The sequence below is a fragment of the Capricornis sumatraensis genome, chromosome 15 (assembly GCF_032405125.1).
Source record: "Capricornis sumatraensis isolate serow.1 chromosome 15, serow.2, whole genome shotgun sequence".
Lineage (NCBI taxonomy): Eukaryota > Metazoa > Chordata > Mammalia > Artiodactyla > Bovidae > Capricornis > Capricornis sumatraensis.
In genome coordinates this window covers 54,278,526-54,405,525 of record NC_091083.1, presented here as the reverse complement: position 1 = coordinate 54,405,525, position 127,000 = coordinate 54,278,526, and the positions used below count along the sequence as shown (strand labels likewise).

General features: G+C 39.1%; 1 protein-coding gene across 1 annotated transcript; it reads right to left on the bottom strand.

Annotated features, from left to right (window-relative positions):
- Positions 1 to 8,020: 8,020 nt before the first annotated feature.
- Positions 8,021 to 116,871, bottom strand: RNF24 (ring finger protein 24). Its single transcript, XM_068987600.1, has 6 exons — positions 116,843 to 116,871; positions 52,142 to 52,291; positions 32,733 to 32,775; positions 30,643 to 30,684; positions 8,941 to 9,020; positions 8,021 to 8,159 (listed from the first exon to the last, which is right to left on the bottom strand). Exons 2-6 carry the CDS (start codon positions 52,282 to 52,284, stop codon positions 8,021 to 8,023), a joined length of 447 nt encoding a protein of 148 aa, XP_068843701.1. The 5' UTR covers positions 52,285 to 52,291; positions 116,843 to 116,871.
- Between the last annotated feature and the right edge of the window lie 10,129 nt (positions 116,872 to 127,000).

The window sequence follows — 127,000 nt, the reverse complement described above, 5'->3', positions numbered from 1 at the left end:
CAGTGCCATTTCCCAAGGGTGGCCACCTTTGCACACTTCCCTGGGTACACGTAGGCTGTGGTGCTGCTGGCCAGTGCAGGCTGTGGAGCTGGAGGGACATGGGGGGATGGGAATTGCAGCCCAGGGCCATGTGATCAGCTTCCTCTGCTGCTGCTGCCCTTCCTGGGCCTCAGCCTGAGTCACTTCCAGTCCTGTCCTTCTGCCTTCGGCCCATTCCAACCATGTGCTTGTAGCCACAATGTCCCCCCGCGGCCGCCAGAGTCAGTGCCACCACCCACTCACTGGTATCATAGTGGTCATGCTTTTCAAGCCCCTTGCACTCCAGATCGTCTTTTCTGCTTCCACTGGGCAGAGGAAGGGAGCCTGTGTAAGCCTGGTTGCTGCCTGTGGACACCCAGGTTGGCCTCTGAGGCCTCGTGGGGTCCTGCCTTTTCTCCTTGGACTTAACTGTGTTCGTGAAGCTGTGCCAGTGCTTTTTGTGGGTCATGTCACGCAGCCCTTGTCATCCCCACCATTTAACAGAAGAAGGAGCCTGCCCAAAGTCACAGTTAGGATCCAGCAGAGCCCCCTTTCCTCTTATGCCTTGCAGTTGCCTTCCACCTCCATGGATTCACCACTTCCTGCTCTTGAGAAACTGCTTCTGTGGCTACACTTTGTGCTTCTGATTAGCCCATCCTTTTACTACAGTGAATCTCATTGCTAAATCTGATGGACATTTCATGTTCTCATTTTCTTTAGTTCTATCATTACAAACCACACTTGCTTTTCCTTCTATCTCCTAGGCCACTTTGTCTCTGCCAGTTTATTCTCCACTGAAGACAGAGATCACTAACTCTCAGGCTAAATCCTGGATCTACTTAAGCAGACATCACTCACTTTGATTTCCAGGGTAGCATGTCTGGCACAGCCTTTGCTTTTAAGCTCGTCTTAAGGTAGTGACTGCTTTCTTCCTTTGCCCCCTTTCCCCTTTTCTTCTGTATCTCCAGGTCTTTACACAGAAATGTCTCCATCCTCTCCCCTGAACCTCCGCCAGCATCCTCTCTCAGTTGCTGCTACTTCACTAAACTCCAGTTTGTAAGATGTGTGGAAGCTCAACCTCTCATCACCACAGGCACCACCCTGATCTAAACCACTGCCCTGTCTCATCTCAGGAGTTAGCCCTTCCAGTCTGCCAGCCTGGGTAGCCTGAGGGTCTCACCCCACACTCCCCCACTAGAGGCAGTGGGCGTGGCAGCGGCTATAACAATGGTCCAGATGTGAAAGGAAGGTGGCCAGCCTAAGATGGGAGCAGTGTATGGTCATGTAGAGAGAGGTGTTCTAGTGGGTTTAGAGATGTGGAGATTGGAAGTGGGGGAAGGAGGTTCTGTGAGGGTACTTAGGCTTGCTGGTGGGGCTTGATCTTGGGCTGCTTGAATTTTGATGCCGAATAGGCAGCCGGATATTTAGGTTGGAGACAATAGACCTGAGAATGATGTGCATGTAGGTGGGGCTTTAGTGAGTCCCAAGGTAGAGTGAGGAAACCAGAGATGGGCAGAGGACGGGGCTGCGAAGAACATTGAAGAGGGGACTAGCGCAGGGGGCCCGCTGCTCAGGAGACTGGAGGGGAGAGGAGCCCTGCAGGCACCCATATTAGGAGGTTTCAGAGTTGGCACAGATTTGGTTGCAGGTCATGGATGACCATGAGGAGAGGAGTTTCCCTGAAGCTGTGGAGCCAAAGCTGAGCTGTGCAGAGGTCCTAGTGAGTGAGGGTTGGTGAGTAGAAACAGTAGCTGCCACAGGATGGCTTTGGACTGAGATTTTGTTTCTCCTCCAACAGAATAGTTGGTATTTCCAGGCCTGGGATATAGCTAGAGGAGTGAGATGTGGGCTGGTTCCACCACGGCAACCCTCCTGAGTACTGGCATCCGCGTTTGGGAGACTGCTTGACTGTGTCCCCGCCTATCTCCGGTGCTGAGGCCAGGGTGGCAGGGAGCCCTTGGCCTCTCCCCTACTCATCCCTGACTGGCGCCCCATACCACAAGGAGACAAGCTGGCTCCTCTGTCAGTCACCTGTTGCTGGTGATCAGTTCCATTTGTTCAGAAGCACTTACCTTGACTTTTCAGCTCTTGCCACATGGGCTTAAAGGGAATGTGGGTGACCAAGGGTATGTATGTGCTCAGCACAAAGTATTTTTAAAATCTGCTTTTTATTTACATTTAAGTCAATTACATGCATGTTTTATTTTTTAAATGAGTAATTAGCAAAATGCATTAAAATTTTAAAATAGCAATTAAATATACAAAAATATATAGCTTATAAAAAAACTGCAAATGTTTAAAAATATTCTGCTGCAGAATTCATAGTGTACAAACATGTCTATGAAACCTGAGGCTCAGCGTTTCATAAACTTCTTTTTTGAAGGAGTTATATACAATATCTAGTGAATAAACCCCAGTAGGCTTAAAACTACAAGACTAATATCCCCTCTTTCTGGCAAAGATCTGTCAAGAGACCAAGAGAGGACAGTTCAGGAACACTTTCGGAAGACTGAGCTATCATCAGGAAAGAAACACTAGCCCCAACTTACTCTCCTGTTCTAGGCCTGAGAGGGAAGGATGGATGGACGGATGGTGTGCACCTGGCCTGAGATGCAGATTTTCCAGGCTTATACTAGCTCAGGGAACTGCGAGGGGCTTCATCGAAGTATAGCCAAGGCCCTTGACACTGGTAGGTATGTGTCTCTGGAGCAGGGAGCCCCTGGCTGTATAGCCACAGAAGTGATTTCTGGGTTGGTAAGCCACACGTGCTGATGCTTGGTCTAAAAGTGGAATAAAACTCTGCATCTTGCAACAATTCAGGCTCTGAAGCTGAACTGGGACAATAACAGATTTATTGAATAAGCCTCTCTATTTTCCTCCTCATGTTCCAATCAAATGGAAGCACATTCTGTGGCACACGGGAGCCTTCATTAATCTATACACTAAAGGAACGTGGCCCAGCATTTTCCAGTTATCAACTGCAGATTTCATCAGAATTTAGACACATTCATCTCCTTTGCTCAAATTCCTAAATACTAATAATGAAAGAGGTTCATTGATGGAAGAAGGGTGGTTTCACATATAGTTCCTTTCCGAATTTCTGGTCACAGGCTTAAGTTACACTTTTAATCCAGGGAATCCCTGGGCTGCTGCTGTGGGTGGCAGGATATGGCGGGGGTGGGGTGGGGCGGGGAAAGGAGAGGCACAGGTCGCTGCCCCTACCCCCAAGGGCTGCCTGGAGGAAGCTTTAACTTTGATCTGCAGAGGGAAGAATGAACTTTAAAAAAAAAAAAACTGTTGTGGGGTAATTTCTCACTGACTGGAAAAAATGTTGGGTGAGGAGAAAATTCTGTGGGAACATTTGTTCTTTAGTGTGTGCACAGAGTGGGGAGGGAAAGGGACTAGGTTCATGAACTTGAACATGGACATTCAGCTATGAGGCAGCTGACCACCTATTTGCTTAGCAACATTTGAGACATCTGCCCCACAAAACGAATTGCTCAGCCTGCTGCTCCAACTCCCACCTCAGAAACATGGGTTTGCCTAAGAAACCATGACAGTTGTAGCCAGATGTCTGGGTTGGGGGCTGGGGTGGGCCTGCAGCCTGCGCTGCTGCTGCTCAGACTCAGACATAGGCTGGGGACTTCCCTGGTGGTCCAGTTTCTAAGACTTCGCTCTCCCAGTGCAGGGGGCCTGGGTTCAATTCCTGGTCGGGGGACTAGATCCTACATCCCACACCGGGGGGAAAGAAGAAAAAAATGGTTGTGCTCTGTTATTTGGGCATCTATAGTTAAGAGTCAGGGAGGGACTGTAGTTCGATTTGTGTAGGAAACGAAGATTTCATCATGCTGCCATCAGTGGAAAATATGCCTTATTCAAAAGGAATGTAGTTACAAAAACATCCCTCAATTCTGGGCTCACCTTTTACAGATATTCTGACTTCTGGGATGGGTCTTCCCATGACTAGGAATGGTTCTTGAGTAGTACTTGTCTGGTATTACATAAGTGGAAAAAGAAAAAAATTACACAGTTGATTGTTGAACAGATGGATTTGAACTGAGGTCTACTTACACATGGATTTTTTTCAATAAATACATTCTACACGGTCCAAGCTTGGTTGAATCCACAGATGCAGAACCACAGATATGGATAGCTGACTGTCAGGTTACATGCAGGCCATACAGGGTGTCAGCACACCTAACCTGTGTTGTTCAAGAGTCAGCTGTGTATATAATATAGATACATACACACACCCCTACATACATGTACATGTGTGTGTACTTGCTTGTATATGCATGAATGAACTCTGGAAGGTTCACAAGGAACCAGCTAATAGAGTGTACTCAAGGGGTGGGAAACTTGGCTTACTGGAGTTCAGGAATGCAAGAACGACTTAACTTTATGATTTGTGAACCACGTGAAGGGATTACCTATTCAAAGAATTTAGAAGGAATATTCAGCACTGAGCAAAACCACATTGAGGAGCACAGTGGGCAAAGGTAAATGGAAGTGACTGAGGCAGATCAGGAGGGGAAAGGGAAGGGAGCCAGGTGAACTGGGGCTCAGTGGAGGGCCCCTAAATCTCAGGAGGCTCTCAGCTGTGGTAGTTCCTATCAGGACAACAGGGGAGTCCCACGTGGCTAGCATGATGATGTCACTTAGTAGCACCAGCTCCTATGACCCCCCAGGCCTGCCTGCTGGGCTCCAGACATGGTAGTCAATCCCCATAATGGCTGGTGGGGACACCCTTAGTACACACTCCTGGGTGAGCAGCTAAGGAAACAGGCTTTGAGAGGCTAACTTGTAGAAAGGCACATGGCTAGTGAGTGGCAAAGGGGTGGCTGAAAAACCTGAGCAGCTTTTCTGTCCAGAGCTCGGGATGTCTCCTTGTGTGCATTTCATAATTCCCTGAAAACCTCTCAGAAACAGTTACTACAGTTGTTCAAAGTAACTTAAGAGTGGAATCAGGCCATGAAGATGATAGGCTTTGGAATAGGGATGTGGAAAGAAAGGATCTTTGTTAAGAACAGGGCATTTAGCCACGGTGGGAGGTCCTCAGTATCCCTCAGCCCAGAACTCTCCATGGGCTACCTGCTCCTATCTGACCATTACTTTCTTGGCCTGACCAAATCTTTGTACCTACTCAGCCAGGAATCAGGTCAGGCTGGTTTTGTTTCCTGTTCCTGCAGCCAGCTGAATTCAGCTGTACCCCTAGTAACAACTAGATAATGATTGACCCACCCATGGAGTTGAGTTGAGGCTAAGTTCTGCTGCTCTAGCCCATGGTACACAAGCCACACCCAACTCTGAGCTGCTTAAGACATGTTTTAAGACCAAGTTAAAAAACCACGTCACCTGCCAGCGGCCCAAAAGCAGACCAGAGTCCTCACACAGGTTAACAAAAGGTGAATAACTCATGGAGATAGATCTGGACAGGGCAGCTTCACTGAGCTGTGAGCCTGATGAAAGAGTATTAAGGAATCTTTAACTTCCTTAATAGTGGAGGTTTGACCTTGTCCCTCACACAAAACTGGTTTTAATCAGAATTAAAGGAAGATGTAAATTAAACCCTGGCCACTCAGTTACAGCAGTGCAGCCCAGTTAAGTCCTGAGGAGGACCTAGATGGGAGCAAACATTTGTGTTGCGTTGTTACGAGGCGTAAGAATGCATGAGTGACACTGGCTGTGTTCCAGTAGGACACTAAGCCAGGAAAGGGAAGATGGACACTCGGCCACTTCAGTGTCAGGCCCCACCTTAGTGAAGAGCTGAGTTTTTAAAAGCCCTGCACGTTCACAAATGCTGAGATTACTACAAATACAGGGACTTTGTGAGTCTGTCTCCTTGGTACCGACACTGAAATCCTATGAAAGCTGTGAGATGAAAATAATTGGCAAGCACAGAACACAAGAATTCCTCCTCTGAAAGGAAAGATTCTTTTTCCTATTGGAACTCTATAACGAAGATGTGACATTTGTCCCAAGGCTGTTACATGAAAATGGTGAGTGTTGGCTATTAATGAGGCAAGTCCAGAAGCAAGCCTACCTCTGACATTGGTCACTGAAAACATTTCACTGTAAACTGAGTGCTTTCCAGCATTCAATTCTATTGTGCTACAAATAGTGAATGCAGAAACAGGGTGAAAGTAGGAGCGTACAAATAGTTCTTTTCATGGGTGCCAGACAGGCTAATAAGGCTTTCATATAAAAATATTCCACACTTCCCTTGCCCTGTTTAAAGAAGCAGTCCAGCTGGCATACCACAAATAGGTCACATAGGGTACAGCCAATTCTGACCAATGGATTTGTAATTTTCCGAACTGGATTCTGCCCAGCACTTTTCTAGGCTAATGGGAATTTTCCTCATCTGGTCCCAGCCATCTGAGCCAAGGATAGGTTCCCTCTCCCATCCTAAGACAGTAGAGGCTGGATTCCAAAAATATTCCTGGAGACACTCCCTGAATGGAGTAGCAAAGTTTCCTCCAGCCCCGCTCCGTGTCATAAACGCTGCATTTCCCATGAGAAGCTGCCCCTAATCACACCTGTGGGGTGGAGCAGAAGCAGTGCTGTTGAGGAGGCCACCCCTAATCTGGAAGGAGGTGGAGAGCAGGGCTGTGGAAGAGAACTTGCTGTCTGACCCAATGCTGCTTCACATCGTGAACTTATAAAGTAGTCATGAATCCTGCTGGACTGAGTCATTTCTAGAAAAGTAGGACAAAGAACCAAAGAGCAGCATGTGGTTTTTCTCCTGTAACGACACTCTCAACTAGTTATCGTTAAGTCTGAATACTGAGGCACACGCCAATGATGAATAGCCCTGCAGGAGCTTCCCGAAAATATTTACAATTGCAGGTGCCTCCCTGGCTTCAGAATTACATAGGGATCTTATTCGGGATGCTTTAAATAGTTAAGATGTCAACGACAGGCATTTTCTCTTGAGAAGAAATAGAGACAGGGAAGGGAAGGGAGGGAAGAGAACAGAGGGCAGGACAGGGAAAGGCAAGGGGTTAGCATCCTCCTCAGCTCAGCAAGGCCAGGAGGACTGGCCCATTATCAGAGAGATGCTCCTTTCCGGAGCCATGTGAAAGGCTCACAGCAGCTTCCTACTGGGGCAGTGGGCCAAGACTAGCAGCTACACTGGAGCCACATTGTATATGTGGGGATGTGGGCAGCACCCTGGGGCCCTCGGGTCATACAGGGACAGCGTGGGCTCAGAGACCCGCCCCGTGCTGGGGCTCCTGATGGTGGCTTGACTGTGCCTCACTGGTGAGTAGGAGGGGAAATAAGAGGAAATGGCTTTTGACCAGACCTTTCCAAGCACATCTACTGTTTTTAGCTCAGATGATTTGATAAGCAAATGTGAACTTGAGGAAGAATCCGTGGTGGCAGGTACTGCTGCTGTGTTGTAACCAAGCCCCTGGGTTTCCAAGATGGCCTTATCAAAGGAACACAATGTGAACAGCCTTGTTGGCACTGCCTCCGGCATTGCAACCAGCTGTGCTTGGGCTGAGGTAACCGCTGTTTTCACTTGGCTTAGAGGCTGCTGGGAGGGTTTGCTGCTGCAAAGGTGTGCAGGGTCTGCAGAGAAGCTCATGTGTTCCCAGGGTGTGTGTGTGTGGGGAGGGTAGGGGCTTTAAAGACCTGCCTTCAGTTCCTTTCTGTAACACTTGGGTTTATCTTCCCTTCTGGTTGATAAAGATTCATCTTGGCATGGAGATGAGTGTCTGGGAGACAGAATGTAATGGAGTTAGCAAGAGATCCTCATGAGGTTTCTTGAACCAAATTGCAGGTTCATCCATTCCTCTTGGCACGGGGTAGTGTCAGAGTACTTTGGTTGTCACAAGACGCAGAAGTCTGGGTTCCCAGCCTCGCTGGCCCAAGGGGTCTTCATGAGACAAGGAAGCAGCAGCTGGTGCTCTCGTGAGAGCAGCCAACACAGAGACCACTTGTGTTCCTCCCAGCTCTGCTCCTCCCAGATCCTGCAACAGTTTGATCCTGTGGTGAGCTATACAATGTTCTCTGCCCCGGGGAGGGGTCCCTGTAGGGGTCCACGGTCCTGCTTACTGTGCAACTGGGCCAGCTGCAGAACTGGCATGTTGCACAGTGGACATACTTTGCGAACTTCCAGCCATTTAATAAGGCACCTGCAGAATGAGACACCGCAAGAGGCAAGATGTCAGTCCCGTGTCTGTGGCACCACCTGCCCACACACCTCACATGCTGAACATTTTGGAAACCCAGATCTGGGGAGTGGAGTGAACAGCCAGGTCCTGAAGAGTTCTACCACTGGGTGGAGAATGCATTTCATTCTCTGGAGGAACCAGAGACTCCAGTTTTCCAAGAGGCTATAGTCAGCATATATCCTCAGTCGTCCATGACTTCTTAAAGAATGAAGTACACTGAGGAGGGTGGTGGGAAGGAGGAGGAATAAGGTTTTCTAGTACACATACAAAACATAAAATTGTAAGAGAGGGAGGAATATTAAACATGTCTGTAGGAAAGGGGAAGATATGGTCCTACACTACTACTTACACTGACTTTATTTTGATTTAAAATAATTATGGTTTTGATTAAAATAAACTTTTAGGAAAGGAAATTCTTACTGAAAAGTTCCAGTAAAATAGCTTTTTATAGCCTGGGTCTCCAAGGAGGTATGGGCTTGTCTGACTGCCTTAAGTCCTGCCTTGGTAGTCACGTTTCCATTACCCTGATCCCTCCTAATGTCTGTCTGTCTGTATCTTTCTCTCTTACACACATGCACACACACAAATACAAATGCCACTCAGTAGGGTGCTTTCAGCTTTCTACATTACAAACTAATCATGAAGTCATCAAGCTTGTCTGCCACTGCCCCAAGCCCATGGGTGAGTTGGTCAATGTACCTCAAACTCAGGTCCTCTTAAATAATCCCACGCCAATACTCACTTTCTGTGGAAGGCATGCTTACATGGACAAATCCCCAACTCATCTCGAGGCTTGAAGTCTTCTAGACACACTGCACAGAGCTGAAAGACAGATTTGCAAATGAGGCAAAGTATCTGCTAAGTCATTGCCCAGGCCAATGTAAAGTGCAGACCCCTGAGACCCAGCCATTTGAAAGGACTGGAAAGAAACAGTATCAAATGGGCAAGGTCTTCTGAAGAAGAGTCTCCTGCTCTTCCTGCACATATCTCAGAATTTGAGGGCAGATGGGAGAAGACAGAAAGCAAGAGGCAGGTTCCTTTACTTCAGTCCATCAGAAGAGTCTGACTTAGGTTTCTTCTTATCAGATAGACTGAACATAATTTTTTGTGCTGTGCCAAGGAGCTGACTTTTTGTAGGAAATGCTCTGCCTACTAGCAGTAGAGCCCCTGAAAGGACCTCGGATCCTGAGGCAGGTGCTGGGGCTCTCCTTTTTCTGCTCTTCATAATGTGGAATCTGTAAACCATAGCACAGCCTTTGGTAATATGCTGCTTGTAGTTCCTGGGGTCCCTTACTCTGACACTGTCCTGTCAGTGTCTGTCTTTGTCATATAAAAAGTGATTCAAGAGTCACTGAATTTAAACTTAGGAAAATGTGCAGATGGGGCCAGGATTGCTCTGATAGGTGGCTAGCCTCAACTGCTTGGAAAGAAGCCTTTTTCAAACCCAGATGCTGGGTTCCAACCACTTCTTCAGCACTTACCAGGGCCAAGGGACACCAAGTATCGTCCCATTTACTCAATTTACAGATGGGGAAACAGAAACTCAGAGCAGTAACCATGTTGCCTGGAGGCAATGCAGTTGGTGAGTGGCCAGGCCTGGGTGAGAATCCAGGTCTGTAAACACTTTGATTTGCCCAAAGCTTGAACTCCTCCCTGCTTGCTTCCCTGTCCATCTTCAGCAGTCCTGGTTAAGCCATCACCATTTCTTCAGACTGCTGACCAGCCTCCCCATCACCCATTTCTTAACCTATAATATGTAATCCAATATTCTTAGGTTTTGTGACAGGACATGTGGCTCTTTGTGCCCTGTGGCCAGTACTATGAATGTTGGTCTTCCGTCACCCTTCTCCACAGAACTCTCAGGGCCTTGTGTAACAAGATCTTCACAGGAGGAGGAGAATGGATAAGTGTCTTATCAGTTTGGATTACTGCTGAGACAGCACGAGAGGAGGGAGGAGAGCAGGACAGATGGCTGGCCTCGGCTGGGACACCCAAGCTGTCTGACTTCTGCCATCGTGATGCCCCTCAAGCTCTCTTCCTTTATCTGCAGGGTAAGGACATTATGTGCCTCTCCCTCCCTCCACCTGAGACTGTCATCATGTCATCAGCTCAGGTTGGGGGCAGGCCTGAGGAGGTAGGAAGGCATTCTACCGATACAATTTTTTATTCATATTTAAATTTAGTGATGGGAACACTATTTTCAAGCCCATTTTTGTTTTCTGGAGGAAGGTTAAGAACAAGCTGTGGGTAAAGATGAGAAACTAGCAGTTTTGGTCTTGGGCTTCAGCTTCCCATCTGTAAAGGGGGAATGATGTTCCCACCTACACTGTGTGAACAGGTCCTCTGGCCTTAACATCGAGCTTTCTTCCTGGCATAACCTTCTGAAAAAAAAAAAACCAAACATTGAGGACTGCTGGCTCTGCCCTGTAGAGATTCAGTGCTGATCCTACCAAAGGGCAAGATGTTGGATGAGTCATTCATTTTTATTTGGTTATTTTCCCAGAATCCAAAATTAGATTTGTAGCCTTTTCAAATGGAGTTACTATTAATGGCTATTATGTTCTTTTAAAAAAATTCTAAAACCGTAGTCACTTGAAAAAAAAGAACAAGATAAACTCTGACATGTTAAGTGCTAAAGGTGACCAAAAGCCAAGGGCAGTCATGAAGAGAAAAGCTTAGATCTGACTACTTAGCAGTTCCCTCAAGGGTCAAACTAATTTTACAAATTTACAGATTGTACTTTGCAAATGAGCTTTATTCTGCAGTATTTCAAAGAGATTGTTTTTTTCACTCCTTCTTTTAAAATGGAGATATAATTCATACTCCATAATATTCACCCTGTAAAGCATACAATTCAGTGCATGCTAAGTCACTTCAGTTGTGTCTGAGTCTTTGCAACCGCATGGACTGTAGCCCATAAGGCTCCTCTGTCCATGGGCTTCCCCAGGCAACATACTGGAGTAGGTTGCCAATTCCTCCTTAGGGGATCTTCCTGACACAGGGATTGAACCTGGGTCTCCTGCATTGCAGGTAGATTCTTTACTGTCTGTGCCACCAGGAAAGCAATTCAGTAGTTTTTTTTTTTTTTTTTTTTTAATATATTCAGAGTTGTGCAACCATCACCACTATCTAATTTTATGTCAGCAAATTTGGAAAACTCAGCAGTGGCCACAGGACTGGAAAAGGTCAGTTTTCATTCCAATCCCAAAGAAGGGCAATGCCAAAGAATGTTCAAATTACTGTACAATTGTGCTCATTTCACATGCTAGCTGGTGGCTCAGATGGTAAAGAATCTTCCTGCATTGCAGGAGACCTGGGTCGGGAAGATCCCCTGGAGAAGGAAATGGCTACTCACTCCAGTATTCTTGCCTTGAGATCTCCATGGACAGAGGAACTTGGGACTACAGTTCATGGAGTCACAAAGAGTTGGACACAGCTGAGCGACCAACACACTCATACATGCTAGCAATATTATGCTCAAAATCCTTCATGCGAGGCTTCAGCAGTACATGAACTAAAGACTTCCAGATGTATAAGCTGGGTTTAGAAAAGGCAGAGGAACCACAGATCAAATTGCCAACATTTGCTGGATCACAGAGAAAGCAAGGGAATTCCAGAAAAACATCTATTCCTGCTTCACTGACTATTCTAAAGCCTTTGACTGTGCAGATCACAACAAACTGTGGAAATTTCTTAAAGAGATGGGAATACCAGACCACCATACCTGTCTCCTGAGAAACCTGTATGCAGGTCAGGAAGCAACAGTTAGAACCGGACATGGAACAACAGATTGTTTCAAAATTGGGAAAGGAGTACATCAGGGCTGTGTATTGTCACCTTGCTTATTTAACTTACATGCAGAGTACATCATGTGAAATGCTGGGTTGGATGACTTATAAGCTAGAGTCAAGATTACTGGGAGAAATAACAACAACCTCAGATATACAGATAATGATGCCACTCCAAAGGCAGAAAGTGAAGAGGAACTAGAGAGCCTCTTGATGAGGGTGAAAGAGGAAAGTGAAAAAGCTGGCTTAAAACTCAACATTCAAAAAATAAGATCATGTCATCCGGTCCCATCACTTCATAGCAAATAGATGGGAAAAAATGTAAATAGTGAGAGGCTTTATTTTTTTGGGCTCCAAAGTCACTGCAGGTGGTGACTGCAGCTAGGAAATTAAAAGATGCTTGCTCCTTGGAAGGAAAGCTATGACAAACCTAGACAGCATATTAAAAAGCAGAGACATCATTTTGCCGACAAAGGTCCGTCTAGTCAAAGCTATGGTTTTTCCAGTAGTCATGTATGGATGTGAGAGTTGGACCATAGAGAAAGTTGAGCACCAAAGAAGTGATGCTTTCAAATTGTGGTGCTGGAGAAGACTCTTGAGATTCCCTCAGACTGCAAGGAGGTCAAACCAGTCAATCCTCAAGGAAATCAACCCTGAATATTCATTGGAAGTATTGATACTGTAGCTGAAACTCCAATACTTTTGGCCACCTGATGTGAACAGCCGACTCATTGCAAAAGACCCTGGTGCTGGGAAGGATTGAGAGCATGAGAAGGGGGCAACAGAGAATGAGATGGTTGGATAGCATCACCAACTTAATGGACATGAGTTTGAGCAAACTCCAGGAGATAGTGAAGGACAGGGAAGCCTGGTGTGCTGCATGCAGTTCATGAGGTCGCAAAGAGTTGAACATTACTTAGCAACTGAACAACAACAAGTAAGCAGTCACTATCCATTCTGCCTTTTTCCCCTGGTAACCACTGATTAATTTCCTGGCTTGATGTATTTGTTTATTCTGGTCATTTCAAAATGGACTGGAATCACGAAATGGCATCATACAACGTGTGGTCTGTTGTGTCTGTCTCCTTTCACTTAGTATGATACCTTCATGGCTCATCCATATTGCAGCATGAATCAACACCTCATTTTAATGGCAAGATGGTATTCTGTTATATTGAATATAGCACCTTTGTTTATCCAGTCATCTGTTGATAGCAACTTGGGTTGTTTCTACCTTTTGGCTATTGTGAATAATGTTGCTTGAAACATTAGTGTACAAGCATCTGTTAGAGTTTTCAATTCTCTTGGGAGTTTTCAGTTAGGAGTAGAATTGCTGGGTCATACGGTAACTCTGTGTTTAAGTTTTTGAGGAACTACTAAACTGTTCTCCAAAGTGGCCAAACCATTTCACATTCCCATCAGCAGTGTATTAGGGCCCCAATCTCTCTGTATCTTCAGGTTATTATATCTTGTTGATTTATATACAGTCTAGATGGCATGAAGAGATACTTTATGTTTGAACTGGATTGCCCTAATGACTAACAATGTGTTTATTGACCATTCATACACCTTCTTTGGAGAAATGTGTTTTCAGATTCTTTGCCAATTTTTCAGTTGGGTAATTTTTCTTTTTCTTTTTGAGTTGTATGAGTTTTTTATATATTCTAGACACAAATCCTTTATCAGATAGCCAGCTGACTTTGACAAGGATGCAAAAGAGTTTCTGTGGCAGAAGGATGGCCTTTTGGCAAATAGTGTTGGAGCAACTGGACATCCAGAGGCACTAGAAGTATGATAGGATCCCTAAAGCAACCAAAAAAAAAAAAAAAAAAAAACAACGGTAAATTGGACTTCATCAAATTTAAAAACTTGTTCTATGAAAGATCTGTTAGGATAAAAATACTGGGAAAAAGTGTTTGCAAATCTTTCAGATTTTTAATTAATGAGTGAATGAATGGCTGTGCTGGGTTTTTGTTGCTGAACATATAGGCTTTTCCTAGGTATGGCAAGTGGGAGCTACTCTTTGTTGGCATGCATAGGCTTCTCATTGTGCTGGCTTCTCATGTTGCAAAGCACAGGCTTTAGGCGTGTGAGCTTCAGTAGTTGCAGCACATGGGCCCCAGAAAGCATAGGCTCCTGTAGTTGTGGTGCATGGGCTTAGTTGCCCTGCAGCATGTGGAATTGTCCTGGAACCAGGGATTGAACCCACATCTTCTGCATTGGCAGGTGGATTCTTTTATTTTTAAATATAAAAAAAAATTTAATCAGAGGATAATTGCTTTACAGTGTTGTGCTGGTTTGTGCCATTCATCAACATGAATCAGCCATAGGTATACATATATCCCTTCCCTCTTGAACCTCAGTAGCACGTAGATTCTTAACCACTGAACCACCAGGAAAGTCCCAGATCTTTTTATTTTGTAGGCTTTTTATTATTGAGTTTTAAAAGATATTTATATATGCTGAATATCAAACTTTTCAGATAAAAGATTTGCAAATATTTCCTTCCTGTGATTTGTCTCTTTACTTTCTTGATAATGTTCTTTGAAGCACAGAAGTTTTAAGTTTTGATGAAGTTCAGTTTATCTAGGTTTTTCTTTGGCTGCTTGTGCTTTAGGTGTTATACCTAAGAAACCACTGTCTAATCCAAAGCCATGAAGATATATATTTAAGTTTAATTCTAAGAGTTTGGTTATTTTAGTTGTTACATTTAGGTCTTTGATTCATTTTTGAGTTATTTTGTATATGATGTGAAGCAGGGCTCCAATTTCATTCTTTTTTTTCTTTTGCAAAAACTTTTATAGTTAAAACCCCCAATATGACTTCTAAGTTATTATTTTAAAAACTTTTATTTGACTATAGTAAGAATAATATAATCAAATCAATATAATCCAGTCAACATCCTTTGACTTATTTTCATTTCCAAGGAAAGAAAAATACTCTGCACATGAGTAAATATTAGCCAGTTGAGCACAAAGTTATATATGATGACCGATTTCATTCTTTTGTGTGTCGGTATCTAGTTATCCCAGGACCATTTATTCTCCCCACTTTTTCAAATTATGGGAGTAAGGCAACACATTTACAAGAGACTTGGAAAATACAATGTTACATATAGTTCTACTATATATTATAATTATTTTTTAAGTAGATAAATTAAGATTTTAATTGGAGTTTCAATATCAAACACTCAAAAATTAATAGAATGAAAACAGAAAAGTAGAAGGATGTAGTAGACCTGAAAAGCCTTATGAACCAATTCAACATGATTAAGATTTATATAATTTTCACACAACAGCAGGATACAAATTCTATTCCAGTTCCCACAGACTATAAACTAGGAGACACTGGAACATATCCAGAGACATATAACAAGGTACAAAAGTTTCATGGTCTAAAGGTATTGAAAGCATATAGTCTGTTCTCTTATCACTGTAGAATTATGCTAGAAATCAAAATCAAAAGATACTCGAAAATAACCCACATATTTTCAAGTGCAATGTGACATTTACCAAGAGAGACCTTTGACTTAGCCATTGAAAGCTTCAACGAAGTTAAAAGACTAAAAAAAACCCAGAGGGTGATTGCAGAGAAGAAAACATTTAAATGAGAAATTAGTATCAAGACCCACAGAGATGTTATGGGGAGGGAGGTGGGAGGGGGGTTCATGTTTGGGAACACATGTAAGAATTAAAGATTTTAAAATTAAATTAAAAAAATTAAAAAAAAGAATATAAATTTCTAACTTTAAAGCAAATACATTGTGCATCATATTCAAAAGTTTGTTTTAAAGAATAAAAATTTTCCCTAGTTCAATTTTATCTTGAATTAAAACATCCTATAAAAAAAATAAAAATACTTTAAACAAAATCCCATGTTATTCAGAAATTAAACGTCCACTTTTAAATGATGGGTGTATCTAAGAAGCCATAACAAGGAAAATTAGAAAAATATTTGTAGTAGAATAAAAATGAAAAGAATTTATCAGAATTTGTTTCATGAAGCTGAAGCTGCTCAATGCAACTAAATACAATTTAAATAAGCTATGAATGGAATTTTAAATAAGCTATGAAAACAGATAATGGACACTAGCATAAAATTTGGTGAAATTTGAACAAAATCTGTAGTTAATAATCCTGTATCACATATTAATTTTTTTTTTTACAACAGAGTATTTTTTTTGTATTCTCAGAATTGGATTAGAAGTTTCAAGCCTCATTCACATTAAAAAAAATCACCAAGATAATAAGCTTTCTAGACTTTTAGCAGTAATACTAAGTGGAACTATATCAAAGTTTTGAGTGAATATAAATTAGAAATCTAGCATTCTACTCATACTTAGTCAAACAAGTGAAACCAAAATGTCATAAAATTTTTAGCTAGGCAAAAATAGGATCCTAAGTTTCTTAAAATGTATATATTATATATACTATATATATATATATATACACACACACACACACAAAAGCTTTCTTACTATACTAGGCATTAAGAAAGAACAGAGGAGAAATTGGAAAACATAAACTAAATGAAATGGCAATACTGAATATGAAATAGAGAAATGAAACAAACTAGATAAAAGTAAAAGATCATCATATAATCCAGTTGTTTTTAAAGATAGCGGTTGATTGGAATCACATCCAGAGCTCTGGAGAAAAAAACAATACCTGGGTATTTGTATTTTTCAAAAAATTCCAAGTAATGTGCATCTGGATTTTAAAAAGTGATTACAGGTTTTTCTATTTCATGGTAATTTTGGTGATATAGGGTTCTATTATTATTATTTTTTGACCAATCATGATTTAATGGTACTAAGTGAATAACAGTTACATAATCACAACAGTAAAAGATGATTATTAGTTTTCACAATCAATATCCAGACAAAAATAAAAGATAATTACAGTTGCAAGCCATAATGGAAACATGACTAACCTAACAATATAAAATAATTACATACAATTTAGGGGATTAAGTAGAGTGATGTGGTAACTGGAAGTGCTTATGACATGCATATGTTTTCATCCATCCAACAAGTCTGTGTCCTGTGGTTGGCACATTTAATCCATTTACAGTTAAGGTCATTATCAATATGTATGATCCTATTACCATTTTCTTAATTGTTTTGTTTTTTTGTAGGTCTTTTCCTTTTCTTGTGTTTCTTGCCTAGAGAAGTTCTTTTTGCATTAGTTGAAAAGCTGGTTTGGTGGTGCTGAATTCTCTTAACTTTTGCTTGTCTGTTAAGCTTCTGATTTTTCCATCAAATCTGAATGAGTCTTCTTGGTTGTAGGTTCTTCCCTTTCATCACTTTAAATACATTGTGCCATTCCCTTCTGGCATAGAGTTTCTGTTGAGAAATCAGCTGATAACCTTATGTGAGTTCTTTTGTATGCTATCTGTTGTTTTTCCCTTGTTGCTTTTAATATTTTGTCTTTAATTTTTGTCAGTTTGATTACTGTGTGTCTCAGTGTGTTCCTCCTTGGGTTTATCCTTCCTGGGACTCTCTGTGCTTCCTGCACTTGGTTGACTATTTCCTTTTCCGTGTTAGGGAAGTTTTCAGCTATTAGCTCTTCAAATATTTTCTCGAGTCTTCTGTCTTCTCCTTCTGGGACCTCTATAATGCTAACGTTGGTGCATTTAATGTTGTTCTAGAGGTCTCTTAGGCTGTCTTCATTTTTTTTTCTCTATGTTCTGCTTTGTGGCAGTGATCTCCACCATTCAGTCTTCCAGGTCACTTATCCATTCTTCTGCTCAGTTATTCTGTTGATCCTTCTAGTGTATTGTTCATCTCTGTTTGTTTATTCTGTAGTTCTTGTTGGTCTTTGGTAAACATTTCTTGGATCTTTTCCATTCTTTTTCTGAGACTGTGGATTGTCTAAGCTATCATTCTGAATTCTTTTTCTAGAAGATTGCCTGTCTCCATTTCATTTAGTTGTTTTTCTGGGCTTTTATCTTGTCCCTTCATCTGGCACATAACCTCTGCCTTTTCATTTTGACTAACTTTCTGTGATGTGGTTTTCGTTTTGGTGGCTGTGGGACTGTAGTTCTTGCTTATTCTGTCTGTCCTCTGGTGGATGAGGTTAAGAGGCTTGTATAGGCTTCCTGATGGGAGGGACTAGAGGTGGAAAAACTGGGTCTTGCTCTGGTGGGCAGGGCTGTGCTCAGTAAAACTTTAGTCTGGTTGTCTGCTGATGGGTGAGGCTGTACTCCCTCCCTGGCAGTTTTTTGGACTGAGGTGACCCCGTCCTGGAGTCTATAAGCTAGAGTTAATGGTGAACTCCAAGAGGGCTCATGTGCCAAGGGGCACCTCTTTGGACTGCTGCTCCCAGTGCCCCTATCCCTGCAGTGAGCCATGGCCAACCCACAGGAGACCCTCCAGCACTAAACAGGTAGTCTTCTATGAGGTGACTGTTCCTTTCCCCTGGGTCTTAGCACACATAAGATTTTGTTTGTACCCTCCAAGAGTGGAGTCTCTGTTCCCCCCAGTTCTGTGGAAGTTCTGTAGTCAAATTCCACTGGCCTTCAAAGTCAGTTTCTGTGGGGATTCCTAGTCCCTTTGCCAGATACCCAGGCTGGGAAGCCTGACATAGGTCTCAGAACCTTCATAACAGTAGGAAAACTTTTTTGATATTATTGTCCTCCAGTTTGTGAGTCACTCACCCCATGAGGATGGGATTTGATTTTATGGTGACTGCAGCTCTCCTTACCATCTTGTTACAGCTTCTCCTTTGTCTTTGGACATGGGGTATCTCTTTTTGGTGGGTTCCTGCATCCTCCTGTAGATGGTTGTTCAACAGCCAGTTGTGATTCTGGTGCTCTTTGCAGGAGGAGATGAGCACATGTCCTTCTGCTCCACCACCTTGAACCAATCTACAGCACCATTTGTTGAATAGACTGTTCTTTTCCTCTTGAATGTCTTGGCACCCTTGTTGAAAATCAATTGACCATAAATGTATTGGTTTATTTCTGAACTCTCAATTCTATTCCATTGATTTTTATGTCTATCCATCTGCTTGTATCACACTGTCTTAAATACTGTAGGCTTGTGGTAAGTTCTGATATTGGGAAGTGTGAATCCTCCAGTTCTCTTCCTTTTTGAGATTGTATTTGGCCATTTGGGACTGTTGCATTTCCATGTGAATTTTAAGTTCTGCTTGTTAATTTCTACAAAAAAAGGGCAGCTGTGATTTTGATAGGAGTTGTGCTGATTTTGTAAATATTTGGGGGGAATACTGCTGTGTTTAACAATAGTAAGGACTTCCCTGGTGGTCCAGTGGTTAAGAATCCACCTGCCAATGGACACAGGTTCGATCCCTGGTCTGAGAAGACTCCACATACCACAGGGCAACTAAGCCTGTGCACCACAGTTTGAGCGCCCTAGAGCCTGTGCTCTGCCACAAGGGAATCCATTGCAATTAGATGCCTGTGCACTGTAACCAGAGAGTAGCCACAGCTAGAGAAAACCTGCAGCAGACATCCAGCGCAGAAAAAACAAACAAACCCAAAACAGTAGGTCTTCCAAGTCATGGATACAGGAAGTCTTTCCATTCATTTATGTCTTCTCTAATGTCTTTCAATGATGTTTTATAGTTTTCAGTGTACAAGTCTGAGCATCTTTCTTTTGTCAAATTCATTCCCAGGAATCTTACCCTTTTTGGTGCCATTATAATTGGAATAGTTTTCTTAATTTCATTTTCAGATTGTTCATTGCCACTACAAAGCTGATTTTGTATATTGATCTTTATTCTGAAAAATTTCTGAACTCATTTATCTCTTGATTTTAGGTAGATTCTTTTGGGGTTTCTGTAGCTACAAAATCATATACAAATACAGTGTTACTCCTTACCTTCCTATCTGGTTGCCTTTTAGTACTTTTTCCTGCTCAACTGCTCTGGCTTGACTCCTCCAGTATAATGTTGAATAAAAGCAATTAGAGTAGGCATCCTTGTCTAATTTCCTCTTAGGAGGAAAAGCTTCCAGTCTTTCAATAAGTATGATGTTATTTGTGGGTTTTTCATAGAAACCTTGATCAAGTTGCAGAGGCTCCCTTCTGCTCCTAGTATATTGAGTATTTTTATCCTCTGTGATCCACCTCCCAGAATACTGGAAATAAAAGCAAAAATAAACAAATGGGATCTAATTAAAATTAAAAGCTTCTGTACAACAAAGGAAAATATAAGCAAGGTGAAAAGACAGCCTTCTGAATGGGAGAAAATAATAGCAAATGAAGCAACTGACAAACAACTCATCTCAAAAATATACAAGCAACTTATGCAGCTCAATTCCAGAAAAATAAATGACCCAATCAAAAAATGGGCCAAAGAACTAAATAGACATTTCTCAAAGAAGACATACGGATGGCTAACAAACACATGAAAAGATGCTCAACATCACTCATTATCAGAGAACTGCAAATCAAGACCACAATGAGGTACCATTTCACACCAGTCAGAATGGCTGCGATCCAAAAGTCCACAAGCAATAAATGCTGGAGAGGGTGTGGAGAAAAGGGAATCCTCTTACACTGTTGGTGGGAATGCAAACTAGTACAGCCACTATGGAGAACAGTGTGGAGATTCCTTAAAAAACTACAAATAGAACTGCCTTATGACCCAGCAATCCCACTGCTGGGCATACACACTGAGGAAACCAGAACTGAAAGAGACACGTGTACCCCAATGTTCATCGCAGCACTGTTTATAATAGCCAGGACATGGAAGCAACCTAGATGTCCATCAGCAGAGGAATGGATAAGAAAGCTGTGGTACATATACACAATGGAGTGTTACTCAGCCATTAAAAAGAATACATTTGAATCAGTTCTAACGAGGTGGATGAAACTGGAGCCGATTATACAGAGTGAAGTAAGCCAGAAAGAAAAACACCAGTACAGTATACTAACACATATATATGGAATTTAGAAAGATGGTAATGATAACCCTATATGCGAGACAGCAAAAGAGACACAGATGTATAGAACAGACTTTTGGACTCTGTGGGAGAGGGAGAGGGTGGGATGATTTGGGAGAATGGCATTGAAACATGTATACTATCATGTAAGAAACGAATTGCTAGTCTAGGTTTGATACAGGATACAGGATGCTTGGGGCTGGTGCACTGGGATGACCCAGAGAGATGATATGGGGAGGGAGGTGGGAGGGGGGTTCAGGGTTGGGAACTCAGGTACACCTGTGGTGGATTCATGTCAATGTATGGCAAAACCAATACAGTATTGTAAAGTAAAAAAATAAAATTTAAATAAAAAAAATCATAAAAAAAAGAATGTTGAATTTTGTCAAATGCTTTTTCTGCATCTATTCAGGTGGTCATATGTTCTCCCTACCCCTTTATTCTATCAATTGGGTGTATTACATTGACTGATTTTCCTTTGTTGAACCAACTCTGTATTCCTGGGACAAATTATAATCCTTTTTATATGCTGCTGATTTTGGTTTCCTGGTGTTTGTTGAAGATTTTTGCAACTATATTCATAAGTGATACTGATTTGGAGCTTTTTTCTTTTTTATGATATCACTGACTGGTCCTGATATCAAGATGATACTGGCCTTACAAAATGAGACAGGAAATCACTCTTCATTTTTCAAAGTCAAAGAATAGATCCTATCAGCTCTGTCAGAAATTGGGCTAGGATATACGTTTACTGATTGGTCATTGCATAGATACTTGAGTCCATTTGTTTTACATGATAAAAGGCAGAAAGGTCCTTAACACATTATTGACTAGAGATATATTAATTCATCTTTTGTTACCTGAACATTATTGACAGGAGATGTATTAATACATTTTTTGAGAGTGATACAATTAACATTACCATGTGAAGTTGTTAGAGTTTAAAATTGATCAAGGGTTCATTATACAACTTAAGATTGTCATGATCATTCACATTTTGCTCTGTTGGGTTTTTCTTCCAACTTTGTGTATGTTATAAATGCAAGTTTGTTACCATAAAATTTTCAAAAATGACACATTGTGAAATTTTGAGTAAATAAGAATTTTCCAGTAAATTTTATGCAGATACTTTCTCTGTTGTCTGTGCAACATATATAATAGTGTATCAGAAGATGATTTTTCAGAATACACTTCTAATTCAGATATGAATATTCAGTTCAGTTCAGTCACTCAGTCATGTCCGACTCTTTGTGACCCCATGAATTGCAGCACGCCAGGCCTCCCTGTCCATCACCAACTCCTGGAGTTCACCCAAACTCATGTCCATCAAGTCAGTGATGCCATCCAGCCATCTCATCCTCTGTCGTCCCCTTCTCCTCCTGTCCCCGATCCCTCCCAGCATCAGAGTCTTTTCCAATGAGTCAACTCTTCGCATGAGGTGGCCAAAGTACTGGAGTTTCAGCTTCAGCATCATTCCTTCCAAAGAACACCCAGGACTGATCTTCTTTAGAATGGACTGGTTGGATCTCCTTGCAGTCCAAGGAACTCTCAAGGGTTTTCTCCAACACCACAGTTCAAAAGCATCTATCCTTTGGTGCTCAGCTTTCTTCACAGTCCAACTCTCACATCCATACATGACCACTGGAAAATCCATAGCCTTGACTAGATGGACCTTTGTTGGAAAAGTAATGTCTGCCTTTGAATATGCCATCTAGGTTGGTCATAACTTTCCTTCCAAGGAGTAAGCATCTTTTAATTTCATGGCTGCAATCAGCATCTGCAGTGATTTTGGAGTCCCCCAAAATAAAGTCTGACACTGTTTCCACATCTATTTCCTGTGAAGTGATGGGACCAGATGCCATGATCTTCATTTTCTGAATGTTGAGCTTTAAACCAACTTTTTCACTGTCCTTTTTCACTTTCATCAAGAGGCTCTTTAGTTCCTCTTCACTTTCTGCCATAAGGGTGGTGTCATCTGCATATCTGAGGTTATTGATATTTCTCCCAGCAATCTTGATTCCAGCTTGTGCTTCTTCCAGCCCAGCGTTTTTCATGATGTACTCTGCATAGAAGTTAAATAAGCAGGGTGACAATATACAGCCTTGACGTACTCCTTTTCCTATTTGGAAGCAGTCTGTTGTTCCATGTCCAGTTCTAACTGTTGCTTCCTGACCTGCATAGAGGTTTCTCAAGAGACAGGTTAGGTGGTCTGGTATTCCCATCTCTTTCAGAATTTTCCACAGTTTATTGTGATCCACACAGTCAAAGGCTTTGGCATAGTCAATAAAGCAGAAATAGATGTTTTTCTGGAACTCTCTTGCTTTTTCCATGATCCAGCGGATGTTGGCAATTTGATCTCTGGTTCCTCTGCCTTTTCTAAAACCAGCTTGTACATCTGGAAGTTCACGGTTCACATATTGCTGAAGCCTGACTTGGAGAATTTTAAGCATTACTTTACTAGCATGTGAGATGAGTGCAATTGTGCGGTAGTTTGAGCATTCTTTGGTATTGCCTTTCTTTGGGATTGGAATGAAAACGGACCTTTTCCAGTCCTGTGGCCACTGCTGAGTTTTCCAAATTTGCTGGCATAGTGAGTGCAGTACTTTCACAGCATCATCTTTCAGTATTTGAAATAGCTCAACTGGAATTCCATCACCTCCACTAGCTTTGTTCGTAGTGATGGTTTCTAAGGCCCACTTGACTTCACATTCCAGGATGTCTGGCTCTAGGTGAGTGATCACACCATTGTGATGATCTTGTTCGTGAAGATCTTTTTTGTACAGTTCTTTTGTGTGTTCTTGCCACCTCTTCTTAATATCTTCTGCTTCTGTTAGGTCCAGACCATTTCTGTCCTTTATTGAGCCCATCTTTGCATGAAATGGTCCCTTGGTATCTCTAATTTTCTTGAAGATATCTCTAGTCTTTCCCATTCTGTTGTTTTCCTCTGTTTCTTTGCATTGATCACTGAAGAAGGCTCTTCTTGCTATTCTTTGGAACTCTGCATTCAGATGCTTATATCTTTCCTTTTCTCCTTTGCTTTTTGTTCTCTTTTTAGGCCAACAAAAATGACAAAAACCTTAGTGATTGATTCTGATATGGAAAGTGAAAATGAAGCTTGTGGTGCTGCAGAAGACTTTACAGGTGTGTCAGGTGTAACTATTGAATGTAATAACCTGAAAAGTGTTAGTGAGACAACAGAACTGATTTTTGGCCAGCCAAAATAAAAATCACCAGCCACAGGCATTAGTTTTGGCAAAAATCCACTAGTCAATAGCAAGTTAACTGACAGCTCTTCAGAGAATAGAAGGGAGCTGGCATTCCAGAGTAATTTTTGCAGCTTGGGGAACAGCAGAAGCTTCAAGTTTGTGGGTACAATAGGGGCATCATAACATGAAGGCTCCAGACTAAAAAAGATAGAGGGCCACCTTTTTTTCTCCACACTCAGAAGTTGGAGGATATGTCCATTCTCTTCAACTTTTTAAAACCTCAACTGCTATAAAAGCAAAACAAGGAATAACACTTACCTTACCTAACCTAATTTTTTTATAGTGTGAGTTCCCTTGCTCCTGAGATAAACTATATGAAGAAACAGACATCTTGGTAATCTTGCCACCTGGAATACATGATTACATTTTTTTTAACATTGACATTATACTCATAAATAAAACAAACATCAAGGGAAAATGGCTTTGGGGGCCACAGCACACTGGGCAGAAGACTAATTTTGTAGTGCTCACAGAGTACATGGTCCCTAAGATGCCCAAGAAGGAAGGGCTTGACATTTTCCAAGGTGCTGACACAATCTGTAAATTTACCTCAAATGTGAGCTAGGGAATGGAGAGTCACATGGGGAAGACAATGTCCTACAATGAAAATGACCCACAGCTTATGTAATTTAGCCAAAATGATTTTCTTTTAAATAGACAATCATTCTTTGACGGTGGTAGTGGACAATAATTATTATACTTTTCCTTGAATAGTTACAAGGATAATCATATATTTGCAAAGGCAGCATTCCCAATTCAGAGGTGTCATTTAATGTTGGAATCTGAAAGCTATGAAAGCAACCTACACATGGCTGATGGGCAGGCCCTTCCATGGCCTTCATGTATCCGTGTTCTCAGCCCATACTGTCCTAGCCTCACTGGCTTATGACTTTCTCCCCTGTGGGAACAGTGCTCTGAGGGAAGGGAAGGAATATACTCTGCTCACTCAGTCTCTAGGGTCCTGAATATTGTCAGTTCCCCATACATGCTTTGGGCTTTTTTTCTTTTTAAACAATTTGTTTACAATGTAAACTTGGGACAAACCTCAGTTGGGTTCTAAGTATTTATAATTTAAAAATAAATTTCAGTAATGTGATTTATAAGAAGATTGATCAGTAATCTCAGAAAGATGAGTGGGTTTAAAATCTCCTCCCACATAAGAAAGGGAGATGGCAAAACTTGTAGCAACAGAGTCACCTCCTCACTGGACCAAAGGGAAAGGAGTGGGCTTGTGGGAAAGTGAGAAGGAAAAGATACTCTTAAAAAAAAAAATTATTTCATTTATTTTTGGCTGTGCTGGGTCTTTGTTGCTGCCCAGGGGCTTTCTCTAGTTGCAGTGAGTGGGGGCTACTCTAGCTGTGGTGTGCAGACTTCTCACTGCTGTGGCTTCTCTTGTAGAGCATGGGCTCTAGGCACTCTGGCTTCAGCAGTTGTGGCACTTGGGCTCAGTAGTGGTGCTGCATGGGCTGAGTTGCCTTGTGGCATGTGGGATCTTCTTGGACCAGGGATCAAACTGTGTCCCCTGCATTGACAGCAGATTCTTTTTTTTTTTTTTAATTAAAAAATATTTATTTTATTATTTGGCTGTACCAGGTCTTAATTGTGACCTGTAGGATCTGGTTCCCTCAAGAGGGACTGAACCCTCTGCTTTGGGAGCATAGAGTCTTAGCCACTGGACCACCACGGAAGTCCCTAAAATTTTTTTTAATGTTAATTTTTAAAATTGAAATATAGTTGATTTACAGTGTTTCAGGTATACAGCAAAGTGACTCAGTTTTTTATATATATGTGTATGTATATGTATATAGATATTAAAGGTGGCGCTAGTGGTAAAGAACTTGTCTGGCAGGCAGATTCTTAACCACTAGACCATCAAGGAAGTCCGGAAAAGATGTTTTTAACTTCCTTTTACACAAGGGGCGACTTCATGGGGTTACCTTCCTAGAGTCTCTTCCTGTGGAAACTAAGGTAGAGCAAGGCCATAGCATGTTTGCTACATGACTCCTCATTCACTCTCTGCCTGACCCAGGAGTTTTCCTGGTCCTTGTGCAGCTAGGATCCTAGCTGCTGAGATGCAGGAAGTAGATTCTCCTTTCCTTTATGCAATATCACCCTAACAGAAAAGGGAATGGACCCAAACGTGCTCAAATTTGGAAGCTACATAAATGTCTGTATCACTGTATTGTAATGTTGTAGATACAGGCCTAAGGTTCTGACTGGCCCACATGGCCACAGAAGGTGGATGGGGCCTTCTCTGGGAGAGTGGCAGGATAGAAAGAGTACAATACAGAAAAAATATTTGAAGAAATAATAGCTAAAAAGCTTGGTGAAAGACAAATCTACATATTTATGAAGCTGAGTAAACTCCAAATAGGAAAAACCCAAAGAAATCCATGTTGAGACAAATCATAATCAAAATGTTGAAAACAAAAGGCAAAGAAAAAAATCTTGAAAGCAGCCTGAGAAAAATGACACATTACTGACAGGAGACCAGTGAGTTGAATGACTACGTTTTTCTCATCAGACACCACAGAGGTCAGAAGGAAGAGGCACAACATTTTAAAAGTGCTGAGGGAAAAGAAATGTCAACCTAGGGATAAAGGTGAAATGAAGATATTCTCAGCTGAAAGCAAAGTAACAGAATTCATAGCCAGCAGATCTGCTCTAAAAGAATTGCTAAACCAGATTCATCAGATAGAAGGAAAATTACATAAGAAGGAAACTTGGAACAACAAACTATTTTTCCCCTCCAGAATTCTTTAAAATATATCTAATGGTTGAAAGTAAAAAATACAACACTGTCTGATGGGATTTTCAATGTATATAGATGCTATATACTTACTGTATTTAGGGGTAAAAGTAAAGATCTATATGGTGGGAAGGTTTCTACACTGCAACTGAAGTGCTAAAAAACTGATTCTAGGTATTTATTTTGTAATCCCTAAGCAACCACTACAAAATTATACAAAAAGATAAAATCATAATATGATTTTATGAATGTTTAAATGACCCAAAAGAAGGTAGGAAAGGGAAACAAAGGAATAAAAAAGAGGGGGAAAAGCAGGTGATAAAAAAGAGTTCACCTAGGTCCAAACATAGCAATAATTGCATTAAACATAAATAGTCTAAGCACATCAATTAAAAGATAGATTGGCAGGGTGGATTAACAAACATAACTATATGCTGTTTATAAAAACACTTTCAAATATAAATAGACATAATGTGTTTACAGATTAGATGACTCAACATAGTAAAGATGCCAATTTCCCCCTAACTGATTTACATATTTAATGCAAATAATAATAAAAAAGCAAGATGTTTGTGTCTGTGTGTGTGTAGTTATAGACAAGTTGCTACTACAATTTACATGAAAGAGCAAAGGAACTAGACCAGCTAAAACAGTTTTGGTAAAAAAAAATAAAGTTGGCGGAATCATATACCTGATTTTAAGACTTGCTATAAAGGTACAATAATTAAAACTGTGGTACTGGTGAAGGGAAATAGGCACAAAAATCAATAGAACAGAATACAGAATACAGAAATAGACTCATAAAAATATGGCCCTTTGATTTTTGATAAAGGTGAAAAAAGATTTAATAGAGAAAGCAACCACTCACCATAACCAGATCTGGGGATACTGTAGTGAACAAATCAAAGACTAAATGCAAATGACAAGGCTCTCGGGCTTTTCTTAAAACTCAGATCTGGCGAAAGCTGGCCTATATTTCCCTGGAGCTGAGTGCTGACAATTTCTTTAACACAAGACCTTGCATTCCCCAGTGTGTCACAGCTTCCAGGGCACCTTTCTGTTTCTCTTGATACCAAAATTCCATTAGATGTAATTTATTATCCCACTTACATGACTGTCCTATTATTTTCTCTCAGAAATCTGTTTCTCTGGATCTATGTCTCTGTTAAAAGATGGAGGAAGAAAAGATAAACAAGGAAGGCTATGGGTTTTAAAAGAAGGTATTTTTTCTTTACAGAAGGGCAATATATTCTCATAATTTTAATATGTACACATCATCTCCTTAGTTTCACATGTTGAGTGTTGCTTGACTCCTAGACTGGTAGAACAATGTAAACAAAAAGTGATATAAATAATTGTAGCTGTAGAGTGGTCTAAGAAGTTGGAGGAGTGGGTGGTGTTTGGGCAGCTGAGTCTGCAGGTCCCAGGAAGGTTCCATTAGGGGAGCAAAAGCCAAGAAGAAGCAATTGTGCAATAGTGGACCCCTCAAGAGCTTCTCACTGTTACTTCAGATAACACAAGGCACCCTTCTGTACACTCTTGTGTGACTCTCATTTATAGTCTTCTGTAACAGATGGGTAATGTCTTAAAAGCAGAGATTAGTTATATTTCTTTGTGTCTCCATGGTTTATTACAATGTCTGATATGTTTTATGTATTCAGTAACTTTTAAAATTACAGTTGACCTTGGAACATAACGCAGGGGGCTATGGGTGCTGACCCTCCATGCACTTGAAAAATCCATGTATAATTTCTAGTTAGCCCTCTGTATCCATGGTTCCTTTGTATCTTTAGTTCATCTGTATCCACAGATTCAAACAACACAAAGAAGTTTGACAAAAAATAGTTTCAACACAAAGAAATGCATCCAAAAAGAACCAAATGAATTGTGAAAAATATATAATCGTCCTCTGAAAACAGCTGTACAGCCAGGATGGGTTTTCTTAGTTACAGTGAAACTGGAATTGATAGGTGCAGCTGGGATAACAATTCTGATACAAAATGATACACCACAATGTACTTATTCAGGATAAAGATTCTAAACTAATGGGTCAAACCAATAAGGAAGACTTCTATTCCTGACAAACATGGTTATTCAATATTGTTAATGTGTGTTAGAATTTGATCTTTTCAATTATGGTCATCAAAATGACCCCAAACGGAAGAGGATCACTTTCTATTACTGTTGTGGGAAAATTTTTAAAGTCAAATACTAACTGATGCTTGAGTTTAATCCATGATTAGTTCTGAAATGCTGTACAGATTCTGTACCAGCTGAGCTACCAGGGAAGCCCAAAGGGCGTGTTGCCTCCCAGATGGGGAACCCTGGTCTCCCGCATCACAGGCGGGGATACTCACCACTATGCAATGAGGATGGTGTACCATATCAACTCTTTGATAAAATATATGCAGAAAGAGCAAAGAAGCAGTGTGTGTGTGAGTTGCTCAGTTGTGTCCAACTCTGCGACTCCATGGACTGTAGCCTGCCAGGCTCCTCTGTCCATGGAATTCTCCAGGCAAGAACACTGGAATGGGTTGCCATTCCCTTCTCCAGGGGATCTGCCTGATCCAGGAAATGAATCCAGGTCTCTTGCATTGCAGGCAGATTCCTTTTTACCGTCTGAGACACCAGGGAAGCCCAAAAAAGCAGCAGATGACTTCAAAGTGTTCAACAATAATATAAATCATTATTTTTATTATTATTCAAATACTTTAAGAAATTAACTCTCTTTGAAGAGATTGGCAATGTAGCTTCACCACAGTTAGGTTATATAAAACATAAGTATTATAATGTGAAGCTTTTCAAGTCCTTACTTTAAACACCAATTAAAAAACTCAGGGTGGAAGAGATAGGGCTCTAAAAATAAAAATTCTGAACATTTATAATCAGAGGCAACACAGGAATAAAATAAACAAGAATTATTATAGATTATTTGTCTTAAGGTGTACAGCAGGACACACACACACTTTTGCATTTAATTTAGAAAGCATAACAACATAGTGAATATCCCAACCCCACAACCTCATCACTAGGTAACTGCAAGAGTTCTTATCTCTCCTTGTATGTTCTTCCCCATTCTATCTTTCCATCTCACCTCACCAAATCCTCACTGTCATGAAGCAATCACTGCCTTTTTTGTGGCATTGGTAAGAAAAAACTGGGAACATTTTTAAGAGTGAAATTAATGCAAGTCACCTTGAGTAGGAAAAACTTGTTTAGATCTGTCTCCTACTCACATAGTATGGACAGAAAGCAGCATTCCTGCTGCTATGAAATCTTATGTTGGCAACAACCCCATTAAAAATGAGTTATTTTACTCTCTTGTAAGTCTTTACAAAATGGATTTTTATGTGACCTCACCCTGAAATATTATATTAAGCTGATCAAAATAAGCCTATTTTTTTCCCCAGCTTCTGAAAATAAAGATGTTTCAGCATACCACAGCATACCATTTCTATTAGAATATACTCAGTGGTGGTGTGTGTGCTCAGTTGTGTCTGACTCTTTGCAACCCCATGGACTGTAGCCCACCAGGCTCCTCAGTCCATGGAATTTTCCAGGTAAGAATACTGGAGTGGGTTGCTATTTCCTACTCCAGGTGCTCTTCTGACCTAGGGATCAAACATGAGTCTTCCATGTCTACTGTATTAGCAGGCGGATTCTTTACTACTGAGCCACCTGGGAAGCCCCCAGATATACTCAAGAACAGATTAAAACACTTATAGGCAACTTACCTCATGCAAATTCAGTTCTTTTACTTTTTCTTTTAATATAACCTGTAAGACAAAAATGTATGCTTTTATGCCTGTTTATATCTGTAATTTAAAATATGTCTCATTTTACTCACAAATATTTTTCTTTTATATTCTTGTGTATATAGCTCATATCACCTCATTTTCAGTAATGGGAAGAATCTCTTTTACAGTTTGAGACAGAACATTTCAGCAATATTCTTTTAACTTGAGCAATGGTGAAATATTCTTACAGGCAATTTTAAAATCTCTTTGAGAACAGATTAAATTCTGGGAGACAACATTAATACACACCAATCTGGAGTAATTGCTAATATGGGGGGAAAGTAAATGAGATTGCTTATCTCATGATTTGGTAAAACAGTTTTGACTCATGGGACTGACTGGTAATTTGTAAAAGAATGAAAGGTAAGGTCAACCTTAATTTTTGAAGCTTTGCTTATTATTACACATCACTATCCTCAGAAAACTTTAGCTCTATCTAGAGTTATATAAATGGGCTTGAAATTCATCCAGGTGTTGTCCCTAACCTAACTTTATGGAGACTGCATGCATGCATGCGTGCTCAATTGTGTCCAACTCTTTGCCACCCCATGGACAGCAGCCCAACAGGTTCCTTGGTCCATGGGAATATTGGAGTGAGTTGCCATTTCCTCCTCCAGGGCATCTTCCCAACCCAGGGATCAAATCCCTGTCTCCTGCATTGGTCAGTAGATTCTTTACCACTGAGTCACCTGAGAAGCCCAAAGGAAACCATAAACAAAATGAAAAGATAACCTACAGACTGGGAGAAAATGTGTGTCACAACTGACATTTCAGTCACAAATGATGTGACTGAAAAGGGCTTAATTTCCAAAATATATAAACAACTCATACAACTCAGTAATAAAAAACAATCCAATTGAAAAATGGACAGAAGACCTAAACAGACATTTTTCCAAAGAAGACATACAGATGGCCAACAGTCATGTGAAAAGATGCTCAACATTACTAATTATCAGAGAAATGCAAATCAAAACTACAATGAGTGCCACCTCACACCAGTCAGAAAGGCCAGCATTAAGAAATCTACAAATAACAAATGCTGGAGAGGGTGTGGAAAAAAAGGGAATTCTTCTATGCTGTTGGTGGGAATGTAAGTTGGTGCAGTCACTAACTGTGGAAAACCGTATAAAGGTTTCTCAAAAAACAATTTGAGACAAAATTGAGACAAACAGATTCATTCCATTAGAAAACTAAGACATTTATCTCTGTAAATGAATCCTATGGGACCCATGGAGAAGAGTGGGGTTACCTATGAATATCAGTGTGGACATCTAAGGAACTCACCAATGAGCTCAGATTTCAAAGCAACACAGACAAAAGATGGACAAAAAGATATGTAATTCTAAAATGATGACATGGTTCTGTAACATCAGTATCAGCAAGAGTAAAGACCCAAATAAACTGAAGTTTGTGCCCTCCCTTCTTCCCCCCTCCCAAACTACTAAGAATGACAAAAATAATTTCAACATGGAAGAAAAAAAAAATTTTTACGGGCCTTCAAGAAAAGCTAGATTTATTACCTTAAAGAACAAATAGCCAAAGGGACAGTACTAAGGGCAAGGAATTAACAACAATGACAGAAGTATCTGGACTTCTCAGTGGTATGATGTGAATTAATATTTAAAGTAAAAGGGGAGGAGATGAGATCAGTATAATACAACTGGTTACCTCCAAGGAACTAGTATGTCTTTTAACAAGGAGGAAGGTAAAAAATTCATTTACTGGATCTCTGAACTCCATTAGAATAATAGTAACTTTAGGATTTTAAGCTACAACATTTCCCTTTAGCAAAATGTTTGCCAGAGTTCCCTGTTAAATTGTATTATTTTATCATTTGAACTCTCAATAACTTCAAGTAATACTTAAGAATACTTAAAGTGAAGTGTATTGTACTGCAAACTGACAAGCAAAATGCTAAAATGAACACAAGCAAATCCAGTTTCAGTTCAAAATATGCGTGGAAATCTGAGCCCTCATTATTTGGTGAAAAACAAGATCAAAGCTAGTCTTAAGTAAATCTCTCTCACCTGTTTGTAGGCATAAAATTCTTTGTGTGCTTGATGTCTTAGCCTAAAAGACAGAAATGAGCAATACAATATTGAGATTTCCATATGACTTTGAAAAAAATTTTAAACTTCCTATTTTTGGTACTAATTTGTATCATTTATGGTTTAAAATCTAGAATCTTTATTCTAGAATACACTCAAATGACATACCCACTACTATGTTATGAGAAAGAGACCAGTGAACCATAAAACATTATCCAAACATATAAGATCAAGTACAATCTCATTAAAACAAAATCTAAAATATTTTAATGAAGCCTCAATTCTTTTTCTATTTATAATATTTAATATATCACATTTTTCTTAATTAAAAATTGAAGTATAATATACATCTAATAATGAACAAAAGACTCAAGAATACACATATTAAAAAAATAATTATACACACTAGTTTATCACCCAGATCAGTACATAGAACATTTCCAGCATCCCTGAATGACTCTTCCCAATCAACATTCACCCCTAAAACTCCTAATTTTTATCACTGTAGATTAACTATGATTGTTTTTGACCTTCACATAAATGGATCATTTGGTGTATACTTTTCTGTGTTGACTTCTGTCAGTCAACAATTACTTGAGAAATGCATCCATGTTGCTGCAGTAATTGTTACTTTTGACTGACACAGTGTTCCATTTTATGAATAAATATGAAACTATCCATTTCACTGTTGACAAATATTTAGGTTACTTTCAGTTTGGGGCTATTACAAATAAAGCTGCTATACAAATTCTTCTGCATGTCTTTTAGTGGACACATAGACTCATTTCTGTTGAGTGTATACCTAGGAGTAGAACTGCTGCTCCAAAGTGCTTGTACAAATTTTACTCCTATGGGTAGGTAGTATACATGAAAGTTCTAGTTGTTCCACATGTTTGCCACACCTTGGTAAGGTCAGTTTAAAACTTTTTGGCCAATCTTCCAGGAGGGAATGGCAAGACATACTTAAAGTGATGAAAGAAAATAACCTACAGCCCAGATTACTGTACCCAGCAAGGATCTCATTCAAATACGAAGGAGAAATCAAAAGCTTTACAGACAAGCAAAAGCTGAGAGAATTCAGCACCACCAAACCAGCTCTCCAACAAATTCTAAAGGATATTCTCTAGATAGGAAACACAAAAAGGGTGTATAAACCCGAACCCAAAACAATAAAGTAAATGGTAACAGGATCATACTTATCAATAATTACCTTAAACGTAAATGAGTTGAATGCCCCAACCAAAAGGCAAAGACTGGCCGAATGGATACAAAAACAAGACCCCTCTATATGCTGCTTACAAGAGACCCACCTCAAAACAAGGGACACATACAGACTGAAAGTGAAGGGCTGGAAAAAGATATTCCACGCAAATAGAGACCAAAAGAAAGCAGGAGTGGCAATACTCATATCTGATAAAATAGACTTTAAAACAAACGCTGTGAAAAGAGACAAAGAAGGCCACTCCATAATGATCAAAGGATCAATCCAAGAAGAAGATATAACAATTATAAATATATATGCACCCAATATAGGAGCACCGCAATATGTAAGACAAATGCTAACAAGTATGAAAGGGGAAATTAACAATAACACAATAATAGCGGGAGACTTTAATACCCCACTCACACCTATGGACAGATCAACTAAACAGAAAATTAACAAAGAAACGCAAACTTTAAATGATACATTAGACCAGTTAGACCTAATTGATATCTATAGGACATTTCACCCCAAAACAATGAATTTCACCTTTTTCTCAAGTGCTCATGGAAACTTCTCCAGGATAGATCACATCCTGGGCCATAAATCTAACCTTGATAAATTAAAAAAAATCGAAATCATTCCAAGCATCTTTTCTGACAACAGTGCATTAAGATTAGATCTCAATTACAGGAGAAAAACTATTAAAAATTCCAACATATGGAGGTTGAACAACACACTTCTGAATAACCAACAAATCACAGAAGAAATCAAAAAAGAAATCAAAATATGCATAGAAACTAATGAAAATGAAAACACAACAACCCAAAACCTGTGGGACACTATAAAAGCAGTGCTAAGAGGAAAGTTCATAGCAATATAGGCATACCTCAAAAAACAAGAAAAAAGTCAAATAAATAACCTAACTCTACACCTAAAGCAACTAGAAAAGGAAGAATTAGAGAACCCCAGAGTTAGTAGAAGGAAAGAAATCTTAAAAATTAGGGCAGAAATAAATGCAAAAGAAACAAAAGAGACCATAGCAAAAATCAACAAAGCCAAAAGCTGGTTCTTTGAAAGAATAAATAAAGTTGACAAACCATCAGCCAGACTCATCAAGAAGCAAAGAGAGAAAAATCCAATCAATAAAATTAGAAATGAAAATGGAGAGATCACAACAGACAACACAGAAATACAAAGGATCATAAGAGACTACTATCAGCAATTATATGCCAATAAAATGGACAACGTGGAAGAAATGGACAAATTCTTAGAAAAGTACAATTTTCCAAAACTGAACCAGGAAGAAATAGAAAATCTTAACAGACCCATCACAAGCACGGAAATTGAAACTGTAATCAGAAATCTTCCAGCAAACAAAAGCCCAGGTCCAGACGGCTTCACAGCTGAATTCTACCAAAAATTTCGAGAAGAGCTAACACCTATCCTACTCAAACTCTTCCAGAAAATTGCAGAGGAAGGTAAACTTCTAAACTCATTCTATGAGGCCGCCATCACCCTAATACCAAGACCTGACAAAGATACTACAAAAAAAGAAAACTACAGACCAATATCACTGATGAACATAGATGCAAAAATCCTCAAAAAAATCTAGCAATCAGAATCCAACAACACATTAAAAAGATCATACACCATGACCAAGTGGGCTTTATCCCAGGGATGCAAGGATTCTTCAATATCCGCAAATCAATCAATGTAATTCACCACATTAACAAATTAAAAAATAAAAGCCATATGATTATCTCAATAGATGCAGAGAAGGCCTTTGACAAAATTCAACATCCATTTATGATAAAAACTCTTCAGAAAGCAGGAATAGAAGGAACATACCTCAACATAATAAAAGCTATATATGACAAACCCACAGCAAACATTATCCTCAATGGTGAAAAACTGAAAGCATTTCCCCTAAAGTCAGGAACAAGACAAGGGTGCCCACTTTCACTGCTACTATTCAACATAGTTCTGGAAGTTTTGGCCACAGCAATCAGAGCAGAAAAAGAAATAAAAGGAATCCAAATTGGAAAAGAAGAAGTAAAACTCTCACTGTTTGCAGATGACATGATCCTCTACATAGAAAACCCTAAAGACTCCACCAGAAAATTACTAGAGCTAATCAATGAATATAGTAAAGTTGCAGGATATAAAATCAACACACAGAAATCCCTTGCATTCCTATACGCTGAAAATGAGAAAGTAGAAAAAGAAATTAAGGAAACAATTTCATTCACCATTGCAATGAAAAGAATAAGATACTTAGGAATATATCTACCTAAAGAAACTAAAGACCTATATATACAAAACTATAAAACACTGATGAAAGAAATCAAAGAGGACACTAATAGATGGAGAAATATACCATGTTCATGGATCGGAAGAATCAATATAGTGAAAATGAATATACTACCCAAAGCAATTTACAAATTCAATGCAATCCCTATCAAGCTACCAGTGATATTTTTCACAGAACTAGAACAAATAATTTCAAGATTTGTATGGAAATACAAAACACCTCGAATAGCCAAAGCAATCTTGAGAAAGAAGAATGGAACTGGAGGAATCAACTTGCCTGACTTCAGGCTCTACTACAAAGCCACAGTCATCAAGACAGTATGGTACTGGCACAAAGACAGAAATATAGATCAATGGAACAAAATAGAAAGCCCAGAGATAAATCCACACACATATGGACACCTTATCTTTGACAAAGGAGGCAAGAATATACAATGGAGTAAAGACAATCTCTTTAACGAGTGGTGCTGGGAAAACTGGTCAACCACTTGTAAAAGAATGAAACTAGATCACTTTCTAACACCGCACACAAAAATAAACTCAAAGTGGATTAAAGATCTAAATGTAAGACCAGAAACTATAAAACTCCTAGAGGAGAACATAGGCAAAACACTTTCTGACATACATCACAACAGGATCCTCTATGATGCACCTCCCAGAATTCTGGAAATAAAAGCAAAAATAAACAAATGGGATCTAATTAAAATTAAAAGCTTCTACACAACAAAGGAAAATATAAGCAAGGTGAAAAGACAGCCTTCTGAATGGGAGAAAATAATAGCAAATGAAGCAACTGACAAACAACTCATCTCAAAAATATACAAGCAACTTATGCAGCTCAATTCCAGAAAAATAAACGACCCAATCAAAAAATGGGCCAACGAACTAAATAGACATTTCTCCAAAGAAGACATATGGATGGCTAACAAACACATGAAAAGATGCTCAACATCACTCATTATCAGAGAACTGCAAATCAAGACCACAATGAGATACCACTTCACACCAGTCAGAATGGCTGCGATCCAAAAATCTGCAAGCAATAAATGCTGGAGAGGGTGTGGAGAAAAGGGAACCCTCTTACACTGTTGGTGGGAATGCAAACTAGTACAGCCACTATGGAGAACAGTGTGGAGATTCCTTAAAAAACTACAAATAGAACTGCCTTATGACCCAGCAGTCCCACTGCTGGTCATACACACTGAGGAAATCAGAATTGAAAGAGACACGTGTACCCCAATGTTCATCGCAGCACTGTTTATAATAGCCAGGACATGGAAACAACCTAGATGTCCATCAGCAGATGAATGGATAAGAAAGCTGTGGTACATATACACAATGGAGTATTACTCAGCCATTAAAAAAATACATTTGAATCAGTTCTAATGAGATGGATGAAACTGGAGCCGATTATACAGAGTGAAGTAAGCCAGAAAGAAAAACACCAATACAGTATACTAACACATATATATGGAATTTAGAAAGATGGCAATGATGACCCTGTATGCAAGACAGCAAAAAAGACACAGATGTGTATAGCGGACTTTTGGACTCAGAGGGAGAGGCAGAGGGTTGGATGATTTGGGAGAATGGCATTGAAACATGTATACTATCATGTAAAAATCGAATCGCCAGTCTATGTCCGATGCAGGATACAGCATGCTTGGGGCTGGTGCACGGGGATGACCCAGAGAGATGTTATGGGGAGGGAGGTGGGAGGGGGGTTCACGTTTGGGAACGCATGTACACCCATGGTGCATTCATGTCAATGTATGGCGAAACAAATACAGTATTGTAAAGTAAAATAAAGTAAAAATAAAAAAAAAAAAAGAGTCTAGAGACAAAGGTACTTGTGAAACCACTTAAGGGAATAAACAGTTTTAAACATTTTCAGAGCTCACACTGATGTATCATTAATAAAAGTTAATTACCTATCATTCTGATACATTCACACAGAGATCTATATTTGGCAAAACACCCTGGCAACATTTTGTTAGCCTAGCATATTTACTGTGCCCGTCTGCAAGTAATAAAAATGGCATTTCTGAAAAACTATCCCATACTTCAAACTATTCACTGCCCCCACCCCCCGAGCACAGGAGATTTCCCTGTAAATCTTGAGAAAAATTTCTCCCTTGTAAAAAAAAAAATAAATAAAAATAAAACTTTTGGGCCAATCTGGTGAGTGTTCAGTGGTATCTCATTTTGGTTTTCTTTTTCTTTTTTTTTGATGTAGACTTTTTAATATATATATATATATATAAATTATTATTATCATTATTATTTTGGCCATGCGGCATGTGAGATCTTAGTTCCCTGACCAGGGATTGAACCAGCATTCCCCTGCAGTGGAAGCGGGGAGTCTTAACCACTAGACTGCCAGGAAAGTCCCTGATGTGAACTTTTTGAAAAAAATCTTAATTGAATTTGTTAGAATATTGCTTCTGTTTTATGTTTTGGTTTTTTGGCTACAAGGCATGTGGGATCTTAGCTCCCTGACCAGGGACTGAACTCACATCCCCTGCATTAGAAGGTGAAGTCCTAACCACTGGCCTGCCAGAGAAGTACCCTCTCATTTTGGTTTTAATTTTGCATTTCCCAAATGACGTTTAGGACCCTTTCATATGCCTGTTGCCTGATTGGATACTTCTTTTTGAGGCAGGGCAGTGAAGCAGAAAAGGATAGCTTTATTGTTTTGTCAGGCAGAGGGAGACAGGATAGGTTTCTGCCTTGAAAAACTATGTGTCTCAACCCCAGAGAACTTGATGAGGGTTTTTATAAGGGCTCAAAGGTGGTATTGAACAAGATTAGGGTGTGAGCAGGGCTTGCACTTCTGTAATCTCAATAATCCTGCAATGTAGGAGACCTGGGTTTGATTCCTGGGTCGGGAAGATCTGCTGGAGAAGGGATAGGCTACCCACTCTAGTATTCTTGGGCTTTCCTGGTGGCTCAGCTGGTAAAGAATCCACCTGCAATGGGGAGACCTGGGTTCTGTCCCTGGGTTGGGAAGATCCCCTGGAGAAGGGAACGGCTACCCACTCCAGTATTCTGGCCTGGAGAATTCCATGGACTGTATAGTCCATGGGGTTGCAGAGTCAGACATGAGAGACTTTCACTTAATCTCATCTCAGGTGATGGGTCTCCTAATCCTGATGGGCTTCTCTGGTCCCTTTAATCTTGCCTCACTGGTTTCTCCGCTGCTGCTCCTCCTTTGATTAGCATCTGTTTTAATCCACCCTTTGGAACTCAGGGAAGGTCATGGGAGACTGAAGTCTTGCCTACAAGAAACAGGAGACAGGGAGGGGACATATGTATACCTATGGCTGATTCATGTTGATGTTTGACAGACAACAAAATTCTGTAAAGCAGTTATCCTTCAACCAAAAAATAAATAAATTAAATAAAAAGAAATGGGAGACAGAAAGGCCTCCATCCTTGGGAGCCCCATAGGGCCCTGCCTGGTTTCAAGATCACATCTCGTCTCTGGATGTAATGAAGCTCTGCTTCATTACAATGAGACTTTAAAGTTTCATTGCAGAAAGACTTTAGTGAGAGAAAGTAATCGGTAAGTAGTGGGTTTATTTAGAGAGAAACACACTCCACAGATAGAGTGTGGGCCAACTCAGAAGGTGAGAGCTGCCTGGATATATTCTTTTATGAAATGCCTATTCAAGTATTTTGTCCATTTAAGAAAATGAGTTGACTGTCTTTTCCTTATTGATTTGTAGAAGTTCTTTAAATATTTTAGATGCAAGTCCTTTGTTGGGTACTGCAATTATTTTCTCCTACTCTATGGCTTTTTTCATTCTCTTAATGTTATCTTTTGATGAACAACAGCTTTTAATTTAATAAGCCCAGTTGGGTTTCCCAGGTGGCTCAGTGATAAAGAATCTGCCTGCTGATGGAGGAGACTCAGGTTCGATTCCTGAGTCAGGAAGATCCCCTGGAGGAGGAAATAGCAACCCACTCCAGTGTTCTTGCCTGGATAATGCCATGGACAGAGGAGCCTGGCAGGCTACAATCCATGGGGTTGCAAAGAGTTGGACAATGACTGAGCACCCATGCACCAGTTCATGAACTCTTCCCTGTTTATAAACTCTTTGCAATGACATTGGTTCTTTTTGTGTGCAGTTAAGGAAATCTTGTTCAACCTCCAGATCATGAAGATAATCTCGTGTGTGTACTGTGAAAATAATTTTTTTTACCTATCACATTTAGGTTTATGATCCATCTGAAATTTGTATGTATGACATGAGGTAGAGGTCAAGATTCTTTTTACCCAGATGCAGATTTTCATTTGACTCATTTATTGAAAAGATCCTTCCCCACTGTGTTGCCATGATGTATCTGCTGTTTAAGTCAGACTAGAATGTGGTTCTGTTTCTAGAGTTTCTGTTCTGTCCCATTGGTTTATTTGTCAATTCTTGTGTACTAGATTGAACAGAGACCCCTCAAAATTAATATAAAACTACTTCAGAATGTAACCTTAACTGGAAATATAATTTTTGCAGACTATATTAGTTAAAATGAGGTCATATTATGATGAAGGTGGACCATAAACCCAATATGACTGTTGTTCTTAGAGGAAGATGAGAGGACATACAGAGGCACAGGGAAGAAGGCCAGGTGAAGACAAAGGCAGAAACAGAAGTGATGCCCCTCCAGTCAAAAAACATCAAGGATTGCTGATAACCACTAGGAACTAGGAAGAGGCAAGGAAAGATCCTCCCCAGGTAGCCTTCAGAGATAGCATGGCCCTGCCAACACCTTAATTTTGAACTCCTAGCCTTTAGAACTATAAGAGATTAATACATTTCTATTGTTTTAAGCCATCTAGCTTGTGGTTCTTTGTTACAGAAACCCTGGGAAACTAATGCACCTTGTGTCACTACCATGCCAGTTTAAAAAAAAAATTTTTTTTGGACTTACAGGAAAGCTGCAAAAAATGTCATAGTTCGCATATACTTCTCTCCCTAGTTTTCCAATATTCACATCTTACACAACTGCAGTACAATGATCAAAAGCAGGAAATTAACACTGATATTTTGATATTAATACTCATACAGTATTAACTAAGGAGAAGGCAATGGCACCCCACTCCAGTACTGTTGCCTGGAAAATCCCATGGGCAGAGGAGCCTGGTAGGCTGCGGTCCATGGGGTCGCAAAGAGTCGGACACGACTGGGCGACTTCACTTTCACTTTTCACTTTCATGCATTGGAGAAGGAAATGGCAACCCACTCCAGTCTTGCCTGGAGAATCCCAGGGACGGGGGAGCCTGGTGGGCTGCCATCTATGGGATCGCACAGAGTTGGACATGACTGAAGTGACTTAGCAGTAGCAGTATTAACCAAACAGATTTCATTTGAATTTCACCAGTTTTTTCACTAATATTTTTTTCCTATCTTGTGATCCAATTCAGGATCCCAGCTTGCCTCTAGTTACATCTCTTTAGCTTTTACTAATCTGTGACAGTTCCTTAGTTTTTCCTTGTTTTTCAGGATTCTGATGTATCAAACATGATCACTTGGTTATGGCAGTGTCTACTGGGTCTCCCCATCGTAAAGTTAATATTTTCCCCTTTGCAACTGATCGACACCAGTTGCAAATATCAGTATCAGTTGGGGGAGAGATGTTGAAATTATGAAAATTAATTTTTTCTCAAGCTTGTGCCCACTGATTTTAGCATTAAGACATCTTGCTTGCAACAATTCTGTATTGTTTGCCTAGTGGTGGTTTCATGGTTTCCTAATTCCTTGTCCATTAACTGGGATTATTCTGTAAGGAAAAGATGCCCTTTCTCCCTCATTTGTTTATATCAGCATGGACTCATGGATTTTATTTTGCTTTACAATACTGTATTAGTTTTGCCATAGATTGACATGGATCCACCATGGGTATAGATGAGTTCCCAATCCTGAACCCCCCTCCCACCTCTCACCTCCCACCCCATATCATCTCTTTGGATCATCCCCGTGCACCAGTCCCAAACATCCTGTATCGAACACAGACTGGTGATTCGTTTCTTACATGATAGTATACATGTTTCAATGCCATTCTCCCAAATCAACCCACCCTCTCCCTCTCCCACAGAGTCCAAAAGACTGTTCTATACATCTGTGTCTCTTTTGCTGTCTTGCATATAGGGTTATCATTACCATCTTTCTAAATTCCATATATATGTGTTAGTATACTGTATTGGTGTTTTTCTTTCTGGCTTACTTCACTCTGTATAATCGGCTCCAGTTTCATCCACCTCATTAGAACTGATTCAAATATATTCTTTTTAACGGCTGAGTAATACTCCATTGTGTATATGTACCACAGCTTTCTTATCCATTCATCTGCTGATGGACATCTAGGTTGTTTCCATGTCCTGGCTATTATAAACAGTGCTGTGATGAACACCGGGGTACACGTGTCTCTTTCAATTCTGGTTTCCTCAGTATGTATGCCCAGCAGTGGGATTGCTGGGTCATAAGGCAGTTCTATTTGCAATTTTTTAAGGAATCTCCACACTGTTCTCCATAGTGGCTGTACTAGTTTGCATTCCCACCAACAGTGTAAGAGGGTTCCCTTTTCTCCACACCCTCTCCAGCATTTATTGCTTGTAGACTTTTGGATCGCAGCCATTCTGACTGGTGTGAAACGGTACCTCATTGTGGTCTTGATTTGCAGTTCTCTGATAATGAGTGATGTTGAGCATCTTTTCATGTGTTTGTTAGCCATCCATATGTCTTCTTTGGAGAAATGTCTATTTAGTTCGTTGGCCCATTTTTTGATTGGGTCGTTTATTTTTCTGGAATTGAGCTGCATAAGTTGCTTGTATATTTTTGAGATGAGTTGTTTGTCAGTTGCTTCATTTGCTATTATTTTCTCCCATTCAGAAGGCTGTCTTTTCACCTTGCTTATAGTTTCCTTTGTTGTGCAGAAGCTTTTAATTTTAATTAGATCCCATTTGTTTATTTTTGCTTTTATTTCCAGTATTCTGGGAGATGGATCATAGAGGATCCTGTTGTGATGTATGTCAGAGAGTGTTTTGCCTATGTTCTCCTCTAGGAGTTTTATAGTTTCTGGTCTTATGTTTAGATCTTTAATCCACTTTGAGTTTATTTTTGTGTGCGGTGTTAGAAAGTGATCTAGTTTCATTCTTTTACAAGTGGTTGACCAGTTTTCCCAGCACCACTTGTTAAAGAGATTGTCTTTAATCAGTACTGGACCTTTGTAACAAATTTTGGAGTCTGGTAGTGTAAGTCCTCAACCTTTGTTCTTCTTAACTATTTTGGTTATTTTTGGGCCTTTGCATTTTCATATATATTTCATGAGCTCATCAATTTCCACAAAAAGCTGTTGGGATTTTGACTGTGATTGTGTTTAATTTTTAGATTAACTGGGGAGAAGAACTGACATCTTTGTAAGATTGAATTTCCAACCTATGAATATAGCATACTCTATTTATTAAGTCTTCTTTCTCTGTATACATTTCTATGTATAACACTTACATATCCTTCACTAAATTTATTCCTAGGTATTTGATAATTTTTGATTTACTGTAAATGGTATTTAAAATTTTTTAAATTCTAATTCTTTGTTGCTACTACATAGAAAAAAATTCAATTTTTGTACATTGATCCTGTATCTAGTGACTTGCAAAGTTCACTTATTAATTCTTAACAGCTTATCTGCAGAAGTTTTTGGATTTTAAAATATACAGTTATTTTGTCTGCAAGCAGTAACAGTTTAACCTTCACAGATTTTGTTCTTTATTCTTTATTTTACTTTTTTCCCTCTGCACTGGCTAGGACCTTGAGTACAATATTAAATAAAAGTGGTGACAGTGAATGTCCTTATCAATAGTTAACTATTAATACAATGTTTTCTCTAAATTTTTTGTAGATATCTTTATTCAAATAAACAAAGTTCCCTGTATCCTAGTTTTAGATTAAAAAAAAATCATGAATAGGTATTAATTTTTGTCAAGTACTTTTTTTTCCCATCATACTTTTCCTTTTTACTATTAATGTGGTACACTGTATTGATTGATTTTCAGATGTTAAAACAACCTTCATTCCTGGAACAAAACTCCATTTGGTTGTGATGTACCACCAGTTTGCACACCCTTGAATCTGATTTACTAATATTTTGTTCATGAGAGAGATTAGTTTATAATTTTCATTCTTATAATGTCCCTGTCAGGCTTTGGAATCAAAATTAATGGCCTCATTATTTGAGTTAAGAAATATTTCTTCTACTTCTGTTCTCTGGAAAAGTCATAGAAGAGTAGTATTTTTTCCTTAAATGGAGAAATTCACTGGTGAAGCTACCTGGCTTGCAGTTTCTTTGTGGGAATGCTTTTCTTATTAGATATATAGTTATTAATACTTTCTATTTCTTCTTGACTCATTTAAAAATACTATCATTCTTTTACTTGTATTCATATAACACACAATTAACCATCCTAAAGTATATAATCCAGTAGTACTTAGTATAGTCACAACATTGTGAAACCACTCAGTTCAGTTCAGTTCAGTTCAGTCACTCAGTCATGTCCGACTCTTTGCGACCCCATGAATTGCAGCACGCCAGGCCTCTCTGTCCATCACCAACTCCCAGAGTTCACTCAAACTCTCGTCCATCGAGTCGGTGATGCCATCCAGCCATCTCATCCTCTGTCGTCCCCTTCTCCTCCTGCCCCCAATCCCTCTCAGCATCAGAGTCTTTTCCAATGAGTCAACTCTTTGCATGAGGTGGCCAAAGTACTGGAGTTTCAGCTTCAGCATCATTCCTTCCAAAGAACACCCAGGACTGATCTCCTTTAGGATGGACTGGTTGGATCTCCTTGCAGTCCAAGGGACTCTCAAGAATCTTCTCCAACACCACAGTTCAAAATCATCAATTCTTCGGCACTCAGGTTTCTTCACAGTCCAACTCTCACATCCATACATGACCACAGGAAAAACCATAGCCTTGACTAGACGGACCTTTGTTGGCAAAGTAATGTCTCTGCTTTTTAATATGCTATCTATGTTGGTCATAACTTTCCTTCCAAGGAGTAAGTGTCTTTTAACTAGTTCACTTTAATTTCAAAACTTTTTTGGGCTTCCCTGGTGGTCCAGTAGTTAAGAATATGCTTTGCAATGCAAGGGACACCAGTTCAATCCCTGGTTCAGGAAGAGTCAGGCTGTGGAGGAACTAAGCCAGAAAGCTGCAACTACTGAGCTCATACACTGCAACCACTGAAGCTTGTGTGTTTAGAGCCCATGCTCCACAAGAAAAGCCACTGTATGAGAAGCACACTGCAATGAAGAGTAGCCCTGACTTGCCACAACTAGAGAAAGCCTGAGTGCAGCAACAAAGTCCCATCACAGCCAAAAATTAAAATAAATAAATAAATCTTTAAAAAAAAAACACATTTATTCATCAAAAATATCTGGTACTCATTAAGTTGTTGGTCCCCATCCCACCTTCCCTGCTTTCTGTCTCTATGGATTTGTCTATTATAGATACATTACATAAAATAAATCATACAACATATGACCTTTCTGTATCTGGCTTTTCATTTACTATAATGTTTTCAAGCCTCTTTCTAGTTATAGCAAGTATCAGTACACCGCTACTTTCTTATGGCTGAATACTATTTCACTGTATGTATATGCCACAATTTGATTGCGCATTTATCTGCTGATGAGCATTTGGGTTGTTTACACCTTTTGGCTCTCATGAATAATGCTTTAAACATAGTACACAAACTTCCTTGTGGACACACTTCTTCATTTGTCTTGGGTATATACCTAGGAGTGAAATTTCTGGGTCTTATGGTAATTCTATGTTTAACTTTCAAAGAGTCGATGAACTCTTTTTCACAGTGACCATACCATTTTACATTCCCACCAGCAATGTATGAGTGTTCCTATTTCTCCATATCCTTATCAACACTTACCATTTTCCGTATTTTTGACTATAGCATCTACCTGTTGTGAATTTTGTTGTGGTTTTAACTTACATTTCCTTAATGACCAATGCTGTTGAACATCTTTTCATGTGCTTGTTGACCGTCTATATATCTTCTTTAGAGAAATGGCTATTTAAGCCCTTCACCTATTTTTTTTTTTTTAAATATTCATTTATTTAGGCTGAGAAGCTGTGGTGGCTTCTCTTGTTGGGGAGCATGGGCTCTCGGCCACACAGGTTTCAGTAGTTGTGGTGTTTGGGCTCAGTATTTGTGGTGCATGGGCTTTAGTTGCCCTGCAGCATGTGGGATCTTCTTGGACCAGGGGTTGAACTGGTGTCCCTTGCATTGCAAGGTGGATTCTTAACCACTGGATCATCAGGGCAATCCCTTTTACTCATTTTTAAATTCAGCTATCTTCTTGCTGTTGAGTTAAGAAAAATCTTATTTTTCCTTATTTTCTAAAATTAAGGAGAATATAATATGTTTAAAAAAATTTATAATGCATTTTGAAAGCCTAAATAGGTAACATTCTTCCTTAGTTTAAACTGTTTTACAAAAAATTAAGGTTAGACATAAGAATAAGTCTTCCTCATGTCTGACACCACAGTAGATTTTTAATAGAACAATCACCATTAAATACGCATAATAATAGTACTATGCTACACTAAATGTAAAATAACACCAGTAATACAGTCATTACCCCTGGGAACCTCAATCAAAAGCAGTCACCAAGTTTCAGTTCAGTCGCTCAGTTGTGTCCGACTCTTTGTGACCCCATGGACTGCAGCACACTGGGCTTCCCTGTCCATTGCCAACTCCTGGAGCTACTCAAACTCATGTTCATCAAGTCGGTGATGCCGTCCAACCATCTCATTCTCTGTCATCCCCTTCTCCTCCTGCCTTCAATCCTTCCCAGCATCAGGGTCTTTTCCAATGAGTCAGTTCTTCCCATCAGGTGGCCAAAGTATTGGAGTTTCAGCTTCAGCACGAGTCCTTCCAATGAATATTCAGGACTGATTTCCTTTAGGATGGACTGGTTGGATTTCCTTGCAGTCCAAGGGACTCTCAAGAGTCTTCTCCAACACCACAGTTCAAAAGCATCAATTCTTCAGCACTCAGCCTTCTTTATAGTCCAACTCTCACATCCATACATGACTTCTGGAAAAACGATAGCTTTGACTATATGGACCTTTGTTGGCAAAGTAATGTCTCTGCTTTTGAATATGCTATCTAGGTTTGCCAGAGCTTTCCTTCCAAGGAACAAACATCTTTTAATTTCACAACTGCAGTCACCATCTGCAATGATTTTGGAGCCTGAAAAAATAAAGTCTGTCACTGTTTCCATTGTTTCTCCATCTATTTACCATGAAGTGATGGGACTGGATGCCATGATCTTTGTTTTTTTGAATGTTGAGTTTTAAGCCAGCCTTTTCACTCTCCTCTTTCACCTTCACCAAGAGGCTCTTTAGTTCCTCTTCATCTTTTGCTATAATGGTGGTATCATCTGCATATCTGAGGTTATTGATATTTCTTCTAGCAATCTTGATTCCAGCATGTGCTTCATCCAGCCCAGCATTTTGCATGATATACTCTGCATATAAGTTAAAATTAAATAAGCGTGGTGACAATATACAGCTATGATGTACTCTTTTTCCAATTTTGAACCAGTCTGTTGTTCCATGTCTGGTTCTAACTGTTGCTTCTTGATCTGCGTACAGGTTTCTCAGCAGGCAGGTAAGGTGGTGTGGCATTTGTTCACAGTAAAATTTCCTAAAGTGAAGTGAAGTTGCTCAGTTGTGTCTGACTCTTTGCAACCCCGTGGACTCTAGCCCACCAAGCTCCTCTGTCCATGGGATTCTCCAGGCAAGAATACTGGAGTGGGTTGCCATTTCCTTCTCCAGGGGATCTTCCCGACCCAGGGATTGAACCCAGGTCTCCCGCATTGCAGGCAGACACTTTAACCTCTGAGCCACCAGGGAAGCCCCAAAATTTCCTAAGGCCCCCTTAACTTCACACTCCAGGATGTCTGGCTCTAGGTGAGTGATCACATGATTGTGGTTATCCAGGTCATTAAGACCTCCAAGGATCAGTTTTTCCATTTCGGTATCAAAGGTTATTAGAATTTTGAGTCTTTGCACTGAATCTGTTGATTGCTTTGAGGAATACTGCCATATTAATAATATTAAGTCTTCCAGTTCCTGAAATCTTTCCATTAATTTAGGTTTTCTTTATTTCTGCAATATTTTATAGTTCTCGGTATATAAGTCTTTCACCTCCTTGGTTAAACTTATTCCTAGGATTTTAATTCTTTTGGATGCTACTGTAAATGTTTCATCTATTTCCTTTTCAGATTGTCCCTTGCTGGTGAACAGAAATATAACTGATTTTTTTGGTGTTACTTCTATATTCTCAAAGTTTGCTTGTCTGTTACTCCTAGATTTTTTTTTGTGTGTGTGTATATATTCTATGGGATTGTCTATATATAGAATCAGGTCATCTTCAGAAAGAGACAGTTTTACTTCTTTCTTTCCAATTGAATACCCTCTATTTCTTTGTCTTGCCTAAATCTTCTGGCTAGAACTTCTAGTACAATGTTGAATGGTAATGGTGAAAGTGAGCCTCTTTTTTTCTTTTTAAATGAATATCAATGCTTTTATTTTTTTCCCCCACTGTTTCTGTTGAGAAATCAGATCCATTTTTTTTTTTTTTTTTTTACAAAAAAACCCACAATGACAGGTATCTACCACTATGCTGCGCTTAGTCACTCAGTTGTGTCTGACTGTTTGCAATCCCATGGACTACAGCCTGCCAGGCTCATCTGTCCATGGGGATTCCCCAGGCAAGAATACTGGAGTGGGTTGCCATGCCCTCCTCCAGGGGATCTTCCCAACCCATGGATTGAACCCAGGTCTCTGGCATTGCAGGTGGATTCTTTACCATCTGGGCCCCCAGGGAAACTCAATGGAGTGAACTAGACATCCATGCATGAGATGGAAGAAAAAGAAGGAATGCTACTGAGAAACTGTAATGACTACTACACCAAACGGTTATTCAGCAAAGTCTGAGATGCTTCCCAAATGAGAATTACTCAGTTAACAATGACTCAGTTTATCAAGGAACAGCGTATGATCACTACTACAAATCTATTAAGATCCAATCTTGTTAGTTTTAAGCTAAACATAACATTTGCCTGATTGCAAATACTATCCTCAAAGCACTATCAGTCCTCCATCGTACTCTTGGTGTCCTCAGTTGTGTGCAACTCTGTGATCCCATGGACTGTGGCCCACCAGGCTCCTCTGTCTGTGGAATTTTCCAGACAAGAATACTGGAGTGGGTTGCTATTTACTACTCCAATCATACTCTTATTATGATGGAAATAATCAGAATAAGCTGAATAAGAAAAAAAGAGAGAGAGAAAGCTGATTCACTGTGTCACAGAAAAACAAAATAACCAAAGTCATAGCAATTACATGCATACATATATATGTATAACAATCACTGTGCTGTACACCTGAAACTAACATGACACTGTTAACCAACTATATCCAATATACAATTTAAACATTTTAATAAATAAGTAAAACATTCATGCTTTTACTGGATATGCTAGAAATACTCCTTATGGATAACAAAATGATGTCCTAAGGGACTTTCCTGTGGTCCAGTGGTTAAGACTCTGTGCTTCTAACGCAAGGGGCTCAGGTTCAATCCCTGGTAGGGGAACTAAGATCTCACATACTACGTGGCATGGTCAAAAATAAATAAATAAATGAAGATGTCCTAGACCATGCAAACGAAATCCATCATTATAGTAACATATAAAATAGTCTTACTGATCTACACATTTTTGTGCTCCACCTGTTCATCCCTCCCTCTCCCCTAGCTCCTGGCATCAAGTGATCTTTTTACTGTCTCCATAGTTTTACCTTTTTCAGTATGTCATATAGTTAGAATCATCTAGTATGTAGCATTTTCAAGTTGGCTTCTTTCACTTAGAAATATGCGTTCAAGATCCCTCTATGTCTTTTCAATGCTAGATATAACTCATTTACTTTCAGAGCTGAATAACATTCTATTATCTAGATCACTACAATTCATTCATTCAATGAAAAATATCTTGGTTGCTTCTAAGTTTTGGTAATTATGGTTACAGCTTCTTTCTACAAACATCAGTGTGTTGGTTTTTGTGAGGATATAAGTTTTCAAATATTTTAGATATGCCATGTAGCAAAATTCTCTTTTTACAGAAATTAATTTCTCTCTCTTTGTGGATATATGTGCATGCATGCATGTATGTAATACTTGCTCTTAGTCATGGATTGTCAATCATTTTACAAGAAAACACTCCCCGCCAAAAGTCCATTTTTCTGTGGTTTGTTGAACTTCTTTATTATTATTTTTAAAATTTTATTTATTTATTTTTGGCTGTGCTGGGTTTTTGTTGCGCGGGCTTTTCTCTAGTTGTGAGCAGGGGCTACTCTCAAATTGCAGTGTGTGGGCTTCTCACTGCAGTGGCTTCTGTTGCTGTGGAGCATGGGCTCTAGAGTGAGCAGGCTTCAGCAGTTGCAATTCCCAGGCTCTAGAGCACAGGCTCAACAGTTGTGGCTCATGGGCTTAGTTGCTCCATGGTGTGTGGGATCTTCTTGGACAAGGCTGGATTATGTATCACTGAGCCACCAGGGAAGCCTTAACTAATATTTTAGATTGCATTATTTTATCTTGCATTTGCTATGGCAGATGCATTTAACAGAAATATCTTTTTGCTATTCTTCCAGGAAACATTCTAGTAATAATAAATTGTGACTTATTTAGCCATTCCCTTCTCTAGGGGATCTTCCTGACCCAGGGATCAAACCTGGGTCTTCTGCATTGCAGGCAGATTCTTTACTATCTGAGCCACCAGGGAAGCTCGAAAGGAGGTAAGAATGGGGAATATTTTGTTTTTCTTAAGTATTGGGTTGGCAAAAAAATTCGTTTGTTTTTTTCTGTAGCAACTTATGGGCAAACCTGAATGAACTTTTTGGCTAACCTAACAGCTTGCCATCTGTTACTAAAAGAAAAGTAAAGTAGGTTCTTGTCTTCATTAAAAAAATCCAGGTTCAAAAACGTTTTAATATTGTAAATCAACTGTACTTTACTAGAAAAGTTTTAGAATATCCTTAGTGTACAAATCCGTCCTTTGAGTGTGATTATGAAATTCTGAAATGGTTATTTTGGAAATGAAGCCAATATGATTGGCGATGAAGCTGATGAAGCCAAATGAAGCCAAATGAAGCTGATTAATATGATTTATTTTTATTTTTTCAGTGGTTAAGAGCACATGCTCTAAGGTCAGACACAACTAGGTTTGGGTCCCAAGTCTAACCAATTTTTTATCTGTGTGACTATAGGGAAATTATTTAACTTCTAAAAAATAAAGATAATAAGGTTACCCTGTTAACCTTGTTAAGGTTACCCAGTGCACACACAGCACAGGGTCTGGCACACAGTAAGTATCTAATAAATATTGATTCCTAAAATGTATCGAAGTGGTAAAGAATCTGTCTGCCAAGCAGGAGATGAGGGTTCAATCCTGGGTTGGGAAGATCCTTTGGAGAAAGAAATGGCAACCCAATCCAGTATTCTTGCCTGGGAAGGCCCATGAACAGAGGAGCCTTGCAGGCTACCATCTAGGGGGTCACAAAGAGTCAGACATGGCTTAGTGACTAACAAAAATTTATAAATATTATATCTATAAATATAATATTAAAGAGAATGAGCTAGTTGTGGAGGATTTGTGAGAATGAATGAATCATGGACTCACCTTAATTTTAGAACATTTGTTAATTACCATAGGTTTAAAACACTTTAAGGGCAAAAGCTGATTTATTATTGACTGCTTAACATATATTAGGGCAACATAGAATGAAAATTGATTACCTAATCAAGTAGCAACAGAAGAGTAAACTAAGGATGAAGACAAATATAGCAGTGCCGAAAACCACAATATATATGTTGAGTGGCAGGTTCTGGAATCCAATATTAGGCATCCTGAAGTTGTAATGTGGGAAATCCGAGCTCATGGATGAACTGTGGGGAAACAAAGGAATGAAAAAAAATTAGGTTATAAAGACTAAGAACCATGATCACATTATTTTGTATAATACATGTATAGAGGAACATTTTTTCATAAGGCTTGATCCCATTTAAAACAATATGATAGATGAGGGTTAATATCCTTGCTATTAATTCATTTATCACACCACAAATACTTATTTAGTACTTACTATGTATCTGGCATTATTCCAGAAGTTTGTGATCCTACCTAAAATGCTTTACAAAAAGGTATTCACAGGTACTTCACTGAAATAAAGGCAATAATCAATAAATACATGAAAATGTTCACCTCAAAGAAGTGGAAAGGGAAATAAAAGCAGTTTAAAGATTTTAAAAAACTCTTGAACTTTTAAAGTAATAATATTTATAATGCTAAAATACTGGAAATAACTTAATGTCTCACAAGAAGATAATGATTAATTATATAGAGTCATATGTTACAATATTATTTGGTCATGAAAAGCTGTTTTTATTAACTTTGAAATTTTAATAAACATATGCAGGAAAAATTAAGCAGTATATAAACTGTATACAAAATATGATCCCAATTTGGTGGATTACATATGTAAATACACGTGTATATGTAGGTGTGGACATGTGTGGCAGAAAAAAGCCTTAAAGCTAACATAGCAAAATGTTTTTTTTAACTTGTGTTTTTCTCTTAATATTTATATTTTATTGACATATAGTTGACTTACAGTGTTTCAAGTGCACAGCAAGGTGAATATACACATATATTATTTTTGAAACTATTTTCCATTATAGGTTATTACAAGGTTACAAGATATTAACTATACTTCCCTGTGCTATACAGTGAACCTCTGTTGCTTGTTGCATATCTTTTTTTAAAAATTAGAAATCTAGCACTCTATTCATACTAAGTCAAACAGGTGGAATCAAAATGTCATACATTTTTTAGTTAGGCAAAAATTCATAAGTTTTATAAAATATATATATTATGCATATTATGTATATATAATATGAAAAAGCTTTTATACTACATTTGATAAAGGCTTGAGAAAGAACAGCAGCAAAAAAAGAGATGGAGAAATTGAAAAACATAAACTGAAATGGGAGCGCTGAATATGACAGAAAAAGTGAAACAAAGTAAAAGATCATCATATAATTCAGTTGGTTTTAAACATGGCTGATCATTAGAAACATATCTAGAGCTCTGGTGAAAAAAAAAGCAATACTTCGGCACTTGCATTTTTCAAAAAATTCCTATATAATTCAGATATGCATCTGGATTTTAAAAAGTGATTGCAGGTTTTTCTATTACATGGTAATTTTGGTGATATAGAGTTCTGTTATTTTTTTGTTAACCAATCATGATACAATGGTATTAAGTGAATAATAGTTACATAATCACAATAGTAAAAGATGTTTATTAGTTTTCACAATCAATATCCAGAAAAAAATAAAAGATAATTATAATTGCAAGCCATAATGGGAATATGATTAACATAATATAAAATAATTACATACAATTTGGGGGGTTAAGCAAAGTGATGTGGTAAGTGGAAGTGCATACACGAACATGTTTTCATCCACCCAGCCACTCTATGTCTTTTGGTTGGTGCATTTATATTTAAGGTAATTATCAATATATATGATCCATTTTCTTAACTGTTTTGGGTTTATTTTCTCTTTTCCTTCTCTTGTGTTTCCTGCTTAGAGAAATTCCTTTAGCATTTGTTTTAAAGCTGGTTTGGTGGTACTGGATTCTCTTAACTTTGGCTTGTCTGGAAAACTTTTGATTTCTTCATCAAATCTGAAGGAGAGTCTAGCTGGGTAAAGTATTCCTGGTTATAGGTTCTTCCCTTTCATCACTTTAAATATATCGTGCCATTCCTTTCTGGCTTGTAGAGTTTCAGTTGAGAAATCAGCTGATAGGCTGATGGGAATTCTCTTGTTGCTTTTAATATTTTATCCTTGTTTTAAATTTTTGTCAGTTTGATTACTATGTGATTTGGTGTGTTCCTCCTTGGGTTTATCCTGCCTGGACTCCCTGTGCTGCCTGGACTTGGTTGACAATTTCCTTTCCCATGTTAGGGAAGTTTTCAGCTATTATCTCTTCAAATATTTTCTCAGGTCCTTTCTTTCTTCTCCTTCTGGGACCCTACAGTAAATTCACCCTACAGTGTGAATGTTGGGGCATTTAATGTTGCCCCAGAGGTCTCCTAAGCTGTCTTCATTTCTTTTCATTCTTTTTTTTATATTCTGTTCTTCAGCACTGATTTCCACCATTCTGTCCTCCAGGTCACTTATCTGTTCTGCCTCAGCTATTCTGCTACTGATTCTTTTAACTGTATTATTCATCTCTGTTCTTTAGTTTTTCTAGGTCTTTGGTAAACATTTCTTGCATCTTCTTCATTATTTTTCTGAGATCCTGGATCATCTTCATTATCATTATTCCGAATTCTTTTTCTGGAAGTTGCCTATCTCCAATTCATTTAATTATTTTTCTGGGGTTTTATCTTGTCCCTTCTTCTGGGACATAACTTTCTGCTTGTTTAAGCCACTGTGGGACTGTGGTTCTTCTTGCTTCTGTCTGCCCGCTGATGGAGGAGGCTAAGAGACTTGTGTAAGTTTCCTGATGGGAGGGACTGGAGGCGGGAAAAACTGAGTCTTGCTCTGGTGGGCAGGGCCTTGCTCAGTAAAACTTTAATCCAATTATCTGCTGATGGGTGGAGCTGCACTCCATCCCTGGTGGTTGTCTGGCTGTGACTCAGCCCTTGGGTCTACAGGCTCTATGGTAGGGTTTATGGTGACCTCCAAGAAGGCTTACACCAAGGGGGACCTTCCTGCCCCGCTGCTGCTGGTGCCCCTGTTCCTGTGGTGAGCCCTTGCTGACCCATGCCTCCTCAGGAGACTCCAACACTAGAAGGTAGTTTTGGTTGTCTCCTATGGGGTCACTGCTCCTTTCCTCTGGGTCTTGGTGTGGGCAAGATTTTGTTTGTGCCCTCCAAGACTGGAGTCTCTGTTCCCCTCAGTTCTGTGGAAGTCCTATAATCAAATCCCACTGGCCTTCAAGATCAGATTCCCTGGGGATTTCCAGTTCCTGTGTTGGATCCCCAGGCTGGGAAGCCTGAGGGGGAGTTTAGAACCATTATAACAGTGGGAGAACTTCTTTGGTATTATTGTTCTCTAGTTTGTGGGGCACCCACCCGGTGGATATGGGGTTTGATTTGATCATGATTGTGCCCCGCCTACCATCTCACTGCAGCTTTTTCTTTGTCTCTGGATGTGGCGTATCTTTTTTGGTGGGTTCCAGTGTCCTTCTGTCAGTGGGTATTCAACAGCTAGTTGTGATTTTGGTGCTCTTGCAGGATGAGATGAGCGTGCATCTTTCTACTTTGCCATCATGAACTGGAAGCTCCAACATATCAAAATGTTAATAATGGCTTGTGGCTTACTAGTCATTTTGATTTTCTTCTTCTATTTTTTTAAACACTTTATTAAATCAGATTATAGGCAACTCCCTGATGGTCCAGTGGTAAGGACTTTGTGCTTCCATTGCAGGAGGCATAGGTTTGATCCCTATGGTCAGGGAACTAAGATCTTGCAAGCTGTGCGGTGTGGTGAAAGAAAAAAAAATCTCCCCTATTTTATAGATAAGGAGTTTTGGTCACATAGCCATGACTGACCAAGTATGTATGGGAGTCAAGGACTCTCCAACTCCAAAGACAGTGCCCTCAGGCTATATGCTCTAGTGTGTATAATCAGAAAACAGCAAATATCGTTTAAGCACTAAAAGGGGACTATTTCTGCTGATTAGTTTAATAATACTTACTGATCACTATACAGTTAAAATACCATGAATGAAGGTTGCCCCCTTCTTTAGGCGATAAGCTATAGTGATAAAGTTGCTCATCATACCTTCATGTTAGAATTTTTCTTGTCATTTTGATTCACTAGAAAATAAAGAGCAACTGCCAGGCTTGATTATCAAGACCCATAATGGTAACTGGATTACAACTACTGCCAAAATCAAAACAAAATAAAACCCCATCAAACAAAATGATTCTACTTTTATTAATAGAAGGCACATTACAAATGTGTTTGCAAATCTTTACTGTCCCTTGTTGGTTCCTGGAAGAGTATATTTATATTATAGACAACGTTGAGATCCTGACTAGTTGTATCAGAAACCTCAGTGTTATTATAAATTTAATTTCCAACTTCTAATACCTTATACCAGGAAGTCAGTAGCTGCAAAGAACTATTTCATCTCATGGAAACTCCTAAGAACTTCTAGACATAAGTAATGTGTAATATTTAGTTATGAACATTCAGCCATTTTCTGCAGATTTTATTCAAATATATAATTTCCTTTTTCTTACACTCAAATCTTCTTGGAAGAGAAAGCAGTAGTTCAGGAGTACTTTACCAAATAGATCTAGCACACATATTGTACAGCTCTAAGAAAGTTATAGCTGTGCAAACTTAACTCTTCCACATTGCTAATAGGGCTTCATTTGACTCCTGCTACAGTCAAGACTATCCCTCAATCCTTTAGAAATACCCCTCAGTAGACAAATTTTGCTTGGTAAAATAATTTTCACATTAGGAAATACGAGATTAAATGCACATGTTGGGAAGACTAAGAGAAAAAATAGGCAAACAGGTGGAAAAAGGGACAGGTTTGCAGTCAGCAACTCTAGATATTGTTTCCAGAATGTCACTAGGTAGATGTCAATATTTGGTCAATCTGTATACCTCACTGGGACAATGCTTCAAAGGATTCCTGAAAGGATAAAATAGTGATAGATATTGAAGTATTTGAAAACTCTAAGAGTTAGGACAAAATACTAAGGACAAAACATGTATGTGTGCGTGTGCTGTTTACAATAGCCAACACATGGAAGCAGCCTAAATGTCCATTGATGGAAGAATGGATAAAGAAGACGTGGTACATATATACACTGTAATACTGCTCAGCCATTAAAAGAATGAAACTGTGCTGTTTGCAGCAACATGGATGGACCCAGAGATTATCATAATGAGTGGATGAGTCAGGCAGGGAAGAAATATTGTATGACATCCCTTATATGTGGAATCTAAAAAGAAACGATACAAATGAACTTACTTAAAAAACAGAAAGAGGGGTTTCTCTGGTGGCTCAGTGGTAAAGAATCCATCTGCCAACAAAGGAGTTGCAGGTTTGATCCCTGGTCCAGGAAGATTCCACAGGCAAGAAGCAACTAAGCCAGTGCACCACAAGTATTGAGCCTGTGCTCTAGAGCCCAGGAATCACAACTACTGAGCTGCAACTATGAAGTCTATACACCATGACTACAGAGTAGCCACTGCTCGCTGCAACTAGTGAAAAGTGAGCAGCAACGAAGACCCAGCACAGCCAAAAATAAATAAAATTATAACCGCCCCCCCAAAAAAAACAGAAAGAGACTCACAGACTTAGAGAACAAACTTATGGTTGTGGGGGAAGGGGAATGATGGGGTGGGGAAGGATAGGGAGTTTAGGATGGACATGTACACACTGCTATTTTAAAATGCATAACCAACAAGGACCTACTCTATAGTACACAGAACTCTGCTCAATGTTATGTGGCAGCCTGGATGAGAGGGGAGTTTGGAGGAGAACGGATACATGTATATGCATCGCTGAGTCCTTTCACTGTTCACCAGAAACTATCACAACACTGTTAATCATTTATATATCAATACAAAATAAAAAGTTTTTTTAAAAAAGAATATACTGTACAGTGCAGGGACTATGTAATGTTATACATAATAATATCTCAATTTAAAAAAATGTTTGCCAAAAGAATCAGAGAACCAAAAGAGTTAAAATCTTTAAGTAATAGAAATAGCTACAAAATATATTCTTATTTAAAATAGGATAGTTTAAGTGCTAGAAATGCATTAATATAATGCATCTAGGATCTTTTCTGTACTTGGAAAATAAAAAGCAGCCAATAAATTGTTGATTATTACTGTTAAAAATGTGTTATTTTTATCAGATGACTGACTGAGAAGCGCCTTAGTGAAAGCAAAAACACTGTTAAGATATATGTAAAGATTTACTAAAACAATGATACAAATGAATTTTCTTACAAAACAGAAAGAGACACACACTTAGACAATGAACTTAGAATTGCCAGGGCAGGGGTGGTAGAGAGTGGTTGGTAGGAAAGAAGTGGGGAAGGATAGTTAGGGAGTTTGGGATGGACATATACTTACTGCTATAATTAAAAAGGTGAACAAGCAAGGATCTACTGTATGGCACATGCAACTCTGCTCAATGTTATGTGGCTGCCGGATGAGAAAGCAGTTTGGCGGACAATGGATACATGCAGATGTATGGCTGAGTCACTTCACTGTTCACTTGAATCTATCACAATGTTGTTAATTGGCTCTACCACAATACAAAATAAAAAGTTAAAAAAAAAAAGTGTGTGTACATTTTGGCAAGGGGTAGGGGAGAGGGATGGAGAAGGAAATGGGAACCCCACTCCAGTGCTCTTGCCTGGAAAATCCCAGGGACAGAGGAGCTGCATGGGGTCACGAAGAGTCAGACATGACTGAAGTGACTTGGCGACTTCACTTTCACTTTTCACTTTCATGCACTGGAGAAGGAAATGGCAACCCACTCCAGTGTTCTTGCCTGGAGAATCCCAGGGATGGGGGAGCCTGGTGGGCTGCTGTCTATGGGGTCGCACAGAGTCAGACACGACTGAAGTGACTTAGCAGCAGCAGCAAGGGAAAGGGATGACATTTAAAAAAATAGTAGATAACATAAAAGGTGCCCTGGCAAAGATCAAATCTCTATAAAGGTTTCTACCAAACCAATTGCTCCTTCCTCAAGGAACTCCTCTGCACACACTGCCAACTTGTGCCAACACACATAACTTGTGCCAAACTGGCCACCAGAGGCAGGAAACCTATCCTGGCCAAAGGCAATCATATAGGCCAGCTGGGAGTGAGCCAGTGGTGTGAGAATCTCACCCTGTAGGGGTCCTTGTACTAGGTGGCACCACCAACAAACTCTGGGGTAATTCTGAATGGAGATACAGACAGGGAGTACTAGAGGTAGCACTGTCATCAGAAGGAAGAGATGTCTGCCTCAGTGCTCCTGGAGGCTGGCTGTTTCTTATGAGTCCTCCATTCTCACAGAGGAATGGGGGTTGACAGGGGATATACTGATGTAGAATACATTTTAGGAATCCCTACCCTTTCTTCTGGTAAATGGAATTGCTTAGCTACAACTGATTTATTTCCCAACAGTCTAAGTAGATGGTGTATTATTCCAAAATGTTAACCTGGTCTAGATATATTAATTTTATAATACTTTCATTAGAATATTTTTGGCATGAATATGAATAATTAAAAAAATAAGTCAATCTTTAAAAAGAAAGCTACTATTCAAGATCCTCATAATAAGCTAAGTATTCTTTGCTATTTAGCTATTACAAATGTAAAAGTTACTTAGTAACTGCTCTTTGTGGGAATGAAGAGAAGAAATAGAACATATAGTACACTGTTGGATCTTACTTGGCACTTCTGACTTCATTCACATGAAAATCTTTTCCCCCTTTATGCAATTCCATAGTCCCTGAAATCTCTAATCTCAGTGTAAATTTCAAACTATCTAATAAGTTTATTAAAAAAGAAAGAAAAAGACAGAAATATCTGAGTTTTTTTTTTTTAAATCAGCAATGGGATTTTTTTTCACCAAGATACAAAAGGAATAGACATTTGGCCCCACTGAGGACCTTAGCTTAACGAAGTACACCATAGTTAGATGGGCTGCAGCAGGTGTTTTGTTGAAGTATGTTTGGTGGCCTCATTCTTCTTAGACCAGTTCCTGACCCTAGTCAGCATCCTCCCAGTAGCCAGTACTCTACTTTTGTTTTAAAAATTCTCAGAAAAGAAGAGACACTGGTCTTTTCTAATTACACTAGTAATTAGATTGCTGTATTTGTTAACTTATGGTTTATAAAGCATTAAAGGCCATATATTTCTTATAAATACAAGACATTCAAGGAAAACTTTCTAAGAAAAATTATTTTAGACTTTGTTAATCTTAAAAAAACAGATATGAATTCATATTAAAAATGCACCTATGTGTATAGGTCAAGGAATTTGCACAAATGAATATGGCCTTGTTGCCACTACTCTAATCAAGATGCAGAACATTTCTTTATCCCCAGAGAGTTCCCTGTACCCCTTGGCAATTAATCACCACTCCCAACTACTGATCTGATTTCCATCATTACAGATTAATTTTCCTTATGTTAGGATTTCATATTTAAATGAAATCACATAGTATGTATTCTTTTGTGTTTAGCTTTTAGTCTCTCAGTAGGTGAGAGACTCTTAACAAACAGCTCTATAAAATAATTCATGTTATATCCCTGGTTTGTCCTAGTTATTCTATTATCCACAACTGGTATCTCCTAAAGATCACTAACTTCATCTTTGAATGTATCAATTTTATGGTTAGTTTTTAGGTAGTTCTTTTTTTAAAAAAAGATTTATTTATTTTAATTTTTGGCTGTGGTAGGTCTTTGTTGCTGTTCATGGGCTTTCCCTAGTTGTGTGAGCTTCTCATTGTGGTGGTTTCTCTTATTAAAGAGCACAAGCTTCAGGCAAGTTGGCTTTAGTAGTTATGGCTTGCAGGCTCTCGAGCACGGGCTCAGTTATTGTGCAGGCTCACCTACTGTGCTCCAGGGCATGTAGGATCTTCCTGGAACAGATATCAAACACCCATCCCCTGCATTGGCAGGTACAATCTTAACCACTGGACCAGCAGGGAAGCCCTGGGTATTTATTTCTAAAACAAAATTCCTGGTTATCCTATTTAGGTGTCCCTTGGACTGTCAAGGAGATCAAACCAGTCAATCCTAAAGGAAATCAACCTTGAATATTCACTGGAAGGAGTGATGCTGAAACTCCAATACTTTGGCCCCCTGATGCAAAGAGTCGATTCATTGGAAAAGACTGATGGTGGGAAAGATTAAAGGCAAAAGGAGAAGGGGGTGGCAGAAGACGAGAGGGTTAGAGAGCATCATTGACTCGATGGATGTGACTCTGAGCAAACTCCAGGAGACAGTGGAGGATAGAGAAGCCTGGCATGCTGCAATCCACTAAAAGTTGGACACAACTTAGTGGCTGAACAACAACAACAACATTATTTTCATGGAAGAACATTTCACCATGTCCTTTACATGGGTGCTCCTTTCCATTTTAAGTCTTTCTTCAGTGCAATACTTCCTACCTATGATTTTTTTTAAAGTCTTCAGCAGAGAAACTGTATAGCTTGATTCACTCATCATATTTTGCCTCGGTCAAAATCTAAGGCAAATCAGGAACTCCAAGGTGCTCAAGACTGGAATGGTGAAGCCCCTTTTATGGTGAGATATCTGCTGATATGGGCATGTCTCCTGGGGCCAAGGGAACACAAATTCAAGCTTGCAGCCTAGCCTAGGTGAGTTCCTGCGTTAAGCCAGGAGGTAATATAAAGAAAGTGGATAAACACAGTCTCTTTCATTTACACTGTTGTTCTTTGATTATTTTCACTGTTTAATTCCATATAATCATGAAAAACACCCTCTGCATCTATTGTCCTATACATCTGTTCATAGGAAACATGTATAACTAACAAACACATAGTCACATAGTCAACAAGAGAGTCTGAAATGCAGTAATTGGGTGCAACTTCAAAAACGACAATGATCTCGGTTCATTTCCAAGGGAAACCATCCAGCCTCACAGTATTCCAAGTCTATGCCCCAACTGCTGATGCCAAAGAAGCTGAAGTTGACTATGAAGACTTGCAACACCTTCTAGAATTAACACACACAAAAAGATATCCTTTTAATCATAGAGAATTGTAATGTAAAAGTCAAGAGATCCCTGGAATAACAGGCAAGATTGCCTTGGAGTACAAAATGAAGCAGAGCAAAGGCTAACAGAATTTTGTGAAGTAAACGCACTGGTAATAGCAAACACCCTTTTCCAACAACACAAGAGACAACTCTACACATGGACATCACCAGATGGTCAACAATGAAATCAGACTGATTATGTTCTTTGCAGCTGAAGATGGAAAATTTTTATACAGTCAGCAAAAACAAGACCTGGAGCATACTGTGGCTTAGATAGTGAGCTCCTTATGGCAAAATTCAGGCTTAAACTGATGAAAGTAGGGAAAACCACTAGGCCATTTAAAAGAAAGTGAAGTCGCTCAGTCGTGTCCGACTCTTTGCGACCCCATGGACTGTAGCCTACCAGGCTCCTCTGTCCATGGGATTTTCCAGGCAATAGTATTGGAGTGGATTGCTATTTCATTCTGCAGCGGATCTTCCTGACCCAGGGATTGAACCCAGGTCTCCCGCATTGTAGACAGACGCTTTACCGTCTGTGCCACCTAAATCATGACCCTTATACAGTGGAGGTGACAAACAGATTCAAGGGACCAGATCAGTTCTTCAGAGTGTGTGAAGAACTATGGACAGAGGTTTGTAGCACTGTACAGGGGGCAGTGACCAAAACCATCCCAAACAAAAAGAAATGCAAGAAGGCAAAATGGTTGTCTGGGGAGGCTTTACAAATAGCTGAGGAAAGAAGAAAAATGAAAGGAAAGGGAGAAAGGGAAAGATACACCTAACTGAATGCAGAGTTTCAGAGAACAGCAAGGAGATAAGAAGGCCTTTTTAAATGAACAAGGCAAATAAATAGAAGAAAACAATAGACTGGGAAAGACTAGAGATCTCTTCAAGAAAATAAGAACAATTAGAACCAGACACAGAACTACAGACTAGTTCAAAATCAGGAAAGGAGGACATCAAGGCTGTATATTGTCACCCTGCTTATTTAACTTGCATGCTGAGTACATCATGTGAAAAAGCCAGACTGGAAGACTCAAAAGCTGGAATCAAGATTGCCAGGAAAAATACGAACAGCTTCAGATAAGCAGATGATACCACTCTAATGGCAGAAAGTGAAGAGGAACTAAAGATCCTCTTGATGAAAGTGAAAGAGGAGAGTGAAAAAGCTGGCTTAAAACTCAACGTTCAAAAAACAAAGATCATGGCATCCAGTCCCATCACTTCATGGCGAATAGATGGGGAAAAAAATGCAAAGAATGGCAGATTTTATTTTCTTGGGATCAAAAATCACTGTGGATGGTGACTGCAGTCATAAAATTAAAAGACACTTGCTCCTTGGAAGAAAAGCTATGACAAACCTAGACAGCATTTTAAAAAGCAGAGACATCACTTTGTTGACAAAGTTCTGTATAGTCAAAGCTATGGGTTTTTCCAGTAGTCATGTGTGGATGTCAGATTGGGACTATAAAGAAGGCTGAGTACTGAAGAACTGGTGGTTTCAAACTTTGGTGCTAGAGAAGACTCTTGAGAGTCCCTTGAACAGCGAGGAGACCAAACCAGTCAATCCTAAAAGAAATCAACCCTGAATATTCATTGGAAAGACTGATGGTGAAGCTGAAGCTCCAATACTTTGCCCATCTGATGTGAAGGGCCAACTCACTGGAAAAGACCCTGATGCTGAGACAACTGAGGGCAGGAGAAGAAGGGGATGACAGAGAATGAGATGGTTGGATGGCATCATCAACTCAATGGACATGAGTTTGAGAAAACTGCATGAAAGAGTGAAGGACAGGGAAGCCTGGTGTGCTGTAGTCCACTGGCTTGCAAAGAGTCAGACACGAGTTAGTGACTGAACAACAACAAGAATGATTGTTATCACTGTGGAAAACTTGGCAAAGTATACAAGAGATCTCTGTATTACTTCTTACAACTGCCTATGAATCTACAATTATTTAAAAAAATCAGTTAAGAAAAAATGTTTCAAAATTCAAATAACAAATTAAAATGAAAAATATCCATTTCATATAAAAATTCAGGAAAAAGGAGGTGAAACATATAGAAAACAAATAGCAAATGGTACATAAATCAAGCATAGTAAGAATAACATATATGTGAATCAACCACTCCAATTAAAGGCAGCCATTGGCTGACTGGATTAAAAAAAAGCAAAAGCAAAACCAAAGCCCCAAATACATAAAACAAGATCTAGCTACATGTTGTTGTTTTTTTAAAGCAAAAATTGTACTTTATATTCAAAGACATAGGATGATGGAAAAAGCCACATCTTGCAAAAAATATGCATAAGAAAGATAGAGTGGCTATGTCAATATAAGACAAAATATACTTTAAGACAAAAAAATTTACCAGACAAAGATGTTTTACAATAAAATAGTCAATTCATCAGTAAGATAGGTCAATGTAACAACTGATCCCCAAAATACAAGGCAAAAATGGACACAATTAAAGGGGAAAACAACTCAACAATAATAGTTGAAAACTTTAATATCTCATGCTTAATAATAGGTAGAACAATTAGACCAAAATTCATCAAAGATAACAAGAGTTAAATAACACTATCAACCAACTTGACCTAACTAGCACTTAAAGAACACTCTACCTAATGGGCAGAATACATATTCTTCTTAAGCACAACTTGCAGTCATAGACTATGGTAAGCCAGTGGCTGGCAAAAAAGTTTCTTAAAGGACCTCATAGTAAATATACTAGGCTTGCTGCCTATATAGTCTCTGTAACAGCTACTCAGCGCTTCTCCTCTCAGAAGCAGCCATGGACAGCACTTTAATGAACAGGCATGACTGTGTTGCATTAAACTTTATTTACAAAAACAAGCAGGTTGTGCTTAGCTTGCAAACTCCTGTGCTAGGTCATAATATAAATTTCAATAAATTTAAAAATATTGAAACTCAACAAAGTATGTGCTCTGATCATGACAGAATTAAATTAGGAGTCATCAAAAGAATGCACAAGTAAGAAATACAAGTAAGCATATTTGTGAAGCAAGCACATAAAAGGATGCTCTACATTCAGCACAGGGAAGCCTAGTGTGCTGCAGTCCACGGGGTCACAAAAAATTGGACTGAGTGACTGAATGACAACTACAACCACGTCATTAGAGAAATGCAAACCAAACCATAATGATATACCACTTCACATCCACAAGGATGGGTATTTTGAAAACAGCACAGAAAATAATAAACATTCGTGAGGAGACTGGCACAAACCCAGACATATAGATCAAAGGAAGAGACTAAAGAGCCCCCAAATAAACCTACACACCTATGGTCAATTAATCTTTGACAAAATGGACAAGAATATACAATGGGAAAAAGACAATCTCTTCAGCAGGTGGTGTTTGGGAAGTTGGACAGCTGCATGTAAATCAATGAAGTTAGAACACATCCTCACACTGTACACAAAAATAAACTCAAAATGGCTTAAAGACTTAAATATAATACAGGACACCATAAAACTTCTAGAAGGTAATACTGGCAAAGCATTCTCTGACATAAATTCTACCAATATATTCTTAGGTCAGTCTCCCAAGGCAACAGAAATAAAAGGAAAAACAAACAAATGGGATCTAATCAAAGTTACAAGCTTTTGCATAGCAAAGGAAACCACAAACAAAATTTAAAGACAACCTTTTGCTGGGAGAAAATATTTGCAAATAACATGACTGACAAGGGCTTAATTTCCAAAATATACAAAGAGCTCATGCAACAGAACAACAACTACAATGAAACAAGTAACCCAATAAAAAAATGGGAGAAGACCTAAAGAGACATTTTTCCAAAGAAGATACACAGATAAACAACAGGCACATGTAAAGATGCTGAACACTGCTGATTATTTGAGAAATGAAAATAAAAACTACAATGAAATACAACCTCACACCAGTCAGAATAGCCATCATTAAAAAGACTGATAACAAATACTGGAGGGGAGGTGGAGAAATAGAAATTCTCCTACACTGTTGGTAGGCGGTAAGTTGGTGCAGCCACTATGGAAAACAGTACGCAGCTTCCTTAAAAAACTAAAAATAGAGTTGCCATATGATCTAGCAATACTACTCCTGGCATATAGGCAGATAAAACTAACTAACTCAAAAGCATACATGCACCTCTATGTTCATGGCAGCACTGTTTACAGTAGCGAGGACATGGAAACCTAAATGTCCTAATGTCCATTGACAGATGAATGGATAAAGAAGATATAATACATATATACAATGGAATATTACTCAGTCATTAAAAAGAATAAAATAACATCATTTGCAGCACTTAGATGAACCTGGAGATTATCACACTAAATGAAGTAAGACAGAGAAATTTAAAAAAAAGCTTTTGAAAATAGAAAGTTAATAAAAAGATGTAGTATATATATGTATACACACACACACACACACACACACACACACACAATGGACTACTACTACTCAGCCATAAAAAAGAGTGCAATAATGCCATCTGCAGCAACATGGACAGACCTAGAGATGATCATGCTAAATGAAGTAAGTCAGAAAGTCAAAGACAAATACCATATGCTGTGACTTATATGTGAAACCTAAAATATAGCACAAACGATCTTATCTGGGTTGCCAAGGGTGACAGGAGTTGGGGCAAGGATGGAGTGAGAATTTGGGGTTAGCAGATGCAAACCAATATATACAGAATGGATAAACAACAAGGTTTTACTGTATAGCACAGGGGACTATACTCATTATTCTGTGATAAACCATAATGGAAAGGATTATGGAAAAGATTATGAAAAAGTTTTATATACACATATATATAAAACTGAATCAATTTGCTATACAACAGAAATGAACACAATGTTGTAAGTCAGGCATACTTCAATATAAAAAAAGGAAACTGTGGTACACCAAGGAAAAAAAGGGAGATCACAGCAAAGGAACCTGTTCACAAAATAGAAAAACAACCTACTGATTGGGAGAAAACATTTACAAATGATATGGCCAATAAAAGATTAATAATCAAAATATGTAAACAGCTCATACAACTCAATATCAAAAAAACCTAAGCAGTCTGATTAAAAAATAGGCAGAAGAGACCCAAATAGACTTTTTTTTTCGAAGAAGACATACAGATGGCCAACAGGCACATGAAAAGATGTTCAACACTGTTAATCATCAGAAAAACGCAAATTAAAAATACAATGAGATATCACCTCACACCTGTCAGAACAGCTAGTATCAAAAAGAACACAAGTAACAAATGTTGGCAAAGATGTGGAAAAAACGAACCCTTGCACACTATTTGTCAGAATGCAATTGGTGCAGCCACTATAGAAAACAGTATGGAGGTGTCACCAAAAGCTAAAAATAGAACTACCATGTGACCCAGCAATTTCATTCCTGGGTCTTAATCCACAAAAACACTAATTCAAAAAGATCCAGGCATCCTAATGTTCACAGCAGCATTATGAGATTATAATATATGATTATGTAATTGTGTGCAAGTTATGGAAGCATCCTGTCCATCACAAATGAATGGATAAAGATGTGGTGTGTGTATACACACACACATACAGACAATGGAATACTACCACTCAGCCATAAAAAAGAAGGAAATTTTGCCATATGCAACAACACAGATGGACTTGGAGAGTATTATGCTAAGTGAAATAAGTCAAGCAGAAGAGACAAATTATGATATCAATTATATGTGAAATGTAAAAAATAAAATTAATGAATACAGCAAAACAGAAATAGACTTGAGATACAGAGAAAAAAGTGAGTGGTTACCAGTGGGGAGAGAGAAGGGAGTGGGGCAGGATAGCAGTAGGGGATTAAGAGGTACAAACTAGTATGTATAAGATAAATAAGCAACAACAATATATAGTTAATAACTATAAATGGGATATAACCTTTAAAATTTGTAAATCATTATGTTGTACACCTGAAATATATATAACATTTTATATGAATTAAAAATGTGGTATATACATGCGTCTAAGGCTGGTGATCTGTGAAGTTCCCACCTTCTGTTAGAGCTCTCTCCAGAGACTAGGACAGGACCATGATGTGGATGTGCTAGCTTGCACTCATGCTGGTGGCAGTCACCTGGATCCACTAAGATTCAGTCATCTTAGGACTGAAGACAAGATGGTGGGATAAAAGAATTTGAGCTCACCTCTTCTCACAAAAGCACCAAAATCACCACCAACAGATAAACAACCATCAACAAAAATGACTGGAACCTACCAAAAAAGATATTTTACATCCAAAGACAAAGAAGAAGCCAGGAAACAGTAGGAGGGGCACTTTCACAATACAATCGAATCTTAAAACTGCCATGTGGGCAATCCACAAACTGGAAGATAATTATATCACAGAGGTTCTCCCACAGGAATGAGAGTTCTGAGCCTCATGTCAGGCTTTCCAGTCTGGGGGTCTGGTGTTGGGGGGAGGAATCCCCAGAGCATTTGGCTTTGAAGGCCAGCAGGGCTTGGGTACAGGAGCTCCATAGGACTGGATAAAACAAACATTCCACTCTTGGAGGAGGGTTCATGTATACTGGACCCGGACCAAAGCAGTGACTCCATAGGAGTCTGAGCCAGACCTACCTGTGGGTCTTGGTGGGTCTCCTGCGGAGGCAGGCATCAGCTGTAGCTCACTGTGGGACAAGAACACTGGTAGTGGAGGCCCCATGGAATATTCATCTGCATGAGCTCCTGGAGGTCACCATTTTGGCACTGAGACCTGGCACTACCCAACTGCCTGATGGCTCCAATACTGGGACACCTCAGGCCAAGCAACAGCCTGACCCATCACAGACAAACTGCCAAAAGTTGTCTTGAGCCCCTGGCTGCCTCTAAATACATCCCTTGACACAGTCCTGTCCACCAGAGGGACCAGACCCACTTCCACTCACCAGTGTGCATACATCAGTTCCATCCACCAGGAAGCCCACACAAGCCCCTGGACAAACCTCACACACCAGGAGGCAGACATCAGAAGCAAGAGGAGCTACAAATCTGTAGCCTGAGAAATGGAGACCACAAACACAGAAAGTTAGACAAAATGAGACAGAAGAGAAATATATTCCAGATGAAGGAACAAGATAAAACCCAAGAATAACAACTAAGATTCATAGTAACAAGAGTAAAGATGACCCAAAACCTCAGAAAAAGGATGGAGGCACAGTACAAGACAATACAAGAAATGTTTAACAAACAGCTAGAAGATGTGAAAAACAGAGTTGAACAATACAATAACTGAAATTAAAAACACACTAGAAAGAATCAATAACAGAATAAATGAGGCTGAAGAAAGAATAAGTGAAAAGGCAGATTGATGGAAATCACTGCCACAGAACAAAATAAAGAAAAAAGAATGAAAAGAAATGAGGACAGTCTAAGAGACTTCTGGGACAACATTAAACATACCAATATTTGCATTATAGAGTCCCAGAAGGAGAAAGGAGAAAAGGGCCAGAAAAAATATTTGAAGCAGTAATAGTCAAAAACTTCCCTAAATGGGGGATAAAACCACTCACTCAAATCCAGGAAGTGCAAAGAGTCCCGAGGAGAAACATTCCAAGACACATATTAATCAAATCGACAAGAATTATAGACAAAGTGAAAATATTAAAAACAAGGGCAAATCAACAAATAACATAGAAAGGATCTCAATAAGGTTAGCAGCTGATTATTCAGCAGAAACTGCAGGCCAGAAGGCAGTGGCACAATATAGTTAAAGTAGTAAAAAGGAAAAAACTACAACCAAGAATACTCCATCCAGTCAGGCTCTCATTCAGATTCAATGGAGAAATTAAAAGCTTTACAGACAAGCAAAAGCTAAGAGAATCAGCACCACCAAACCAACTTTACAACAAATGTTAAAGAACTTCTTTAGGTGGAAGAGACAAGTCCACATCTAGAAACAAGAAAACTACACGTGGGAAAGCTCACTGGCAAGGTGAACACACAGTAAAGGTAGGGAATCATTCACACACATATATGATATCAAAACCAGCAATTGTGGGAAGAGGTCAAGTACAAATGTAGGATATTGGAAATGCATCTGAAATTAAGAGACAAGCAACTTAAAACAATCTTGTGTATATACAAACTACTATATCAAAACCTCATGGTAACTGCAAACCAAAAGTCTACAATAGATACACACACAAAAGAAAAAGCAATCTAAACATAACATGAAAGATATTCATCAAGTCATAAGAGAAGAGAGCAAAGGAGTAAAGGAAGAAAAAAAGACTTACAAAAACAAATTTGAAACAATCAACAAAATGGCAATAAGAACACACATATTGATAATTACCTTAAGTGTAAATGGATTAAATGCTCCAAACAAAAAGAAACAGATGGGCTGAATGGATACAAAAACAAGGCAAATGGATACATGCTGTCTACAAGAGTCCTACTTCTAATCTGCTTCAGTCATATCAGACTCTGTGTGACCCCATAGACGGCAAGCCATGAGGCTCCCCCGTCCCTGGGATTCTCCAGGCAAGAACACTGGAGTGGGTTGCCATTTCCTTCTCCAATTTCTAATCTAGAGACACACAAAGTCTGAAAGTAAGGGGATGGAAAAATGTATTCCATGCAAATGGAAACCAAAAGAAAGCTGGAGTAGCAATACTTATCAGACAAAATAGACTTTCAGTTCAGTTCAGTCTCTCAGTCGTGTATGACTCTGTGACCCCATGATTTACAGCATGCCAGGCCTCCCTATGCATCACCAACTTCTGGAGTTCACCTAAACTCATGTGCATAGAGCCGGTGATGCCATCCAGCCATCTCATTTTCTGTCATCCCCTTCTCCTCCTGCCCCCAATCCCTCCCAGCATCAGAGTCTTTTCTAATGAGTCAACTCTTCACATCAGGTAGCCAAAGTATTGGAGTTTCAGCTTTAGCATCAGTCCTTCCAAAGAACACCCAGGACTGATTTCCTTTAGAATGGACTGGTTGGATCTCCTTGCAGTCCAAGGGACTCTCAAGACTCTTCTCCAACACCACAGTTCAAAAGCATCAATTCTTCGGCGCTCAGCTTTTTTTATAGTCCAACTCTCACATCCATACATGACCACTGGAAAAACGATAGCCTTGACTAGACGGACCTTTTTTGGCAAAGTAATGTCTCTGCTTTTGAATATGCCATCTAGGTTGGTCATAACTTTCCTTTCAAGGAGTAAGCGTCTTTTAATTTCATGGCTGCAGTCACCATCTGCAGTGATTTTGGAGCCCAAACAAATAAAGTTTGACACTGTTTCCACTGTTTCCCCATCTATTTCCCATGAAGTGATGGGACCAGATGCCATGATCTTAGTTTTCTGAATGTTGAGCTTTAAGCCAACTTTTTCACTCTCCTCTTAAGACCATTAAATGAGACAAAGAAGGACATTATACATAATGATTAAGGGATCAACCCAACAATAAGATGTAATAACTGTAAATACATGTGCACCCAACATAGAAGCATCTCAATATATAAGGCAAATGCTAACAACCATAAAAGGAGAAATCAACAGTAATACAATAGTAGTGGAGGACTTTAACATCTCACTTACACCAATGGACAGAAAATCAAGAAGGAATCATAGGCCTTAAATTATACATTGTACCGAAGGAATCATAGGCCTTAAATTATACATTGTACCAGGTAGACTTAACTGATATCTATAGAACATTCCATCTGAAAGCAGCAGAATACACATTCCTCTCAAGTGCACATAAAACATTCTCCAGGATAGATCACATGCTGGGCCACAACCAAGCTCTGGTAAATTTAAGGAAATGGAAATCATATCCAGCATCTTTTCCAAGTAAACACTATGAGATTAGAAATCAATGACAAGAAAAAAAAAGTTGTAAAAAAACACAGACACATGGAGGCTAAATAATATGTTACTAAACATCCAATGGGAGAAGGCAATGACACCCCACTCCAGTACTCTTGCCTGGAAAATCCCATGAATGGAGGAGCCTGGCAGGCTGCAGTCCATGGGGTTGCTAGGAGTCAGACACGACTTAGCGACTTCACTTTCATGCATTGGAGAAAGAAATGGCAACCCACTCCAGTGTTTTTGCCTGGAGAATCCCTGGGACGGGGAAGCCTGGTGGGCTGCCGTCTATGGGGTTGCACAGAGTCGGACACGACTGAGCGACTTAGCAGCAAACATCCAATGGATCACTGAAAATGTCAAAGAGGAAATAAAAAAATACCTAAACAACCTAGCTTTACACCTAAATCAAAGAGAGAAGGGAGAACAAACAAAAACGAAAGTGGAGGGAAAGAAATCATAAGGATCAGAGCAGAAATAAATGAAATAGAGACAAAGAAAAAAACAGAAAAGCTCAATGAAACTAAAAGCTGGTTTTCTGAAACAGAGAAACAAAATTGATACAATCAATGAAATCAGAAATGAAAAAGGAGAACTTAAAACTGACACCATAGGAATACAAAAGATCATAAGAGACTACTACAAGCAACTATATGCCAATAAAATGGACAACTTAGAAGAAATGGGCACATTCTTAGAAAGGTATAATCTTCCAAAGACTGAACTTGGAGGAAACAGAAGATATGAATAGACCAGTCACAAGTACTGAAATTGAAAGTGTGAAAATAATTTTATTTATTTATTTTTGGCTGTGCTAGGTCTTCATTGCTGTGTGGACTTTCCTCTAGTTACAGTGAGTAAGGGCTCCTCTCTAGTTGTGGTGCATGGGCTTTTCATTGCAGTGGCTTCTGCTGTTGTGGAGCACAGGCTCTAGGGTGGGTGTATGTGCTTCAGCAGTTACAGCATGTAGGCTCCGTAGTTGCTGTTCCTGGACTCTAAAGCACACACAAGCTCAACAGTTGTGCTGCACGGACTTAGTTGTTCTGTGGCATGTGGGATCTTCCTGGGTCAGGGACTGAACCCCTCTCTCCTGCATTGGCAGGAAGATTCTTTACCGCTGAGCCAAAATCTGTGGTATGGAGAAGAGATCTAAAACTGTTTTCCCAGTCATTTATTCCAATAGCATTTGTAAGATTTTTTTCTCCACTGTTTTAAACTTGTACTTTTTCCACAGAGTCACTTTTTATACATGCCTGGGTCTGTTTTTGGATTTTGTAGTCTGTTTTGTTTTTTTTTTCCTGTTCATGAGGACCTGGATCAGCACTCAAAAGTTTTGTTTTAACGTAACTTAAGCATAAGGACAATATTTCCGTCATTGCCTTTTTAATATTTTCAAGGCTATTATTACACAGTCTTTTCCAGATAAACAATTAAAAAAATATCCTGTTGGGAAGTTGACTGAAAGTATATTAAATTTATAGTTTACTTTAGGGAGACTGGGTCTTTATAGCCAGACACATGATATGTTTTTCATACATTCTAGTCTCACTTTATGGCTCTCAGTAGATTCTGAAAGCTTTAGTCATACAAGTTTTACACTTTTTGTTAGTTTACTTCAGTTATTGTATATATTTTTATTGTTAAGATTGGGAACTTTTCTCCATTATATTTTCTGAGCTGGTTATTCCTGGCATGGAGTAAAGCTACTACTTTCTGTATTTTTACTTTGTAGCCTAACCTAAAGAAACTTTTAGGGCAGGTGTAACTAATTGCCTGCATAAAAATAAATCTTTATAAAGCACCCACAGAACAACACTCATCTCTGAGCAGTGAGTACTCTATGAAAAACTAGCTGCAAAAACACACTGAGTCAACTGAACATAGTGACTTTTTACTTATATATCACCGAATACAACTTTTATTCTGAAATAACTGATTTAGAGATCATCTTTTCTGGCAATAAAATAAGAAATTGTCAATTTGTGAGGTGGATGAATCCAGAGCCTGTTATATAGAGTGAAGTAAGTCAGAAAGAGAAAAACAAATATAGAATATCAATGCATATATATGGGATCTAGAAAAATAGTACTGATGAACCTATTTGCAAGGAAGGGATGGAGACACAGACTTAGAGAAAGAAATTGTGGGCACAGTTTGGGAAGGAAAGAGTGGGACAAACAGAGAAAATAGCATCAACATATATATACTACTATGTGTAAAGTAGACAGCTGGTGAGAAGTTACTATATAACTCAGGGAGCCCAGTGTGCTGCTCTGTGATGACCAAGATGGGTGGAATAGGGGGCAGGCTCAAGAGAGAGGTGATGTGTGTATAATTACGGCTGATTTATGTTGTTATATGGCAGAAACCAACACAATGTTATAAAGTGATTTTTCTCCAATTAAAAAAAAAAAGACTGTACCCAAATAGGACAGTGCCCAAACACTGTGCTTTAGAAGATGTAATTGTTTTATTTTTTAATATATGTTTTTCAAAGCACTGTCTAGGTTTGTCAAAGCTTTCCTTTCAAGTAGCAAGCATCTTTTAATTTCATGGCTTTTTGTTTATTCATATATATATATATATATATATATCTTTTGTATCTTTTAAATTTAAAGTAAAAAAAAAAATCTGTGAAATACTTGACCAAAATTTGTCTACAGCTGCATATAAAAGCTAGCTGAGACAATGTTACTAAAGGAATTTAACAAAGAAAATGTTAGTAGAAGTCCATCTGTATGGAAGCATAAATTATGTATATATTTAAGCATATATTTTCTGCCATTTCCAGAGTGTGACAGTTAATTTCAAACAGTTAGGTCCCCCAGAAAGCACCCCTACACCAGTGAATAATACTTCACATGTCACAGAGAAACACTTCTAACAACCACCTATGTTTATTCTAATTCTAAATTCACCAAAGTTATATGCTGTTTTAAATTCTGTTTTCCTCACATGACTCCCCTAGTGAACATTCAAGTTTACCTGAAAATTCAATTTCTCATGGTGAATCTATAAATTGGCAGTCTTGCGAATTTTGTAGCAAGAGTATTCCAGGCTTCAGTTAGCTCTGAGTAAAAGGTAAGGTTGCATTTCTGTATATGTCAGAGGCCCAGACCCTAGAATGCAGCAACTCGAGTGGAGTGCCTGCACTGAGAGGTTTTGTTCCTGAATACTTAAGCTGCCACTCCTGGATGATTCCACTACCTCACTTCCTTCAAAGTGGTCTAGTCTCCATTCCTTACATTTCAGAAGTTTCCTCTGAAGGAGAAATCAAAAGCTTTATAGATAAGCAAAAGTTAGAATTCAGCACCACCAAACCAGCTTTACAACAAATGCTAAAGGAAACATAAGAGAAAGAAAAGGCCTACAAAAACAAATCAAAAACAATAAAATAAATGCTAATAGGATCATATATATCAATAATTACCTTAAATGTAAGTGGACTAAATGTTCCAACCAAAAGATACAGATTGGCTGAATGGATACAAAAACAAGACCCCTATACATCACGCCTACATGAGACCCACCTCAGACTTAGAGACACATACAGACTGAAAGCAAGGGGCTGGAAAAAGATATTCCATGCAAACACAAATCAGAAGAAAGTGGGAGTAGCAACACACATATCAAACAAAACAGACTTTAAAATAAAGACCATTACAAGAGACAAGGAAGAACACTACATAATGATCAAGGGATCAATCCAAGAAGAAGATATAACAATTATAAACATATACATGCACCTAACACAGGAACACCTCAATACGTAAGACAAATGCTGCTGCTGCTGCTAAGTCGCTTCAGTCGTGTCAGACTCTGTGCAACCCCAGAGACGGCAGCCCACCAGGCTCCCCCGTCCCTGGGATTCTCCAGGCAAGAACACTGGAGTGGGTTGCCATTTTTTTCTCCAATGCATGAAAGTGAAAAGGGAAAGTGAAGTTGCTCAGTCATGGCTGACTCTTAGCGACCCCATGGACTGCAGCCTGCCAGCCTCCTCCATTCATGGGATTTTCCAGGCATGAGTACTGGAGTAGGTTGCTACTGCCTTCTCCAAATATGGTTCTGAATAACCAAGAAGTCACTGAAGAAATAAAAAAGGAAACTGAAACATACCTAGAAACAAATGACAATGAACACACATCTCAAAACCTATGGGATGCCGTAAAAGAACTGCTGAGAGTGAAGTTCAGAGCAATACAAGCCTACCTCAAGAAACATCAAATAAACATCCTAACCTTATATCTAAAGTAACTAGAAAAAGGAGAACAAGAAAACTCCAAACTTAGTAGAAGGGAATAAATTATAAAGATCAAAGCAGAAATAAATGAAAAAGAAGTGAAGGAAAGATCAGTAAAACCGAAAGCAAGTTCTTTGAGAAGATAAACAAAATTGATAAACCAGTAGCCAGACTTAGCAGGAAAAAAAAAAAGAGATGACTCAAATCAATAATACTAGAAATGGAAAAGGAAAAGTTACAACAGACAACACAGAAATACAAAGGATAATATGAGACAACTATGAGCAACTATATGCCAATAAAATTGACAACTTGGAAGAAATGGACAAATTCTTAGAAAAACATAAGCCTTCCAAAAACTGAACCAGGAAGAAACAGAAAATATGAACAGACCAATCACAGGCATGGAAATCAAAACTAATGAAAAATCTTTCAACAAACAAAAGCCCAGGGCCTGATGGTTTCACAGGCGAATTCTATCAAACATTTAGAGTATAGCTAACACCTATCTTGCTCAAACTCTTACAGAAAATTGCAGGGGAAGGAAAACTCTCAAAGTCATTTTACGAGGCCACCATCACTCTGATACCAAACCAGACAAAGATGCCACAAAAAGAAAATTACAGGCCGATATCACTGATGAACATAGATGCAAAAATCCTCAACAAAATTCTAGCAAACAACAACACATTAAGGAATCAAACAAGACATTAAAAAGATCATACATCATGATCAAGTGGGCTTTATCCCAGGGATGCAAGGATTCTTCAATATGCACAAATCAATCAATGTGATACACTATATTAACAAACTGAAAGATAAAAATCATATTATCTCAGTAGATGCTGAGAATGCTTTTGACAAAATTCAATACCCATTTATGATAAAAACTCTCCAAAAAACAGAAACAGAAGGAACATACCTCAACATAATAAAGGCCATATATTACAAACCCACAGCAAACATTATTCTCAGTGGTGAAAAACTGAAAGCATTTCCTCTAAGATCAGGAACAAAACAATCACACCACTATTATTCAACATAGTTTTGGAAGTCCTGGCCACAGCAACCTGAGAATAAAAAGAAATAAAAGGAACCCAGATTGGATAAGAAGAAGTAAAACTTTCACTGTTTGCAGATGATATGATTCTTTACATAGACAACCCTAAAGATGCCACCAGAAAACTATTAGAGCTAATCAGTGAATATAATAGAGTTGCAAGATATAAAATTAATACACATAAATTCTTTGCACTCTTATACACTAACTGAAAAATCAGAAAGAGAAATTATGGAAAGAATCTCATTCACCACTGCTACAAAAAGAATAAAATACCTAGGAATATACCTACCTAAAGAGACAAAAGACTTGCATGCAGAAAACATTAAGACAATGATGAAATAAATCAAAGACAACACAAACAGATGGAAAGATATACATCTTGGATTGGAAAAATCAATACTGTGAAAATGACTATACTACCCAAAGCAATCTACAGATTCAATGCAACCTCTATCAAACTACCAAAGGTATTTTCCACAGAACTGGAACAAAAAATATCACAATTTGCATGGAAACATGAAAGACCCCGAATAGCCAAAATAATCTTGAGAAAGAAGAATGGAGCTGGAGGAGTCTATCTCACTGACTTCAGACAATATTACAAAGCTACAGTCATCAAGATAGTATGGTACTGGCACAAAAACAGAAATATAGACCAAAAGAAGAAGACAGAAATCCCAGAGAAACACCCACACACCTATGAACACCTTGTCTTTGACAAAGGACGCAAAAATAACAATATAGAAAAGACAGTCTCTTCAATAGTGGTGGTAGGAAAACTGTGCAGGTATGTGTAAAAGAATGAAATTAGAATACTTTCTAACACCGTACACAAAAAATAAACTCAAAATGGGTTAAAAACTTAAATGTAAGATGAGAAACCATAAAACTCTTCGAGGAAAACACAGGTAGAAGACTCTCTGACATAAACCACAGCAAGATTCTCTATGACTCACTTTCTAGAATAATAGAAATAAAAACAAATATAAACAAATGGGACCTAATTAAACGTAAAAGCTTTTGTACAGTGAAGCAAACCATAAACAAGGTGAAAAGACAACCCCCAGAATGAGAGATGAAAACAGCAAATGAAACAATCAACAAAGGATTCATCTCCAAAATATACAAGTGGCACATGCAGCTCAATACCAGAAAAACAAACAACCCAATCAAAAAATGGGTAGAAGATCTAAACAGACATATTTCCAAGAAAGACATACAGATGGCTAATAAACACATGAAAAGATGCTCAACACTGCTCATTATTAGAGAAATACAAATGAAAACTACAATAAGGTATCAGCTTACACTGGTTAGAATGGCCACTGTCAAAAAATCTATAAACAATAAATGCTGGAGACAGTGTGGAGAAAAGGGCACCTTCTTGTACTGTTGGTGGGAATGTAAACTGATAGACACTATGGAGAACAAGATGGAAATTCCTTAAAAAACAAGAGTAAAACCACCATACGACCCAATAATCCCACTACTGGGCATATACCCTGAAGAAACCATAGCTGAAAATGACACATGTACCCCAGTGTTCATCATAGCACTATTTACAATAGGACATGGAAGCAACCTACATGCCCACTGACAGATAAATGGATAAAGAAGTTGTGGTACATATATACAATGGAATGTTACTCAGCCATAAAAAGGAATGCATCTGAGTCAGTTCTAATGAGTTGGATGAACCTACAGCCTATTATATAGAGTGAAGAAAATCAGAAAGAGAAAAATATTGTATGTACTGATGAACCTATCTGCAGGGCAGCAATGGAGATGCAGACATAGAGAACAGAATAGTGGACACAGTGGAGAAAGGAGAGGGTGGAACAAATTTAAAGAGCAGCACTGAAACATATACATTACCATATGTAAAATTAGATAGCCAGTGGGAATTAGCTCCCTGGGTTTCACACCGGGAGCTGAAACCTGGTGCTCTGTGACAACCTAGATGGGTGGGAGGTGGGAGGTTCAAGAGGGAAGGGACATATGTATACTATGGCTGATTTATGTGATGTATGGCAGAGACCAACACAATATTGTAAAGCAATTATTCTCCAATTAAAAATAAAGAAATTTAAAAAATCAAAAAATGATGTGGATAATGTTGATCATCTCTACTGGAGGAAAAAATGCTACACATTAAGCACATTACTCATTATATATTTAGCTAACAATCCTGATCTTTATTAATAAAATGCTTTGTAGCATGAAAAAAAAAAAAAGGGAAAGAAACAATGAGATTTCCCTGGTGATCCAGTGGTCAAGAATCCACCTGCCAATGTAAGGGACATGGGTTTGGTTCCTGGTCTGGGAAGATTCCACATGCCACAGAACAACTAAGCCCATGTGCCACAGCTACTGAACCCGTGTTCTAGAGCCCACGAACTGTAACTGCTGAAGCCCACAGCTCTAGGGCCCATGAGCCACAACTAAGCCTGCATGCTACAACTACTGAAGCTCATGATCCTAGAGCCTGTGCTTTGCAAGAAGAGAAGCCTGTACACTGCAACAAAGAATAGCTCCTGCTTGCCACAATTAGAGAAAAGCCTGTGCACAGCAACAAAGACCCAGTGCAACTAAAAATAAATTAATTTTAGAAAAAGAAAAGATAAGAAAAAATATACAAAGGAAGATATGAATAACTAAAAAGATGTATCTGCTTCTTGGTTGTGGAAATGAAAATATTAGAAAGATAGCAATTTCCTTAAATCTATAAATTTAATGCATGCCAATCACTTCAGTCATGTCCAATTCTTTGTGATCCTATAGACTATAGCCCACCAGGCTCCTCTGTCCATGGGATTTTCCAGGCAAGAATACTGGAGTGGGCTGCCATTTCCTCTTCCAAGGGATCTTCCTGACCCAGGGACTGAACTCACATCTTTTACATCTCTTGCATTGGCAGGCATGTTCTTTACCACTAGCGCCACCTGGAAGATCCATAAATTTAATGCAGACACAATTTAAAAATTCTGACAATTTGGCTGTTTCAGGAGAGAGGAGGGTGGTTAGAGAAGCTAATTTTAGTTCAACAGGAAAAATGAACATGAAAGAACAGCCAGAAATGTCCCAAAGAAAGGAAAAACCTGTGTTATTACCACATAAATTGACAGGTTAACAGGACAGGACAGAGATACAGTTGTTAGTCATAGCTCCTGTTTGCCAAATATATTCAGTTTTCCAACTAGGCTCACTTATGACTGCAATTCCTGGCTCTTTTATAGTGAGTGAGGCCATGAAGTGAATACTTGTCAATGAGTTGTCAAGGGAATGGATATTTGTTACTTTCAGGCTAAGCAATGTATATGTTGATGGAGTAAGACACTCCAGAGCCCTCTTTTCCTCAGCCAGGAAAACTGGCAATGTTCAAGATGGTGGCAAAGAATTGATGCTTTTGAACTGTGGTGTTGGAGAAGACTCTTGCGAGTCCCTTGGACTGCAAGGAGATCCAACCAGTCCATCCTAAAGGAAATCAGTCCTGAATATTCATTGGAAGGACTGATGCTGAAGCTGAAACTCCACCTGATTGGCCACCTGATGTGAAGAAGTGACTCATTAGAAAAGACCCTGATGCTAGGAAAGACTGAAGGCAGGAGAAGGGGACAACAGAGGATGAGATGGTTGGATGGCATCACCGACTCAATGAGTAAACTCCAGGATTTGGTGATGGACAGGGAGGCCTGGCATGCTGCAGTCCATGGGGTCGCAAAGAGTCGGATACAACTGAGCGACTGAACTGAAGATGGTGGCAGCCCTGTTAGCCTAAGTTTTTGAGTAGGAGATGTGGTGCAGAGCCCCTAAACAACCCTTAGGGGGCATGTATCAAAGGGAAAGACATTTCTTATTATAAGCCATTAGGATTTTGAGGTTGTTTGTTACTAAGACATAATAGCCTATCCTGGCAGATACAAGAAAGTTGAAGAGCAGCCCACATTCAAGTAGAAAACTATTATGTCATAAAGTTGATATTACCCATTAGTGAGAGAAAGCACTTTCATAACACATTTTTAGTGAAACTGTCAATTAGTAAAATTGGCAGCCTCCATGAGAGCAATTGAGCAAAATTATGCAGGGACTTACCCACTGACCTAGCAATTTCACATTTAGAAATTTATCTTTCAAATGTGTTTACATGTACATTCAAAGTATTCTTGGAGAGACATGAAGCAAGATCTTACCTTCTTGCCCAGAAACTGAACCTGAATAGCCTGGATGACAAACCAGAAATCCTAGCCACTAGTCAGAGTCGGACACGACTGAAGCGACTTAGCAGCAGCAGCAGCAGCAGCAGTCTATCTGGGGCCAGAGGCTAGAAGCAAAGTTGCCCTGGTTCTTGCCTCTTGAAAGCAAGAATGTTTCAAGGAGGTAAAAATTGTAAAAACAGGTACAAAGTTTATTATTAGAAGCACAATACAACATGTGGGAGAGCACACTGGAGAAGTATACTCAAGGCAGAAACAAAACAGGAATACACACTCACAGAGAAATGATGTGGATGTCCTCCTTAATGAGGAGTGCAGTAAGTTCAGTTTAGTTCAGTTCAGTCGCTCAGTCGTGTCTGACTCTTTGTGACCCCATGAATTACAGCATGCCAGACCTCCCTGTCCATCACCAACTCCTGGAGTTTACTCAAACTCATGTCCATCGAGGCGGTGATGCCATCCAGCCAACTCATCTTCTGTCATCCCCTTCTCCTCCTGCCCCCAATCCCTAGTGGTTAAATTTTGTTTTCCTCTGGCCAATTATCTCTTCTTTTCCACATCTGACCTGCCCTAGGACTCTTTCCAATATGAATATGCATCTTTTGTCAAGATGAATTCCAGAGCAAAGGCTAAAAGGAGTATGGGCACACATATTATGGTATGATACCCCCTCCCTTTTTGATCACCAAGGAGCCTTCCTGAGTGTGTGCAGTCAGGGAGATTTCCTTGACCTCAGGAGTGATAGATGTGGTCCTTTTATCTCTTTATTCCAGCAGACCTCAGCTCCTGCCATTAACTTTGTCCTTGGAGTGTCCAGGGAAAACAAAGTTCCAATTTACTCTGCATGACAAACTCCAGCAACTCAGCCCAGGGGCCTGTCTACTTTCTACCTTAAATGACACACATGTACCAAGGTCTTCTTTGCAGCTTTGCCTTTAATAGCAACAGGCTGGAAGCAATCTAAATATGCAACTGCTAACCAGTTAACTTTGATGGTTAGAGCATATAATCATAATCTAATTCAGCGATTATTTTTAAAAGATTTATAGATTTGGCAGTTTCCATTACAATATTACTATGTAAATAAAACAAAAACAAGGTACAGAACAGTGTATGTGGCATATTACTAGTAATGTAAAAAGAATTAAGAGAGAAGTAGTTTTGCATATGTCTAAAAATTCTCTGGAAGGGAACATAAAAAACTGGTACTGGTGATTGCCTCTGACAGGGCTGGGAGGAGACTGACTTTTCACTGAATACATGCTTATGATACCTTTTGTATTTTATAGTATGTACATATATTACATATTACAGAGAATAAAATAAAATTTTAATTGTAAATGGAAACAGAAAGAAAGGTTCCCTGTGTTGTCTGTAAAGTTTTGAAAGGCTTTCTTGAACTCAATTCTTTTTTTTTTTAAATAATTTTTTAATTTATTTTTGGCTGTCCTGGGTCATCAGTGCTGTCCAGGATTTTCTCTACTTATGGCAAGTGGGGGTTACTACTCTCTAGCTGTAATGCGCTGGCTTCTCATTGCGGTGGCTTCTCCTGTTGCAGAGCACAGGTTCCAGGGTGTATGAGCTTCAGTAGTTGCTGCATGTAGGCTCAGTAGTTGTGGTTCCCGGGTTCTAGAGCAGAGGCTCACTAACTGTGGTGCATGGCATGTGAGATCTTCCCACACGAGGGATTGAACCTGTGTCTCCTGTATTGGCAGGCAGACTCTACCACCGAGCCACCAGGGAAGCTCTCAAACTCAATTCTTATTTAAAAGACTTAGCTGAAAATCCTGGCCTTTTCTGGATAGATTTGGTGAGAAAAATTTTCCACAAAGATTATTAGATATTTCATAAATATCCTGTAGCTGTCTTAAATCATCATTTGCTTAGATAAGGTGATTACTTAGATAATTTTCCTCCTTTACAATCATATATATATAAATTGCTTCTTCTGTAAGTTGTCTAATGTCTCTAGAACAATATTAAAAATAACATTAAGAGTGGGCATTCTTGTCTTATTCATAATCTAATGAGACTGCTGTTTTATCAGTAAATAGTATGTATATAGCTTAAAACAAATATATTTACCATATTAAGAAGTTTCCATCTATTTCTAATAAACTACTTCTTACTGAATTGGAAAACACATTCTTTGAGGATAACAGATTTTACTTACTCATTTTATCAACTCAGTAACAATTAGTCTTTTTAATATTTCTATCTACTCAAAAAAATCACTTAAGGACTACATATGAGTAACTCTGACTTCACGTGAAGATTTTCTATTTCTTTGACCTCTTCTGGTCTTGGCTTTAGATTGAGATTTTTGAAAAAGCACTTCATTGATCTCTATGAGGCTGCTTTATTGAAGTGAGTAAATCAATAGACATTAGGCACACCACAGAGAATAATTAAGATCTAATTGAAGTCATACAGCAGCTCTTTACCAAATATCAAATCAGAGCATTAACCATCTGAAATATGGACTTAGAATCAACTTCACATCTCTCAAGTGTAGATTTAAAAAAAAACAAAATTTCATCACAGACAGTTGGCAACACTACTTAAATATTTTCACTGAGCTCCTAGCTTTCAATTTGTTACAGAATAATTTACTTTTGGAAATGAACTACAAGGTTAGAGGTCTCATAATTGGTAGGTTGGAGACTGTATCTTTCCGAGGTCTCTCTTGAAAATAACTCCACAGATTCCATTGAGAGTTTTCGCTTTAAATTTCAGTAAAACTACCTACCTTGGGGCTTTCATATTTGAAATTCTCTTCCTAGGGTCATGACTTCCAGAGCAACAAGGTAAGCAAAGCTGGCTTAAATAAGTAAAAAAAATGTGCATGTAAAATTTCTATATTAAATAGACTATAATTTTTGGCTTACTGCTTTGTGTTTCTTAATCATATTGGTTCAAGTTCAAACTGATTGTTAATAATACAATATTCAAAATATCAAAAGCACAATTATAAATATATCACCTATAGATTTTGAACTGAACTGATAGATTTTGACTGCACTCAAGGCAGCAGTACAATTTCAGTTCAGTTCAGTTGCTCAGTCGTGTCCGACTCTTTGCGACCCCATGAATCACAGCATGCCAGGCCTCCCTGTCCATCACCAACTCCCAGAGTTCACTCAGACTCACGTCCATCAAGTCAGTGATGCCATCCAGCCATCTCATCATCTGTCGTCCCCTTCTCCTCCTGCCCCAAATCCCTCCCAGCATCAGAGTCTTTTCCAATGAGTCAACTCTTCGCATGAGGTGGCCAAAGTACTGGAGCTTCACCTTTAGCAGCATTGCTTCCAAAGAAATCCCAGGGCTGATCTCCTTCAGAATGGACTGGTTGGATCTCCTTGCAGTCCAAGGGACTCTCAAGAGTCTTCTCTAACACCACAGTTCAAAAGCATCAATTCTTCGGCACTCAGCCTTCTTCACAGTCCAACTCTCACATCCATACATGACCACAGGAAAAACCATAGCCTTGACTAGACGGACCTTAGTCGGCAAAGTAATGTCTCTGCTTTTCAATATGCTATCTAGGTTGGTCATAACTTTCCTTCCAAGGAGTAAGCGTCTTTTAATTTCATGGCTGCAGTCACCATCAGCAGGGATTCTGGAGCCCCCCAAAAATAAAGTCTGACACTGTTTCCACTGTTTCCCCATCTACTTCCCATGAATGATGGGACTGGATGCCATGATCTTCGTTTTCTGAATGTTGAGCTTTAAGCCAACATTTTCGCTCTCCTCTTTCACTTTCATTAAGAGGCTTTTGAGTTCCTCTTCACTTTCTGCCATAAGGGTGGTGTCACCTGCATATCTGAGGTTATTGATATTTCTCCCGGCAATCTTGATTCCAGCTTGTGTTTCTCCCAGTCCAGCATTCCTCATGATGTACTCTGCAAATAAGTTAAATAAGCAGGGTGACAATATACAGCCTTGACGTACTCCTTTTCCTGTTTGGAACCAGTCTGTTGTTCCATGTCCAGTTCTAACTGTTGCTCCCTGACCTGCATACAGATTTCTCAAGAGGCAGGTCAGGTGGTCTGGTATTCCCATCTCTTTCAGAATTTCCCACAGTTTGTTGTGATCCACATAGTCAAAGGCTTTGGCATAGTCAATAAAGCAGAAATAGATGTTTTTCTGGAACTCTCTTGCTTTTTTGATGATCCAGCGGATGTTGGCAATTTGATCTCAGGTTCCTCTGCCTTTTCTAAAACCAGCTTGAACATCTGGAAGTTCACGGTTCACATATTGCTGAAGCCTGGCTTGGAGAATTTTGAGCATTACTTTACTAGCATGTGAGATGGGTGCAATTGTGCGGTAGTTTGAGCATTCTTTGGCATTGTCTTTCTTTGGAATTGGAATGAAAACGGACCTTTTCCAGTCCTGTGGCCACTGCTGAGTTTTCCACATTTGCTGGCATATTGAGTGCAACACTTTCACAGCATCATCTTTCAGGATTTGAAACAGCTCAACTGGAATTCCATCACCTCCACTAGCTTTGTTCGTAGTGATGCTTCCTAAGGCCCACTTGACTTCACATTCCAGGATGTCTGGCTCTAGATGAGTGATCACACCATGGTGATTATCTGGGTCGTGAAGATCTTTTTTGTACAGTTCTTCTGTGTATTCTTGCCACCTCTTCTTAATATCTTCTCCTTCTGTGAGGTCTCTACCATTTCTGTCCTTTATCAAGCCCATCTTTGCATGAAATGTTCCCTTGGTATCTCTAATTTTCTTGAAGAGATCTCTAGTCTTTCCATTTTGTTCTTTTCCTCTATTTCTTTGCATTGATCGCTGAAGAAGGCTTTCTTATCTCTTCTTGCTATTCTTTGGAACTCTGCATTCAGATGCTTGTATCTTTCCTTTTCTCCTTTGCTTTTCACCTCTCTTCTTTTCACAGCTATTTGTAAGGCCTCCCCAGACAGCCATTTTGCTTTTTTGCATTTCTTTTCCATGAGGATGGTCTTGATCCCTGTCTCCTGTACAATGTCACGAGCCTCATTCCATAGTTCATCAGGCACTCTATCTATCAGATCTAGGCCCTTAAATCTATTTCTCACTTCCACTGTATAGTCATAAGGGATTTGATTTAGGTCATACCTGAATGGTCTAGTGGTTTTCCCTATTTTCTTCAATTTGAGTCTGAATTTGGTAATAAGGAGTTCATGATCTGAGCCACAGTCAGCTCCTGGTCTTGTTTTTGTTGACTGTATAGAGCTTATCCATCTTTGGCTGCAAAGAATATAATCAATCTGATTTTGGTGTAGACCATCTGGTGATGTCCATGTGTAGAGTCTTCTCTTGTGTTGTTGGAAGAGGGTGTTTGCTATGACCAGTGCATTTTCTTGGCAAAACTCTATTAGTCTTTGCCCTGCTTCATTCCGCATTCCAAGGCCAAATTTGCCTGTTACTCCAGGTGTTTCTTGACTTCCTGCTTTTACATTCCAGTCCCCTGTAATGAAAAGGACATCTTTTTTGGGTGTTAGTTCTAAAAGGTCTTGTAGGTCTTCATAGAACCATTCATCTTCAGTTCCTTCAGTGTTACTGGTTGGGGCATAGACTTGGATTACTGTGATATTGAATGGTTTGCGTTGGAAATGAACAGAGATCATTCTGTCGTTTTTGAGATTGCATCCAAGTACTGCAGTCCGGACTCTTTTGTTGACCATGATGTACAATTGATCTAGGAAAAATTACTGCAGGAGAGTCAGTCTAACGTATTCCAAACCGGGGAATCTTTTTTTCTTCAAACAATTCTTTAGGCTATTGATCAAAATAAACAATATGCAAAATGTTTTAGAGAGCTGATGACTAGCTTTCACATACATAATTATGAATATGCTGATACATCCTGTGTTATCTTCAATGCCTTAGAGAAAGAGGCCCAAGAAAGGCCGATACTGTACCATAATTCCCAATTTGGAACAGTGAAAAAAAATGTTAAAAAAAACTTTTAATTTTGAAATAATTTTAGATTTACAGAAAAGTTCACAAATTCCCATATACACTTCACTTAGCTTTCCCTCATGTTAAAATCCATCTCCTGATTTTTCTGTTTTTTTTGGCTGCTCCGTGCAGCATGCTGGATCTTAGTTCCCTAATCAGGGATTGAACCCACACGCTGGGCAGTGGAAGCACTGTCTTCACCACTGGACTCCAGGGAAGTCCTCCCTAATGTTAAAATCTTACATAGCCACAATACAATGACAGGAAATCATAGTAATGTACAATACTAGTAACTAAACTTCAGACTTTGCTCAAATTCAACCAGTTTTCCCACTAATGTCCTTTTTGTTTTCAAGGATCCAATCCAAGATCCTACATCACACTTAGTTATGTCTCTTTAGTCTTCTTCAATCTATGACAAAGAACTGTGACTTTTAAATTAAAATTAGTCAAGGTTAATTTGATTCTGAAAAAGTCATGGTATTTCTGGAAACAGCATTAAATATTGAAAACCTGCCTTGGGAATTGCTGGGTCTACGTGATAGTCAAGAAAACATTCTAAAATAAAGAGCTACCAAAAAGCTACAGTGGTCTTACAGATGGAAAAAAGAATCACTTGTTAAATAAAAAGAAGACTTTGCTGAGATAGTCTGAATCGGTCAGTTATATTTAACATACCTGTCCACAGAAAATAAGTCAACAATCAGTTATAACTCCCTGGAAAAGCACAGGGTACCAGGTAGAAATCAATACAACTCTGTTTAACAGAGTAGTCATGAAAGATTAATTTGTTTTTAAAGGACCTGAATGTGTTCCATCTACAGATAAGGGAACTTAATAACTAAATTCAAGTATACAAAAGGTTATTAGAAGGCACTAAATTTCCCTTACATATGGGCTCTCTTTTCTAAACTATAGCATAAAAGTTGCTGAGTTGTGGGTGATTCTAATTGAAACCCTTATCCCTTTGGAAGGTACATAATCTCTACACACTATTTAAGCTACTCAGGGAGAAGTGGCAAGATGGTCCTCTAAAAACTTGGGTAGGTTACCTCCTATTCTTGAGGATTCTGGGTTGGAGCACATTAATTATAATGATGAACTATAAATATAATTATACTTTACTAATGAATTCTCAGTTACCTGAAAAGGTAATTTTTTTTTATAATTCCTATTGGAGCTTAGAATCAATCCCTGAAGAGGAAAGATTAGAAGATATAACTGTGTTTTAAAACTGAAACAAGGAAGTTTAGTAAGTCATAAGCAAATCTTGAGTGACCACTGTGGATGGTGACTGGAGACATGATATTAAAAGATGCTTGCTACTTGGAAGGAAAGTTATGACAAACTTAGACAGCATATTAAAAAGCAGAGACATCACTTTGCCGACAAAGGTCTGTAGAGTCAAAGCTATGGTTTTTCCATTGGTCATGTATGGATGTAAGAGTTGGACCATAAAGAAGGCTGAGTGCCGAAGAATTGATGCTTTTGAACTGTGGTGCTGGAAAAGACTCTTGAGAGTCCCTTGGATTGCAAGGAGATCAAACCAGTCAATCCCAAAGGACATCAACCCTGCATATTCATTGGAAAGACAGATGGTGAAGCTCTAATACTCTGGACACTTGATGTGAGCCGACTCACTAGAAAAGACTTTGATGGTGGGAAAACTGAAGGCAAAAGAAGAAGGGGCAGCAGAGGATGAGATGGCTAGGTAGCATCACAGACTCAGTGTACATGAGTTTGAGCAAACTCTAGAAGACAGTGGAGGACAGAGAAGCCTGGCATGCTGCAGTCCACGGAGTCACAGAGTTGGACATGATTTAGCAACTGAACAACAAAGAAAAAAACAAGAACAAGCTAACAAATAAAAAGTTGAAGATTATGTTAGCATACAGCCTTAAAAACTAAGAGAAAACAATGTCTTTGTGGTTTAAAAACTTATCAGTCAGGAAATGAAGGTAAATCGGAAGGATCCATGGCAGTAAGTGGGCTCCACAGAAGATGCCATAGCAGAGGCATTGACTTCAGACTTGAGCTTAGCCACACCTGCCACTAAGACTGGCAAGTCTAAATTTTCACATGTATAAAATGAAGATAGTTACAACATCTGTTTCTGAGGGATGTGCCTAGCATATAGTGAATGCTTATCATCACTAAGGTCTCTTGGTTCTTTGGTGCAAGGTTAGCATTGGGGTTCGTGTCTAAATTTTCCTGAGCCAGAGCCTGAGTTGCTGGCTGGAATTGGGCCTGAGTCACATTTCCCTGGGCCATTCTGGTTCAGATACAAATGTTTGAGACTGGGCTACAAGTGGACTCCTTTCTGAATCGACTCAGATACAGCAGAGAATTTTAGGAAACAGGAATTAGGTTAGGTACATTTCTTCAATAACGATTTCCAGATGGGTAATTTGTATAAATCAAAAGCCTATCCGTTTTTGGATCTTAATTTTGCAGAATGAAAATTCTATATCTATAGCCTTAAAACAGCATCTAACATGCTTATGATTAACTCAGCAAACCCCAAATAGTTATGAATATAGCAAAGTGTGCATGTTGCCAGATAGTTTGACACTCATAATAGCCTTAAGTTTCTAGAGATTACAGTCCTAAGCATGGCCTGAAAGTCTCTGCCCTTTGTCTACTGGGAATCATTTTGTTCTTTAAGAAAGAGATGAGAAAATATCTTTAAGATGATTTCAGGCAGTTAATGGAACAGATGAGACAATGGCACAGGTTAAATATATTATTTCAATATTCTGGGGGGGTGAGTCTGGTTCTGCTGATTTTGTATTTTCCAAAATTCTAAAAAAAAAAAAAAAAAGACAATCATTTCATAATAGTGAATAACCCTCCACTAAATAGGATTTTAAAGGTCAAGATTTGCTTTATCATCAGCCCTGAAATCTCATATATAAAAACATGTTATAAGACCACTACTCATGCAAAGCAGTATTATTTTGATTTTATAGATGGTACAAGTTTGTGATTTTTTTTCCCCTCCTTCAAGATCAGGAATGAGATGGGTGGCTCAGGTCAGATGAAGCCTTTCAAGGTATATGTTCCCAGTAAGGTCACTATAAATCTAGGGTTGGGTCTATTCTCTGCTTAATCAATTTCCCCCGGCATTACTGGGCTCAGTGGGAAAAATTTACACTAACTAAATTTGTATGAGGCTGGCTCATACATCATAATATCAACTGATGAATTCAAACCAGGAAATGTGTCTAGTGGTTCTCTCTTGGAAGATCTTGTGATAACCCCAATTTACAGAAAAAAGAATAACATATTCTTAACAGATGTTTTATTATATTGTCAGTTTTTTTCTAAAGGACATTTCCATTTAGAGAACCAGTATCAGCAACTAAAAACAAAAGCATCCTTCTTTAGTGGAAGAAATATATGGCATATATTCCTTGATTTTCCTTTCTATATATCTGGACAGCAGAGACACACCTTCCCTCCAATATCTCTTCTCCTTTTCTCCCACTGTAATCACAGTTTTTAGCTTCCCAGCTTTCCTTGCAGCTGTACATGGCCATGTTTCATGGATTCATACATGATGACTCCCAAGGGAGTAACTGGGAATTATGCTTAGTAGAGCACTGAAGGTATCATCCACCATATTCTGTTTTATTCCTTTCTCCACCCTGTAATGTGGATGCCATGATATTGCTTAATAAGAACATGGTTTACACTCAAGGGGAAAACAGAGTACTAAGAAAAAGGGGATAAAATGGTAAAATGCCGTCAAGTTCCCTTCATAATGCCATCAAGTTCCCTATCACATCAGTGTCAACTCATATGCATAAGAAATAAATTTTAAGCTTGTGTGAAACCAATTGTTTTGGATTTTGTTACTCACAGCTGAACCCATCTATCTAATATACAGGTGTTCTGGATGTGTATTAATAGACATTGGTAAAAGGCAGACCATCTACCTTAGCTCCAGTTCAGAAAAATATGATTTTTGCTAAAACATTTCATTAGCTTTCTGTCATGATACCACATTACCTGAGGCACAGAGAAGCTGGGTTTTTCAAATTTAAAAAGCTGATTTTTTAATTTTTTAACTGCAGCCACAAACTTGGCAAAAATATGCTCTGAGGATTGTATTTCTATGTATCCTGTTTCTAACAATTCACTTCTACTAATATATAATCATTGGTTATCACCAAATAAAATACCTAGCACTTAGCTCATCAAGCTCACATAAAAATTAAAAATGTAGCATGTAACAACAGACAATTGTATGTAACTTGTAGCATGTGACCACAGACATTGTATAGTGACTGAATTATGTAAAATCCTCAGCAGGAAAATTAGTTACAACTGGAAAATAGCAAATAAAAATAATGGTGGTGCAACAGTTTTAGTTAAATAGTCCCATAGAGTTACACATTATCATAATCACACATTATTAATGTACATCAAGGCAGCAAAAAAGAATTCTGGGACATAAATCTTTCCCACATTTATACTGAAACACCATTCTTTGTTTTGCAGCCACAGTGATAACTGTTTATAAGGCTTTTCTCATCATTTCTGACTGAATACCAGTAATGTGACACCAATCAACTTTCTTTATTTAAAAAAAGTCACATTATCTCTTCTTATAGGATACGTTGGTGTGCCTCTAAAAATTTTACTGTAACAAAAAAGGGATGTACTTCTCTGGTGGTTCAGTGGTTAAGAATCTGCCCTGCAGTGAAGGGAAAATGTGTTCAAGTCCTGGTTGGGGAACTAAGGTTACACAGGCTACAGAACAACTAAGTTTGCTTGCCACAACTAGAGAGCCCATATGCTGCAACAAAGATCCTGCATGCTGCAACTAAGACCTGATGCAACCAAATAAAAAAATTCAGAAATCAAAAAGGGAACATGGAGAGAGCTTGAAAACATCATGCCTAGGTAAAAGATGCTAGTCAAAAAGGATCACCTATTGTATGATACCATTTATCTGGTCTTTTATAGAAAGCCCAGAATAGGCAAATCTATAGGAAGAGTATGTTAGTAATTTCTCAAGGGTGGGAATGGTGTATGTGGGGGGATAGTGGAAGCACTGGGAATGATGGCTATGTGAGTAGGGCTTCTTTTGGGGATAATGATAATGAAAATATTCTAAAATTGATTGTGATAACAGATGCACAACCTTTTGAATATGCCAAAAACCAATGGACTGTAAAATTTAAATGAGTGAACTATATGGGATATAAACAACATCTCAATAAAGCTGTTAAAAAAAGGAGTGGGATAGTCTTAGCCACAGCCATCAGACAAGAAAAAGAAATAAGAAGAATCCAAACTGGAAAGGAAGATGTAAAACTGTCACTGTTTATAGATGACATGATATTATACACAGAAAATATTAAAGACATCACCAGAAAACTACTAGAGTTCATCAATGAATTTGGTAAAGTTGCAGGATACAAAATTAATACAAAGAAACCTGTTGTATTTCTATATACTAACAAAGAACTATCAGGAAGAGAAATTAAGGAAACAATACTATATACCATTGCCTCAAAAAGAATAAAATACCTAAAAATAAGTCTAACTAAGGAAGTAAAAGACATGTAGTTAGAAAACTATAAAACACTGATGAAAGAAATTGGAAGATGACACAAACAAATGGAAAGATATACCATGTTCATGGATTTTTAACAGACAATGACAATACTGTCAAAATGACAATACTGTCAAAAGCAATCTATTTTTCACAGAACTAGAACAAATAAATATAAAATTTGTATGGAAACATGAAAGACCTTGAATAGCCAAAGTAATCTTGAGAAAGAAGAGCAGAGCTGGAGGTAGCATGCTCCCAGATTTCAGCACAAAGCTACATTAATCAAAATAGTACAGTATTGGCACAAAAAGAGACACACAGATCAATGGAATAGAATGCATGCATGTGTGTGTGCATGCTCAGTCATGTCCAACACTTTGTGACCACAGAGACTGCAGCTCACCAGGCTCCTCTGTCTGTGGGATTTCCCAGGCAAGAATACTGGAGCAGATTGCCATTTCCTACTCCAAGGGATCTTCTCGACCCAGGGACCAAACCCACATCTCCTGTGTCACCTGCATTCTCAGGTAGATTCTTTATCACTGAGCCACCTGGAAGCCCATGGAATAGAATTAGAATGTGCTCAGTTGTATCTGCCTCTTTTTGACCCCATAGAATGTAGCCTGCCAGGTTCCTCTATCTGTGAGATTATTCAATCAGGGATACTGGAGTGGGCTGACATTCCTCCTCTAGGAAATCTTCCCAACTCAGGGACCGAACCTGTGTCTCCTAAAGCTCCTGCACTGGCAGGTGGATTCTTTACCAATGGGCCACCTAAGAAGCCATGAAATAGAATAGAGAGCCCAAAAATAAACCCATGGATTTATGGCCAATTAATCTATGACAAAGAAGGCAAGAACATACAACAGCAAAACTATAATCTCTTCAATAAGTGGAGAAAACTGAACAGCTACATGTAAAACAATGAATATTTTCTCATACTATATGTAAAAATAAAATAATAATTGATTAAAGAGCTAAATATAACACTGGAAACCATAAAACTCCTATAAGAAAACACAGGTAGAACACTCTGACATAAATTGCACTAGTATTTTTTTTGATCTGTCTCCTAGGCAAAGGAAACAAAAACAGAAATCAACATGTGGGACCTAATTAAACTCAAAAACTTTTGCACAGCAAAAAGCATGACAAAAGGAAAGCAATGACAAAACAAAAAGACAAACTAATGGGAGAAAATGTTCACAAATGATATGACCAATAAGGAGTTAATATCCAAAATATATAAATAACACATGCAACTCAACATCAAAAAAAAAAAAAGCAATCATTTAAAAATGGGCAGAAGACCCAAACAGACATTTTTCCAAAGAAGACACAAAGATGGTTAATGAGCACATGAAAAGATGCTCAACACTACTAATCACCAGAGAAATGCAAATCAAAACCACATTAAGATATTACCTCACACCTGTCAGAATGGCTATCATCAAAAAATACAAAAATAACAAATTTTGGTGAAGATGTAGAGAAAAGGGAATCTTTGTACACTCGTGGTGGGGATGCAAATAGGTGCAGCCACTATGCAAAGTATGAGGTTTCTCCAAAAACTAAAAACAGAACTACATTCAGTTCAGTTCAGTTCAGTTCAGTCGCTCAGTCATGTCCGACTCTTCGCAACCTCATGAATCACAGCATGCCAGGCCTCCCTGTCCATCACCAACTCCCGGAGTTCACCCAAACTCATGTGCATTGAGTCAGTGGTGCCATCCAGCCATCTCATCCTCTGTCATCCCCTTCTCCTCCTGTCCCCAATCCCTCCCAGCATCAGGATCTTTTCCAATGAGTCAACTCTTCACATCAGGTGGCCAAAATATTGGAGTTTCAGCCTCAGCATCAGTCCTTCCAATGAACACCCAGGACTGGTCTCCTTTAGGATAGACTGGTTGGATCTCCTTGCAGTCCAAGGAACTCGCAAAAGTCTTCTCCAGTACCACAGTTCAAAAGCATCAATTTTTTGGCATTCAGCTTTCTTCACAGTCCAACTCTCACATCCATAGTGTCTAGCAATTTCACTCCTAGGTATTTACATAACAACAACAACAAAAACCCCACCAAAACACTAATTCAAAAAGATACACGCATTCCAACATTCACAGCAGCATTATTTACAATAGCCAATATATGGAAGCAATCTAAAGTGTCCATCAACAGATGAATGGATAAAGAAGATGTGGTCTGTATACACAATGGAATACTACATCATAAAAAAGAATGAAATCTTGCCATTTGCAGTAACATGGATGGACTTGTAGGGTGCTGCTGCTGCTGCTGTTGCTAAGTCACTTCAGTTGTGTCTGACTCTGTGTGATCCCATAGACAGCAGCCCACCAGGCTCCTCTGTCCCTGGGATTCTCCAGGCAAGAATACTGCGGTGGGTTGCCATTTCCTTCTCCAATGCATGCATGCATGCTAAGTTGGTTCAGTCGTGTCTGACTCTGTGCGACCCTATGGACAGCAGCCCACCAGGCTCCTCTGTCCACAGAATTCTCCAGGCAAGAATACTGGAGTGGCTTGCCATTTCCTTCTCCAATTTAATTGCTAAGTCACGTCTAACTCTTTGGAGCCCCATGGACCATAGCCCATCAGGCCCCTCTGTCCATGGGATTTCCCAGGCAAGAATACTGGAGTTCCATTTCCTTCTCCACGCAGGGAACTATGCTAAATGAAATAAGTCACAGAAAAACATATACTGTATGTCATAACATGTATGTAGAATTTTAAAAAATACAACACACTAGTGTTGTTGTTGTTCAGCTGCTAAGTCATGTCTGGGTCTTTGCGATCCATGAACTGCAGCATGTCAGGCTTCCCTGTCCTTCACTATCTCCCCAAGTTTGCTCAAACTAATGTCCACTGAGTCAGTGATGGCATCCAACCATCTCATCCACTGTTACCCTCTTCTTCTCCTGCCCTCAATCTTTCCCATTATCGGGGTCTTTTCCAATGAGTCGACTCTTAGCATGAGGTGGCCAAAATATTGGAGCTTTAGCTTCAGCATAAGTCCTTCCAATGAATATTCAGGGTTAATTTTCTTTACGATTGACTGGTTTAATCTTCATGCAGTCCAAGGGGTTCTCAAGAGTCTTTTCAAGCACCCACAGTTTGAAAGTATCAGCTTTTCAACACTCAGCCTTCTTTATGGTCCAACTCTCACATCCACACGACTACTGGAAAAACCATAAATTTGACTATATGGACCTTTGTTGGCTTTGATGTCTCTGCTTTTTAACATGCTTTCTAGGTCTGTCATAGCTTTTCTTCCAAGGAGCAAGTGTCCTTTAATTTCGTCGCTTCAGACACCATCCACAGTGATTTTGAAGCCCAAGAAAAAGAAATCTGTCACAGTTTCCAATTTTTCCCCATCTATTTGCCATGAAGTGATGGGACCAGATGCCATGATCTTAGCTTTCTGAATGTTGATCTTTAAGCCAGCTTTTCCATTCTCCTCTTTCACTTTCATCAAGATGTTCTTTAGTTTTTTGCTTTCTGCCATTAATATCATATCATCTGCATACCTGAGGTTGTTGACATTTCTCCTGGCAATCTTGAATCCAGCTTGTAACTTATCCACCCCGGCATCTCACATGAAGTACTCTGCATGTAAGTTAAATAAGCAGGGTGACAACACACAGCCTTGAAATAGTCCTTTCCCAACTTTGAATGAGTCTATTGTTTCATGTCTGGTTCTAATTGCTGCTTCTTATTGCTGTATACAGGTTTCTCAGGAGGCAGGAAAGGTGGTCTGGTATTCCCATCTTTTTAAGAATTTTCCACAGTTTGTCGTGATCCACACAGTCAAAGATTTTAGCATAGTTATGAAGCAGAACTAGATTTTTTAAAGGAATTCCTTTGCTTTTTCTATGATCTAGCCGACGTTGGCAATTTGATATCTAGTTTCTCTGCCTTTTCTATATCCAGCTTATACATACGGAAGTTCTTGGTTCACTTATTGTTGAAGCCTAGCTTGAAGCATTTTGAGTATTACCTTGCTAGCAAGTGAATGAGCACAATTGTGTGGCAGTTTGAACATTCTTTGGCATTGCCCTTCTTTGGGACTGAAATGAAAACTGACATTTTTCAGTACTGTGGCCACTGCTGAGTTTTCCAAATTTGCTGGCATACTGAGTGCAGCACTTTAACAGCATCATCTTTCAGGATTAGAAATAGCTCAGCTGGCATTCCATCTCCTTCACTAGCTTTGTTCGTGTAATGCTTCCTAAGACCCATTTGACTTCACATTCCAGGATGTCTGGTTCTAGGTGACCACACCATCATGATTATTCGGTTCATTAAGACCTTCTTTGTATAGTTCTTCTGTGTATTCTTGCCACCTCTTTTTAATCTCTTTTGGTTCTTTTAGGTCCTTGTCCTTTCTGTCCTTTATTGTGCCCATCTTTGCATGAAATGTTCCCTTGGTATCTCTAATTTTCTTGAAGAGATCTCTAGTCTTTTCCATTCTATTGTTTTCCTCTATTTCTTTGCATTGCTCATTTAAGAAGACTTTCTTATCTCTCCTTGCTATTCTCTGGAACTCTGCATTCAGTTGGGTATACCGTTCCCTTTCTCCTTTGCCTCTCACTTCTCTTCTTTTCTCAGCTATTTGTAAGGCCTCCTTAGATAACCACTTTGCCTTCTTGCATTTCTTTTTCTTGGGATGGTTTTAGTCACCACCTCCTGTACAGTGGTGTGAACCTCCATCCATAGTTCTTCAGGCACTCTGTCTACCAGATCTAGTCCTTTGAATCTATTCATCACCTCCACAGTATAATCATAAGGGATTTGATTTAGGTCATACCTGAATGGCCTAGTGCTTTTCCCTAATTTCTTCAATTTGAGCCTAAATTTGCAATAAGGAGCTGATGTCAGCTCCAGGTCTTGTTTTTGCTCACTGTATAGAGCTTCTCCATCTTTGGCTGCAAAAAATATAATCAATCTGTATTCAGTATTGACCATCTGATGATGTCCATGTGTAGAGTCATTTCCTGTGATGTTGTAAGAGGGTTTTGCTATGAACAGTGTGCTCTCTTGACAAAATTCTATTTGCCTTTGCCCTGCTTCATTTCGTACTCCAAAGCCAAACTTGTTTATTATTCCAGGTATCTTCTGAGTTCCTATTTTTGTGTTCTAGTCCTCTATGATGAAAAGGACATCTTTTTTTGGTGTTAGTTCTAAAAGGTCTTGTAGGTCTTCATAGAATTGTTCAACTTCAGTTTCTTCAGCATAGTGGTTGAGGATAGACTGGATTACTGTGATATTAAATGGTTTGCCTTGGAAATGGACAAGTCACTCTGTCATTTTTGAGACTGCACCCAAATACTGCATTTCAGACTCTTCTGTTGACTGTGAGAACTACTCCATTCCTTCTAAGGGATTCTTGCAAACGGTAGTAGATATAATGGTCATCTGAATGAAATTTGCCCATTCCCATCTATTTTAGTTCACTGATTTCCAAAATGTCGATGTTCACTCTTGCCATCTCCTGTTTGACCACACTGAATTTACCTTGATTCATGGACCTAACATTGCAGGTTTCTATGCAATATTGTTCTTTACAGCTTTGGACTTTACTTTCACCACCAGGTACACCCACAACTGAGTCATTTCCGCTTTGGCTCAGCTTCTTCATTCTTTCTGGAGCTATTTCTCTGTTCTTTCTCAGTAGCATACTGGACACCTAACAACCTGAGGGGCTCATCTTTCAGTGGCATATCTTTCTGCCTTTTCATACTGTTCATGGAGTTCTCAAGGCAAGAATACTGAAGTGGTTGCCATTCACTTCTCCAATGGACCACAGTTTGTCAGGCTCTGACTAGCAGGGACATGTCCTTCAGCCACTTCACATAGCTGGATGGTATGCTCGGTACCCAGGGTGTCCCACCACTGGCCTCATTGAATGTGTCACCCTTCACTGGCTGTTGGATGTTGGTCAATGTGCCACCTGGGAGCCGAGGCAGCGGCCCTGCTGGAGTTGCAGGAAAGAGGGTCTGGTGAAGGCTGGAGCTGATGTTGGAGGATGACCAGGAACAGAAAGTTCCCTGGCCTCACTGTTGCTACTGGCCACTCGGGGGCTGATCTGCCACCCAGGAGCAGAGTGCACCCTGGTCTCTTAACTGCCATTTGCTGCCCTGGGGTTGATCCATTGCCCCAACACACTAGTGAATATAACAAAACAGAAACAGACTCACAAACTAATGGTTATCAGTGAAGAGAAGGAAGCAAGGAGGAGCAAGATAGAGGCAGAGGATTAAGAAGTACAAACTACTATGTATAAAATAAATAAGGTACAAAGAAATATTTGTACAGCACAGGGAATATAATCAACATTTTATCATAACTTTAAATGGTATATAATCTATAAAACTTTTGAATCACTATGCTATATATCTGAAAGTAATATAATACTATAAATCAAGTATACCTCAATTTTTTAAAGTTACTTTCTGAAAAAAAAGGGAAAGTATATAGTACCATTAAGAGGTAACAATTTCTTTTATCATTTGACCACTACTGGAATGGAACTTCTAACCAGCCACAGTTAGGCAGCCAGGTTGAAATGGCAGCATAACTGGTCTCATATTTATGAAAAGGACGGAACTGAGTAACAGAAAAGATTGTTCTTGTGTTCCCTTTCCATTGCTCCACCCCTTGCCTAACAACAACAATCACTAGGACAGTACTTTATTAAAGGTGATAAACTATACTCACAATAACTTCTGAAGTTACTCAATTATAAATTCAATAATTTTTAAAGATTCCATTGTAATTATTCCTTTTGAGGCTAAGAGAGGTAGTACTTCACCAAAGCCAAACAGTTAATAAATAGTAGGGCCACATAAGGGCTCCCCTGGTGGCTCAGATGGTAAAGAATCAGCCTGCAATGCAGGAGACTGGTTTTGATCCCTGGGTTGGAAAGATTCAGCCCCTGGAGAAGGGATTGGCAACCCACTCCAGTATTCTTGCCTGGGAAATCCCATGGATAGAGAAGCCTGGCGGGCTATAGTCCATGGAGTTACAAGAGTCAGACATGACTTAGCTACTAACACACAGGGCCACTTAAGTTACTTAAATCCCAACTTAAAAAAAAAAAAAGAAACAGCTTACTTAAATGCCACATGCTTTCCACCACATCACCTTATTTCTTTTTTGCCTATATAAAAATAAACTTGTAACTTACTGTGTAAAAATATATGCTTAGGGTTTAAAGAGTTAGAAGTTAGTCTGAATAAAATCTAAATGCAGCCTCTGCTCTACTGATTTCATTGCACTTGTGGTTAGTTATCTTAGCCTGAAAAAAGTCCTGAACTTCCTTGTGAAGAGTCAATTTTATTCAGCTTTACAGAAACCTTTAAGTCAGATAATATATACAATGTCAGAAAAAGAATATTAAAATTACAACCTCAGATCTAATAAATTCAGATGTTACCCATACCATAACTTCATTAAATGAAGTGGAGTTATTCAACAAGAGTGTCTTACCATGAGATGTGGGATTTCTATAAATTCAGATTAAACAATACCTGGCACTTAAAAGATACTCAATAAATATTATTGGGAACTGGACAAAGGCTGTATGGTGGGGCACAAGCCCAGAGGCTTCTGGCTGCAAATGAGGGTAAGGAGACAACACAGTTGAAACACATATTTCCAGAGGGTTCTCTGAATAAAAGAAAAGTGAAAGTGAAAGTGAAGTCGCTCAGTCGTGTCCGACTCTTTGCAACCCCATGGACTGTAGCCCACCAGGCCCCTCTGTCCATGGGATTCTCCAGGCAAGAATACTGAAATGGGTTGCCATTTCCTTCTCCAGGGGATCTTCCTGACCCAGGGATCGAACCCAGGTCTCCCACATTGCAGGCAGATGCTTTAACCTCTGAGCCACCAGGGAAGCCCATATGGAAAAAATGTTTTTGTATTAAATTTCGTATTGGCATATAATTAATTTACAATGTTGTATTAGTTTCATGTGTACAGCAAAGTGATTTATTCATACATATATTCATTCTTTCTCAGATTCTTTCCTCATAAAGATTATTATAGAATACTGAGTAGAGTTCCTTGTGCTATACATTAGGTCCTTGCTAGTTATCTATATATAGTAGTGTCTGCTTGTTAACCAAGATCCTGAATTATCCCTCCCCACTACCTTTTCCTGTTGGTAACCATAAGTTTCTTTTTTGACATGTTTTGTTAATAAGTTCATTTGTATCATTAAAAAAAAATAAATTCCACATACCAGTGATATGGTATTTGTCTTTCTCTGTATGACTTACTTCATTTAGTAGGACAATCTCTAGGTCCATATATGTTGCTGTAAATGGCGTTATTTCAAATCTTTTCATGGTTCACTAACATTCTATTGTATATATGTACCACATCATCTTTATCCATCCCTCTGTTGATGTTGATGGACATTTAGGTTGCTTCCATGTCTTGGCTATTGTAAATAGTGCTGCAATGAACTGACGTGAATGTATCTTTTCAAATTATAGTTTTCTCTGGATATATGCCCAGGAGAGGGGTTGCTGGATCACATGGTAGTTCTAATTTCAGCTTTTTAAGGAACCTCGATACTGTTATACATAGTGGTTGTACCAATTTTTTAATACATTGCTACCAACAGAGTTAGGAGAGTTCCCTTTCCCCCACATCTACTCAGCATTTATTTGTAGACTTTTTGATGATGGCCATTCTGATTGGTGTGAGGTGATACCTAACTGTAGTTTTGATTTGCATTTCTCTGATAATTAGTGATATTGAGCATCTTTTCATGTGCTTTTTGTCCATCTATATGTCTTATTTGGAGAAATGTCTATTTAGATCTTCTGCTCATTTTTTGATTGGGTTTTATTTTTGATATACAGTGTGTGAGCTACTTTATTGTATATTTGAGAGATTATCCTTTGTTGACTGCTTTGTTTGCAACTATTTTCTCCCATTCTGTGGGCTGTCTTTTCATTTTGTTTATAGTTTCCTTTGTTGTGCAGAAGCTTTTAAGTTTAATTAGGTCCCGTAAATTTGTTTTTACTTGCACTACTCTAGGAGATGGATCAAAGAAGCTTTGCTACAATTTATGTCAAAGACTGTTCTATGTTTTCCTCTAAGAGTTTTATAGTGTCTGGCCTTACACATAGGTCTTTGATTCATTTTGAGGTTGTTTTTGTGTATAGTATTAGGGAATGTTCTAATCTTCTTTTACTTGTAGTTTTCTCAGCACCACTTACTGAAGAAACTTGTCTTTTCCCCACTTAATATTCTTGCCTTCTTTATCATAGATTAACTGACTATAAGTGTGTGGTTTATTTCTGGGCTTTCCATCCTGATTTATTGATCTGTATTTCCATCCTTGGGCCATACCATACCTGTAGCTTTGTAGTAAAGTCTGAAGTCAGGGAATGTGATTCCTCCAGCTCTGTTTTTCTTACTCAGGATTTTATTGGCTATTTGGGGTCTTTAGTGTTTCCATACAAATTAACAAAAATTTTTGTTACAGTCTGTTAAAAACGTCATTGGTAATTTGATAAGGATTGCAGTGAATCTGTAGATTGCCTTGGGGAGTATTGTCATTTTGACAATATTGATTCTTCCAATCAAATAATATGGTATATCTTTCTGTTTATATGATCTTTGATTTCTTTCATCAGCTCCTTATAGTTTTCAGAGTACAGGTCTTTTGTCTCCTTAGCCATGTTATTTTCAGGTATTTTATTCTTTTTGATGGGATGGTAAATGGGATTGCTTCCTTAATCTTTCTTTCTGATCTTTCATTGTTAGTGTAGAGGAATGCAAGAGATTTCCATGTATTAAGTTTTATCCTGCAATGTTACCATATTCATTATTGAGTTCTAGTAATCTTCTGGTCTTATTTTGTTTCTGATTTTAGGGAGACTGACTTCAGCTTTTCACAGTTGAAAATGATGTTAGCTGTGGGCTTGTCATATATTGCCTTTATTATGTTGATATAGGTTCCCTGAATGCCCACTTTATGGAGACTTTTTATCATAATGGATGTTGAAGAAGTATGTACTTTCTTCTTTATCTGAATAGTGAAAGCAGCCATACTACTCAGCACCAAGCATAATGATTTGCATAGAGGAAGTGTTTTGCAATCATCTGTTTTAATTCAATAGGTAGGGAAATGTAATTTTCAGCACTAAAACCATTTTGGAGTCCTGAGAGGAATAATCAGTTCAACTGACTAAAAATGATTATACTGATTTTATCTATGGTCTTTTGAGGCATCCCTCTATAAATGTATTCTTTATCTTTCAGAAAAGACCTGTAGTACTATTATTTTAAAATAAAACAGCATAATCATAGCAATATTTTGCCGACGGACAAATCATAATAGCACATACATTTAATGATCTCTCAAATATGATTAGAGGCTGTCTAGAGATGGTTATGAAGCTAAAAACACCCGTTTAATTTTCATTTGATATCAAAGTTACTTTCCCCAGAATACACAGATTCAGGAGAAAAATAAACACAACTGGCTTAAAGTAAAATGAAGCAAGAAAAATAAGTAAGGCTTTATATTTGCATGACCTTATTCAGTAATTTTACTGAATAAGAATGTCAAGACATGAAGTTAAACAAGAGGTATTATGAGAAATAGTAATCAAAGGATTTTTTCCCATAAAGTACAATTTAAAGAAAAAGAATGATATTCAATGAAGAATTCTCCCTGCCTTTGAAGATATTTAAGCATTAATTCTATAATACATAACCTTGATTTCTTTAGTCTAGACACAATCTCATGAAAACACTCACCACATGTTAGGGAAATACTATGTGAAAAGTTCAGTCTAAGAAGAGTGAATGGTTTAGACATTCAGGGGCTGGGTCATGCTGACTGGAAATCTCTCAATTTTAAAAACTAATTAAATAAGAAATTGAAGTACAGATGGTGTACAATAGTGTATAAGTTACAATCAAGTGATTCATAATTTTTAAAGGTTATTTATACTATTAACTACTCCATTAATAGTTATTACAAAATATTGGCTCTATTCTCTTCCAATTTTTAAATTTTAATCTAGTTAGTACTCTTTCCTCTTTGCTGCTTGATTTTAATTTATAAAAGCCTTTCATTTATCTTTATCTGTAACTTCCAGAGCAGAGTGTACATTCTCAACTGTTAAAAAAAACAAGGACTTCCTTGGTGATCCAGTGGTTAAGAATCTGCCTTCCAACGCAGGGTACATGGGTTTGATCTCCGGTTGGGGAACTAAGATCCCACAAGCTGCAGGCCAACTAAGCCCTTGCATGGCAACTGGAGAAGCTTGTGTGCCAGAACTACTAAGCCCATTTACTCCAGAACCTGTGTACTGCAACAAAAGAAGCCCACGTGCCACAACTAGAGAAAGCCTGCATGCTACAACAAAGAGCCCACATGTGGTAATGAAGACTCAGAGCAGCAAAAAAAAAAAAAAAAAAAAAAATCACATTTTTACTACAGTACTCAGAAGTTCATTGTATATTTATTAAAACAAAAGATTACACAATTCCTTTTATCCTGATTCAAATTCATTATCTCTTATCAAGAACATTAGCAGTGTAAGATTACTTGGCAGTCTCTCATACAAAATGTATTTCAGAGTAACCCAAAACAGTCTTAGTTGATGATACACAGGTCTTTCTTTATAGAACTCCTGATAATAAATGTAGAAGAGAGGACAGGATAAGAAAATCACCATTTTGGGATTTCCCTGGTGGTCCAGTGGTTAAGAATCTGACTGTTAATGCAGGGAACATGGGTTCCATCTCTGTTCTAGGAGGATCCCATACGCTAAGGAGCAACTAAGCCTTTGCGCCATAACTACTGAGACTGCACTCTAGAACCCATGAGCCGCAGCAACTGAGCCCATGCACCACAACTACTGAAGCCCTCCTGCCTAGAGCCTGTGCTCTGCAACAAGAGAAGCCACCACAATAAGGCCAAGCACCTCAACTAGAGGGTAGCCCCTACTGGCTGCAACTAGAGAATTCCTGCATACAGCAATTTAGACCAGTGCAGCCAAAAATAAATAAATAAATAAAAATTAAAAAAAAAAGAAAATTACCATTTTGCCACAAAGGATGCTGACATGACCATCAGTGTGGTCTCTCAGCATCACTAGAAGTGAGGTAGCCAGAACTACCCCACTACCCCAGCAGAACTCTGGATGTGATGCAATATTAAGCATCTCCTAAGCATTCTTGCCAAAAAATTTAAATCTGTTTTAATCAAATCCAAAATATGAGAAATTCCATAAGACAATTGACCTGGTTCCTAAAACTAGTCCATGACACACAAAGAAAAAGTAGGGAGAAAGGAAGGAGGAACTACCCTAAATCAAAACAGGCATGAGGCACAAAAGGACCAAACATGATCTGTGGACTCTGAAATCCTGGTGTGAACAAATCATCTCTGAAAAACGATATCCTTGAGATAATCAGGCAAACCTTAACAGCATCTAGCTATTAGATGATACCAAGGAGTAACTGTTAATTTTATTAGGTATGAGAATAGCATTTTGGTTCTGTAAGACAACATCCCTATTTTAAAAAGATGCATATAGAAGTATGTCAGGAAGTATGTACAAAAATGCCTTGGATTTGCTTTAAAATACCTCAGCAAACAAAGTAAAAGGAAAAAGGATAAATGACATATTTCTGAATGTATTTACAGTTACTTATAATAAAAAAATTAAAAAGAAGAACCTCATTAGCAAAGAAACCTGAAAAATAGTATAGGTCAATAATAAATGGATCAATGAAAAAATTAACGCTGCAGTGCTTATTTAGATACTGAATGAGTTATATGGAAAATATCAATTTTCTCTTTGTATCATATGGTTAGTGCTAAAAATTGTGCTATAAAGCAAATATCCCCCACTGCTCCACAAATTCACACACTGAAATCTAATCCCCAGTGTAATGGTATCTGGAAGTGATTAAGTGTTGAAGGTGACACCCCCAAGAATCAGATTGATGCCCTTATATGAGAGGCCCCAATAAAAAAAGACTCTAGATAGCTTACTCACCCCTTCCATCACAGGAAGATATAGCAAAAAGACAGTGAAAAATACTATCTATGCACCAGGAAGTGAGCCCTTACCAGACACTGAAACTGCTGGTCTTGGATTTCTGAGCCTTCAGAATTATGAGGAATTTCTACGGGTATTTTGTTATAACAGCCAGAACAGATTAAGACAATCTGACACCTGTGAAATATGAAGTTTTATTCCTGAGGTAGGTTATACTACTGAAAACCCATGGCAAAGACTAAGAAGTTTTACAGGATACATTAAGAAAATTTCTTTTAGGAATCCAACTTTTTCCTCTCCTCAAAACTGTGGAGTTTATATAATTCTGGAGTTCTAAATAGATGGAGGCAGTGAATTGAAATAGAGAAAACTGAAACACAGAAAACAGAGGTCACAGTTTGCATTTTGAACTGAACTGTGCGAGCTTTGGATTATCCAGGTGGACTCTAAACCCAATGACAATGTCTTCATAAGAAAGAAAAAGAAGACCATGTGAACACGGAAGCAAAGAATGGAGTTATGTAGACAAAAACCAAGGAATGTGTGGAGCCACGAAAAGTTGAAGAAGCAAGGAAGGATTCTCTCCTAGTTTTTGGAGGGAGTGCAGCAACTCTGTTGACACTCTGATTTCATTCAGACTTCTGGCCTTTCAAACTGTGAGAGACTAAATTTCTACTGTTTCAGGCCATCAATTTTGTAGTAATTTGTTACAGCAATGCTAGAAAACTATACAGGCTCTTTGCTGCATTCTAACAAATCATTTTTATTTACCTCACTTTTATTTACTGCAAAAGTTCTATAATGGATAATTACTTCAAGAGTATAAAAAGAAATAAAAAATATATATGCTCCCCAAATCTCTCCTTATTTGCCAACCATTTTCTACAAAGGTCTCTAAATTTCCTTTATCAATAGTCTTTCAGGGAATTCCCTGGAGGTCCAGTGGTTAGGACTTGGCACTTTCACTGCAATAGCCTGGGTTCTATCCCTAGTCAGGGAACTAAGATCTCATAAGCCACTTGGTGTGCACCCCCTAGCCTAGATTGTTCCAAAAGTCCCAGTGCAGGATACCAAGTGAAAGTGAAAGTCGCTCAGTGGTGTCTGATTCTTTGCGATCCCATGGACTGTAACCTGCCAGGCTCCTCTGTCCATGCAATTCTCCAGGCCAGAATACTGGAGTGGGTAGCCGTTCCCTTCTCCAGGGGATCTTCCCAACCCAGGTCTTCTGCATTGCAGGCAGATTCTTAACCATCTGAGCCAGGGAAGTCCCACCTGAATAGCAAGATACCAGCTGAATAGAAAAGATCTGTGTTCTTATGAAAGTTGACAATATCAACTGAGACATGTGGTGGGTTGGAGAATAAAAGCCTGGGTTCTAAACCTGACCCAGCTGACTATTGAACCTAAACAGCTTACTGCTTTGACTTTTTGCTTTATCATTCATTAATAACCCTTTGAGAGATGCTGTAAGGAGTAAAGAAGAAATGAGTGTAAAGATTCTGACATTGTTGTCTAGTTGCTAAGCTGTGTCCGATTCCTTTGCAATCCCATGGACTGTAGCCTGCCATGCTCCTCTGCAAGAGGAGGATTTTTCAGGCAAGAACACTGGAGAGGGTTGCCATTTCCTTCTCCAGAGAATCTTCCCAACTCAGGGATCGAACCCACATCTCCTGCATTGACAAGTGGATTCTTTACTACTAAGCCAACTGGGAAGCCCAAAAGATACTGACATGAAAGGTTTTTACTATAGGATAGGTAATGCGAAAGATGATTTCTGGGTACTATATTGCTTCTGGCTATTGATATACTGTTCTAGTATATTAAAAAAAACTTACTACTGCAAAATTTCCTCTGGACTGCTTTCAAGGACAATTAATAAGTTTAGGTAAAATCTTTTATTTAATTATAGCCAAGCATGAAATTTCCAACACACTTCTGAAGAAGTTTTGCAATTTCTTTTGCACTAAACGAAAAGAATGAAAGCCTACACTTTTGATTTATGTTTTCACCAATTTTCCATAAATTATACTGGCTCATACTTTGATGTTTGCCAAACTTTTTCTCTCAGTCTAAGATGAAGAGCTTATTTGGATATTTCAAGTTTATACCACCGAGCAAAATTTTTCATGCTCAGAATTAGGAGAGAACAATAAAGAGGTACAAGTAATTTATAATATTTTGGTTTGTCTAGATGAACTTAACAAATGGGTAATACAGCACCATTCAATCTCCAAATTAAAAAAAAATTGAAGATAACATAAAGCATACTGATAGACTACTGGTGAAGTTATTAACTTTGAGAATTCAATAAACACTGTCATCAAATGAACTACTCGTTATACCTGCAGTGCCATATTTGTACTTCTTTTGTTCTCAATTAAATAATTATAACATTAAGTTTGCTAGAAAAGAACTGTATCTGATACAAATACCTGTCTAGTTAGGAAAACATAAATAATAGACAAAATGATTTTAAGACAACATGTATAATTAATGTTCTATAGAAGCCACAAACTTCTATAGTTGCTAAAATAGTAAGCAACTCAAAATACACCTAACAGTATTGAATCCATAAAAATTCAAGTTGCATTACACTTTTTCAGAGCAAAATCACTATGTAATATGAGGTTTACTTGTAATGCCATCTAAAAAGTAGCTTCCTTTCCTTGCCATTCAGGTTTGTTCCAACTCAAATCCATGGAGGTGCAGAGCAACTATCTGGTGTCATACTGTCTTTACAGCAGGTGGAGGGCCTAGGCTGACTTTCCCAACCAAAAGTAAGGCCACTGGTCAGTTGTTCCTAGGCCAGCTAGTATGGAACAGTGTCTGATTCCTACCTTCAGAGCAGATAAAGCTCAGTCAGCTAGCTTTCAAAGGACTGCCTACACTAGTGTTCACATTTCCTTTCAAACCATCTGGCATTCTTTTTGTATCTTAAATTTATCTAACACTATATTCTAATGTCTGAAGTGCTCAGATAATTGGAGGCGTCTCCACTGCCTACCTAGATAAGAAAAAGGCAGAGTAACTGGTAAGTCAATTACTTCAAGAAACAATTTCTAAAATTAAAAATCAAGACAGAAAATAAGGGGTATAGACAATTCAACACGTGGAAAAGTTTTAAGATTCCCTTAAGGCTGGCTGGACACAACTCTCCCTACTTTGGACTTCTATTAATACATAGCCTGTGTTTATCCCTCAATGAGGCCTGTAGAATGGATTTTGTATTGTATCATATATTTATCTTCCTAGCTAGCTAGTAAGTGAAAAGAATAGTATCTTATAACTACTTAAAAAAATCTGTTGATGACATACTGGGTGTTTTAAAAGTTTCATTACCATAAATAAGAAAACTGAATGAAAAATAACATGAATTAACACAAAGAAGCAGCCTCACCGCTGGGCAAGCCAGATAAACAAAGTACAGAACTTGGCTTAAAATAAATATATTTCATCAAGTTATCAAAATGATTCTCAGTGACCAAACTTCTGGGAAGTGCTAGGGGGTGCTCATTTGTCAATGAAGATCATTTAATCAATCTATTGATATTATGTGGGGGTAATGTGGGGAACAGAGGAGCAAAGAATTAGAAAAAAAAACTAAAAACTAAAACTAAAACTAAAAACAGGAGAGTCATATTCATAGTAATATACTCTAGGAGATATAAATACTTCAAACAAAAATACTACAGTGACAAAAAAGAAAAAACACAAAACTACAATGACCAAGTCAGATCAAACATTAGAAACCAGAGAAGAGTATACAAACAATAACTGTAACTATTTTCATTGTATTAGCCACCATGTCAAGTACTGGGTTTAGCATTTTACATGTTATCTCACTTGACCTACACAACATATGAGGTAGGTACTTTCTTATTTCCACCTTGCAGATGAGGAAACAGAGAGGTTAATCTGCCCAAGGTCACATGGCAAAAAGTGAAAAGAACTAAAATTCAACTCCAGTCAGTCTGACTGATCAATCAATCCAGGTATAAGACTGCCAATATAAATTATACTTAGGAAAGAACAAAATGTAATGTAACATAGGTAAATTCAACCATTAATACAGTCTTCATAATTTTTCAACTTTCAGTGTGGCAAAAAGTAGAGAATAATTTTAAAAATAAATGAAAATTGATTTTCTTGTTATAAATTTTTTAAAAAAGAGCTATTCTACCAGGTTAAATATGTCAGTTATGCCTTTTTTGCCCATGTACTGGGTAGGTACTTGTGTCAACTGCTGTCCTAGGAACATAGTGGTAAACAGGATAGATGAGGTCTTGCTTTTCTGGAGCTCACTTTCCAGTGGAGGGTAAGAGACAAAAAAATTCATTCAACAACAGAATTTCAGAGAGTGACACATAGTACAGAGGAGATAGGGAGGAAAGGTGTAGACTACTCTTTTGAGACATTTACCCATGAAGGTAAACAGAAAGAAATGGATGTAAGGCAGGGGAAAGTTGTTTTAATTTTTTGTTGATTTTAAAGATGGGCAATATCAGAGTATGTATGTATGCTGATATTGATGGTGCCTTGGAAAGTTGTTGAGGACGTGAAAGAGCACAAAAGCAGAAGTCAAGTTCTTAACTAGCTCTGAGGGGGAGTAAGGTGGGGAGGCAAGTTGGCGTCTGATGGGAAGAAAACAGAAAACAAGGATTCTAAGCAAGGTGGATTTATAGATTTGGTGAGGAGAGGATGAGAAGTAACTGATAACTTTTAAACCCTCAATGAAGTATATAGCCCACTTATCAGCATTGGGACGGGTGGGCTGCTTATGAAGTTAAAGAGTGTGGAGAGATTAATATAGGCAAAAATTAAGAATTACAAGTTATTAAGAATCTGGCAATTTTCTGGGGGCAGTGATGAGAGTAGTCCACTTCAGATTTTTAGTCCTGAATCTGAAGTTCTCTAGTAATATTCAACTTATATGATATGAGCCCTTGGAGAAAGCTAAATGAGGAGTAAAGTAGCTGTAAATAGAAAAAAATTCATGGGCTAAAAAATATTTTAAAATATGTATCCCTGAGATAAACACTAAGTCACTGACAATGTCCAAACAAGCCCTGGTCTATGTAACTCCATTTGCCTCTATCTTCGTATCACAGAAATTCTTGCAAATAATGTGTTTGTCTTAGTTAGTCATGACGTATTTAATCATGAAGCTTATAGATTTTTTTTTTGGTCATAAATGGCTCTATCACTTCCTAAAGCAGATTAAAAAAAAAAATGCAACTGATGGTCTTCATGTTGATTCCAGAGATGATTACATTTCAATGCTGAAAGACACTTTCTCTGGTGTTAACTGATATTTCTAGTCAAAAGTAAACTGAGGATTTCACTTAAAAGTAAAATAAATAAATAAATAAAGCATCCCCTCAAGGTGGCTGCTTTTGATCATCCAACTGTATTCCTAAACGATGATGTTGGCTCAAGACCCAAAACATCCTGGGAAGCACAGGTTGTTTGCACAGGTTCAAGGAGAGGAAACAAAGATCGCACCTCTTGATGGATGCATGTCAACATCATGAAGAATAGCATACTAGGTGAGATAGTATGTATGCCTGTGTGCACATACATATAGATATTTGGGGAAATATTATCTGCCCCACAAGTAAAAGGAAAGAAAAAGGAACACCATGAAACACCATTTTGAGGAACACCATGAAATGTCAGAACACCAGGGATAAATAGAAGATCCTACAGTCTTTCAGAGTGGGAGGGAAAAGACAATGGGGATTACAAATGGAAGCCTTCAAGAGACAAACACTAATTTTCAATCTAGAATTCAACATCCAGTGAAACCACCATTCAAGTGTGAGGGTAAATGAAGACATTCAGACATGCGACTTCTGAATTCAGGAAGAAATTTCAGTTTGTAGATGTTCTTTCTCAGGAAGCTACTAAAGAATAAGGAAAACACAGGATCCAGGAAATCAAGGATGCAACATAGGAGGAAGGCAAACAGAATTCACAAGAAGATAAAAAGGGAGGTCCTATAAGACAGCTAGGAAATAGAAATGAAACAGATTATCTGAATATATTGAAAGATGATCATTTCTGTCATAAAATTTGAGGAGAATTTGTGACTGGTAAATAGAAAACTAGGCAAATGAAGAACAAACAAAAGTGGCAATTATTTAACTCAGGAGAAATAAAGTTGTACAAGAAAGAAACATAATAGGTAATACATATCCAATACAGCTCATCTGTGAACTTAGTTACACTGCCACAGTCATATAAATACTGAATACTGACTTAACTGGAACTGTAAAGTATAGATATGAGGTGGGGGGGTGGTTGAAGGATGGTTATGTGGAACAATTAAGTACTCAACTTCCAAACTAGAACTCCGTGGATAATATACAAAGGTAGAAAATCAAGGAATTGCAGTTTAAACATTGAAAATGAAATAAACATAAAGGTAAATGCTAGAAAGAACTGCTAAGAATTCAAAATAATTGAACCATATGAAACCACTGATTTTTGGTAACTCCTCAATCTAAAAAAATGGCAATTTCATATAGTTTAAACTGCTATTAGGTTAGTGCAAAAAGTAGTTGTGGTTTCAGACTGTGAATTTTAAATCATTATAACTAGGCTCAAACATCTTTATTAATCAAAATAGGAACCATTACAATCAACACATTTTTATCAACAAGAAATAAGTTTTTTTATTCTTGTTGTGTAAAAATCTGTGCTTTGGGATTCGATAAACTCTTGGAAAGCATTTTCTGCTTCCTGCTGGTTGTGGAAGCATTTTCCCTGGAAAAAGTTGTTGAGATGCTTGAAGAAGTGGTAGTCACTTGGCAAGAGGTCAGGTGAATATGGCGTTTGAGGCAAAAACTTCACAGCCCAATTCATTCAAATTCTGAAGCTTTGGTTGTGTGACATGTGGTCAGGTGATGTTGTGGAGGAGAACTGGGCCCATTCTGTTGACCAATACCAGCTGTAGGCGTTGCAGTTTTCAGTGCATCTCACCGATTTGCTGAGCATACCTCTCAGATGTAATAGCTTTGCTGGGATTCAGAAAGCTGTAGTTTATCAGATGGGCAGCAGACCACCAAACAATGACTATGACCTTTTTTTTGGTGCAAGTCTGGCTTTGGGAAGTGTTTTGGAGTTTCTTCTCGGTCCAACCACTGAGCTGGTTGTCATATAAAATCCACTTTTCATTACACATTATAATCTGATCAAGAAATGGTTCATTGTTGTTGCATAGGATAAGAGAAGACTACACTTTAACATGATTTTTTTTGATTTTCAGTCAGCTCATGAAGCACCCACTTATTGAGCTTTTTCACCTCTCCAATTTGCTTCAAATGCAGAATGACTGTAGAACGGTTGATGTTGAGTTCTTTAGCAACTTCTCACATAGTTGTAAGAGCTTTGATGATTGCTCTCAATTGGTTGTTGTCAACTTCCAACGGCCAGCCTCTGTGCTCCTCATCTTCAAGGCTCTGTCTCCTTTGCAAAACTTCTTGAACCACTACTGCACTGTACATTTGTTAGCAGTTCCTGGGCCAAATGTGTTGCTGATGCTGCAAGTTGTCTCTGCTGCTTTACGACCCATTTTGAACTCCAAAAAAAAAAAAAAAATTGCTGGAATCTGCTTTTTGTCTGACATCATTTCTATAGTATAACATAACCACATTTATTTAAGAATGTATTCCAATATCAAATGGCAAACTTCAACAATGCAAAATTGTAATTACTTTTGCACCGATCTAATAATATATTATGATAAGATTATTACTGATTTTAGAATAAACTACCATTTGAAACAGAAAACAATTAGTATCTGGCTGCACAGCATATAGGAACTCAGTTCCCCCACCAGGGATCAATCCGTGCCCACTGTAGTGTAAGCAGAGTCCTAATCACTGGACCACCAGGGAATTCCCAGAAAACAATTACTGACAGAATACTGGGAGGATAATGTATCCCAGTTTGGGTGACAAAGTGTCATCATATCGGAGAAGGCAATGGCACCCAACTCCAGTACTCTTGCCTGAAAAATCCCATGGACGGAGGAGCCTGGTGGGCTGCAGTCCATGGAGTCGCTAAGAGTCGGACACGACTTAGCGACTTCACTTTCACTTTTCACCTTCATGCATTGGAGAAGGAAATGGCAACCCACTCCAGTGTTCTTGCCTGGAGAATCCCAGGGACGGGGGAGCCTGGTGAGCTGCCGTCTATGGGGTCGCACAGAGTCGGACACGACTGAAGCGACTTAGCAGCAGCAGCAACATAACAATATTAGTATTTCTAATGAATATAAAGATTATGTTTATTAATAAACCAGCATATAACCTATTTTGGCAATACAGATACTACTTTGGAATTTTTCTTCAATCATCATCCTACAAAAATGCAAAACTATGGACTGGTAAAGATTTCGATTAACAGAATGCTGAATAACAAGGCCAGGATGTTTTTAGTTTCCTTTGTTGGTACAAACAATAGCTAAGTCATGCTTGCAAAATTAAAGTTGCCCAATATTGTAGTACTATGCAAGCCTATTTCAGTGATAATTCCGGTTACACTATGCTGTTTATTTAAGACTTCCCCTTATGATTTGTTTTAAAAGGCTTCCTAAAAGAGAAAAATCTTTTGCAGGCAATTCATAAGTTATTTGGGTTGCTTCAGTATTAGTGACACTAGTTAATGTAATTAATGAAGCACTCATTTATAAGTTGCCTTATTTTGAGTTAAATTCATAAAAATTTTTATTTAAATCTGACATCATAACACCAAAATTTCAAACTGAAAAATCAACTTTTATTAATTTTAACTTTTACAAAGAAAGAATTTGATCACGCTAACATAAGGTAAGATTTTTACCAAGAATAATGGATCCTGTTCCAACCAAATGGAAAATTTCTTTCAAATTAAAAGCAAATGTTTGTAACAGAGGGAATATACATAAACAGATGCTATGGAAGACTGCTTAGTTTCAACTTCATTTTGCCGAAAACTACCAGGAATTAAAATACATGTTATTAAAAATAACCTTAAAGGGAATCTTAAAACTGAATCAATTCAACTATTCATATCCTCTAATTAGCTCCTCACTTTTTTTTTTACTGCTGCTATTCTGAATCAAAAGATCATAACAAAAGTATATTAATATTTGGAGGTATGTTTCTTACAACTGAGTTTAGCTAATTTCCTGTCACTGCAAAATTATAAGGGTACAAAAAAGAAACAGCAAATGCAACCAACTATCTTCTTAAACTTATAAGATCTAGTTTAAGAGAGAAAAAGGTCCAAGTGAAACAGCAAGGAATAGCTGGTGCTATTATAACTGCTTCTTTTTAATTGGTCCATATCAGCTGTGACTCCTCATAACTTCACCAAGAAAACAAAGTCAGGCAGTCAGTCTCCACAGAGCCAAAGTCTGTGGGAAACTGCGGAGCTTCCTCCTCTCTCTGGGGATGAGGACAAAAAAAAAAAAGGTGTTCTGTTTTCCAATAGTCCTGTAAGAGGTGCCACTGAGCTGGGCTGCACAACCAGACAACAGAGGACAGGAAAATTCAGATCAAAGCAAGGGCGCATGCCAGGGAAATATGCAATAACACCCTTTGCCAAAGAATTACGGGGGAAAAAAAAAAAGCAAGGAGGCGGGGAGAACCTGCTGGACCACCTTCTTATTAACACAGGGAGGCAGGAAGAAACAAAATCTACCTGTACTGAGGAGCTGAAAAAAGTGTCCTAGATATACTGGAGCATTTCTATAGACACGTTGTGTTTATATCAATATACAGACATAATTACCAATTAACTAAACAGCAGTGTTCTATACGTACTATTCTCATGTACATATACATGAGTATATGACCATTCACCAACACCCAGAAAGCAAGTGTTCTGGATATACTGAGAATATGGACATATATTGAGAATATAGACACATATTTTCAGTTAACAAAACCCACTGGTTTTGCAGCAAGAAACAAAGAAATACTGTTTGAAGGAATGCCAGAGACAGAACTGGCTGAAGATCTGATGAAGGAATATGTCTTTTTTCCCTCATCCCCTTTAAACGATCTCCGATTCACTCATTTCAGAGGTCACATACAAACCATTAAGTCTCTGGAAACAAAAGAGGGGCCTTAATTCTCTGGCCTGTGGAAGCACACACGGCCCCCCACTCACAAATGAGGCCAACACCTGACTTTCATTAATGAGTAAGCGAGGCAAGAGATCTCATCCCAGACCACTGCTTATACCCAGTGACAAACGGGCATGAGACAGACGCCACAAAGAAAGGGGAGGAGCAGACGGGGACCAGGAAAACACTGCCACGCCGCGCCCCCCCAAGGCGCGTTCCCACGGCCAACAGGGAGGCAGCAGTCTTCGCCATCCTCGTCCTCGCTCCGGGCACATCCCAGCAGCTCCCACGCCCGGGGACCAGACGCGGGGCACAGGCTAGCTGGGCGCACAGGGCGCCGCGAACCTTATCTCTGTGGTCTCTCGGTGACAGCTCCGCGCCTCCCTTTGTGCGGGACTCACCCTCCTGTTCGTGCGCGGACCCTCTTCCGCGCCCCTCCCGGCCCAGGGCCGCTGTCCTACCCGTCCCAGCTCCCGGCCGAGGCGCCGGGAGTGTGAGTTGGGGAGGCTGGCGCGGGCCCACGGTCTCCTTAGCATCCCGAACCCGGACCTGCCCGGTCCCTTACTCCCCAAACCAGGGGGCGACGGCGTTCAGTGGCCCAACCCTCGCTTGCTTACTTACTCTGTCGTGCCGGCAGCGGCGGCGAGCGTGCTGGGACGGTCAGCTCCGGGCAGTAAGCAGCGGGCGTCTGGCTGACCGAGCGCGGCTGAGGTGGCAGCGGCAGACGGCGCGCCACAGCCCCGGCGAGGGGCGGGCCCAGCGGGGGAGGGGCGGGCGCCGCGCCTCTCATTCATGCAGCGGGGGCGGGGTGAGGGAACCCGGATGGCCGGGCAGCCCCGCCCACCTCCCTCAGTTGGCCTGTGCTTCAGAGTCCGTAGTGCGCAGGCGCGGCTCTCTGGAATCCGAGCCTGCCTCGCCCGCTGGGGATGTCGTAGGGAGGAGTTGCGGCCTTCTGCTTTTATATTTAGTATTTTTGCTCGACCTATAAAGTTTTAAAGTGAAAAATTGGAACTGCCACCTCTCCCTAGCATTCAGTCCACCAGCATCACGGGGACACAGAGTGGCATGAACAAGGAAGGCACCGCCCTTTCCTCCAGCTGCTTCATCTGTAGCAGGTCCTCTCAGACCTCTGAGACCCAGAATCTGCCCAAATAGTGGAGAGCAGCGTGTGCAAGAAAGAGTGCATTACTTTATTTGCGTTGACCTAGTCTGTTCAGTCCCCAGCTCCCATTTGATACAGCAGGCAAAAAGCTGTGGTACATATACACAATGGAATATTACTCAGCCGTTAAAAAGAATACATTTGAATCAGTTCTAATAAGGTGGATGAAACTGGAGCCTATTATACAGAGTAAAGTAAGCCAGAAAGAAAAACGCCAATACAGTGTCAGTTCAGTTCAGTTCAGTCACTCAGTCGTGTCTGACTCTTTGTGACCCCATGAATCACAGCATGCCAGGTGTCCTTGTCCATCACCAACTCCTGGAGTTCACTCAGACTCACGTCCGTTGAGTAGATGATGCCATCCAGCCATCTCATCCTTGGTCGTCCCCTTCTCCTCCTGCCCCTAGTCCCTCCCAGCATCAGAGTCTTTTCCAATGAGTCAACTCTTCACATGAGCTGGCCAAAGTATTGGAGTTTCAGCTTTAGCATCAATCCTTCCAATGAACACCCAGGACTGATCTCCTTTAGGATGGACTGGTTGGCTCTCCTTGCAGTCCAAGGGACTCTCAAGGGTTTTCTCCAACACCACAGTTCAAAAGCATCAGTTCTTTGGTGCTCAGCTTTCTTTGCAGTCCAACTCTCACATCCATACATGACCACAGGAAAAATCATAGCCTTGACTAGACGGACCTTAGTTGGCAAAGTAATGTCTCTGCTTTTCAATATGCTATCTAGGTTGGTCATAACTTTCCTTCCAAGGAGTAAGCGTCTTTTAATTTCATGGCTGCAGTCACCATCTGCAGTGATTTTGGAGTCCAAAAAAATAAAGTCTGACACTGTTTCCACTGTTTCCCCATCTATTTCTCATGAAGTGATGGCACCAGATGCCATGATCTTCGTTTTCTGAATGTTGAGCTTTAAGCCAACTTTTTCGCTCTCCTTTCACTTTCATCAAGAGGCTTTTTAGCTCCTCTTCACTTTCTGCCATAAGGGTGGTGTCATTCGCATATCTGAGGTTATTGATATTTCTCCTGGCAATCCTAACGCATATATATGGAATATATATGTCTCCCTGTATGTGAGACAACAAAAGAGACACAGATATATAGAACAGTCTTTTGGACTCTGTGGGAGAGGGCAAGGGCGGAGTGATATGGGAGAATGGCATTGAAACATGTAAATTATCACAAGTGAAATGAATTTTTAGTCCAGGTTAAATGCATGATACAGGGTGCTCAGGGCTGGTGCACTGGAATGACCCAGAGGGATGGGATGGGGAGGGAGATGGGAAGGGGATTCAGGATGGGGAACACATCTACACCCATGGCGGATTCATGCCAGTGTATGGCAAAACCAATACAATATCATAAAGTAAAAAAAAAAAAACAAACAAAACACCCCAAAAAACTTACCTTTGAGGTGTTTGACTTCCCTGGTGGCTCAGCTGATAAAGAATCTGCCTGCAATGCAGGAGACCAGGGTTTGATCCCTGGGTCAGGAAGATTCCCCTGGAAAAGGGAATGGCAACGCACTCTAGTGTTCTTACCTGGAGAATTCCATGGCCAGAGGAGCCTGATGGGACCCCAGCTCATGGGATTGCAAAGACTCGGATGTGGCTGTGCAACTAATACTTGGGGGGGGGAGTGGTTTAGCGCATCCTGTAACAACAAAGCCTAGGGTCAATCTAGTGCTGCCTCAAGAGCAGAAGAGGTGTCTTTCTTTGGCACAGAGTGTATTCTCAAGAGACACCCTCCTGTTCCCAGCTCCTTGGCTATGCTATTCCTGGGCCACAGAAATCTTTGGTGCTGTTGGGAGGCTGCAACAGGCCTCATAGTGATCTCATTTGAGGTGCTTCAGTTGAGTGTGTGGGCACTGCAGCTGAGGGAAGTTAGAGGAATGATTGTCCACGTTCCCTCAGTTTCCCTCTTTGAGGTTCTCCTTCTGTTGCAGGGAAGAGAGTGGGGTGTGTGTGGGTGTGTTAGGGGAAGAACACTGACTGAAACTGCCCACCTTGGCCAGACACCATAGTGACCATGTGCTACTGCTGCTGCTAAGTCACTTCAGTCGAGTCCAACTCTGTGTGATCCCTTAGACGGTAGCCCACCAGGCTCCACCATCCCTGGGATTCTCCAGGCAAGAACACCGGAGTGGGTTGCCATTTCCTTCTCCAATGCATGAAAGTGAAAAGTGAAAGTGAAGTCACTCAGTTGTATCCGACCCTCAGCGACCCCATGGACTGCAGCCCACCAGGCTCCTCCGTCCATGGGATTTTCCAAGCAAGAGTAGTGGAGTGGGGTGCCATTGCCTTCTCTGAGTGACCATGAACATGAGTTATTTTACAATGGGAGGTCCTGGTAAGTATGGAACTAATAAGCCACCACCAACAGAAAGAGTTTAGGAAAATCTTCTCAGTTTCCCAAAAGGAGGCACCACATGTCCGACCACCTCCCAGAATCCTTCTTGCTGACATCTGTCTTGGCTGAACAATGCGTGCACCACCAGGAAGGACTCTGAGTCAGAATGATTGGGCAAAGACAACCCGGAAACTAATCCCATCACCATAAAACACTGCAAGCTAAGCATCTCTCCTGGTTTCCCTTACCCTACTGCTCTCCAGTAGCATATTGGGCACCTAATGACCTGGGGAGTTCCTCTTTCGGTATTGTATCATTTTGCCTTGATAGGATACCAAAAGAGGAACTCCCCAGGTCATTAGGTGCCCAATACTACTAGAGATCAATGGAGAAATAACTGCAGAAAGAATGAAGGGATGGAGCCAAAGCAAAAACCATACCCAGTTGTGGATGTGACTGGTGATAGAAGCAAGGTCCAATGCTGTAAAGAGCAATATTGCATAGGAACCTGGAATGTCAGGTCCACGAATCAAGGCAAATTGGAAGTGGTCAAACAAGAGATGGCAAGGGTGAACGTCGACATTCTAGGAATCAGCAAACTAAAATGGACTGGAATGGGTGAATTTAGCTCAGATGACTATTATATCTACTACTGTGGGCAGGAATCCCTCAGAAGAAATGGAGTAGCCATAATGGTCAACAAAACAGACCGAAATGCAGTACTTGGATGCAATCTCAAAAACGACAGAATGATCTCTGTTCATCTCCAAGGCAAACCATTCAATATCACAGTTATCCAAGTCTATGCCCCAACCAGTAACACTGAAGAAACTGAAGCTGAACGGTTTTATGAAGACCTACGAGACCTTTTAGAACTAACACCCAAAAAAGATGTCCTTTTCATTACAGGGGACTGGAATGTAAAAGTAGGAAGTCAAGAAACACCTGGAGTAACAGGCAAATTTGACCTTGGAATGCGGAATGAAGCAGGGCAAAGACTAATAGAGTTTTGCCAAGAAAATGCACTGGTCATAGCAAACACCCTCTTCCAACAACACAAGAGAAGACTCTACACATGGACATTACCAGATGGTCTACAGCAAAATCAGATTGATTATATTCTTTGCAGCCAAAGATGGATAAGCTCTATACAGTCAACAAAAACAAGACCAGGAGCTGACTGTGGCTCAGATCATGAACTCCTTATTACCAAATTCAGACTCAAATTGAAGAAAATAGGGAAAACTGCTAGACCATTCAGGTGTGAACTAAATCAAATCCCTTATGACTATACAGTGGAAGTGAGAAATAGATTTAAGGGCCTAGATCTGATAGATAGAGTGCCTGATGAACTATGGAATGAGGCTCGTGACATTGTACAGGAGACAGGGATCAAGACCATCCCCATGGAAAAGAAATGCAAAAAAGCAAAATGGCTGTCTGGGGAGGCCTTACAAATAGCTGTGAAAAGAAGAGAGGTGAAAAGCAAAGGAGAAAAGGAAAGATACAAGCATCTGAATGCAGAGTTCCAAAGAATAGCAAGAAGAGATAAGAAAGCCTTCTTCAGCGATCAGTGCAAAGTAATAGAGGAAAAGAACAGAATGGAAAGACTAGAGATCTCTTCAAGAAAATTAGAGATACCAAGGGAACATTTCATGCAAAGATGGGCTTGATAAAGGACAGAAATGGTATGGACCTAACAGAAGCAGAAGATATTAAGAAGAGGTGACAAGAATACACGGAAGAACTGTACAAGAAAGATCTTCTCGACCCAGATAATCATGATGATGTGATCACTAATCTAGAGCCAGACATCCTGGAATGTGAAGTCAAGTGGGCCTTAGAAAGCATCACTATGAACAAAGCTAGTGGAGGTGATGGAATTCCAGTTGAGCTGTTTCAAATCCTGAAAGATGTTGCTGTGAAAGTGCTGCACTCAATATGCCAGCAAATGTGGAAAACTCAGCAGTGGCCACAGGACTGGAAAAGGTCAGTTTTCATTCCAATTCCAAAGAAAGGCAATGCAAAATAATGCTCAAACTACCACAATTGCACTCATCTCACATGCAAGTAAAGTGATGCTTAAAATTCTCCAAGCCAAGCTTCAGCAATACGTGAACTGTGAACTCCCTGATGTTCAAGCTGGTTTTAGAAAAGGCAGAGGAACCAGAGATCAAATTGCCAACATCCGCTGGATCATGGAAAAAGCAAGAGAGTTCCAGAAAAACATCTATTTTTGCTTTATTGACTATGCCAAAGCCTTTGACTGTGTGGATCACAATAAACTGTGGAAAATTCTGAAAGAGATGGGAATACCAGACCACCTAACCTACCTCTTGAGAAATCTGTATGCAGGTCAGGAAGCAACAGTTAGAACTGGACATGGAACAACAGACTGGTTCCAAATAGGAAAAGGAGTACATCAAGGCTGTATATTGTCACCCTGCTTATTTAATTTCTATGCAGAGTACATCATGAGAAATGCTGGACTGAAAGAAACACAAGCTGGAATCAAGACTGCCGGGAGAAATATCAATAACCTCAAATATGCAGGTGACACCACCCTTATGGCAGAAAGTGAAGAGGAACTCAAAAGCCTCTTGATGAAAGTGAAAGAGGAGAGTGAAAAAGCTGGCTTAAAGCTCAACATTCAGAAAATGCAGATCATGGCATCTGGTCCCATCACTTCATGGCAAATAGATGGGGAAACAGTGGAAACAGTGTCAGACTTTATTTTTCTGGGCTCCAAAATCACTGCAGATGGTGACTGCAGCCATGAAATTAAAAGACGCTTACTCCTTGGAAGAAAAGTTATGACCAACCTAGATAGCATATTGAAAAGCAGAGACATTACTTTGCCGACTAAGGTCCGTCTAGTCAAGGCTATGGTTTTTCCGGTAGTCATGTATGGATGTGAGAGTTGGACTGTGAAGAAGGCTGAGTGCCGAAGAATTGATGCGTTTGAACTGTGGTGTTAGAGAAGACTCTTGAGAGTCCCTTGGACTGCAAGGAGATCCAACCAGTCCATTCTGAAGGAGATCAGCCCTGGGATTTCTCTGGAAAGATGCTAAAGGTGAAGCTCCAGTACTTTGGCCACCGCATGCGAAGAGTTGACTCATTGGAAAAGACTCTGATGCTGGGAGGCATTGGGGGCAGGAGGAGAAGGGGACGACCGAGGAAGAGATGGCTGGATGGCATCACAGACTCGATGGACATGAGTCTGAGTGAACTCCAGGAGATGGTGATGGATAGGGAGGCCAGGTGTGCTGTGATTCATGGGGTCGCAAAGAGTCAGACACGACTGAATGACTGAACTGAACTGAACTGCTCTCCACCTGGGGTTCCTGTCCCAATAAACTCTCTTGCTTTGTCAGCACAGGTGTCTCCTCGGACAGTTCATTTCTGAGTGTTAGACTAAGAGCCCAGTGTTGGGCCCTGATTGGGGGTGGAGGTGGGTGTCCCCCTTCCTGCAACAAATGGCTAGTCTCTTCTTTGCTGTGACTGACATCCTGACCACTTGGGGTACTTGGGGACTAGCTTGCCTGCTGATGGACCAGACCAGTGGCCACAACTGGACCCTTTTTTCCCTGGTCTCCTCCTGAAGCAGACAACTAGCCAGAGTGCCCAGACTGGGTATGGAACAAGAGACTTTATTGACCTCTTGCCTCCCCTCTCTCTTTCCTCTCTTTAACTCTTCCTTTCCTATCTTTTTTTTCTAGTACCCCGGTCTTGGACGCAGGATTCTGGTAGAGGAGCTTCAGCCTGAGCTGAGGATTGGAGGCTGATCACTTCCTCTTGGCAGGGAACTCGAATTCTGGTTCTGTTCTGTTCTGGTCTGGTTTCTGGTAGGGCCGAATTACAGTTTTCCCTTCTCTTGGAGGCTCAGGGTAAAGTCCCTTAATGCCTGGGTATCTGCAAGAGATATCAGAAAGGCCACCCATTTTGCTCCCTCTCCCACCTCCTCCCTTCTTCCTTCAACCTGGCTTCCTTTTCTCCCTTTGAAATCTTTGAAGACCGGAGATATTTTCACTTACTCTGTTAGTACTTGGATCTGAAGTTCTGTCTCTACAGGATGTTTTCTGAGAGACTGTAATCTTATATTTAAGGGAGTGTCTGATTAGGACTGCCAGGTCTATGTATGTGTTTTACACTCTATGTTCTGTGTCGTAATTTGTGATGGCCATTTGGCTTTGTGTGGCCAACATTTGGTTTAGACTTGTTGCCATTTTGTTAGAACTTGATTTTCTTTCCTCGTGCCTTGAGACCAGGGCCCTCAGGAACACTTATGTAGGTCATCTCTAACTCCTGAGACTGAGGAAAAATGGGAAGAAGACTTAAAAAATTTTATTTACTCCAATTATTATTTATAAAGTAGTACATTTTATACTGTAATATCTAATTCATGACTAAGTTTAGAAATGAAGCTAGATCTCATGTTGTATCTGTCTGAATATGTGTCTCTCTTGGTATGTCTTTGTCTCTGGATAATACTTAATTATTTAATTGGCTTAAAAAATATAAGTGCTTACAAAGCAAACAGTTCTAAATTAAGCTAAATGAATTCTGGATTCATGTGAATTGGGAAATATTCAGTATTGTTAATACCTAGTTTTTCAAACCATCAATAAGTATAATACTTCATTGTACCTAGGTTTGAAGTGAAATGAAGTGAAGTCGCTCAGTCGTGTCCAACTCTTTGCAACCCCATGGACTGTAGCCTCCCAGGCTCCTCTGCCCATGGGATTTTCCAGGCAAGAATACTGAGTGGGTTGCCATTTCTTTCTCCAGGAGATCTTCCCAATCCAGGGGTTGAACCTGGGTCTCCGGCTTTGTAGCCAGATGCTTTACCATCTGAGCCACCAGGGAAGCTGTACCTAGGTTTACTAGAGGTCAAATAAGACTGTATTCTGTTACAAATTTGTCAGCCAGATATGTACCTCATTGTGGAAAATACTTTAGGGAAACTAAGATGTGTTTTCAGTAGAAGAAGTTATAAAAAATTACTGAAAAGAATTATATATGATCAGGATTTTCTAAAATTGGATTAAAATTCATTGGGTAAGTGGATTTCATTAGGAATGACTCAGTTTTGGAAAACTGGTTAAAACCAACTAGGTCCAAGATGGTGGAATTGACTTTGAGCCTCTGTATGTACACCCATTGTAAGATATCAGCAGGCTAAGTGACATACCCATCAGCACTGGCTAGATCTGACTGAATGTTCTAAACCCTTTTGATTTTTTTGGACAAAATTTCCTAAATCAAATTCTATTAAAGTTCTTTTGACCTCTAGCTAACTTTGGGATGCTTCAAAGGGCCCCTGAAACATCCCAAAGAGAGATGTTAAATTAATTGGGTTTATTTGGTTGGTTAAATTACATGGGAAATATTATCAGATGAGTAATAAATCCTCTCAGATTATATTGTATGATAAGTATAACTAATATAGATATCCTAGAAATTATACGGATTTCCTAAAATTCTGACATGTTCTGGTATTCTAAGGAGAAGCCTGATGACTTTACAAAGGTTAACGGAAAAACTGAACTGGTAAATATGGTTATAACTTTTATGATTTCTATCTGAAAAGTGGGTTTGAATCTGTGTTTTCTGGGAGTAGGGAAAACCTTCCCCTCAAACTAATTATGACAATAATTTGGTAAAATTACACTTTATAAACAGATGGAAACATCTATCTTGTCTACCTGACCACTTCAGAGATTGGAAACTCTTAGGCTTCCAGTAACTTTATCAGATAAGTTAAGAAGGTTATGTTACTAACAAGTACAAAAATTTCAAGGAATTTTTAAGACCTTGAAAAGAGAGGAATTCACATAGATTTGTTAGGTGAAATCTGTGATAAGCCTTTGGCAAAACTTTCCTATCCCTGAAAGGTTTTGTTTGAAAAGTCCAGCCTGAGACTCTATAAAAGTTTCAGCAAAGTAAAAACTCTATGATCGGTTATGGTTATATATATCTTCAGGGCAAGTTTATTGAGACCAGACCTATTTCACAAACAGACTAGTCTTAATTTGGTTATATTTAGTAAAAATGAGGGTGATTTTAGGGAGAAAAGGATGTTTCAATGAATGTTAAATCCCAGTTTGTTAATAAAGGTCTGTATCTACTAAGATTCATTTCCTGGATAGTTCTTTGCTGTTAGGGTATATTAATTTAAAATTTAATTGAATTATTAAATGATACCTTAAATTTGTTTCTGAAGCTTATTTCAGTAACCTATCTTTGGACAAAGATCAGATGCCTCACAACCCACAAACAGGACTGGAAAAAGACATAATTTAAGAGACTGTCTCCAACCTGGAGGGAAGGACCTTTTTATCCGAGGAGAAACTGCACTACACCAGGACGAGAAAAAGACATCAGAAATAAACAGCTTGCCCAAGATGCTGGACCTGATTTGTATAATCATTTATAATGTTTTCTTGACTTCTTGGACCTTTACATATAAATCAAATATTTTTTTGTCATAGGCATGATCCTATGCTAGTTTTAGAAATCAATCCAGTTGTTGGGATTGTGGCCAATTACCTGTGTGTGGTTCTGGGTTACCTTGGTGAATTTCTCTACTCCAGTGCTCAAATTGGTTGGCCCTGAAGACATTTACTTTAAGAGGAAAGTTATAGTCATGTATAGGTCACTGTTGATATTACTAGATGAGATCCCCTCACCTGGCCAATAAAGCCTGCTCTGACCCTGGTCATGAACTTGAGTTTTCTTCTATTACTAAAGCTCAATTAGAGCAACAAGCAAAGTTTCAGCAAAGGAAAAAAATCTCCCTCAATTATGGGATGGATTTATATAGATAACACCAGGCTATGGCAATTTAGGTTTAAAGTCACCTCTATGTTGGGAAGAATTATATTATACTAATGATAATCAGTCTAAAAACACTAGAAAACTGGGCTTTGTGCCTTATAGACAGTGCCAATATACAATTTCCCTAGAAGATAAAGATTACAGAATAGTCTAAGTCAAATGACCTGGGATATACTGCTGCTGCTAAGTCACTTCAGTCGTGTCTGACTCTGTGACCCCATAGATGGCAGCCCACGAGGCTCCCCCGTCCCTGGGATTCTCCAGGCAAGAACACTGGAGTGGGTTGCCATTTCCTTCTCCAGTAGGTGAAAGTGAAATCGCTCAGTCGTGTCCGACCCTTAGCAACCCCATGGGCTGCAGCCTACCAGGCTCCTCCTTACTGGGCTACATCTAATGGAAGCTCTTAGCTTAATTCTTACTTATGAC

Coding starts and splice junctions, on each gene's coding strand:
- RNF24 (XM_068987600.1), bottom strand. CDS start 52,284: ATGAGCTCGGATTTCCCACATTACAACTTCAGGATGCCTAATATTGGA. Junction 30,685..32,732: donor AATTTTATGCCTACAAACAG/GTGAGAGAGATT, acceptor TTTGTCTTACAG/GTTATATTAAAAGAAAAAGT. Junction 8,160..8,940: donor AAGCATGCCTTCCACAGAAA/GTGAGTATTGGC, acceptor CTCATTCTGCAG/GTGCCTTATTAAATGGCTGG.